Raw genomic sequence first — 144,179 nt, forward strand, 5'->3', positions numbered from 1 at the left:
CTATATTTCTTTGCGGCCTGGCGAATACCAATTTGAAAAACTAATAGTCGATATAAAAAACTGGATGATGAGTAATTTCTTACTGCTAAATTCTGAAAAAACAGAGGTGTTAATTATAGGACCTAAAAACTCTGCATGTATTAACCTAGAACACTGTCTAAGACTTGATGGTTGCTCTGTCAATTCTTCGTCATCAGTTAGGAACCTAGGTGTGCTATTTGATCGCAATCTTTCCTTAGAAAGCCACGTTTCTAGCATTTGTAAAACTGCATTTTTCCATCTCAAAAATATATCTAAATTACGGCCTATGCTTTCAATGTCAAACGCAGAAATGTTAATCCATGCATTTATGACCTCAAGGTTAGATTATTGTAATGCTTTATTCGGTGGTTGTTCTGCACGCTTAGTAAAAAAACTACAGCTAGTCCAAAATGCAGCAGCAGTTCTTACTAGAACCAGGAAGCATGTCCATATTAGCCCGGTCCTGTCAACACTGCACTGGCTCCCTATCAAGCATCGCATAGATTTTAAAATATTGCTTATTACTTATAAAGCCCTGAATGGTTTAGCACCTCAGTATTTGAATGAGCTCCTTTTACATTATAATCCTCTACGTCCTCTACGTTCTCAAAACTCAGGCAATAAACTCTGGAATAACCTACCTAACATTGTTCGGGAGGCAGACACACTCTTGCAGTTTAAATCTAGATTAAAGACCCATCTCTTTAACCTGGCTTACACATAACACACTAATATGCTTTTAATATCCAAATCCGTTAAAGGATTTTTTAGGCTGCATTAATTAGGTAAACCGGAACCGGGAACACTTCCCATAACACCCGATGTACTTGCTACATCATTAGAAGAATGGCATCTACACTAATATTAGTCTGTTTCTCTCTTGTTCCGAGGTCACCGTGGCCACCAGATCCAGTCTGTGTCCAGATCAGAGGGTCACTGCAGTCACCCGGATCCAGTACGTATCCAGACCAGATGGTGGATCAGCACCTAGAAAGGACCTCTACATCCCTGAAAGACAGCGGAGACCAGGACAACTAGAGCCCCAGATACAGATCCCCTGTAAAGACCTTGTCTCAGAGGAGCACCAGGACAAGACCACAGGAAACAGATGATTCTTCTGCACAATCTGACTTTGCTGCAGCCTGGAATTGAACTACTGGTTTCGTCTGGTCAGAGGAGAACTGGCCCCCCAACTGAGCCTGGTTTCTCCCAAGGTTTTTTCTCCATTCTGTCACCGATGGAGTTTCGGTTCCTTGCCGCTGTCGCCTCTGGCTTGCTTAGTTGGGTCACTTCATCTACAGCGATATCGTTGACTTGATTGCAAATAAATGCACAGACACTATTTAACTGAACAGAGATGACATCACTGAATTCAATGATGAACTGCCTTTAACTATCATTTTGCATTATTGACACTGTTTTCCTAATGAATGTTGTTCAGGTGCTTTGACGCAATGCATTTTGTTTAAAGCGCTATATAAATAAAGGTGACTTGACTTGAAATGCCATTTTAAATAGATTAATTTGCATGGCTGATCAACAATTTCAACAGTAGGCTAGATGGGGGTGGGTTAAATTCAGAGTAAATTTCCCTACATGGATCAGTAAAAGTAATCCACCAAAACACGATTCACTGTGAACATTAGCACGACAGCAATGACAGCAGCGGCAATCCACCCGTCACTCAAGTGACCACGCCCGTAATGATGCAGCATTTTAAGACTTAATATAGTTTAAACGTATGGGTTATATATATATATATATATATATAAAAAAAAAAACACCCCCCTCACAGTTGTCATCAAGGGAAAAATTAGCTATATAGATCAAAACCACTTTTTGTACCAGGCTGTAAACATTTGTTTCTCTTGTAAAGTTGGGCATATTACAATGGGGAGTCATTGGGATTGACTCCTTTTGGAGCCAGCCTCAAAAGGCCAGTCAATGAATTGCAGTTTTAGTCACTTCTGTGTTGGTTTCAGAGAGAATTTTTTTTTTTCACAAATCATTACAGACAAAAATCCTTTTAACACCATTCTGGTTTATTGTCTTTGAAATGGCAGAAAAAGGAGCATTTGTTACATTACACATGGCAACCAAGTCATGTTAAAAGCAAAACATACGTAACGTAAACAAAGTGCACATTCTACACTAAAAGCTCATCAGTTGGATCCAAATATAAATATAAAGGCTGAGTGGAGCGACACAAAACCAGCCAATTAAAGATTTGATGCAGCTGGACTTATCCCTCCAGAGATCCTGATTGGACAGCATCCTGGTAGGAGGGCCCGCCCTCTTTCTGGTCAGGGAAGAGCTTGATGAGATCATCGATTCGAAGGATGGTGATGGCTGCCTCAGTGGCAAACTTCAGACTCTTGGTTTTAACCATCGTGGGTTCATACACTCCTGCCTGCTTGTTGTCTCTTGGCTTTCCATTCAGCAGGTCCAACCCGATCCTAACAACACACACACAAAAACAGGTTTAAACAGAGGAATCCAAACTGCATTGGCTCTCAGTTTCATCCATAATATGCCACAATGACATTCCAAATCTACAAAATCTATTGTAAGGACATTTTAGGGAAATAAGCTTCAACCTTATTTCTAAACACCACAGTTTTTACTCCTGATCGTATGTTTGTCTGCTGTCTGACAGCGCAGTCAGATTTCTAGGAGCTGAAGAGCTTCCCTGTGTGATGAGAAGAGAGCAACACTAACCATTTGAGGTTCTTGCGTTCAGGGTTGACCTGAGCCTCATTGTGGAAGGCTCTGAGTTTGGCCACCAGGTCGGTGGAGTCTTGTGCGGCGTTGACTGCCAGAGATTTAGGAATGACGAGCAGAGAGCGAGCAAATTCAGCAATAGCCAGCTGCTCACGGGAACCCTACGTCAAACACACAACCGATTCAAAGGTTTATTCGTACACACAAATTGTTAAAAAGCACAATTACTGTATATTAAACAGTGCAACCTTGCCCACACCATTTTCCCTTTTATTCCCCATTAATTTTCTCTATAATCATAAAATATTCAGTAAGAGCTAACCAAACTAACCAGCTCTGAGGAATGCAAAACTTTGTAAAATGCAATATATAGTATGCTATAGTGCAGGCAAGAAATTATTCAAAGTTGTTCAAAATACTGGAAGACTCAAAAAACAGAATCTGCTCTAATTGCTGTTTCTATGGCAACACAGACCATCCTGATTGGTGGGACTTTTCAGGATTGTATAGTATAACCCATTGTTGAGAATTCAACAATAAAAATAGATTTTCTTTTAAATTAAAAAGCTGAAATCACACAGATGTACAGACTCATTGACCTCAGAAAGTTTAGATAAATCACTTCAGATCTATGATCGTGAACCCTGCCCTGCACAGACTAATGGATCACACTGCAGACGTTGTGAGTTAATGTGTCTCAGTGATAATGAGGCATGTTTGTTCTGAGCAGGATGGAAGCAGCTGTCAGCAGAGCTGTTGATCTGTCCCTTCCCCACTCAGGACTCTCACTGTCTCCCACGCGTATAACTGCACACGCCATCACACAGGCACGGCAGCAATTATAATGGGAGTGTGCATGCATCCAAATACACACAATACAGTAATATTAAAGAAACTAGTCTCAACTTTATTCTGACAATAAAAGCGTGCCTGTCTTTTGTTTCACTATTTTATACATTAGCTATAAATAACCAGTTAGTTTGTTACAACACAGCATCGGGACGACTATGCACTGAACATAAAAGCACAAATAAGACATCAAGAAAACAGCTGTGAAAGTTTGGGTCCTCACCATGCTTGTGGCGTAGTTCTCCAGATAAATGGACAGTGCAGCCTCGACAGCGCCACCTCCTGGTACCACAGATTTGGACTCCAGCACCCTCTTCACCACACACAGGGCATCATGCAGAGAGCGCTCCATTTCATCACACATGAAGTCATTCGCCCCACGCAAGACGATAGAGGCAGACGTGCGTGCCTTCGTGCTGAGAGACAAAGAGAGAAATGAAAAAGGCATAAAAAATCACTTCAAACTGATTAAGTGGTTTCCAATGCAAAACGCTGTCTGCTACAAAGGTCTCATGCAGTTAATAGCATAATGTATTAGTTTTCAGAATGCAAGTATTTCTTCTTCTTATTTTTTTAAATAATTGATCAGTTGTAGGCAAATTGGATATTACTGATCTGGGGTGCATTTCCCAAAAGCATCGTAAGCTTACTATGGTCGCAAGTTCCACTGAACTCTATCGGTAACGACACAACTTCTGACCACAGAAATGTTTTCTCTCTCCTCTCATTAACAATCTGTACTTGTTAGGCACAGTAAGGGTGTTCTCATATTATTATCCCCCGCAGGCCTGCACTCACACTTGCACCAAACTTTCCAGGTCAGAGCACGCATATGTCATGAATGAGATAACTGAGAAAACCACTTTCGTGGTTAATAATAATTAATTATAATAAATGCCGTGCATTGATTTTCACTCGTATGTATCAAAACATTATGGAGAAAGCTGAGGTTGATGAAATAATTTGCAGCTTTACCAGAACACCACAAACCTAAATAAACTTGACTGAATTAAATTTATTGAGAAGTGTAGTGTAGTAGTTGTAATGGAATATGTTTGCGGTCGTAATGGTGACAGTAGCGCACACAAAATACTGTGTCTGAATCTGTTCCGTGCTCCGGCGTGTTTAGCGCTCACACCGCATGCGAACCGTACCCTGGCCCTCCTCTTCCAACCGGGCCAGGGCCGGCTAAATCAACCGGAGCGCTCACACTAGTCAAACGAACCTCGCTTTGGGGGTCAACCACACTCGGGCGCACTTCAAAACTAAAGTTTAATTGTATAAAGTAATTTTAATTGTACAAATTAATTGAGTTTCACTTTAAATTTGTCGAGCATGGTGTTTTCAATAAATGATTATAACGAAAGATACTATGATTTATTTTTATTCTTGTTCTGTATAATTTTATTTGAGTTTTTAATTAGTTTGATGTAGTGATTTATAATGCATCTATATAATTTTAATATATTTTTGTTTACATTTTTTTTAGGTTGAATATGATTGTTTTTTTGTGGAACTAAATTAGAGAAACTATTTGCTTTAGGGGAACTGAAATACATTTCTAATGTTTGTAAACATTTCATTTTATTTATTGATGTTCTGCATTATTTCTGCACAAAGTACTTTAAACAAGTACTTTTTTTTCTTCATTGAAGTTTAGACCCTGAGCAACTTATTTTCCAGAAAACACAACAGATAATGTGCTGAACGGCATCTCTTGAAATTAAGACAAAGTCTATTCTGGTAAATGGATGATCTATCAGCTCTGGAAGAGCCACAGTTATCCAGGAACGAGGTGATTTACAGAATCAAATGATCAGCCATGAATTCTTTTCTACAGGTTCTGTGGAGAGAAGAGGAAGATGCTCTCACTTCTTGATGAGGATGAGCTCGTCGTCACACACTCGGTCCTGCACCACCTCCTCAGCCTGACCCAGCATGGCCACCTCAAACACCTCCTCTCCCTCCAGGTTAGACAGAGACGAGCACACCGTGGCTGTAGGGGAAAAACCAAAACATCTAAGACAGAGAGAATAAATGACCTCTGTATTTCAAGAACAGAAGGCCTAGCTCTAGGTGTAGACTAAAGCATGTGCAGTCATCTGACCCCCAGTAGCTTTGGCGATGCGTTTGAGGTCCCTCTTGAGCACCCTCCTCACAGCCATGGCTCCGACATCTACAAAGTATTTCAGACACATGTCATCAATGCCTCCGGTGGTCAGAATCACATTCGCTCCCGACGCCAGGATCTTCTGAATGCGCTCCTTCGTGATGTCTGACTCCCTGAGAAACAAATCCAGAAAGGATCATCAATACTGAATAATGATCAAAACTATACTACATACAATACTGCATACAAACAGCAAAGAAAAAAAGGCCTAATAAATGACCTAAGGTAAGTTTTATACATCTGAACTGGTTAGATGTCAGTAATGAACAATACTGCACAAATGATAACGATCACGAAGATGTCCTTATTCGGTCCCAAACACGTACAGTAAAGCGTATATACAGTACACAACACCCCATCAGTTATATTCAGCTCTGTACTGCCACCTGCTGGTGCAGTTGTGTAACTTATTCATCATCTTACTGACACCAAACTTTTGGTAGTGTACATAAATGTACATATTGATGTACAGCCCAAAGGTAAAACAGAGACACAAGTGTATCTGTGTGTAAGAGAGGCTTTGGGCAGACAATGCTTTATCCCACGCGTATAACTACACACACCACAGATGTGTGGCAGCAATGTAAATGGGACATGTCCTTCTTTATGCGTGCAGGACCTCACCTCTGTCTGATCTGGTCCAGTTTCTCCGGATCATTGATGACCACCTGAACACCCAGTTTCATCTTGGTTTTCTGCAGGCTGAAGTCCAGACAGGCTATCTTGGCATTGGACACACGCTTTACCATTCCTAAACAAACACAAACAACATTACCACCCATGCTAACTCACTACACAAGTGTCAGAAACAAGCCTGACGTGTGTGAACAGACCTTGAGATCCCACAGTGCAGTTCAGTGCGTATCCGTTGACGAGGAAACTCTCCTTCTGGCTGCGTCCGTGAGCCTTCAGCACATTCACAGAGTTGATGGGATAGCGAGCAACACCTTTACCATCAACAAACTTCACAGCCAGGGCAGCGTCCACCACCATATTAGCAAAAAAATCTGAATCACTGACAAAACGTCAAGGAGCAACATCATCTCAAATGATTAGTAAGGCCATGCCCACCTCACTTTAGTCTATTTCAAACTCTGAAAAGAAATGCAGACTCTCCACAAGGCCTTGTTATGCTATGATCACTTAAGTACCCCTATTACACCATTGACAATATTGCCTTTCATTCAGTGTACTGTAGCTGTATAACGAATATAAACTACAAAGTTGTAAAGCCAACAGTGCAAAATTAAGTAATTGTCTCCCAAATGAACGATCCTGTGTCCTAGGCCGTGAAAGTTAATGTTATTTTTACTTCCGAAAGATAAGGCTATTAAGAGTCAGTGGTTACAATGTATTTTCCACTGTACCACAGCAGTACAACCCCAATCTTTTCTGTGTTCTCGTCATTTTACTGTAATCTCACGATTCACAAAACACTTGCTCTTGAAAGATGAGCTCAGTGCCCAGGTTTATTTGGACCAGTTCATTTCCTTTCAAGCGTTCAAAATACAGAACTATTGCAATATGCGTACTGTATCCGACACGTGCTGGACGCGGTTGACCAATCACAACAGACTAGCCCAGCTGACCAATCAGAGCAGAGCAGGCTCACAGACAGGAGGGGTTTAGAGACTGAATCGCAGAACTGCTTCGAACTAATCGTTTCAGAATCGCTGGAAAATAAAGTGATATTAAATACATATTCTGAGAAAACGAAAGCATTTTTTGACTTTGCAAGCATGGAAACCTATTGTAGGAGACTCTTAGGAATGGCATAATGGGGCACTTAAAAAAAGAAAGAATCCGTATTACCATGTTATTTTGGGTTACCAACTAGTACCATTTGTTGGACGTTGTAACATAATATAATTCCAGATACTTCCATTACAGTCATATAATTAATGTATTTGAAATGCTTATTATAGCATTATGTCCACTCTAGTCTAGAGCAATGAGTGCGCCTGGAAACTGAATGGCGCAGATCACAGAGCAGTATATACACCACCTGAGGACCAGCTGTTCAGTGTCAATTTCTATTAATGCCTCGGCCTCCAAATTCACCCGACATGAACCCAACTGAATCAGAATGGTAGCAGTTACCACAGATTACCCATCAGCACCTCATCGAATCACTGTGTGGCCACTGTGGGCTAATGGGAGGTCCTTCGGTTATTAGATGGGCGTCCTAATGTAACGGCTCACACACACACATCAAACAGCAGCACACAGAGGATACACTCCAATGATCTTAGAAGACATGGATGTCTTGGCAGCATTGATGAGACACTCTCTGCCCAAATCATCAGTGCTGATGGTCAGGTTCTCATTGATGTATCTGACTGCCTCCCTGTGGACCAGAGGAAATCAGCTTAATTTAAATGTCTGGCTCAATCGTGTTGAAACACACCAGAAGTGACTCTTACTTGCAGGCCAGTCTGTATCCACTGATGATGGAGGTGGGGTGGATCTTCTGTTTGACGAGCTCATCTGCACTCTTCAGCAGCTCAGCGGCGATGATCACCTGCAGACACACAGAGATGAGTGCTTTCTGCAACACAATCTCACAAGCTGCACGTCCTGTACTTCACTGTATCCTGATAGCATAGCCACGCAGACTGATGCTGTAACAGTTGTGTAGTTGTTCTGGTGCAACTTCACACAATCAACAAGGAGCGTGGGAAAAACTATAACAGGAAATGCTAATCCAAAGCATCAAATGTCTCACCACTGATGTTGTGCCATCTCCAACCTCCTTGTCCTGCAGCTCTGCTAGCTCACAGAGGACCTTAGCCGCCGGGTGCTCCACCTCCAGCAGCTTCAGGATGGTGGCTCCATCATTGGTGATGGTCACGTCCTGAAATACATATCCAAAGCATGAGAAAACAAACCGGAGAGGAACATCTACACTGACTTTGGTCTGTACAAACAAGTCAAATGTTTCCCATCTAGCGTATAAGAGCGGAGCATCACGGGCCACTGTGACAGGAGGAAAACTGTTTGCACTTACTCCGATGTCATCCACCAACATCTTGTCCAGTCCGACGGGACCGAGAGAGCTCTTCACGATATTAGCGATGGATGCGGCGGCCATGACTGCAAAGCAACAAATACAATGAATCTGAACGTTTCTCTCTTCTCTGTTCAGCAAGATTTTGTATGCCAATGTTCTGCTTTCTTCTCTCTCACAGAAAGCATCTTTGCATTCCACTGCACTGCTTTTCAATTGTTTTTCTATGTAAACGTGCACTACATGGATGTGCTCTCAAGTCTTTCAATGTTTTTTTGTGCTTAACACACTGCATCCAAAGTTGCATACGGTATAGTAGGCATTACGTTTGGTTTGTAACTATTCAAAAAAAAAAAAAAAAAAGGGTAATGGGATGACCATGGGGTCAGTAAGATTTGTAATGTTTTTCTTTTTTTTTTTTTTTTTTTTTTTAAGAAGCCTCTTCTGCTCATAAAAGCTGCATTTATTTGGTCAGACACACAGTAAAGACAGTAATATTGTAAAATATTATTACAAATTGAATTAATGGATGTCTATTATAATATACTTGAGATTGTAATTTATTCCTGTGCATAAATCTGTATTTTCAGCATCATTACTCCAGTCTGCCGTGCCACATGATCCTTCAGTAATCATTATAAAATGCTGATTTATTATCAATGTTGGAAACAGTTGATACTAAGGTCTTTTTATTTACCAATGATTTTGTTTATTAAACAAAAATGAATGCATACAATATGCATTAAATTGTTAGCGAATAATTGTGTGGGAGGGATTTTCCTGCTGATCTGAACACACACAAATGTTGCCAGACAGAATCAATTACAGAGCGTTCACTCACTTCTGACAGTGCATTTATATAGCGCTGCTTTCCCAAGACAATACAGAAAAAAACATGTTTGAGTTATTTCACAATAAATCTATTGAAATTGTACCCTAGTTTGTGCAGTACATTTAAATTTGAATGTTAAAAGTTCATATTGCTTATGTTCTGTTCTGTACTGTTAATATAAAAAGCTGAAAAAAAAAAAATTGACGATACGAAAATTTTAGTTTTTTCAGCGTTGCCCGTGAAATTAGTCATAGCCCAGCTCAACAGGGACATGCGTTTATCACATGAATTAAATAAGACATGAAGTGTCTAAAATTAATGTGCACAGTTCAGCTGAATGATGAAGTTTACTTTGTATGCTTTGCACAATATTAACAAACCGTACACTTAAACAAAATAACCAGAACATTAATGACTGATAGAGCTCTGTCAATCAGATGGCTCTCGTCCACTGATCTATGCTCGAGACGTATTATTTATAATTATCATTGGCTGATAGAAATGTTTAAAAAAAACATTTTAGATGGTAATAAGTTCAAGACCCTCAGTGACGTCATGGTCTATTCGTTCATGCAGCGCTCAAAATTGTGGACAAGCCAGTTCCACCGTAAAATAACCTATGTATCGTTTATATATATATATAATTGAAAATAATCTTTTATCTCACAACTGTTGTAATTATGGCTTGTTGAACTGTAAAATACTCTGAAAGTGGAGTCGATTCCCAGCCCTACAGCACACGGACTCGACGGTCACCGAGCGGGGCGTGAACGCGCTGCAGCAGCACACGAAGGCAGAAGTTAATGACATATGTGTGCACACATGCAGGAATTAGACATATTCCTATCACATTACCGTACTATGAGGTGCAAGCCAGGATTTTTAAACCTTTTTTTATATTTTTAAATATGCGTTCATCCGTCCGCCTGTAACATTCGCATTCAGTATCAGTAACTGTCTCTGGTATCAGACACGGACAGCGACCGACGGCCCGTCAGTGTACCGTTACCGAACAGCCTGCAGACCGGATGAACTAGAGTATTAACGACTACGGGACACAGTGCTCAAGGCCGATGAAGTAACGTTAATAGTCAATGACTGCTGAGTCGCACGTGCTGCTCGAGACACCGGTCACCGCGATCTTCCGCTCAACCTTCAACGCGTCCCTCTGGTTTATTGAGGACAAGCACGAGCGCATCCCGACTCACCGTTTTGAGTCCTGACGGACTCGCCAGTCGTCCTCTGGCCGAGCACGTTTAACGGACCCTCCGTCATGGACATGTTGGATGGAGAGAAGAATGGACGCGCGCGCGAGGGCTTATGGGTAGCGTGTGAGCGGGAGGGGCGCGCGCGGAAGCTCCAGATCAGTCCAGAAGAGCAGCTTTTAGTTCACACTCAAACACACACACGAGCCACTGAACCGATCCACAGACTGCACTCCACACAATGATGTTCATAAAGAGCTCGAAAATCACGCAGATTAATCCACAGACTAAAAGCGCTATCAAAACTACAATTCCCTGTTTGGATCTAGCACTCATTCGATGGTTTTCCTCAAGACAGTTATTAAGGTTGAGCGACATCTGGTGGCCCTGCGTCCCAAAGCTCATCGATCCGTCATAAAGAGCATGTATAAAGTGCGTCCCAAAAACGTAGGCTGCATCCGAAAACTTAGGCAGGTGACTTGCTACTTTGCAGGCAGCGTTTTTGCCCGAAGGCACCACATGAAACGGATTACGGACAGGCTTCTGAGGCAGTGTAATGGTTTATTGATCGACAGCAAAATATAGAGAGCTTTGTTGATAACTAAGTGGATATTTCATTACTGCAATATTAATTGCTCGCTAGAAGCAGAGGTGGAAAGTAACGAATTACATTTACTCGCGTTACTGTAATTGAGTAGCTTTTTTGTGTACTAATACTTTTTAAAGTAATTTTTTTAATCTGTAATTTTACTTTTACTTAAGTATATTTTGTTTGAAGTATTGTACTTCGCTACATTTTAAAACACATTAATTACTGAGTAAAAAAAAAAAAAAAAAAAAAAAAAAAAATCGCTCCCTGGAAACTACGTCAGTAATTTATGGGGAGGGCAAACTGGCGCTAAAATCACAAGAAAGATGCAGACGGACAAAACAGGGGTTAGTGGTGCAGACACCGCTGAAAACGAAACCCCGTCATATTCTGAAGTTGAACCCGAAGGAAATGAAGTGAACCCCTGGCCATATGTATGCTCTATTATGCAGTGTAAGCTGTACTTGCCTAGGAAGACCAAACTAGCAGCTTATAAAATCTCGACAAGACATCAACCCTTCGCAAGAATGTAGAGGTAAGCTAAATAGTTGCATCGTTACATTGGTGGTTAAAATGAAGCTTTGACATTTTAGCAAGAGGTTTTGCACAAATTAGCTAAAAAGACAGTGGTGAGGAGTGTGCTATTTTTGTTTGAATGATGTGCGCGCGCATTTATAGTGCGTTCTTTCACTGTGTGATTCAGTCTCCTAAAATGCATTTAGAATGATCACAAAATTGAAGATATAGGGGCAGAAAATCCACATATTTATATAATTTCATATATTAAATCAAAATCACACAAAGAATGCCATCGTTTCCTCCAAAAATCATCATGAATATATACATACATATATATATATATATATATATATATATATATATATATATATATATATATATATAACAGTTCAGTAAACAAGTTAATTAAGAGACTTGTGTTTTAGAAACCATATTGCCTTTTTAGCTCTATTTCTACAACAGAAAATAATTCCAAACACAGCCACCAAAGCACAGTTTTGCGTCTCTGAGCAACGTGACAGTGTTTCGTTCCTGAATGAATCAACCGTTTAAATGATTCGGTTCAAGCGCAATGACTCACTTATTAACAGTGACTTGCTGACACATACTGGCCATTTTAATTTCACATTTAAAGTATCTTTTGATTTTTTTAAATAATTAATTTCTTATCATTTCAAATGAGTATTCAACATTTTATGTCTTGTATATCAAAACATTATTCATGCATTTGTACCTGCAGGTTAAATGCATTCTTGTCCTGCACTAAACAGTGTAATACATCTAAATGCCACTTCCAATGAATCTTCTTCATTTCCTCTGCATTAAAAGATGAGTTTGTTGATACTGATTTGCCTGGTAACAGCCCAAATGTTTTATTATTCTAAATAACTGATTCCTTTAATTAAAAACAACTAGTTTGAGATTAATAGACCTATCCCAGGGGTCAAACTCAGTTCCTGGAGGGCCGTAGCCCTGCAGAGTTTAGTTCTAACCCTGCTCCAGCACACATATCCTGTAGTTTTCAAATAAACCTAAATGATTAGATTAGCTGGATCAGGTGTGTTTAATTAGGGTTATATCTAAACTGTGCAGGACTGTGGCCCTCCAGGAACTGAGTTTGACACTCTTGGCCTGTCCCATTTTGACTCCCTCCCACTGTTAAAATGTAACTAAGTAATTTTTACTCTGAGTAAAGTTTAAATGAGCTACTTTTTACTTTTACTTGAGTAGATTTTTAGACTGGTACTTTTACTTGTACTTAAGTAAAATTTCATTAATGTAATGGGTCTTTTACTTGAGTAGAATATTTTTGTACTCTTTCCACCTCTGGCTAGAAGTTACATAAAAAGTGGAAAACTTTGTTCAGAAACATACATTTACACACAAACTGACCACCGACTGCAACTTTCAGACACCATCTTTATTTATTGGCTTAAAGGGATGGTTCACTTTGAAATTAAATTTTGATATGTTTTAGCTTACCTCAAGGGCATCCAAGATGTAGGTGTCTTTGTTTCCGCATACATATGACCAAGATGGCGGCGCATACACATAGCGAGGCTCAGCGTCTCTCCAGTTTTTGCAATTTTGCAGTGTTATTCCTGCTCATCTCGGGACTGTTTGTACTGAACAGTTTTGCTTTAACATCCTACACCCGACAGGAGCTTTTGGATATCGGTGAGGACTTTTCCAACAGTTTTATCACCAATCTTCGACTCATCCCTGAGATCGTCAGAACACCCAAGGTTAAGCACTCTACCCGGCCGGGCGGAAGTGCTCGCAGGCGGCGTCGAGATCGTAAACAAAGGCGGGTGAAGCGCGGAGGTCTAAGAGCTAAGCTAAAGCTAACACCGCTCCGGCTCTCTTTACCCAGCATTTTCCTTGCTAATGTGCAGTCACTGGTGAACAAAATGGATGAGTTACGACGCATCACCAACAGTAAGAAACTTTTGGACTGCAATGTCATGGTTTTCACAGAAACATAGCTACACAGTGACCTACCCAATAATGCTATTGAGCTAGCTGGGCGCTACTTGCTCCGGGCAGATAGAACGGCAGATGACTCCGGTAAGACAAGAGGTGGTGGATTGTGCATTTATGTCAACAAAGCTTGGTGTACGAACACTGTCATTGTTGGGAGACACTGCTCAGCTAACCTATAGTTTCTCATGGTTAAATGTAGACCTTTTTATCTGCCGCGGGAGTTCACTTCCACCATAATAACCGCAGTCTATATTACACCGGATGCTAATGCCAAGCTTGCTTTGAACAAACTTCATGCAGCCATTAGTAAACAACAGACTGCTCACCCGGAGGCTGCTTTTATTGTCGCGGGTGATTTTAATCACTGCAAATTAAAGACAGTGCTCCCCAAATTCCACCAGCATGTTTCCTGCCACACCAGAGGAGACAAAACTTTGGATCATGTTTACACAAATATTGATGGAGCTTACAAGGCGACCCCCCTCCCCCCCCTCGGACAGTCTGATCACCTTTCTTTGTTTCTCACCCCTAAATATTCACCCCTCATCAACCGTGTGAAGCCATCAGTGAGGACCATCAAAGTGTGGCCAACGGGAGCAGACTCTTTACTTCAGGACAGGTTTCAATACACGGACTGGAGTATGTTTGCTTCTCAGGCTGCCTGTGGCTGTCACACGGACATTGATATCTACACCTCCTCTGTACTGGATCACATTAACACCACCATTGACAGTGTTACAACAGAAAAACAGATAACAACATACCCTAATCAGAAGCCATGGATGAACAAGGAGGTGCGACTTCTGCTGAAAGCCCGCAACACTGCCTTCAGGTCAGATGACGCTCAGGCCTGCAGTAAATCCAGGGCTAACCTGAAAAGGGGCATCAAAAAGGCCAAGTACTGCTACAAGCTGAAGGTAGAGGAACATTTTTCTAACTCTGACCCCTGACGCATGTGGCAGGGCATCCAGGTCATCAGTGACTACAAGTCAAGCAACTCCACTCCAACGGTCACGGACGTCTCCTTCCTGAACGAGCTAAATGACTTTTATGCTCGCTTCAACAGCGACAGCAAGGAGACGGCCACCAAAATCTCACCCTCAGCAGACCACCAACCCCTTAAACTCACCTCCAGAGATGTCCACACTGCACTGAGCCGGATCAACGCACGCAAGGCTGCTGGCCCGGATGGCATTACTGGACGTGTGCTTAGGGCATGTGCTGAGCAGCTTGCAGGGGTCTTCAGACATTTTCAACCTGTCCCTCACCCAAGCAACTGTGCCAACATGTTTTAAGTCCACATCCATTGTGCCAGTATCAAAAAACTCCTCCCCAATGTGCCTGAATGACTATCGCCCCGTAGCACTCACACCCATCATGAAGTGCTTCGAGCGACTGGTCCTACCACACCTCAAAGACTGCCTCCCACCCACACTGGACCCACACCAATTTGCCTACCACAGAAATAGGAGCACAGAGGATGCAGTATGCACAGTGCTGCACTCTGCACTCACACACTTGGACAATAACAACACATATGTACGGATGTTGTTTGTTGACTTCAGTTCAGCATTTAACACCGTCATTCCCTCCAAGCTGACCACAAAACTTGGAGTCCTGGACATTAATACCTCCCTCTGCAACTAGATTATGGACTTTCTGACCAACAGACCTCAGCATGTTAGGTCAGGCCACAACCACTCCACCACCATCACACTCAACACCGGCGTACCACAGTGCTGTGTGCTGAGCCCATTCCTTTACTCCCTCTACACCCACGACTGCAAGCCTGTGCATGGATCCAACTCCATCATTAAGTTTGCAGACGACACCATGGTGATTGGCATCATTAGTTACAACGATGAGACTGCCTACAGGGAGGAGGTACAGCACCTGGCCACATGGTGCGCTGACAATAACCTGCTCCTTAACACCACTAAGACAAAGGAGCTCATTGTGGACTTCAGCAAGAAAAAAGGAGGCACGCACGACCCCATCCACATTAATGGTATGGTTGTTGAACGTGTCTCCAGCTTCAAGTTCCTGGGAACCACCATCTCGGAGGAACTGTCCTGGACCACAAACACCTCCAGCCTGGTCAAGAAGGCTCACCAGTGCCTCCTCTTCCTCAGGACACTGAAGAAGAACCAGCTGTCTTCAGCCATAGTGGTGAACTTCTACCGGTGTGCGATCGAGAGCATCCTGACCAGTTGCATCACAGTCTGGTATGGGAACTGCTCAGTGGCTGACCGCAAAGCAATGCAGAGGGTAGTGAAAACTGCCCAGCGCATCACAGGGACACCACTTCCTGCTATTGAGGACATCCAGAGGAAACGCTGTCTACGTCGAGCTCGCAGCATTCTTAAGGACTCCTCTCACCCTGACCATGGACTGTTTAACCTCCTGCCCTCCGGAAGGCGCTTCAGGAGCCTCCGGACAAGGACCACAAGATTCAGGAACAGCTTTTTCCCTACAGCTGTCTCCTTACTGAACTCTGCCCTCTGACACCACCCCACACCACACACACAGACTCCTCCCCCACTTCACCACTGCATCTGACTGATTTATTTATTTACAACAAGCAAAAAACAGTAAACTTGTTATTACTTGCACTACTGTTTGTTCATCCAGAAACACTGAGTAATCCATTTGCACACTGAAATATTTTCTATGCACTTTACTGTCCATTGCACTAGTGTAAATTGTTCATATGTTCATAGTTCTGCCTATAGTGTACATACACTTTTACATAATCCATCTGTATAGTATGTTCATAGTACACCTACCTGTATATCATGCTTATAGTATTTAAAATCTGTAAATTATGTCCATAATACTTATCTGTATAGTTATTGTACATATTATAGACCTTGTATATTCTGTACTTACTGCTTATTGCACTTCTGGTTAGATGCTAACTTTATTTCGTTGCCTTGTACCTTACATGTGCAGTGACAATAAAGTTGAATCTAATCTAATCTAATCTATTTGAACCAGAATACACAGATCAAGTACTCAGGAGCGATCCGCTGCAGCAGCACATCTTCAAGCCTCAGAGAGACAGAAATCTCTTCAAAATTGCTGGTGTTTTAGTAGCAAGTGTTGTGAGATGCCAACAGAAGTGGAGAGCATATGTTGTCACGAATGGAACAACTACAAGACGACGATGAGGACATTGACAGTATGGCATCACACACCTGCCTGACTGAAGATCCTGAGTTTTCTCTGCTGTTGAGCCGCAGCGTTTTGCATTTTTTGTTTAGTTTGCCACGTATAAACTGGAGGCGACGACCAATACCAGAGAGACCCAATGGCACGCTGTCAGAGAGAAATGTGTTGTATTTTTATTATAATCGCAACGATTAAAGGGTGCATTATAAACAAATTAATTAATTACAATTACTGCATTATATTTCAGACAGTGCAGATTGGTGGTGTATCGTGATGTAAACCGTAAACAACGAGTGACGTACACGCGCGAGAGGTCACTTCCGGCGCTTTCCGCGCTTGCCCAGACTAAGCCAGAGCGCGTGCACATGTCACATCAGGAAGCACTCGCGCACTCAGATCAGTTGGACGTGGTTGTGTACAAGAGGTAAAAACTATAAAATACTGTTCGTTTTCTTACACAAACAGCTCGTTTCGGGTCTTAGGTCATCAGTGTGTACTTATGATGGGGAATTGTTTAATTTGGACTCCTCTGTGCATGCTCTTTGAGGTGATGACCATAGACCTCCATAAAAATATCAAACTGGAAACTACTGCGGAAACAAAGACACCTACATCTTGGATGTCCTTGAGGTAAGCTAAAACATACCAAAATTTAATTTGAAAGTGAACTATCCCTTTAACTGTCACATAATGGAATGCACAGGATTGTGGGATATTAAAGGCAGTGAAGGATACATCTATGCTGGCTTCAAAAACAGTCCAGACGAAGGCATCTCAGAAGACAGGAAATGAAGCTGACATTGATTTCGGACGTGCCTTGATGCCTTCCTACCTTGGAATGTGACCTCCGAAGGTTACAGGAAATACAGGACGTCAACTTTATGAAATACAACAAGAAGTAGGAGTAGTGAGAAAAACTAAACGAAGCACCAATGAGGAAAATATTTTAACAAGATTAAGGGTTGGTCATACTATGCTGAATAAAACCTTTCAAATAATAAATAAACATCCTACAGGATTGTGTGAGCACTGTGAAATGGAAAAATCAGTAGAGCATGTTATTTGTGTTTGTCAAAAATATAATAATGAACGAGAAATGATGAAAAATGAACTTCGGAAGATGGGAGGGGATAACCTAAATTTTAAAACGATATTTACTTATGGATTAGAGAGTTTAATTTTGTATCTTAAGAGAACTGAGCTGATTAAGAGAATTTATAAAAACAGTAGGTTAATTGTTTAATTTTATTTTTAATTTTTTTTTCACGTTTTGAAAGGGTAAACTCTGGTTCACACTCCAATACAGTAGGTGGCGATAATGTACCTAACTTTGGTGCTACCCATAGCCATAAAACCGAAGAAGAAGAAGACCTCCGAAGGCAGCATTTTTCAGTTTTCGGATACAGTCAGTGTTCTGGCAATTGTTTCCAGGTCGCTAGATTTTGCACTTTCACACTGCCAGTGATTACCCGAGATATGTGCGTGATTTCACACACAACCCGTAAAGACCCCGTGACGACACATGACATCAGGGCGTGACGTGTAATGTACGAGTCGAAAATGTTAGCCACGTTATACTTTCACTGAAGCAAGCAAACGATCTCGGCATCAGCGCGGAAAGTGAGGAACAAACTGATCTCTGCTGCATTACACATATTTTTTCGTCGCGAACGTTGATCTTCATTCAAAACAGCCGGTAAAAGAATCGCGCAATAACGTGCGTCATCACTTCGACACGGCATTAGATCTGGCTTTTGTTCACACAGCGCTCGTCCCGGGTTGAACCCTGGGTTCAATGCCGGAATCAATCCCAAGACGTGGTTGCTTTCACACAGAAGGCGACCCGGCAATGTTCCGGCAATATGCCAGGTCCGACATGCAGTGTTGAAAAGAGAATGCCAAAAGGCCCCGGATGGTCTGCTATTTCAGGTCGCACTCATCTTCAAGGACCTTCAGAACAAAACTGACTCATTTAGTATCATTTTATGACTTTGTGAGGACTAAATGCATAAAGTATAATTCAAGTTATTCGACTTCGTCCAGTAATTGGACCACTATATTGGATTTTTCTTTCATGGTTTACATGTCATGTCAAAATATACAACAAAAATGCCTACTTTACTATAGGTAAATATAGTATACGGACCCACTTTCAACTACGTCAAGGAAAACTGAGAAACGGTTAATATTACCCACAACCTATTGCGTTTTGGCGAAGGATTACAAATACATATACCAATGTTAAAAAACTACAAATATGGTGGATGTGCGCAACCTAGTAGAAATAAATACTGTGATGTTAATGAAACAATAATTGCATATAATCAAAGCTTAAGGTGGTCCAACAAAACATTTTTTTTAGACAGGCAGTGTAAAGTCGAGTCCAGCATATGCCAAACACTTTCAGTGGGGTAAAGCTCAGGACTCTGGTGCATGGCCAATCTTTCACAATTTGAGCCTGGTGATATACATCCATAAAAAATGTGATTATTGTTTAGTGACATGAAATTCCCTCAACAGCAACAACAACAAAAATGCTCATATATGCTCAAAAATGCTCATATATTATTTATTTATTTATTTTGCATAATGATGCATTTAAAAGTTAATGGCCAAACAGATGTTTATAAATCTTCACATTGTTGTGCAGATAAAATATAACGTATATGGCATTAAATAATTTTTTTACCTGATTAAATGTAAATTATTAATAACTCAAAACCACTTTATTAAAATGTCTCTAGCTGTTTTTATACAGTCTGTGGTCTCTTCCATCATAGTTTTGCCTATTTCCCATTCATTTCCAATGGCACATTGTGTGTGTGTGTGTGTTCATGTAGCAAGTGTCACAAAAGTCCAAGATTCATACCATTGTGATGAATTTAATTCAAAACATTTTTTTTCCAGTCTAAAATTAATATAGTGTAAACATTTAAAATCTCCCTTAATTGCATACAAATTTGATAAAAACTTGTGTTTGTTCTCAATCTTATATCCTAACATTTCCCAATGACTCTTAAGCTTCATTTGCATGTTAAAAAAGCGACTAAATAAAACATAATATAAACTAATACTTTACTTTGTGATGGCAAAAATCAAAGCAAAAGCAGTTTGTTTTAATTTAATGTTTATTTGTTCCCTATCATATAGACCAGTTACAACTACAAAAAAAAACAAAAAAAAAAACACTTAAATTAAAATCATTAACATAGGTGAATGGCAACATTTATGAAATTGTACATCTTTACAAACAGAATGTTTAAAAAGAAAGAAAGTGCAAAAGTAACAATTCCAATGGATACCAGTCCCCATCAGTGAAACAGAAATGTACAACTAAATAAAAATGAAAGAAAAAAGTATATAAACATACTTCATTCAAAGCTTCCATCAATATTTAAATTCAGTCTAAATTAAATCTTTGGGATGAAAGACAGTGTGTAGTTTGAAGGCAAAGACAAGGTGGGGACAACCAATGATGAAAACATTAGACACTAAAGAATTAAATGATCAGATTACAAGGTATTTAACTCAAATTTACATCCAATTACAGTACATTTTTGACACCTCAAACTCTTCGGTCTCCATCATGGTCCCTGAACACAATCAGATTAACCTAAAATTAACCTATAAATTACATTGTCCTTTTTTGCCAATTACATTTACTAACCGTGGTCCTGACATGATGCTAAGCAAAAATGCAATCTAAAAACTGTATAGTAGTTTTATGCCATAATTACTGATAATATGCTAATGTCTGAGGCGTGGTTGACTGTAGCTAGAATTTTAGCATAACCTGATTAAATTTTTAAATATACTTATAACTTCCCATTCTGATAAATCTATATCTATATCTAATGTACAGCATAATAAAATATATATGGATTCCATGTATTCTTGGACTCGAAAAAATGTGGCATGCAAATATTACAGATTACACACTGAATGTTCACTGGCTGATGTAAGCATAGTTTCCTGTAGATGCAGCCACCTACACAACCAAATTGACTAACTTCTACACAACTAAATAGAAAATGTTTAATTATTGTCTTAAGGAACTGTCAAACTGTTTACATTGAAATGATGGCAGATGATTTAATTAACATCACCAGTCATGTGTGCCTTGTGTGGCTTACCTTAAAGCATGTATGGCAACATTTATGTACATGTACTGGAATATTATAACCAGTAGTTTGAGAATATTGTAACAGATTCAGAGAGAAATACGTATAAGTTGTGCCTGTAAATCAAGCCCATGTAGCCAATGTGTTCCTTTCATTTCTTAAACATTTCTTTTCTTAAAACTTAGAATCAAGATCTGACATGTACATTAAAAGTCCTGTGATATAATTATTGGCTCTTCATATTAAGCAAAAAGAGTTAAGAGTGTACAGTGTTCCACTTCGATCTATAACTATACCATGTTTAACTGAATTCAAGTGGTGTAGAGATGAGTAAAGTAGGCTAATGCTGAATCCATAATTTACAAATCGTATGTTGTTGAGTGCATTTAGCTCTGTAAAGTACAATGAATAAGAGTTCAAATGTATGTTTTGTGCTTTCTGTTGTGTCTTTAAGTTGTGTAACGTTCCATGTGGAAATTAAGTTTGTTGTGTCTCATTTCTTCCATTGTGGTAAGTATGTGACATATTGTCCATCTTTGCTGCTTCCTATGCTAAACTGCTTGAGCTGAGACACTGTAACTTTTCCCTCAGTGACTGGACAATTGTAGGCTCATTCACATCTTGCTGGCTGCATTCCGGATCATTCCACAGGTATCCCTGCAGAGCCATCTCAGGGTTAGGGGAAACCTGCTGTCCTTTTATGAGAGTTTGCATGCTGCCTTGAGGTGGGTTACAGTACTTTACTGTAGTTCCTGACAGACTGTGCGGCTGAGCCGTCTCCTGCTTCTGCTCCTCACCCTCATCCTCAGAACGAATCTCTGCATAGTCGTCGTCATCATCTCCAGTGTCTTTAAAGTTGGCCAGATAATTCTCAGTGGCACTTTGCGCGTTCAGTGGCACCTTTTTGTTGAGCACCAGTATTTGCTGTGAGTCCCGCAGTGTGATATCGCATGGCGCTGAGAGGTCTGAAGTCCCCTGGACGGGGCAATCTGGGAGGCTGCGCTGCCGTGGCATGTGTGTCCTTGATTCGTTTCCTTTGACCTCCCACACCTGATTGCTTGGACCCCTGCCATTCTCTTTTCTGCTCTGGTCTATCAGTGAAGATGAGGACTGGCAGCGATCATAGGGTGACACCTTGGCATTGCGTGGTCCAATTGAAGTGTAAATGTGATCAGAGTCATCTTTAATTGGTGTCACACAAGCACTCCAACGCTGATTGGGTGGAGTACTCGGCGTAGGAGGGAGGTTCTTCAAAGCAGGAGTAGAACTTGCAGGTGCCAGTCCTCTCTGTGGGGTTGAAGTGCATACTGTTGTTTCTGCTGGCCAAGACACAAAATCAGCAAGTTCTTCATTACTGTAAGTGCAGTTTATCCAGTCAGACTCTTGGGTAGAGCTCTCAGATAGAGAAGGGGAGGATTTGGTGCTGGAGAAAAGCGGATGGGGGCCAGCAATACTGATAGATGACTTCAGCACTGGCGTAGTGGTTGGAGAACCTTTGAAAACTACCTGTTCATAAAGATGAGAGTACTCTGCTATTCTTGCACCTATGCAAAAGAAAAGAAAACTTTCATAAACCAATATATCATATGGTTAATCTTTATGAATAACACATTGTAGAACAAAGAAAAAATAACATTAGTCATACAAGTATGTCTTACCTATTGCAGTGCCACCTTGTTTCTTCTCTTCCAGTATGGCTGCCAGGTCTTTCTGTTTGCCTAGCCTTAGCTTAGCACAACTGGGTTCATGGTCCATGCTTTTCATCTTCAGTAGGTTGGTCTTTTTGATCTTCTGACTGTACTGCCTAGCCATGAGGAACACTCTGTTCTTGGCCCGCTCCCCAAGATCAAGAAACTGGTCCCCAGCTTCCACACTCAGCAGCATACTCGAGTCCATGCTACTAAAAAGGGTCTGGAGCTCGGAGTCCTTTGGTGAAGGGATATCCTCATCGTCCATCTTGAAGCTTCCACTGCTTAATCTTGCAAGTTTATTGCGGATGCTCTTCACTGTACCAGGTTGGGGCACAGGGGTAAGAGGGAGTGGAAGGGAAGGTGCTGCAGGAGAAGACGCTTCGTCTTTTTCATCCAACCTAGTTTCTACAATGTCAGGAATGTTGAGGATAGGGATCTGGGGAGCTGGAGACAGGTTAGAGGCTGGTGGGATGGGTGACCCAGATGGAGCACAAACAGGGACCGTTTTTAAGGGTAATTTACATGGAGAATCATTTGTCTTTTGTGTAGAATTGGCTTTCTTACTTGGAGATTCCAGTGCTTTGCATTGGGAATCACTAGCTCTTCTTTGCAGCTGATTCCCTTTATTTGGGGAGTTATGTGTTTCTCTTGGAGAATCCTGTGCTTTGTGTGGGGTATCATGTACTTTTTTGGGAGAGTCCTGTGTTTTGCATGCAGCATCCATTCTGCTTACAGGAAATGCAGCTGGAAGTCTGTCTGGCTTCTTTTCATTGTTCCGGATGTAGTTTTCCAAATCCGTCCAGATCTCATCCACTTGCTCTAATGTATGATCAGATGTGGAAATCTGAGATAATTTGGTTTCTGAAACTGCAGCAGAAGCCTGTTCAACCACTGTCTTATCTGTAGGACAGAGTTTTTCCTCAGATCCAAATCCTCCTAAAATCTGGCTAGCCACGAGGTCTACTTCAGATGTCTGCAAACTGTCTGGTTTGCCCTGATCCATCTCAGCTGCAAGGACTGGGTGCTCTCGGAAGACAATGGTATCATAGACATTCTCCTCATCCTCAACAATTTGTAGTTCACATGTCTCAAGTGGCTCCCCGCATTGACCAGAAGACCTATTGCTCTCACATGAACTCTCGGTTTCAGTCGGAGTTATTATAACTTGTGGTGCTATCCTAGACTTGACCTCTGATACCTCAGAGTCTCCATGGTTAACTTGATCCTTGCGGATAAGCCCCATGGCCTGAAGCTCCTCATAACTAATGTTGTCATAAACATTCTCGATATCATCAATTGTTAACTGCTCGGCAGAAGATGACCCTGAGATTTCATTGCTTGAAGACTCGGTCTGGTTAGTTGTCTCTTCGTCTTGTAGGGTTTGCTTGGTAGGGCTTTGTTGATCACTTTGGTTTTCTCCAACACTGTTGGCCCTGCGAAGTATTCTGCTCCTGCTTGTGGGGAGGTCTAGCCGTGATGTGTTAGTTTGTTCAACATGCCAGCTACAGGGTCTTTCTGGATGGTCAGCAGTCTCGTGGTCACTCTCAGCATCATGACTCCTTGCATCATTCTCCGCTGGCAGAAACATCTGATATATGTCTTCATCATCATCAATTTGAAAACTCTTTTGACGAGTTGGAAACATAGTCCTCCGGACTCGATGGTCTGTCCATATGTTGCGGAAGGAAGGTTCCTCTCCAGTTCGCAGCATGTTAGAGCAGCGTTCATCTCTGTCTCCTTCTGGGGGTGCGGTAACCCGTAGGATAGGGGGCGTGATAACCTTATTTTGCAGGGACTCTTTAGCAGTCTGAATGAAAGAAATGAATAATTCCATTTACCATTCATAAGATATAAAATAATTATTTTGTGTGTGAAATGTCCTAGCCATATTATGTATCACATTATGTCCTTACCTGGAGGTCTGCATGAGTAAGGTTGTGGTTTCTCCACTGGTCAATGCTGTCCACGGACACTTGCTGGTTCAGTCTTTTCCGGCTGCCCTTCCCTGGTACTCTCAGCTTGCCCCCAGAACTCTGATCATGCAAAGGTTGACTTTAGAACACTTTAGTTGACTTAGAACACTAATCATAGTTAATGAAACTTGAATATACATAAATATAATTACATATAATATATTTTTTTCTTTTTTTCTTTTTTTTTTGGTCATCACTATGTTAGCATGTCAGATCCTTAACCCAAAACTAGCTAGCTTGTTTGTTGCAACTTTGACTGACACTGACCCCTGAGTAATTAATAATATGATTAAAATAAAACATCAAATCTTACCAAACCAGTATCATCCTCATCATCAGCGTCCTGTGGATGTGGCTCATCGTCAACATCACTGTGGTCACCAGGGTCCAGAGATTCCTGGGATTCGCTAACAAGGCTACGTGATCGGCCAATAGTACCCAAATGGGCAACAGGTGACAGCAGAGTGACTCCCAAACCAGAACGCTGTGAGCAAATACATTTTTTTACTTACTTTTTCATCAGATTTGTATATGGGATTAATGCTTTTGTGTTATGGGTTATGGTTTTCTTTACCTTTTGAATATCTGGACTGGATACTACAGCAACAATAAGGAAGAGAGATAGAAAAGAAAATTGCCACAGGGTTTAAAAGATTCATATTGTTTGCAGGCATATATTTTGTTTCATTTATAATTTTTCATACAATTGGTACTTACTTATATGTTTAGAGTTTTTCAACAACTTGGATAAGGGCTCTGATGAAACAGCAAGACAGGCAGAGAGAGAAAAAGAATGAGTAAAGAGATGATCAATGAAAATCAGTGTTTGTTGTATTTGCTGTGGGTCTCACCTGTCTTCCTGCGTACTCTCCGAGGTGAAGGACCTTCTTTAGTGTTCACTCTCTTGTCATCAGAGTTGAAGTTAAAACTTGGGTGGTCTGAAAAAGGTTAAGAATAGTGTTGGAAATCTAGTCTTCGTGAACACAATGTAAATATAGTGCTGTATAGCTTTGAGTTTGAAGTTAAAGTAATGCTTACTTGCAGTGTCCATCTCCAGAATGGCCTGCTTAGCCTGTAAAAACAGAAGGAAACTTCCTCAAACAGTTCCTTGAAGTTTTATTTGTTTACCATGCATGACAGTATTTGATGCACTACCATGAATGTGTATGCATATTGTATTGTTATGCAATATTGATTATGAATTGAACTATTAAAATAAAAGGGGGTTAGTTATTTTATTACACTAATGAGAATTTCAGTGGTTGATGAAAAATGTCACAATGCAAAATAATAAGCTTCATTTTCTTAATGATTTTTTCTTCCTTTTTTTAAATTGAAGCAAAAATATATTCAGACAAATGTAATGTGAATTAAAAGGTAAATAAATGCTCATAGAAGAAAAAACTTCAAGACCTTGAAAATATTTAAACAATTATAATGAGCTTATAAATGAGTATACACAAAATCGCATCCCTTTTTTGTTAAAAAATAATTGAGATAAAGTGGCCTTTGGGTGGTGCTATGTCTTCACTTCTGTAAGCACAGAAATTTCTGCTCCACCTTCAAGTTCTTTCACATTAACTACTTTACACACAGTTGAGTGTGAATAGCCAGATTTGGCTACAGAAGTACAGTTAGGACAATGTGTGTATGTGCACGTTCTAACCTTGGCCGGTATTTTGGCAGGATGGTTTTCAAGGATCAGCCGTTTTAGATGCAGGACCCACATTCTCTTGTCCTGTTGAGACTTTGCCTAAAAGTGGATTGGAGGCATATCAGCACAATCTGCAAGTTTAAGACCATTTACCGACACACCTTTGAAACTATACCATGACCAAGTCATCCCACTATCAAAGAACATCAATACCAAACATCAAAATAATAATAATAAAAAAACACTTTTATCAATTGGGTGAACGTCAGCACAATCAGTAAGTAACACACACACAGAAGTGGTGGACTGGAACTGCTACTCAGCAGTGACGCATTTATACATGGTTAATTTCAGATACAGTAAACCCAACATCCTGCTGTGAGAGTTCATTATTCAGGCTAAATCTCTACACTCTCAACACTGTAATGCAGTAGGGAAAATTTGTCCATAAATGGATAGATGGATGTTTTTACCCTGTGATGTTATGAAATCAAGGAGAACATATGACCGGGAATGTATTAGCTGCTGAGATAACTGAGCCATTCAATAAATAGGAGATGAGGTGATTTACAGGTGTTCAGTCCTCTGAGGCACATCATGTTTATGACTACTCAGCTGAGGTTCAACACAAAGGTCAGGTGTACCAACACCGGTTTTAGGCAAGACTCATACCATCAATTGCATACACACTTGTGTGCATATATTCATACACGCTGAAGCCCGTAGGTGAAGGGGTGTGGTTTTACTAGGGTAAAGTTCAAGGAAATTGGCTGTCCGTCAGAAGCCTGGCCTCAGGCTTGACATTCCACTTTGTGTTTAACACAACCTGCTGATCTTTGGTTACATGCAGTGTGTATGTGTGTATGTGTGTGTGTTTGAGAGAGAGAGATAGTTTGAAATAGTACCTGCACTGTGTGTTGAAGTTTGGGGTTCTTGTAGTGAAACACGCTGAAACTCAGAGGCTCTTTAGGAATGACTTCGACCAACATAAGATTACAGCACTGCAAAAATAAAGAGATGGGAGGAGAAATGGATTATAGATTAGAATAAGGAGCTCAGTCATTTACACTTTCAATATTTTAATGAACCATGACAATTTACACACTGTCAGAAAAAAAAGTACAAAAATAGTACGTTTAGGGCTATAAACGATTGTCACTAAGGCAGTGTCCTCAAAGGCACACTTTTGTAACCTGCTTTACCCCCAGAGATTGCATATTAGTAACTTTGAGTAGAAATATGTACCCTTGATGTAGTACTATATATTCTTATGGTACTATTATGAAACCTCATTAGAGATGAATAAGGTACAATGGTGTCTCTTTGAGGGCGCTGTCCCATTACAAGCTCCTGTACACCAAGGTACAGTCTTTGACCCTTTTTTTATTATTGATTCCACCCCTTTACCCCTGTAGATCTGTTTCCACAATGTACAATTTGGGTTCAAACCACAGAACATTTGCATCATCATTAAGAATATTATCTGGAGCTGTTTACTACAGTAGCTGCATAATGACCCATCTGTGCCTTCAAATTTTCCACCAAACAGAATGTCGCTTGTATTTGCCACAGATACATTGCAAGAGAAGCAAAGAATGCAAACTGCTCTCCGAAGGTCATATTTCAGAAACGAGCATCAATGCATTATGACCATCTGGTGAGCAGGGGAAACTAGTAGGTATACGGACTCTCACCAGGATATGGGCTTTGTAGGTGTAAGTCTCCTCGCGTTTCTTGGTGATCAGCAGAACTTTGTCGAACAGGAAGAGTGTTCTTTCATTTTTGGCTCTCTGGATACGGAATGTTCCCTCAAGAACTAGCTCGCCGTAGCCAATCAGATCAGGCCCATTCCAGTTAGTCAGCAAACTCTGAATCTCCTGAAAGAGAGAAGGTGTGAGCAGAAGAGGAGGAGCAGCACTCTTCACAGGTCACTAGTTGGGAATGACGTTTATGTCTGAAGAATCTCAAACATAATATTCTATTATCTGTAACCACACATCCATACAGAAGAATGCACTCTGTAGCCAAAAGCAAATCAAAGTAGTTGGTAGTGGATATTAACTGATCCATGCTGGTCGATTCTTTTCAAGGACCAATTCTAAATGTTTGATCGACTGAACTACAGGCTGGTGGGCTTGTGTGGTGCTGTCATAGTAGATCAGGAGTGTCCAATTATGCGCCATTTTTCATGCAGTATTTAGTTCGAATTTGTTCCAACACATCTGCCTGGAGGTTTAGTGATCCTGAAGACCCTGATTAGGTGTTTAATGAAGGTTAACTCTGCAGTAGGATCATCCTCCAGGAGGAGAATTGGACACTGTTGTAGACCATTTTCTACATGACCTCCATTTTACAGCGCTGATTTCCCAAATGCATCACAAGGGCAAATGCATCACGTGTGTGTGTGTGTATAAGGTTCACAAACCTGCAGTCTAACTGCATGCTCGTGTTTTCTCTTCATGTCATTGATGTGCCAGGCAACCCTCTGCATAGTGTCAATGGCCTCCTGGATCACGTCGTACATCTCTGAGTCCTTCTCCAGATGAGTGGCGATCTCCTGTGAAACACCAGCACATCTCTGACCTCAGATCATTGTGTGTGTGTCTAGTGCAGTCTCTGTGTACAGGTGTCCCATGTCTGGGGTCTGTGTGTGTGTGTGTGTGGATAGGAAGGCCACTCTGGGTGTGTTTGCACTTACATGCAGTAGTAGATGATACTTTAGGATCCTCTGGACAGGTTTAAGCAGGTAGGAGCCGAGAGGAAGGGAGTGTTTAAGACTTTCCTGGCGCTCTCGCAGAAACTTTGCCACTGTTTTGTTCCGCATACACTCTGTTAAGACAGCAACGGACCTGCAGATGCACACAAACACGTGTTATCAAGAAAGGATGTTTATTTTATATCCACTCAGACTGCGACAGATATGCACAATATAAACCTGTCACACATATACTATTGATTCTGTATCTCTCTATGATGAATTTGTTCAGACTACAACTAAAATTACATATACAATGGCCAAAAAAGCACTTAAGTGCACTTAAACATATCTCAATGTCACTACATTATATATCAAAATACCAAAGTAAATGTTGTCTGCATTTTCTCAAAACTAACTTTTAAGGAACTGGAGATTTTTAGTGGATGTAGGGGAAGTGAGTTCCTCTCACATTCACGCAGGTGTCCTAGCAGACTAATCATAGGTGTAGTTGATGGCATGTGATCCAGTGTTTCACAATGTGTCACAATGGCTTTTTCTTCATTTTGTGCAGTAAATATAGTTTGTTACTTGTGCAGTAACAAACAGCAGAATGGGTTAAGACATTTGTTTGTTAAATAATAGCACAGATACCAGTAAATTGACTACCACAAACCATGGTATATTCATTTAAATAATCTTCTCCCTCTTTAGTCAATCTGACAGCACTATTTTAACACCAAAAGAGGGTTTGTGCTGGCACAAGGTGTTAGTAAATCTGGCCCTTGGTTTAATACTTTATCTAATAAAGTGACATTCAGACAGTTTTTAAATAAAAATTTACTCTCTCTCTCTCTCTCTCTCTCTCTCTCTCTCTCTCTCTCTCTCTCTCTCTTTTTCTTTAACAGATTTGGAACAACATGAGGGTAAGTAATTGATGACAGAATGTTAATATTTGGGGGATCAAGTGTCCAGATATTTTTTGGGGCTAATGTACTGTATATTATTGCTTACATAAACAAATAAATGCACACACACACAACAAAAGTGCATGTATGCACGCTTGGGAGAGTAAGGTCGGGCCCTTCTGTTAAAACACAGATTTTACAGTTTATTGGATCTGGTGCCACGCCTCACAAAGCACTGGGACAGATAGACGTTTGTGTGTGTGTGTGTGTTTGTGTGTGTGTGTGCACATTCCAGCATCTTGCGCACAGACTTCACATTGTCCCGATGGGAAATATGAGCCGAGTATCACTGAGATACAGCTATTGCTTTCAGGAGTGTTACTGTATGTGTGTGCGAGCGTGCCATATGACCTTGGTTAGGGTCAACAGCTGTGTGAGGGTGTGGAGAGAGGGACCCTGTGGCCCAGACATGAATCCATTAATACACACACACACACACACACACACACACACCATGCAGCATCTGATGAAACTATACTGTCAGGTCACTTTTAATTTCTCCTAGCATCAAAAGTAGGACGGGTGACAGCACGTGCTGCCTCAAAGTATGAGTATATGTGTGTGTGTGTGTGTGTGTGTGTTTAAAAAGAAACTGTGGGTGTGGTTGGTATTTTGCTAGGGAAAGGTGTTGTATGTCAATGCTTTTGTTGAACTCTGTCATATTTCAGGCTCATGAATAGATTTAAATCTCTGCACATATAAGTACAGACCAAAAGTTTGGACACACCTTCTCATTCAAAGAGTTTTCTTTATTTTCATGACTATGAAAATTGTAGAGTCACACTGAAGGCATCAAAACTATGAATTAACACATGTGGAATTATATACATAACAAAAAAGTGTGAAATAACTGAAAATATGTCATATTGTAGGTTCTTCAAAGTAGCCACCTTTTGCTTTGATTACTGCTTTGCACACTCTTGGCATTCTCTTGATGAGCTTCAAGAGGTAGTCACCTGAAATGGTCTTCCAACAGTCTTGAAGGAGTTCCCCGAGAGATGCTTAGCACTTGTTGGCCCTTTTGCCTTCTGTCAGCGGTCCAGCTCACCCCTAAACCATCTGGATTGGGTTTAGGTTCGGTGACTGTGGAGGCCAGGTCATCTGGCGCAGCACCCCATCACTCTCCTTCTTGCTCAAATAGCCCTTGATGCCTTCAGTGTGACTCTACAATTTTCATAGTCATGAAAATAAAAAAAACTCTTTGAATGAGAAGGTGTGTCCAAACTTTTGGTCTGTACTGTACATGCACCCAAAGGCAAACACTGTTGACACATATTCACAATAATCTCCTGTAACCTTTATTCAAGACCTCAACACTGTTCAGTCACTAAAAGACTGATTAGTATTTATTTTCATCTCTAATTCTCACCTCTACACGTACTCAAAACAAATGTTTATGAAGCTGACACCAATAAAGCTATTTCAAAGGAATACAGGAACAGACTCCTAGACTCCAGTGGTGTTACACACGTGCACACACACAACATATAATATGAACACACACTCTCACAAGTCTCACACACACACATACTACAGGCATCTGAGACGGCCATCGCTCGTGAAGTCTGATAAAGCTCTATATTGAGAGACAGATGGTGACATACAAACCACAGGAAGTATTTCTTACCTTGGATAATTTGTGCAGTACTGCGTGTAGATGTGGAAGTCTTCACTCTGAAGGACAATCAGAAAATCTGAGTTAGTTACTCAAAGGAAGATGTGTTTGCGTCAACCAAAGGTCTCCACAGGGAAATAACTAGTGTTCACTGCTGTGTGAGTGCACTTTGGATGTGTTAAACGCAGAGCACAAATTCTGAGTATGAGTCACTATACTTGGCCAAATGTCATTTCATAGAACACATCAAATATTATAAACAGAAGCTCAATTAAATGTTCTTGTTGAGCAGGAACCAATATGGCTTATGTCAATGCAAGATCTAGTTAGTTTGGATCTCGTGTTTCAAGCAAGTATGGTTGAGATTTAATTTACTATATTTGATGTGCTCTATGTATGTACGTTGATCAATATTTAAGAATGACGCATCATTCACTTGAAGAATGCATGCTTCTGGAGGGTGCATAAATCTGAACTAGCGGGTTTAGGTATATTGGTGCAATTACATATTCCAACAATATAAACGGAAATGACGTATAAGTTAAGTATTTTATTTCAGTAATTACTCATTTTAAATGTATGCTAAAGTGGACTTCTTTTTCACAAGGGTATGTCCACATTTATATAGCTAGTTTAGAGTGTGTATGTCTGATGGGCACATAAAGAGACAGACTTGCTCTGAAAGGTCACATCAGGATGGTGTGCAACAGAAAAAGTCTCACATTGCCAACCCCCCCCCCCCCCCCCACACACACACACACACACACACACACACCCCACACACGCACACACACACCCCACACACACACACAGCGGTTGCAGTGACTGTAATAAGAGCCCTGATGTTGTGTTTACAGTAATGGTAGATGTGAGTGGGCTCTGATTAAATCTGTTTTTTGCTCTCTCATTCCACCTATATGAACATCAAAGCACTTGGGAAAGTACACAGGGTCTGAGTATCAAAGAGCCATTTATCCTCTTCCTCTAATATCTCGGCTGCCCCCCACATCTACCCTCTCTCTCTCTCCATAAACACACACACACACACAGGTAGCCTTATTAATGAAGGTGTCATTGCATAAATGCTGTGACCCAAACACACACACAAACACACTGAGTGGTAGGTTCTCCATGGGAAATTATTAATTAAAGAGCAGCATACTGTCACGCTGTCTAGTCTCTGTTTCCCTGGGTGTCCACTAGTGGGCTCACTTCCCCTTAGGCACTTCACCGTAGGCACTACAATTCCCACTAGCCTTGTCCCTTCATCACAGTAATTGCACTCCTGCTAATTGCACCAGGTGCCTTCACTTAATTGTCATTAGCCTCCCTATATTTACCAGTCCTTTCCTGTTGTTTGTATAGAGTCCTTTCCTTTCGTGATCCTGTCTTCTCGTCCTCCGAGATTCCGAGTTCCCGTTCCTGTTCTTTCCCTGTTTGTTTTCTGTTGGATTGTTTTCTGGTTTTGACCTGGCTTGTTTTGACTACGATTTGGATTACCAAATAAAGAACATACCTGCTATTGAATCTCTCTCTCCCTGTGTCTTACTGGATCGCGATCGTCACAGAAGGACTCCATCAAGACAAGATCCAGCGGTATGTTTGTTGGTGTTTCCTCCCCAGCCAGTATGGTGGAGCGGAGGGCAAAGTATTTAAAATTGATCATCCTCCGCCAAGAGGGCAATGAGGTGGGTGCCATGGCATGGGTGTTCTGGTCCCTGGCCGAGGGCATGGGATATAATGATGCGGCCCTTAAAGACACTTTCAATATCGGGCTGGATGACCCGGTTCCTCAAATTGAGATGAATCAGTTGGACGCCATTAATTTCTGGGAGTTTGTTTTTTACTTACGTCATCATCCTCTGTGGAATACCCCAGCCACACCTGTCTCTCCCGGTGGGATGGCCGATTCTAGACCGGGGTCTACAGACAGGAGGACCGCCAGCCCAGAGCCACAGCACAAGATGGCCACCAGCCCAGCGTCACAACGCAAGATGGCCGCCAGCCCAGCGCCACTGCCCAAGATGGCCGCCAGCCCAGCACCACTGCCCAAGATGGCCGCCAGCCCATCGCCACTGCCCAAGATGGCCACCGGCCCATTGCCACTGCCCAAGATGGCCGCCGGCCCAGAGTCATGGCACAAGATGGCTGCTTGTCCAGCGCCTCTGTACAGGATGACAGCCACAGTTGACCCTCCAGAGTTGAGTCAGGTTCCCGTTGACCCTCCAGAGTCGAGTCAGGTTCCTGTTGACCCTCCAGAGTCGAGTCAGGTTCCCGTTGACCCTCCAGAGTCGAGTCAGGTTCCCGTTGACCCTCCAGAGTCGAGTCAGGTTTCCGTTGACCTCCAGAGTCGAGTCAGGTTCCCGTTGACCCTCCAGAGTCGAGTCAGGTTTCCATTGACCTTCCAGTGTCAGGGCTAGTCACCGTTGACCTTCCAGAGTCAGGGCTAGTCACCGTTGACCCTCCAGAGTCAGGGCTAGTCACCGTTGACCTTCCAGAGTCAGGGCTAGTCACCGTTGACCTTCCAGAGTCAGGGCTAGTCACCGTTGACCTTCCAGAGTCAGGGCTAGTCACCGTTGACCTTCCAGAGTCAGGGCTAGTCACCGTTGACCCTCCAGAGTCAGGACTAGTCACCGTTGACCCTCCAGAGTCAGGACAAGTCACCGGTGAAATTCATGGACAAAGGCAAGTCACCAATGATCTTCATAGGGGAAAAAACAAGTCACCAGTATTCTTCATGAACACAGTCAAGTCACCATTGATCTTCGTGGGCAAAGTCAAGTCACCAGTGAAATTCATGGACAAGGGCAAGTCACCAATGATCTTCATGGGCAAAGTCCAGTCACCAGTACTCTTCATGAACAAGGTCAAGTAACCATTGGTCTACATGGGCAAGGTCAGGTCACCAGTGTTCTTCATGGGCAAGGTCAAGTCACCGACTACCTTCATGGGAAAAGGCATGTCACCTTTGATCTTCATGAACACATGCAAGTCACCAATGATCTTCATGAACAAAGGCAAGTCACCATTGATCTTCATGAACAAATGCAAGTCACCAATCATCTTCATGAACAAATGCAAGTCACCAATGATCTTAATGAGCAGAGTCAGGCCACCAATGATCTTCATGAGCAGAGTCAAGTCAGCATTGATCTTCTGGAATCCAGTCTAAACACCATGGGATTACCAGAGTCTCTCCACGTCTCTGCTGAACTACCAGAGCCTCTTCACGTCTCTGCTGAACTACTAGAGCCTCTTATCATCTCGGCTGAACTACCAGAGTCTCTCCTCGCCTCTGCGGAACTTCCAGAGCCTCGTCACGTCTCAGCCGAACTCTCTGAGCGCTCGACTGATCCTGTCGTGGCCACGGAGGCTACCCTTAACTTGTTCATGTTCTCTGTTTCAGACTTGCCTAACCAGACTTGCTCTCCTGTTAATTCGATCCCACTGTGGTGATCGTCTGCGCCGCCCTGGTGGGCTTCTGTCTCGACCACACGGATGTGGTGGTCTTCTGCTCCGCCCTGGGGGGCTTCTGTCTCGACCGCACAGATGCGGTGGTCTTCTGCGCTGCCCTGGTGGGCTTCTGTCTCGACCGCATGGATGCGGTGGTCTTCTGCGCTGCCTGGGTGGGCTTTTGTCCCGACCGCACAGATGCAGTGGTCTTCTGCGCCGCCCTGGTGGGCTTCTGTCTCGACCACACGGATGTGGTGTTCTTCTGCGCCGCATGGGTGGGCTTCTGTCCCGACCGCACGGATGCAGTGGTCTTCTGCGCCGCCCTGGTGGGCTTCTATCTCGACCACACGGATGTGGTGTTCTTCTGCGCCGCCCTGGTGGGCTTCTGTCTCGACCACATGGATATGGTGGTCTTCTGCGCCGCCCTGGTGGGCTTCTGTCTCGACCACATGGATATGGTGGTCTTCTGCTCCGCCCTGGTGGGCTTCAGTCTCGACCACACGGATGTGGTGGTCTTCTTCTATAACTATTATTTTGCATTATTGACACTGTTTTCCTAATGAATGTTGTTCAGTTGCTTTGACACAATGTATTTTGTTTAAAGCGCTATATAAATAAAGGTGACTTTGACTTTGACTTCTGCTCCGCCCTGGTGGGCTTCATGTTAGGTCCTTCCTGGACTTGTGTTTTGTGGTTGTTTTGTTTTTGTTCTTCTGTCTGTTTTCCACCTATGGACCTGGCCCTCCGTCCCTCCCCCTGATCCTCCGCCGGTCCACCTCCCTCCTGGGTTCCTTGTATTTGTCTTTCTCTTTGTTTGCCTCTAAGGACCCGGCCCTCCGTCCCTCCCCCTGATTCTCCGCCGGTCCACCTCCCTCCTGGACTCCTTGTTTTTGTCTCTGTTTCCCCATTTTACCTGGTTCTCTTGTCTCTGTTTCCCCATTTTACCTGGTCCTCTTGTCTCTGTTTCCCCATTTTAACTGGTCCTCTTGTCTCTGTTTCCCCATTTTACCTGGTCCTCTTGTTTCTGTTTCCCTATTTTACCTGGCCCTCCGTCCCTCCCCCTGGTCCTCCGCCGCTCCACCTCCCTCCTGGTCCCTTTGTGTCTTTTGTCTCTTATTGGGTTCGGGTGGAGCATCTGGCAGTGGAGGAGGGGGTAATGTCACGCTGTCTAGTCTCTGTTTCCCTGGGTGTCCACGAGTGGGCTCACTTCCCCTTAGGCACTTCACCGTAGGCACTACAATTCCCACTAGCCTTGTCCCTTCATCACAGTAATTGCACTCCTGCTAATTGCACCAGATGCCTTCACTTAATTGTCATTAGCCTCCCTATATTTACCAGTCCTTTCCTGTTGCCTGTATGGAGTCCTTTCCTTTCGTGATCCTGTCTTCTCGTCCTCCGAGATTCCGAGTTCCCGTTCCTGTTCCTTCCCTGTTTGTTTTTTGTTGGATTGTTTTCTGGTTTTGACCTGGCTTGTTCCGACTACGATTTGGATTACCCCAATAAAGAACATACCTGCTATTGGATCTCTCTCTCCCTGTGTCTTACTGGATCGAGATCGTCACACATACTCTCTTGTTGTTTAAAAGCCAGAACCTCAACCAGATGTGTGCTTACTGTTTGATAATGCTAAAGTTGTCTTCACGTGTACAAATGCATGTATAGATGTGAACAAAAACATTTAGCACTTATCACATGTCCTCCTATATTAAAATTAATGGACACTTTGTTTTGTGACAGATCTGTTAGCATATCATGCACTTTGGTGCAAATGAAACGCTGTATTGAATGATTAGCCTGCAGGACAAGTTGTGCCAATGCTGTGTAATATCCTTCTGTCTCAACTGAATAGCTGCAAACAGCAGGTGGATCATTTCTATTCTCAGAGAAACACATTGAGTCAGCATTTGTCCTTAACAGAGAGGAAGAGAAAGGCAGTGTTCTCGGGAAAGCTTTGATAGTAATCAGATGTAATAAAACCGCTCAGTCTTACTGGAATCCTGCAGCCCCTTTGTGTTTTTTATACTACAGAACTGGCTGAGTTACACACACACACACACACACACACACACACACCAGTAGCGTAGCCAGGAATCACAAAATAGGTGGGCCCAGAGAAAATCAGGTGGGCACAGCCTAAAATGCATCTGTTATCAAAATAGCCCAACACAACTACAGTACACCTGCTTCTTGAATACACCACAGTTTAATGAGAGCACAAGCATGTATCATGTCATCATAAGCAGTGTTAAGAACATAACTATAAGCATTTCCACTGCGCGCGCCCACACCACACACACACGCGCATCTGACAGATGCAAAAAACACCATCATTAAATCAGCAGGACAGTAGTGGACAGTGTGTAAAAACAATGCTTGGTCTGGCTCAGCGGCCACATAAACAACGTTATATAACAACATTAACTAGGCAACTAGTGTACATAGTGAACGTAGATTGGCTTACTTTTGATGCGCTTATAACAGGAGACGACGGGGCTTTGAGTTGAACACAGCAATGACTTCGTTATAGTCCAAGGATTCAGTCAATTCTCTCTCAAATGAGAGAAGGGACAAAGAGTTCAGTCTATGTGTCAACATTGTTGCTCTGATACTAGTTTTTATCCGATTTACAGTGGAAAAGAAACGTTCGACAGTACAGTTTGTTATTGGTACTGACTGATGGCTGAGGCTCCTGAACATCTGCATCATCTTCCTCCTGCGGCGGCCGTGGTCTTTTTGACACAAACTTTAATAAGTTACTCTGTTTCATTTTTCATACTTAGCTAAACTTCAGTGTCCCTCTGTGAAATGTGCACCACGTCGTTGTGAAGGGGGGATGGGCTGTTCGCAATCTGACGCGGGCATTTCATAATCACCATGACAACCAAACAAGAGTCAAGAAAAATTAAGATTTATTTTTATAGGTCAAGTATTGTGATAATTGCAACATAATTTACTCCTTCTGTTGCGATTATCACAATACTTGACCTATAAAAACAAATCTTAATGTTTCTTGATTCTTGTTTGGTTGTCATGGTGATGATGAAATGCCCGCATAGCGCATTTCGCAGTCAGATTGCGAACAGCCCATCCCCCCTTCACAACGACGAGCACATTTCACAGAGGGACACTGAAGTTTAGCTAAGTATGTTAAACTAAAATGAAACAGAGCAACTTACTAATGTTCGTGTCAAAAATACATTATTGTTGAATATTGTTAGGCTACATTGTGAGGCCAATGACTGGATGGGCCTGACTGACAGGTGGGTGGGCCCAGGCCCACCCAGGCCCACCCGTAGCAACGCGAGTGACACACACACACACAGTTCTGGGATTGTTTGCTAATAATGACTTACCTTCACTGACCAATATACACACACAACTAGCTTAATACACTGTAAACAGTGGGAACAGGCTATTTCTACCTGATTTGCATAGTAAAATATAGTAAAAAAATAATTAAAGATAAAAGGGACAGGAACTAAAGAGAGCGTTCAAGAGAAAATGGGAAGATAAATGCTACAATAATGTAAAATATGTGAAAAATAATGTGTTTTTGGAACAATCAAGTATGAAAACCTATTCTAGAACATAAAAAATAATAATAAAAGGGAATGAAATAAAAAGGACAAAAGCACATAACTAAATTACTAAAATTTAAATGATTTTTAGTCCAATGTAAACATAAAAATATTTAGATTTCCCTCATAAGCTCTTTTAACTATTGTTGCTGATAAATATCATGTTTTAATGTTCTAATTTCAAGTTTGTCAGCAAATAATGAGAAACACTGAACAGAAAGTGTGTGTCTGCATGTAAGCAAGTGTGTGAGAGTGTGTTTGAGAGCTGGGTAGAAGAGGAAGACAGGAAAGCCAGGGCTGTTTTCAGCGTCTCAGAGGAAACTATCAATGTGTTTTAAGCACCTCTCTCTGTTTTCTCAAATAAACCTCTGTTTCACGCTCAGGGCTGGCTTTATATGAGCTCTTGTAAGCCACAGTCATTTGCACTGTGTAAATTGTCAGCCCCCTGCTAACAGCACATTAGCACAACAATACCCTGAACAAAACAAAGCTATTATCACACAACACCGCAGGACAGAAAACCACACAAACCAGCTGCTGTTGATCCGCATGTATTAAAACATGAATCTACAGAGACACTTGAAGCTAATTCTAACACGTAATAGGCATAATAGTGTTGATTGTATGTGTGTGTGACCATAATTTCTTCATTTGTGTTTCACGGATGAAAGGCCTACGTGATGACCTGAAGGTGAGTAAATTATCATCAGATTTTCATTTTTGAGGGAGGTTTGTCAGTGCTGAAAAAAATAAACAATAAAATCAACAAATCACAAAGACAAGATGAGAGTTTTACCTTGGCTACGAAACACTTTGCAATGGCAACTGGGTTGGCGTTACACTTCTCCAGGTCATGAAGCAGATCACTGAAACACACACACACACACACACACACACACACACACACACACACACACACACACACACACAGAATGATTAAATATCATTACTCACATCCATTAAAGGCCTGAGCCATTATGAAACTATTCACATTGTCTTGCAATTCTGAGCTGCATTGTATGCCATGTTCTGTGAGGAAAGAGTCACTTCCATGAATTGAGCAGCACTTTGAATGCATGTGTGGTCACTTCAGCACTCTGTGTGTGTGGTGGATTCGTGTGTGTGTGTGTGTGTGTGGGCTGAATCCGAAGTGAGTCTGGCAAAATGTGCAGGTGTGTGTGTGGTCTGGAATGAGAGGAACTGAGGAAAGAGAGATTCTAAGATTCAGAGCGGACAGTCTAAAACAGAAGAGCTGTCCTCATCAAGACATTAAGGACAGCAAATGGGAGATGTTAAAAAAAATATTTAGTCGTCAACCTCAGAAGGTCAAACTAAATGTTATATAAGCTGTTTTCTTTTCATTATTTTTATTAATATGTAGCAAAACAATTTAAATAAATATTTAGCTTTGTGTAATATTCTGCCAATATTTTTTTAAAATACTTAAATTTTTTAAAATTGTTCTATTCTTCTACATTTATTTATGTTTCTTTCTTTCTTTCTTTCTTTCATGTTTAAAATGCATGTATCAAGTACAGTCAATCAACCCTGTTATGTTTTTTGTTTTTTGGGAAAATGTAAGTTCATAACCACAAGCCACAACTTCATCCCAACATAGCTGATAGATTAATGTATAGTATTACATCTGGTGTAGTTTTTTAATTTAATTTGAATTCATTCTGCTTAACAGATGTTTTTGGTCATTAAAATAAGTTTGAAAAAGCAAATCATCAAAAGAGTATTTTCAATCAAATTCTGTTATATGACTTAAGTGGTTGTAAAATATGAACAAAAGTCCACAAAGAAAGAAAATGGGCAACCCCCCGTTACATTTCTCTCAAGAGATGTTTTTGTTGCTAAAACGAACCTGTTGAAAAAGTAGATCTCACGGATGTTTCCAAATAAAGCATTCCTCTCTTCATCCCCCAGCAGCAGAAGAGACTGATTGCTGATGCACTCCAGGTAATCCTGCAGAGAAACAGATGAAGCATCAAACAGAGCGCCCCGTCCACTGACTGGCTTCATGTTGTTCAGCGTTTGACGTATTTGGACAGACAGCCCTGCTTCAACTCTCACATCTGACATTGACTTCTCCACATCAATGGATCAGCGGTTTTCTTGTGGAGTTACTTACAGTAAGCATTGAAAGATGACCATGGAAATTGTGTGTATATGTAGATTTTATTAACCCCTAAAACCTTTTGTTATAACTTCCATCAGGAGGTCAAGGCTTAAATAGGGGTCAATAGGGGTCAACTTGGTTGACGCACTACTACAAATAAAGGACCCAAAAAGTTTTAAAACGGAGCAGAACATAAGGTGGGGGGAAAGCAAGACATCGTCTAAATCAGCTAAATTAAAATGAGTTCAACATGGCCATGATTTACCTAAAACTGGCCTTGTTTAAACAAAGCTGAAGTATGCAGTTTTTGTGGTACCAGAGAATTATGCATGGTCTCAAGCCTCAAACCCTTCAAATACTCCCCCGTCTTCTGCTGGTCCATTCCTTCCACATACATGTTTGAGTCAATGACTGCAGTCTTATTTGGTGCTGCCAGTGATGCAGAAATGAAACACTTTAAGTTTCATAAAGATATTATCGTGTTCTAGTTCTGCAGAAACATACATATGATATATGACTCTGACATACACAGATATAAGCACAGCATGTCAGAATCTGTAGCTCCTGCTCCGCCCTGCATCTGAATGTCTCTGGCTTCGGTTGACAGATGAGATAAGTGATTCTCTCACTCTGACAAAAATCTTTACCTGAACACCCTCAGGCAGTGTAAGATAACCATTCTGTGTGGAAAACACAACCTGTGTCAACAGCCCGTGCACACATAAAGACAGACAGAGAGCCGGGGTTAAACCTGTAAAATAAAGATGGTTTCATCCCAGGAAAAAAAAATACAAATCAACATTATCAGCAACAAAGCGTTCTACACTGGAAGTACCTGCTTTGCTTTCTTTGAGTATGCTGCTTTTCTATTTACTTGTAGAAAAAAATGTCAAGTTACAAACATTCTAAAGCGGAACTTTGAGCTCCAGCTTTGTGACCCCAACAGACATTCTGTGTGTATTGTCTATTAGGCTACGGTTACACAACAACGGTGTAGTCAAAAATGGAAACGTCTTTCCCTTGGGTTTTTAAAAAGTTTCACGTAAACAAGACAACATGATTAACATTTACACATATCCGTGAAAACGGCTAAAAATGCAGTATTACGTATGCCAGGCCAGTAGCTGGCGCTGTCCCCTTGTTAGTAAACAAGGAAGTGATGGTTATATGTTGTATATGATGCGTCTCCGCCGTTGGTTGTAATATTGAAGTAAATCCACACTTAGCTGGAGAAGCGTCAGCAAACTCTTGAGCAGCAGCAACAGTACCATGTACTCTGCCATTGTTGTGTATGTTTGTTCGCACTTGCCTTTAAAATCAACACGTATTTCACATCTCTACATACCTAATACGTATTACACATGCGCTTGACATATAGTGGCACCATAAGCATAAAAAATTCCCATGTTTGGCTGAAAACGTTGTTGTGTAAACGGCCCCTTAGATGATGTGTTCAATCATAAGTGTCCTGATGTGGCGAACAGCTGCTGGAAACCCCGCTCTGCACATTTAGTTTGTTTCCCCTCACTTCAGATATTTGTTCTGTTTGACCGTTAAGTGTCCTGCGAAGTGGATATCACAGGATATTAAGAACTCTAGAAAACTCCATATTAAAGATCTGTGACAACTACTAACCTCCTAGCAACGCAAACATAACCGTCCAGAACACCCTAGCAACCACCTGGAACTCTTTTTTAACAACCGCCTAGGAGTGCCCTAGCAACCACCCAGGTTACCATAGCAACTGCCTAGCAACCACACAGGATAACTTAGCAACCACCTAGCAACACCATAGCAACCACCCAGAACACCTTAGCAACCGCCTAGCAATGCCTTAGCAACCATGTAGCAACACCATAGCAACCATTAGAACATCCTAGGCAACCACCTAATAACAACTCTTAACACCCTAGCAACACCTATCTGCACACTAGCAACTGCCTAGAAACATCCTAGCAACCGACTGCCGAGTTTTGCCACTGCAGTTATAGTTTTAGTAATTTTAGTAACAGTACTTTAGTAATTAAAAAAAAAAAATCTAATATTTATATTTTATTCAAAGTATTTTTTATGTTTAAAAGTATTAATAGTTAATAGTTTTGGCTTTAGTTTCAGTTAACAATAACAACACTGACAAGCAGTAACAACTCAATGTAAAATGAAAATATGTTGCCTTCACTTCACAAGCACACGTTTTCAATGGTCTCATGTGCTAACAGAATGGTTTCTTTCAGTTGTTTTGCTAACCCTCTTTCCTCTCCTTTATCTGTCCCCTCCATCCATCCTGCCTGCTTTCCTTTTCTTTCATTCTCTCCTCAATCCATCCATCATTCTCTTAGTGCCGGGGGCCTGTGAATGTGTTTGTATGGAGGAGTAGGTGGGGAAGGGGGCTGAGACCCTCTAAAACTCTCTATCCCCACATTAACAGAGAAAGAGTGAGAAAATCAGAGCAAGGGTGAGAGGAAGAGTTTAGTATTCATCTCCTCGCACCTAGGTCAAATGACAGCCATGTGCACTTTACATTTGACAGCTGTATAAATCATGCACAAAGAAACACACACACATGCCTCTTACTCAAGGAGCATCAGTAGTTGGAGCCTCATGTTTTATGGGGAGTGCTGTTTTAAGGTTCAAGGTTTGAGCTCAAGTATGGGAAACCATACACTGGACACTCACTACCATTTGTTTCCTTGAGCAAAGCACTTCACCCAAAAATAAACTTTATGTCAAAATTTACTCATTAACTTGTTATTCAGAATTCAGACTTTCTTTCATGGAAATGAAAATGTAATGTTCTGAAGAAAGTTGTGTGCTGGACAAGATCTATAATGATGTAATTACAGACATAAAAGTAGACCATATGACATCATGTGCTATAATCCATGGAACTGAATTTCTATTTTTGATATCAGTGACAATCATAACATATATAAATATACAATCACAACAATTTAAGTCTGAAAATGCAGAATTGTAATGAGATCTGAGTTTCTGTGATGACTTTCAGTGAAGAGTAACTCTCAGAAGTTCATGACTTCAGAAAACAAACAATATATTGTGCAAATTTAGTATCTTTTGCAGCTTGACATTATGAATAATCATCCACTTACTATGCATGGAAAAAGACAGCATGAAAATGATTCTGTGTTCTGTGGAAGTCAAACAAGAAGTCAAACAGCTTTGGACCAACATGGGAATCAATAAAGGATTACCAATATTTGTCTCATTAACAGGTCATGACAAAATTGTTTGTTAATGAAGTTTTTTTTTATTATTTAATCAGTGACAGTGAAGCAAAAAATGCAAATTATGGAAATAAGTTTAATTAAACATGCTGTTGACAAAAATATGACAAGAATGAATAATACCTATAGATATTAGTAATGCACTAGCGATTTCTTTTTCGAATGTTTTTGCTAAATGTCAATACTTTTAAATTAAGATAAGACAAGGCTTAACATAGACAAGGCTTAAGCATAGTCCCAGACTAAAATGCATGTCTGAGCTGTATTAACTGAATTAAACTTGCAATGGCATATCTCAAAATATGTCAGTGCGATTGTTTTGTCTCAAGATGAACAACAGAAATGTTTTTTCCTAAGACATTTAAAAAAAAAAAATCTACTTAAATGTCCTAACTGAACTATAGCCTAATCCTGGCTTAATATAATCTATAATGTTTGAATATTTGGTTTCATTTAGCACTTTTTCATCCAAAAACATTATTTTAATCTAACGTTAAAATAAAATAGCATGCCGTTATTTAGTCACATATTGACTAGATGTAACTGAAATCCAAAAACAGAATAAAACAACACAACAAAAAGTAAAAAAAAAAACTTTCATAATGATACATTTTTAGGGGACTATTCCTTTAAATGTAGCTTGTTACCTTGAGTAAGCAATCTGCTGAATGTCTCTCTCAGAAAGTGACTGCACATGCTTTGTGTCTTTCTTACCTGGACTATACTTTGAAGGTCCTGGACGTAGGTTTTTTCTGTTTCAAGGATTTCCTCCACCACTCGGTCCACATACTGGACTTTACGTCCTTCCGGTGACTGAATATCTGCATCGCTCTGATTGGTCGGTGTAGGTGTTTGTCTTCCTGTCTCCTCCTCCTCTAGCTGTTGGGCAGGCACCAGCTCCAGTCGGATGGCTCCAGAATCATGATCCCTCTCGGGGGCGGAGCCTAATACCGGCCGCCCCCCCAGCGAGCAGTGACTGTCACGGGAGGAGGCGGATGAAGAGGTGGAGCCGTAGCTCACCGGACGCTCGTTGCAGTGCGTGGAGTCCATGCTGCGTGAGGAGCAATATCTCAGAGCAGAGTTTCTGATGGGACCACCTGCCTGGCTTAGGACCGGCCCTCCAACAGGGACCTCCGGCAGTGGCGGTAAAACATCAGTGGAGAATGGATAATCTTCTGAAAGATAAAAAGGGGTTATACATTAGTTCAGTGTTCCACAACTCAGTAAATAATGGCATATTGCATCTGATGAAGTATCGTTTCAAATTATATTTAAAAATATTAAAAAACTGAAAATAAACCAACATATGTGTCACATTCTGTGTGGGAAAAGAAAGTATCATTACTTTTGAAGGCGAACAGCAGTTTTACTGTAGCGTTAAAATCTATTTTTAACAACAATGTTTTAAAAATAATAATAATAATTTTAACACCACCAACTCTTTGCTCAACTTGATAATATATATCTTAACATCAAGAACATCCAGGTAAACAAGAACACTAAGTAAGGTTTATTGCTCTACCTCCCTCACACCTTCCTCACATGCTTGCTTACTGACTAGTTCGCTATGATTGCTTAGCATCACAACAATTGTTAATTATCTCGCATACAAACACCCCAAGTAATAGTCCCATACACTGTCTATTCCTTGTCATCTGCGTTGACCTAAAACTTTGACTTTTCATTACTTTTTGAAGTATTAAAATCATTCTTTGTCCATTATGGCAGCCCAATGCAATATGCATATTCGGATTTATACATTTGAGGAATTTTGATAAATTAGCATGCAGCACTTTCATTCTTAAAGGGATTACAAAAGAAGGTATTATGAAGAATATTCTGAAACACATGCTGGTCCCCATACTATCATTGTATGGTCCCCATGATTTTTTTTTTTCTATACTCATGCTATGAAAGCTAATAGCTACTGGCAACTTTTGGGTTTTTGGGTGAACTGTCCCTTTAAATGGACTCCTGATTCATGTTGAACACAAAATTATAACCAAAAATCCCACACACTGCAACTTATATATTTGTTTCCCACAGACTTAGATCTCGAGGGGGAACTTGCACACAAAAACATTAGGAGAAACCCACAGAAATTTCTAGCATTCCTGTGTAATAATTGCAGTAGTACACACTCAAACAACACACACTTAGGATGCTTTCACATTTCTAGTTCGGTTCATTTGGTCCGAACCAAGGGCAAACAATTATACATTGTAGCATTTTTCAGCTTTTTTATGTTCCTTTTCACACCACACTGATTGCTTTGGTCCGAACCAGTTTAAACGAACCAAAATGCAGTCACATGACAACATCCACATCACTCATTGGCCATGACGTGTTTCCTAAACTGCTTTTCGATTGGTCAGAATTTACGTGCGGGAAAATTCCAACATAAGAGGAAAAGCCAGCAAACAACACGGAGACAACACAACTATGGAGAGACGACTGCGCGGGCTGGTTTTGTCCCTGGCCATAATCTATTACATTGTTGTATAAACCACAATATGCATGCAACAATACATTTCTATAATGAAGTGCGGATGCAGCTTGAAAACAACGTTCTAATGCACTGCAAACGGCGAACGGGCATCGCTCGTAACTTCAAGTAGATGCGTGCATTAATTCTTCTTAACTGCTCATGGTCATCTGACCAAATTTCTATGAGGCTCTGCACCTCCTCACTACTCCAAGTTTTTCCACGAGCTGCCATGCTAAAGTGCAAACTGTCAACAAACACTTCCTCATCCCATAATGCACAGCGCAGCTGACTACGGCAGCTGGTTTAGTCCAAAAATGATCAGTACTTTTTGCAGTTGTGTCTGTTCGAGGTTCTCACCACAAAAGAAATCGCTCCAGAGTTCATTTGAAAGCGTACCGAGACCACCTCTTCAAGCAGGTCTCGGTACGCTTGTTTGGTCCGCTTTTGGTGCGCACCCGAGTGTGATTGCTGCTTTTACACCTGCCCAATCGAACCGCACCAAACGGGGAAACTAACTCTGGTACGATTCAACCGAACTAAATGAGACAGGTGTGAAAGCACCCTTAAAATGACTCTGGGTTTGTCTTTCAGACAACTCTGCTGGGCTCTCTCTGTTCCTGTTTTGCGTTGTACACAATTTAAGAGAAAGCTAAAAGTGTACTTTTAAGTAGCTATAACTATTCTTATCTCACCAGTCTCACTGTCCCGTTATCCCATACTAACATAGTAACACACCAATAGTAAAACCAAGAACTTGTGGTTTTATGGGTGATTCTACACATTTGCTAATGTTTTTTTAGCATAATACTAGGTGATTAATGGGGGACTTGGGACAGTAAACACTGAACAAAACCCTAGAAACCACTCAAATGACCCTAGCAGCCACATAGCAAACTTCACACCATCTAAGCATTTTGGTGTGTGAGCAACAAGGCAAGCACCATTCAGATTTTCTTTAGAAAGCATAAAACCATTGTGTTTATTTAATTTTGCGAGCTTTTACTGCAATAGGTAGATTTCACGCGTCTTTGATTTTGGGTTTGATTCAGTTGTATCTTAAAACAGTAGCCCAACAGTTAAGGTTGCCACCCGTCCCTTAAAATACAGAATCGTCCTATATTTGCGTCCCATTATGAATCAATACGGGATGGAGTTGTCTTCAATGCAGCATCTCATGCAGATCATCCCACCGGCATTTTGTGAAGACTCGTCCTATTCTGCCCCTGATTGAGTAAGACTTGCTGCCATTATTTGATTGTTTGGTTTGTTTCAGGTTCACGGCCAATCAGAGTCAGAGGAGGGCGGGTCTCTTGGCACAGAGTCAATTTGATGTATTACAGTTAAAGTGTACAGTCAGAGACATAAGCATTATTTTAATAAGAGATAAGAGAGATATATTTAATAAAATATAAAAATATAGTGCCTATATGAAGCAAATAAACAACTTAACTAATTTAAATGATTGCATTATTCAATAGGCTACTGTAGAATTAACAATACACTTTATAAAATAGATTAATTTACCAATAATAATAAAAACTAAATTGTGTGTTTTTCATGAATTTAGAAATGTTTGTAGATCGGTTATTTATTATGTGGTGTTACTGTCTGCAAACAATGACAAATATTTTATCCAAAATCTGTGTTCATGCCACCTTATACAATTACTAAAGTTCAATAGCAATTCATATTTTTATGAAAACATGTTTTAAGTTTTGATTTACCACCACTGGCACGTCATCGGACCTGTGGTCATCGTGGCCCCAAGGGGTGTCCCCCCCAGGCGTCCCTTATTTTTCTGTATTCAAGGTAGCAACTCTACCACCAGTTGATGGTCACTCATCACATCACTCAGTGAATTACCATGGAATACACACACACAGAGAGAGAGAGAGAGACTTTCATAAAAGGTTAAGGCCAGCTAGCACTGAAAGAGAGAGGCTTTAATGAGCAGATTAATGTGTAATAGAGACATTTTACTCTATGGGTGAAATGAAAGCGAGCTTTGTGTGACCATGTGTGTGTGTGTGTGTGTGTGTGTGTGTGTGTGTGTGATTGTGTGTGGTTGTAGACTGTCTATTGTGAGACTAACTAACACAACATTGTAAGATCATCCAGACGCACCCACTCCACACACACTAGCACAGGTGTGCACACACAATCAACTCAGTGTAACATGGTCATTTTTACCCTCCGTTAACACAATAGGTAGATTACTGCAGTGAAAAGTGGTAAGCAATATACATATGGGACAAAGTGAAGCATTGAATTACAATATATCATCCAGTGTGCACCAAATCACATCATGGAAGCCAGTCAGATGCAACAAGTACTCTCTCTCTGACAACAAAACCATATAAAGGGTTTCCAGGGAATCAAAGACTTTCTTTTTGTCTTGCAGTCAACCACATGTCTCCTTCTCAGCTGCCAGTTATGAATAATCACCGTCATCACTCACTCAACATGGAGCCGTCTATATTATCCAGGGCCCCAGAGCAAAGCCACATGATTGGTTCTTGATTGTTTGGGCCAGGCTGTGATTGGTTAATTCCCCTGCATGGCAAACTCACACACTGACCCACTTTCACGAGACACACGCAAAGTGAGATGCAGTAATCGAGTAAACACGCATGCTTGTGTGCTGCATATTTATTTCAGTTGAACTCTTGAACAGATGAATGGATACGTCTGTTTATGTTAGAGACTTTATTCATGTTTCATGCATCAGGTTCACTGCACACTGATTGTGTGTTTTGGTGGGTGGGGTTGTGTTCAAGTAAAATGAACTTCTGTGGGTGTGTCTGTACACTGTTCATGCATGAGTTTGTCCGTTGCATGCTGTGTTTATCTTACAGGTGAGATTCAGTTGGAAACTTCTTCATGATGTTTTACCTATTAAAAATCTAAAAGTCAGCACGCTGTTGCTCCCAAATATGCACACCACAAACATGACGTGTCTTCATAATATCACCCAGTATAAATGGGTTTTTATAAATGAATTTATAAAATTCAGGAAGGATGTCCCTTGCAAGGGGATCATCTTTTTCCCCAACAACTGTTGCACAAGGGGATGTGGCCAATATTAGCTCAAGAAGTATGCATGGACTTTGAAAATCCACCAGACATAGTAAATCATCTGGGCACCTTCAGCATTCTAATACTAATCTTACACACTAAACCATCCCAGACTGACAAAAGGAGTGGAGTTCAGCAGCTCAGGTGTCAGCCTGGTAACACAGCACACAAAGTTCAGTCACTTTCAAGTTTTACGTCAGTTGCCACTGACCATTAGAAGAACAGCCTATGATTATGTATCATCACACGGGCTTGCCAGCTTGAATGAAAACATATGAGAGAGACAATAAGTTCTACAACCACAAATGCATCACGGCACAGATTTGAATAGTGCAGTCTAAAGAATAAATTGGACACTTATGAGATGCATTTCAGTTAGGATTCTGCTTTGGTGAGAGCTGCATATGTAGATGCCTGACAGCAAAGCAGCAAACTAGTTTTCTGGAAAAGCTAATGATAACCTGAACCAGCTATGTAGAAGAGTGTGCCAGTTTGATAAAGCATAGCCACTATGTGAAGACTGTGTCTCAAGAACTAGTCCGACCAACTAGCAGTCAGTCAAGCAGGATTCTTGGATTCAGAGGAGACAAATCTACTTTTTTTTTACGTAACTGGATCTTAAGTTATGACCAGTTCAAAAAAAAAAAAAAAAAAAAAAAAATGGATGACTAACTGGCCACTGGTCTTCACTTCCTTACAGCATGATGAGAACACCACACCCCTTTTTCACATTTCCCAAAACAACAAAAACAGCCCAAGACTTTTACAAGCTCATTATAGCCATATAATATACTTTAATATTTGTTGTATAAATAATTATTTATATATGTAGTTTTTATATGTAATCAGGTCAAAAAAAATTCTTGCATGAGGTCACAGAAAAAAAAAGAGATCAAATCCTGGGTTATTAGACAAACATTTTAAATGAACTAAGCAGAAATGCCAGTGATTTTATCTTGATTAACTTGACCTGTTCTCTTTACCTGTACTGTGCTGATACATTGTACTTGTGCAGTGCTATTAATATAACATCTATCCCTCATTTTCAGCTTCTAGCAGATGAGGAGACTGACAGCGGGACAGGTGGGATGGGATGGGGAGGGATAAAGATTTAAGCATTAAAAGCTACCTACCATAATGCATTATCAATGAAAGAGCTTGGTGGCCTCAATCTCGTGAAACTCAACTGAACTAGAAAACAGTGCTGTCTCATGTTGTTTATCAGAGCGTAAGCCATTACGGCGGACTTGTTTTCAGGTTAATAATTTTGAGAAAAATTTGGTATCAGTTTAGTAAATGGCACCTTGAGAAGAGTCAGTGCTCCTTTTCCTTTCCATATTATTTGTTGCCACTCATAACCATAAGTGGCAAAGCCACAAAAGGTTGCTTCTATATGAATAAAATTATCAATCCAAACTGAAACATGCCAGAATTTAAATATTAATCACAATGCAATGGTTATCATCTACAGGTTTAATCTCTTTATTGTAAAGATCCATTCACATAATATCTACACAAATGCACAATAATGTCCTGTTTATTATAAACATGTTCTGCAGTGTCATCTATTGCTTTAAATTCTTGAGCTCTGTGGATGGATTGTTCTTGGCTTTCAATGTTTTTATTGTACATCAGCTGGAAAAAAAAGTATCCTAAAAGTGATTGCAACAATGTTGTTCCTCTGTATCATTATTGCTATAGTTGTGGTGTGGACTTCAATAGTCTCATTGAATTAGAATGATTATTAAAACATCACAGTTATGGTTATTGTTATAGTTATCGTGAACAAGCTATAACTTGAGGTTAAAGTCCTTTGGATATTTGCTCTGTCTCTGAAATGTTTTCCATTTGACCTGATTATATGAAACAAAGATGAAGCCCTAATGGGCTATTTGTCATGAAAGAACTGACTGCTTTACTGCCTGCTCTCAAGCAAACTAATCAGTCAATTGTGAGAAACAAGGACAATAGCTTGTGCTTTATAGACTATGCTTCCTGTTCCAGAGAAGCACCAACTATCACATGACTGGAATTACCATCACACAATAACACAAACACACACATATTGTCAGTATCACTGATATACCCTGTAAAAAACAGTTGCCATGCCATAACAACCACACACACACATACACACAGAAACACACACATAGAGACATGCAATCCAATGGATCAGCAAGCACAAGTTTGATGTGCTGTTGGACTTCAAAGTAAAAAGCGCAGAATGTGTAAGAATGTGTGTGTGTGTGTTTGTTATATGTAAAGACATTTGTTTAAGATCAGGTTTACTTTGATCAGTATAACCAAATCCATTAAAGCACTAAGCCTTTTGGTTTATTTATCAGAGGATTCTGGGTTTCACCAGTTTATATTACAGTTAAATCCAGTGTTCTTTATTTATATTTACCCTTTGATCTGCGGAAGTACAGTGATATATGACAACATTTTTGTTGCTATATATCATAGCTGTTCTGGGCCATTTCTAGGGCATTTCTAGGTGGTTGCCAGGGTGTTTGGAGTGGTTGCTAGGGCTGGATGATTGCTGGAAAATTGCAAGGTGGTTGCTAGGATATTCTGAATGGTTGTTACAGCATTGCTGTATGCTAGAGTGATCTGTGTGACTGCTATGGGATTGCTAGATGATTTCACCTTAAGTCTATATGATATACTGGTCACAAGATATGGCCCAGATCCATATTTTAATATAAGACTTTTGTTTTCATTTTCACTAGTTTTATTAATGATTAGTGACGTGACATACAGCCAAGTATGGTGACCCATGCTCAGAATTTGTGCTCTGCGTTTAACCCATCCAAAGTGCACACACACACCGTGAACACACACACCGTGAACACACACCCGGAGCAGTGGGCAGCCCGGGGAGCAGTTGGGGTTCAGTGTCTTGCTCAAGAGCACCTCAGTCCTGTTGTTGAAGGTGGAGAGAGCGCTGTACGTTCACTCCCCCAACTACAATTCCTGCCGCCCCGAAACTTGAACTCGCAACCTTTGAGTTACGAGCCCAAATCTCTGACCATTAGACCACAACTTCCTTTATTATTCAGCATGCAAATATCATGAAGACAATTTAGTGTTGATTATTAAGTATTATTTATCACATGTTGGATGAGTTATGTGCTGAAGAAATCATTGTCTTAAATAGGGCTGAAACGATTAGTCAACATTATCAACAATGTGACAGTTGAAAATGTCAACAAATATTTTTGTTGTCGATCAGCCGTTTGACTTATATGACCGAATGTAAGGGGCTGCAATAACACTGGTTAACCAGTGTGGCGCTGTAGAGTAAGACTGTAGTTCAGCCCTCCTGAAAGCAATCCAATAGAAGACACTGCACGTATGAGAAGAGCAAACGAAGACAAACCAGTAGAGTGTGGGAAAGTTGCACAAAAATACAAACAAAAAAATACTGTCACATTTAAAGTCGCCAACATTCTCACGGACAAAGTTCTTTGGCATTCTTCGGATAGGGTTAAAAAGTAGTTCGGTACAAGCAAGCAGCGCCTTACTGTTAGAAAACTGTTAGCGCTTTCCTCTTAATAACATAATAAACAAAAAGTCTTATAGCGACTCAGTGGTGCGCTCTGTTAAGTCTCTGGTTCTGTGCCCCTGCGTTCATGGGTTCGAATCCAGGGGAGATAATCTTGCTTATAGGGCCTAGTGGTTAGAGAGTTTGACTCCTAACCCTAGGGTTGTGGGTTCGAATCTCGGGCTGGCAATACCACGACTGAGGTGCCCTTGAGCAAGACATCAAACCCCCAACTGCTCCCCGGGCGCCTCAGCATAAATGGCTACCCACTGCTCCAGGTGTGTGTTCACGGTGTGTGTGTGTGTTCACTGCTGTGTGTGTGCACTTCGGATGGGTTAAATGCAGAGCACAAATTCTGAGTATGGGTCACCATACTTGGCTGAATGTCACGTCACTTTAAAAAAAAACAGTCAGTGATTTTATTGACAACTGGTCGATTAATCATTCTAATCATTGTTAAGATTTGTCAAAATAAATATCGAAATAATCATTTGTTGCATCCCTATATAGTTTTAAATAGCACTGATTACTTTTGTATTGAAAGAGTAAAGAGCCATTTAGTGAATGTGCCTTATGAAGCTCCATGTAGGTCTCAAAAAGCTTTACCGCTCACGCATTGTTACTCAGAGGTAAAACCAGAAGGTGGGCAGCTGGTCTCCAATTTCCTACTCTCTCCTTCATATCACAATGCTGGCTTAGACACACATATCCATTCCTCACAGTGAACGATAGATGGAGAATGAAGAAAGGAGAGAGAGTAACTCTGGGGGTTTAAGGCGGATTAAGCCCTGTCAGCCCCCCTCTGAGGGGCTACTGCTGGGAGACTCAAACATGACATAATTCAGAGGAGACTAAAGGACAAAGACCTCTCTTACACACACACACTCTCTCTCTGTGCCTCACTCTCATTCGCTCATCAGACAGAAAACATCAAATAGTCCCCCCAACTGCCCTCTTCAGATGAATGGTGCACGTTTTACAGTTACACACGCATTCAGAGGGTTGAAGGAGTTCAGGCCTGGGAACGAGATGCTTTTACAGTTTACTGAGAGAGAAAGAGACTTTGAAAGACTCCCAAACTGAAGTCATGTGTGTGTATTTATATATAGCTGGATGTCAATAAAAGTTTTAAACACAGACTTTGAGCTGAAGTCCACCCAGCTGTGAGCTAAGTGGTCCAAGACTTATGATGTATCATTCATGTCTCTAGCACAAACTGTGCTGGGATGTACTGCTTTCCAAGGTAAAATTGAGAACAAATTCTAATCCTTAGTAAGAACAAAAGGAATAGTGATACTAGCCTTAGCAAAAAGTACACAAAACTGCATAAACGTGTACTCCGACCCAGTCATGCACACACAGGGAAGTCATATAACTGCAGTCTGTGTACATTTCTGCCCTGTCATTACGCACAGTAAGCAGTTCCTGACTGCACATTCTGTACAGTAAGCATATATAATCATTCCCAAACACACACTCTTAAACAAGTCAAATACTCAAACACAAGTGTGAATGACTCTACTTGTCCGCAGAATAGTCACTTTTCAGATCTGTGCAATCAAATATAACTGTAAAGTGTGCAACTAATGATATTCAAGTCAGTATAATTACAACACATGTCTATCAGTAGAGAATGAGAGCTCTTGAGATGGGTGTTTTTGTTCTGGCCAGAGAACTGTGCTCCACTGGAGGAATTGAAATTAGAAGCTTGTGAGAACATCAAAGTATTAAACATATTAAAGATGGTTGACTGCAGATGATCGTTAAATGGTTCCTTTAGCGCAAATGAATTTCTCATGAAATGTTGCTGCCATATGTTTTGTGGTATTGCAATTTTACCAGCACCATTCATAAAACATGGGTTTACTTAAAAAAATACAATTCTGTTATTAATTTACAGTCCCATATTATTTTTGTTCATCCGTGAAACACAAAAGGAGAAATTAAGCTGCTGTTTTCTACATTTATACTGTAAATGATATTTGGGAGCTTGAGGAGAGGGAAAGACTATCAGTGGACTTCGGTCTGTTCTTCATGCTAAGCTATAATATGGCTCCAGACGACTTCAACACATGAGTTATATGGACTACTTTTATGATGATTTTATGGTGCATTCATGATGCCTATGATTTCCAAGGTTAGAAAACCAAGACAGTAAGCAGAGTATGACAGATTTTTGAGAGAATATTTTCTGGAATTATAAGCAGTGTTTGCTTACATGCATGTTTTTGCTTTTTGATTTAATTAGCTTTTTCCGCCTGATTGATTGCCCATCTTTATATTAGACTTGTCTATCTGCTCAGACTGATAAGGTCAATCCTTTAATGGTGCATTCAGAATAATCTCTTTATCATAAGTGGCAGCTAATTAATTTCCACAATGACAGATTTTCATAAAAAAAATATTATGCTATATTACTTTTAAAATTATGCATTGGTCTGCTGTACCGTGATCAGTCCCAAACACTGAATTTCTGTGTGTATTCATTATAAATTAATCCTACAGCCTGAAACATATGCAAACCCAAACAAGTATTTTACACTGTCACATTCGCTTTAAGAAAACTCAGATCACCGAGCACAAAAAGAATCAGATACTTGCACAAAATTAGACACAAAGCTCTCGCGGTCTTGATATCTCCACGGCAATGTGTGTTTTGCAGCCAAGCCCTGCGTGTCCATAACCAATGGGATTAGATCTCTCAGGCCCGACTGCATGACAGCAGCACACACACTCATGCAAACAACACAACTTCTATTCTGGTCTCTGAAACATGCTGGAACTCCTACACGACTTCTGGAGCTGGATGCTTGTAAAGGATTCATAACATGCCGAAAGCATTCCCGAAACCACACCAAACATCTCATCTACTCCAGAGCTGAGGATCCTGAGAAATAGTCCTTGCTTATCTCTCAATCAAACATAATGACTTCTCATAATCACATCTTTATAAATAGCTCTTCTTCGCTGCACATTTCCTGCAATCAGACCGACCCATTATCTCCCAGAAATCATCAGATCAACCCGCTGAAGATCTGACTGTAGAATGTTGAGAGTTGAACATTCATTACTTCAGTTACAACCGATGAACATCCAGATGCACAACAAAGAGAAATAAATTAATTTCATGCTTTTTTTTATATGCATTTTACTTGCAGACAGACTTTCTATCTACAATAACTCATCAAAGAACTGGAAGAGACAAATCTGTCTGACGGCAGTCCAAGGAGAATCATAAATATCAATTTATCAACCACAAAAACTATTCCATGTGGGAGAAGGACAGAGCCCTTCACACTCTTGATGGATGGATGACCATATTTCAGACTTTGTCTGATGATCTCTGCAGTCATCTGCAAAGCGCTGCTGTCCAGAATGACATCTGAACTATGTTTGCCCTGTCTGGAGGATCAGGATCTTGTATTGATGTGCTTCTATTCCCAGACAGCAGTGAAATACCATTAGCATGAATGATTCATTTTTCATCTTCGTAATAATATAACATACACATAGTTTATTACACATGTATAGCATGATGTGCATTTAAAAAACAATTTATAACAACAAAATTACCAAATGCACTTAAAGAATAAGACATGACAAAGGGACTTAACCTGCATGAATGAGCATACTAATATATACACACCACACATACGGAGCCCCAGTGTTACCACATATTAGATTTCACTAAGGCAGAGAAACCTAAACCTGGGTACAACAGCTTATCACTGGGGCAGTACCCTAAAAAAACAAATTTGGACCTTATCCACCCTCAAATGGTGCATATTAGTACCTTAAAGCAGTAATATGTTCCCTTAAGGTATTACATTGAAACTTTTATGTGTAAATAAGGTAGAAAGGTGCACACTTAAATGAACAGTGTACTTTCAAAAAGCTATTTCTCACTGAAGTGAAAAATGAAGCTCCGGGTAAACCCGGGTAAAACCTCCTGCTTTTTGAACTTTTGAAACAAGTAATTGTTATCTGCAAATATGTTCTGACAGGTTTTTACCACGCCATCTTTCAAACACACGCTTCGAACTCTTTCTCGCTCTCTCCAGCTGGGTGTATTACTTTAGGGACAGATGTCCTGAGGGGGTGCTGGTATTGTTTAAAGCAGACTCTAAACTGTTATTATCCCCCCTCAACCCTCAACCCATGGGAGACTAATTTAGGTCAGGAATGGGGGAGAGCAACAGAGAGCCAAAGGTTTCCTCACAACAACAACAACATAACTGAAATATACCCTTTCAATACACACAGAAAAAATAATATGTGTAGGGGTGACTTTAGAAACTGCTGGTCCATTTCACGAGTGAATTAAACATGAACATCTGATGTAAAAAGAATGAAACGTACTACAATAATCTGTTTTATTTACAAATAATTATTAATTGTACAGTGTAATACCACTGATATTAATGCAAAATCTTATGCAAACACATGCTCACAACAACAAACACATCTACTTAGCTATTTCAATCTAGTTATAATGAGCCCAAAGAAGCCAAACCCTACCCTTTAAAAGAACAATGTATTATTTACCTTTGAAAAGTTTGGTCAGATCTATCTAATGTCTGGAGGAAATTTTGTGCCCTAAGTACAGCAGTCAGTTGAGGTTGTGTAGAGGATTTCTGTTTGGTACACGAACCCACCAGCACAAACCAAGCCAAATAAATACTCTCAGTTCACAACTTGCCAACACACACATACTTACATTTAGTAAAACAGAGAGTGCCCTGACAGCAGTACTCGGGCAGTTTAAACACACCAGCTCTGACATCAGTCAGAGAAGTGTTCAAATGTTGACACACACACATTGACAGGAAACTTTCGAGAGCTGATATGACTTCAGAAGCCATAAAGACACCTTTAATGGTGAGATTCTGCACATGTACGAAGAAAATGTAAACAAAAGTACAATGAAACATACTAACCTAATAATATTAACAACAAAGACTTGTTTATCAATATTTTATGATGTCTCATGCAAATGTGATTTCTTACCCGTAGGCATTGCAGCTCGATCCAGATTTGATCACATATCCACTTAGTATTCCAGACCAGTGCCACACACACACACACACACACACACACACACACACACACACACACACACACACACACACACACACACACAACACACACACACACACACAACACACTCCTCTAATCCTTCAATTCACTTTACATCTCCACAGACACACAAGATAGCTACATCAGTGTGAATGATACTGCACACACACACACACACGTTCAGTAAATCCTCGGTTAACACAAACAAAAGCTCTGGGCTGCACCACAGCGGTCCTGATGGTCTGCCTGTCACTCACACACTGAGCACTTCTAGAGTCTTTTCCCAAATCTCCCTCCCTGTGGCTCCTCCTACTACAACACATTAGCAGCTCAGACTTTCACATAATGCTTCTCTCTCACTTTCTCTTTTAACTTCCTATGAGCTCCAGGAAATGTTTCCATTTTTCCCCTACAGTGTTTATTCATTTATTGTGTTCTTTTACATCATGTGACTTATTTTAAGTATTTGTATTTTGGCACAACACCGTGGCCCTGTTCCAAACACTGGTGAGGCTGTATAAGGCTGCTTGATTCTGACGGTCTGAGACAGATTTTGGGAAATGTGAAAGATTCCTTTCATCAGGCTAAGTCTTTGTTTTCTGTGACATGCTCACTGCTCACGGACAGATGATTAATTGCAAAGGATTTTTGCCGGTGATGAACTTCTGACAGTCTCTGCTTTAGGAACTTCATAAGTGAGTGATGTTGAACACTCTACTTAGGCAGCGACTCTTTGTATTATACAAATGGTACTCTTCTTGTGACACACACAAGACACATTATACACAGTTAATATCTACAATATTTGGTATTAACATTATTTGAATAATGCTAAAAACACAGCACACACAACAATTGGTAAACACTCAAACTTAAGTTCAGTTGCTGCCTTAAATTATAAAAGAATATAGATAGACTTCTCTGAACTTGTCCATTTGTGCCGTTATTTGTAATGAACGTGCACTTGTAGTGTAGTGTAATCCATTTCTGTTCCATGGACTGGTGCCTTGTCATGGCGGAACAGCTTGTGAGTCCCAGTGATCCTGAGAGCTAAGCTAGCGGGGGCCTTGTACACCTGGTAGCTTCAAGCAAGCCAGACAGGTCAAAGGCGAGAGACCAGACAAAACCCAGTCCACCCTGCTAGCCCCGGCAGCAGGGGCTGGTATGCTGAGTATCAGAGCGCGTTTGCTATCACAGCACCTGAGTCGGTCTGTCTCAGCCACCCGGTGAGCAGAAGAGCACCTCGCCAATGGTCACGGGCAATAGACCTAGTCAGTTGGTCACTGTGGGGCAACTCATAACTACACCAACCGTCACACACCTGTGTTCCGTTGGAATCTGTAGCATTGAGTCCAGAGGTGGAAGTTTGACCTGGGCATGCATGCTTTCACTTCTTTTTGCCTGGGCGCTCTCTACTATGAGCATCTTATCCCTCCATTATGATGTCTAATATTCAGCCTCCATGACTGGCAACTCGGGAGCACTTTGTCCTTAAGAGTGCTGTCGTTGCTCGGCAAGGTTTGCGAGTACGGCAGGCGCGACCTGGTCGTAATCCCTCAACTGTCGTGTACACTTCCATCGCATGCTGGAATGTGCATTCTCTTGGCGTTAACTCTGATATGGACTGCATCTCACCTTGTAAATCAGAACTGATTGACGCAGAACTACTCCGACTTAACATCTGCATCGCAGCCCTGAGTGAAACCTGGCTGACCGGTGTTGGATCTGTCCGGGAAAAAAAACTATACTTTATTCTGGAACGGATACCCAGATGGTGACAGACCAATGCACGGTGTTGGCTTTGCAATCCAAAACAAGCTACTGTCCTCAGTGGAAAAACCTGTGCCCATCTCCTCACTTCTCTCCTTACTGCACCTGCACACAAACTGTGGCCCAGTTACAATCATAGCCACTTATGCCCCTACACTAACTTCTGTTCTAGATGTAAAGGAATCATTCTACAATCAACTTAGCGGCATTGTTCAGAAGACCCCTTCAAATGAAACGTTTGATGATCCTTGGTGACTTAATGCCCGAGTGGGTGCTAGCTCTAGTGCATGGCCTGACATTCTGGGAAACCATGGAAATGGCAACATGAATGAAAATGGTCAGCTCTTACTGGAACTTTGTAGCACCCACCATCTTTGTGTCCTCTCCTCATTCTTTCAGGGCTCAAGCTCCTCCAAGGTCACCTGGTGTCATCCACGTTCTAAGCGCTGGCACCAACCTGACCATGTTTTGGTGAAGCGTGAGCATTTGAAGGAAGTATCACACTGCCGATCACTGCATTCAGCAGATTGTGACACTGATCACGCCCTTCTATGTTGCAAACTAAGGATGGTCCCAAGCAAGTTTCATTATGCCAGGCCCAAGCCTACTCCTCGTCTGGATGTTTCTGCAACCCATGCTCCTGCGTCGCAAGCATGCGTTCCATGAACTACTTGTTTCCAGCTTTGACTCCTCACCTCCTCATGCAGACATCACGGCTGCCTGGCAGCACTTCCACTCTGTTACCACAAAGGCTGCATTCTCCATCTTTGGAAAGTGATCCAGATCCAAACCTGACTGGTTCAAAACCCATGCCAGACTGCTCCTACCTGCAATTGATTCGAATCATTCAGCCAGACTGTCCTAACTGCAGCATAACACTCGCTCAAATAAGGCAGCATTGAAGCAGGCATGCCGCAATGTCCAATGGGTCACTCGCATAGCCATGCAGACTTACTGGAGCACACTGTATGACCGTATTGAGTCAAGTGCATTCATTGGAAACATCCGAGGATTGTTTGAAGGTCTGAAAGAAGCCTTGGGCCCAGGCCCTAAAAAATCATCTCCACTCTGTTCCCTTTCAGGTGAACTTCTGACTGATTTGGAATCTCAATTGGCGAGATGGGCAGAGTACTACAGAGTACTACAGCCTTCTCTATGCTCAGCCTGTCACAGCCAAAACATTGCCAACATAACTGCTGCTGTTCCTGAACTCCCCCTATGTCTGACCTGGATGCAGATATTACCATTGAGGAAGTCAAATTTGCAATTAAAGCACTGAAAAATAACAAGTCTCCCGGAGTTGACGGCCTCCCCCCTGAAGCTTATAAGGCAGGTGGTGATGTTCTTGCCTCTGTCCTACATCATCTGGTTGTGATGTGCTGGAATAGTGGATATCTCCCAGATGTCCTTAGAGGTGCCAACATGTAACAACTTCAGAGGAGTATCTCTGCTCAGTCTTGCTGGCAAGATATTTGCCAAGCCAGTGTGGGTTTCGTGCTGGCCGCTCCATAGCAGACATGGCGTTCTGTGTTTGACAACTACAGGAAAAGTGTATTGAACAGCATAAAACTCTGTTCTTGGTGTTTGTAGTTTTGACCAAGGCCTTTGACTACGTTAGTCGATCTGGACATTCCTAATCCTACAAAGACTTGGCTGCCCTCCAAAGCTACTGAAGGTGGTCACTGAGTTTCATGAGGGCATGAAGGCAAACGTACAGTCTGAAGGCACTCGCTCTGAAGAGTTCCAGATAAGGTTAGGGGTAAAGCAGGGATGTGTCCTTGCTCCTACCCTCTTCGGAATTTTCTTCTCTGCCCTACTACGCCATGCCTTCTCTGATGACTCAGGTATTCTTCTACACTCCCGCAGCTCAGGAAAACTGTTTAATCTGGCCAGACTGCGGGCGAAGACTAAAGTACGTACGTGAGCTGCTTTATGCTGATGATGCTGCCTTAGTTGCCCACTCAGAGGCAGATCTACAACTACTCTGCTTATCTTTTGCCGCTGCATGTCTAGAGTTTGGTTTGCAGATTAGTCTTAAAAAGACAGTTATCCTTGCCCAACCTGCAACCCTGAACCCTACAGTATACATTAATAACACATGTCTATCTGTGGTGGACCAATTCACCTACCTGGGTTCCAAAGTATCAAACAACCATAACCTTTACACAGAGCTTGAAATGCGCATTGGGAGGGCATCATCAATGTTTGGAAAATTGAGCAAGCGTGTCTGGCACAAGCACCTCTCATTGCTCCTCAAAGTCCGTGTATACCATGCATGTGTACTTAGCACCTTACTATTTGCAAGTGAGACATGGACAACATACAGGAGGCACGAACATCACCTCAACACCTTCCATTTTCACTGCCTTCTCTCCATACTGGGTGTATGCTGGAAGGACCATGTGCCAAACTCTGTCATACTTGAGAGAACTGGTTCCAGTGACCTGTACACCATTCTTTCTGAATGCCACCTTCGCTGGACTGGACATATTTGTAGAATGAAAGACACCTGCCTCCCAAAAATTACTATATGGCGAGCTGGCAAATGCCCCCCACAAACATGGTCGCCCCCATCTACGTTTTAAAGACGTCATTAAAAGGGATCTTCAGGCCATTTCCATCAACTTGGACAACTGGGAGGCACTTGCAAATGACAGACCCAACTGGCGCACAGTGATTGACAATGGCTAATTACATTTACATAAGTAAATTACATTTAAAAATACTCGTAATCAGACTACAGTTACTTTATTATTGATTACACATATTATGCACAATATCAATTCTCCCAAATTCCTTGAATTCGATCTTTTAAATGTTCCTTTGTAAGATAGTCTACCCACTTATATATATATTCAGAAAGTCTTCCAGTTTTGTGGACATTCACACAAAGACCAGTCACTGTAGTTACACAGACAATTAAGAGACCACACAGCATTTGACTACTGATTTACAACGATGTACAAAAATCATTTTAATTTAAATTTTTAAATTTTAATTTTAAGAAGCGTTTTCTCAACATTTCAACATGGCATCAACTAACACATTAATTTGTATTTGAATTAGGCTCTCACTCAGTATATATTTCACCATGTATTACTGTGTCTATGGAAGGCTTTTGTCTTTCAAACACATTAACAAACACAAATTCACGCTATTTCTTATTTAAATGTACAGTAATGCAGGGATTCCCAAACTTTATATATAACCACTAACCAACATCAGAGAACCATGAACATGCAAATGTGATTTAATTATTAATCTATTACATTAAAATCTCAAAAAAAGATTTTAATGTTTAAATTAAATCAAATTAAAATTAAATTAAAATCTCAAAACTTTTTTTTTGAGATTTTAATGTAATAGGTTAAAAATTAAATCACATTTGCATGTTCATGGTTCTCTGATGTTGGTTAATGGTTACATGATATGCAGCTAAACATATTAAATTATAAAAAAAAAAAAAAAAAAAAAAAAAAAAAATCAGTAACGAATTTACATTTTCAAGTAATTTACAGCTCTGTTCACATAAACATGAGATAATGTGCTTGTTACTGTTTACTAAACATATTAAACATTACCTGACGATCAACAGATAATTAATTTACAATGCTTACAAATGTCATGAAACTTTTAATTCATACGATCACACATTTCTTGAAATTCAATGATTAAAAGCTTTTGTTAATGTACAACACATTTGCTGCTACTGAGGTGTGATGCGGGTACGTTTAGGGTTTGGTGGTATTGAGTAAGTTTAAGGGTTGGGTAAGAGGTCAAAAGTTTAGAGTTATATTACAATCTTTGCATAAATTAACAAATATTTTCTTGATTTTTTTTTCTGAAATATGGTTCATTGAATACCCTGTTTAGGCAATAAAAGCATGTTTTGCACCCAAATTACACTCTGTTGGGTCTTTATGAAGCATTAACATACACATAACTTACCACTCTTTACACAACCCTTGTTACAGTAGCTAAAAGTCCAATGCCCATAAAGATACTAAATGATTAGTAAACATTTATAAACATTTGCAAATGATGAACAGTTTACACTTTAGATTGGTCACTGCAAAAACATGAACAAATGATTAATAAATGATTTGTTATGATGTGAAAACAGTAGAAGTCTACACATCAAACGAAGACCAAATATATGACCTTTACAGACTGTGATTATGAGTTAATGAATAATATGGTAACATGAATAGTTCAGTGAATAGTACATTTATAACTACTAAAACTGATTAAGTTCAGTGAATAGTACAGTTATAACTACTAAAACTGATTGAACTCTTTTTTTCACAACATTTGTAAATGTAAAAATGAGCATTAGGTAATATTTGAACTTTAATGACATTTGTTAGCATTCAAAAGTACATAAGCTTGTCAGGATTGTACAATTTCTGTTAAAAATTATTTGTAGATTTTTATTTTTTTTTAACTGCACGATCGGATGAATGGAAAGTTTAATGACATTTATAAGCATTAACTAAAGATCAGTTAAGCATTATATAATGTTTGTTAGTGATTTATTAATGAAGCATTAAATCATTGTAAAACATTTGTCAAAATCATTTGAAGACTTTTAAAAGTGCCTGATATTATGAATTGTGAGTTAAATGAGATTTGTAAGCATTATAATTGACATAAAATAATGATCTGTACTTTAGTAAACATTAACAAGCACATTATCTCTTATTTCTAGCTAAGCACTATGTGATGTTTGGTAATTATTTATTAATGAAAGTTATCAAAATACTTTTTAAATCATTATTCTAATATTTTGTTGTGCTTTAAAGTACACTTATTTTCATATATTACTAAAATACTAAAACACATGTAAAGTACATAAATATATTTTCAACTCTAGTGTTTTCAATGTAAGTGTCAGGGATCGGGCAGACCCGGTTCCAGCCAATCACCAGCGCTCACTCTCTCCCAAATTCTAATCACCAGCACCTGATCTCCATTACCCCTGCAATATAAAACACCTCCGGAAACCCCAATGCATTGTCAAGCCTCCAACAGGGATCGACCTAGTGAATTTGTCTCCGACTCACCTCGTCTTCACGAAGACTCCAGCTGTAAAGTATACTCACATTTGAGAAAGTAACCTGTGTGTCTTTGTTCTCCTGTCTCCAGAAAACTCTAGGCATATTCCGTGATCTGAACTGCCATGGACACGAACTCCAGAGACCCCGCACCAAGTCTGCACTTCCTCCCCTTTCACTATTCCCTTTGTAAATAAAGACTGTATTGAATACACTTACCTCTGCCTCCGAGTACTATCCTGACAGTAAGTTATAAATTATATATATATATATATATATATATATATATATATATATATATATATATATATATATATATTAATTACCATATTTTAAACATACTAAACTGAAACTTCAGTATTACAAATGTGTAATTACAAACATATTTAAACACATGACATGCATAATTCTTTTTACTATAAATGCTTGTCAGTAAACTTGACAATATCGTACGCTTTAACCATATTTCAAAGACGCTACAATTAATTACGAAAGGACATATAAAAATGTGGCAATATACATGTGGCAAAATAAAATTATTTTATTTTTATTGTGTTCTCATGTCAGATGTGTATGTATGTATGTATTTATGTACCAGGAGCACCTTAAAAAAAAAGTCCTTGTGTGTTTGCGCACACCTGGCGAATAAAGCTAATTCTGATTCTGAAATGCTTTTAGTGGCTGTTTACACTACACCCTTTTCAGCCAAAAACGGGAACCTTTATATGTGTTCTGCCTGTTCATTTACACGACAACAGCGTTTTGGGGACTGAAAACTAGTTTCATGATTTTGAAAATGGCACTGTTGTCATTTCTGTGTAAACACCCAAAACGGGAATCTTTGAAAATGGTGACATCATGCGTGTGTGTAGTATGTGTTAGTCTTTTTTTAGTTTTTTTGTGCTACGTGTTAAATATGTAGACATGCGCAGTAAGTGTCAATTTTAAAAGCAAGTACGAACAAACGAATATCTCAGGTATACAGGTACACCATAGGCTACAGGTCGTTTATGCAAGCACCTTATTATGACCTTTATTTCCATTTTAAAGTTAAGTGGCCTCTAGCGGGCGTAAAAATAATGACAGTATCATGTTGTGTCTGTAGTCATGAAATGACGTATAACTGTCATTACCAATCAGAATGCGCGTTTATTTAAATGCAATTTGTGGACTTTTTACACCTATCTCACAGTAATTCGTACATATTTTTCTAGGTGGTTTATTCGTTCGAATGACCACACCTGAACCCCACCCCTAAACCTAACCCTCACAGAAATCATGCTAAATTATGATTTCTACAACATATAATCATGACTTTCCTACAGGTACTGTTTACTAACAAGGTGACAGTGCCAACTACTGACCGGACATACGTAATACAGCGTTTTTGGCCATTTTTCGTGGATATGTGTAAACGTGAAAATGTTGTCGTGTATACAAGAAACTTTTTAAAAACACAAGGGAAAAACTTTTTCAAAATACATGTTGTCGTGTAAACGTAACCTTAGACTGACACTTAAGATGGCTTAAAATATTATCTACCTAGGCAGCTGAATAGGTTTTGGAACAGAGCCCAAGTATGAGACAGAAAGAGAGAAAATTATAGCATGTTCCAAATATCTCAAGTTAGCCAGCAGGTTCACAGCATGCTGACCCTCCCAACACACACACACACACACACACACACACACACACACACACACACACACACACACTCTCTCTCTCTCTCTCTCTCTCTCTCTCCCTCTGTGTGTGTGTGTGGAACAGTAGCAGGGGTTTCAGGACTTATCAATAGCTTAGAACAACCCCACATAAAGACTGCCCCCCCTCTGTTCTCATTTGAGAGGAGCCGTCTGAAACAACGATACACCACAGCACCTTGATCACACACTTTCATTGAGGGAGATTTATTCCTTTCCTCTAGCATGCCTGATTCAATCATACACCTTTCACTTGCTAGTTATTTTAGTTCATTCATTATATCTAATTATCTAGATATCAAATTAGATATCATGATGAAAATGAATAAATGAAGGAATAAACACACACATAAAATTGTTTTATGAATTAACTATTAATATGAATGAACAAAGAAACTAAGGTACCAATGAACCAAACTAGCTAGCTAGCTAACTAACTACTTATTGCTTATAATTTAACTAACGCATGAATAAGTGAATTAATGAGCACACACACAAATGAGCAGTAAACCAATAAATCAACTAAACTCATACAGCAAAAAATATATACCGTATTTTCCGGACTATTAGTCGCACTTTTTTCATAGTTTGGCTGGTCCTGCGACTTATAGTCAGGTGCGACTTATTTATCAGTTAATTTGACATGAACCGAGAGAAATGAACCAATAGAAAACATTACCGTCTCCAGCCGCCAGAGGGCGCTCTATGCTGCTCAGTTCTCCCTCTCGTGGCTGTAGACGGTAATTTTTTCTCTTGGTTCTTTTTTCTAAATAAATGCGACTTATAGTCCAGTGCGACTTATATATGTTTTTGCCGTATTTTTGGACTGAAGCGACTTATACTCAGGTGCGATTTTTAGTCCGAAATTTTTTTCAGATTTGTTTTTAATTATTATTATTATTATCAACAAAAATATTTTCAATATTTCTATCATGACAACTGTCAGAATAGTTTATCATGATAATGGACAGGTGGATATGACAGTGTTGATGTATTCGGTTTCGGCAGAATAGAACTGTTAGAAATACTGCTGTTAATTATTGCTGCTGCTGCTGCCTCTGCCAATGCATCCACAGACAAACTGCTGTGAGCATATAAGACATACTGCTGCCGCACAAATAGGATATATGACATGCTACTTAGCTGGGGGAGGTGGAGGGTTTCTTTACTGTCAGAAAGCCTCCACCTCCCTCAGCTCCACCCATATAGGTCTGCTATGGGTAATGAACTTTGAACCAAACAATTAAAATGTTGAGCAGCAAGCTATTTCCTCATATATACATATATACATTTTACCGAAATATATATATATATATATATATATATATATATATATATATATATACACACACACAGTTGGTGCATGGGTGTACATAGGATTAGAAACGAACTAATAAGCAAGCAAACAAACAAATAATACATTGAACAAACTGTCAAATAAACACAAGTGATGAGTGAGCAATGGAAGTAAGGTATGAATGAGCCTTTGAACAACAATGTTTTGAACAAACAAGCAAAAAACAGCAGCACATCATTGTCTGTACTCATCTCAAGTATTATACAGACGTCTGTGTCTGTTCAGCCTTTCACTGGGTAATTAGTAAGTGTGAAGTACTCAGATTTGTGGCTGTGAATTGATTTAGAATTGCCTTGAGTTGAAAAGAGACTTATTCTCTTTGGACACATTTTCACAAGGAGACAACAGAGGTACAGTACATTCTAGTACAAGTGACTCTAACACATCTTAAACACACTCACACTGAACGCCTAACAAACACACAGCTATTTACACAATATGATAATCAGCTGTGAAAGTGACAATACCTTTTAATGAGTTCTAGTGTAACCCCCCCCCCCCCCACACACATAAACACATACACACATATTTATACTTAAATGTTTGATCATGTCACAAATTTAGATTACAGTCAGTATAGTTATGTTTTGCAGGAGTGTGCTTGTGTGTGTGTGTGTACACTGCATTGTAGCATAAGCTAAAAGAGCTTGTTGTCAGTTAGAATTGATGGATTAAAGTCTCTCTCTCACACACAAATCCAGCCCCATTCACTGTTTCAGAGATTGAAACTGCAGTTTAATCCCCGATCACTCAAACAAACTGAACAAAACCCCCAGTTTTTCACACAAACACACATGCACCCATTCACCTTTATCTCCTTACATGTGTAGTTCACACTTGTGTAGCGTTAACTGAGGACATCCCTACCATTGTGTACTTGTTATTATTTGCATCACCAGATACTGTAATAATAAAATAATAAACATAGCAATATAAGGACTGCACTTTTTAAAAGTGTAGGATATCAGCATAATGATTTTGTACCCCGAACCATATCAGAGTGAAACACACACAATGTAGAGGGTGTGGGGGTGGCCAGGAAGACAGCAGTTGTTATGACAACAGGTTCGGTGGCAGGACCTGCATTGGAGATGTGAGGGGCGGGACGGCCCACACAAAAGAACACTGTTAATAAATGAGTGGGTCCCTCACTCTCGCACTCCATCTCAAAGAAGGACAGAAAGAAAGAGAGAGTGTAAACGCTCTGCTCTCACAATGTACTATATGGGCAAATACAAGTTACACTGCTTGTAAATTTGCATTCATGAATTGTGTTCCTGTGCCTCATGTGGTAGAGCATTGCATTAGCAGCGCAAGGTTGTGGGTTCGATTCCCAGGGAACACATGTTAGGTAAAAAATGTTAGGCTGAACCCTGACTGACAAGAGGAGGAGTTTGGGATGGAGTGGGGAATGCAATGTGCAAACTGCTGATAATACTGAGGGACCTTATATATGGATTTTTAGATAGGTGCTGTATTCCTATAGATGGGGATCAGCTGAGAGTCAGGTGATGCAAGCTCGACTAACGTGACCTGCCAGAACTAACGCTTGCGCATGATTATCGTCAGGTGCTTTTAAAAGTGCTAAAGTAGACTACAATTCAGCAGTTGACTGTGTATGTGTCTGTCTTTCTGTTTCTGTTTGCATGATTATGCTCAGGTGTGTGTGTGTGTTAGTATTTGTTATTCCAGCTGCAAAGTTCACCCAAGTAAGTAGGTATTCCCCGTCTGTAAGGTAGCATCGGTGTGTGTTTGTGTCTGTGTGAATGTTAGAGGTAGTTTTGTTGATACATGAAAGCTATCGTCCCTGACCAAAATCCCTAAAACATGTCAAAAGCCCCCACCACACACACCCTACACAAATACACAGATGGATCTTCAAAAATCTGGCCCTTAGAGTATAGCAAAACAACTACAGACACACACACTGCGTTTATACTGCATTCAGTAAACTGTACAATTAAATAAGCTGGTCTAGTTTCCTGTCTCTCTTGTCCCAACATTTGAAAACATCTATTCAATTTAATGTTTAATGGCAATTTAACATGATTTTTTCTTTTGGTAGCCATGCATAAAGTAGGTTTGTGTTTTAGGGGTCATTGTGTGTGTGTGTGTGTGTGTGTGTGTGTGATGGAGGAAGTGTTGTTTGCCCTCATGATCACACTGGGTGAGAAGCCAACAGGAGGTGGAAATGGTCTTCCTCTGACTAACATGGATGTGTGTGTGTGTGTGTCCTGAAGAAAAATCAAAATCAAAATATACAACAATTTGAAACTGACTGTGTGTCCATCTAGCGGATCACTTTATACAAGGCAGCACATTTCCAGTATTTTATCATGTAAATATTGCGGACCAAATAAATGCACATCCAAATCTAGAACACACAACCATAAAAACTCAGTAGACAAGAGTTATTACTAGACAAACATTTTGTCTTAAACAACTACCATTATTTAGTTTACCCTTAAAAATATTTAAACATGATTAAAGTGAGATAAATTAGATATTAAGATTTGTTTTCTGAAAATATATTATGAATATAATGATATGCTTTATTTTGTTGTGCTCTAGACTTCATTTATTTCCATTGATTTGAAACATTATCCTCAGTAAATGTGCAAAATCACGAATATGCATTGTGTGCATGGAATTGGATGTTCATAAGTAATTTTATGTAATAAAAAGCTTTCTAAATGACTCATTAAAGCTCAGTATTGCCACAGTGCCTCAGTCTATACAAATAAAACCACAAAAATACTCCTACAAATACAGAACATGGTCAGAGCAAGAACCTGGTAAACATGAAAATCATACATCCTGTCGTACATCCATCTGCACATGCGTCAAAAACAATATTTGCTGCGGTCACTAAACATTGAGTCTACATACAATTCATTCCTATTATAAATGAATGAATAGCAGCCATAAACTCACCTTTCAAACAGCTTTGCCACTGTTTCCTGTCCTTCGGTGAGATTCACACAGTTTTCTTGAGAATAAAATCCTTCGGATGTTTAATTCCATGTCCGTAGGCTCAAGCAGTCTTGCTTGCTGTCTGACACACACAAACACACACTCAGCCTGAGACAGGATGAGCAGGATGAGCGTCCACCGGATCCACACCTCTGTGAGATCAGAAAGAGAGAGAGAGAGAGAGAGAGAGAGAGAGAGAGAGACAGAGAGAGAGAGAGAGAGCACATATATCTGATGATCTTTCTCCTGATGCACCATCACAAGACACACACACGCAGTCACTCACATTCCATGGATGCAGTAACTGGATCACAGTTAACGCTGCAGGCAATGCGAAATTTACAAAATTGCTGGAACAAAAGAAAGAGTTTGAGAGAAAGTTTGAGAGAAACAGAGGGGTTAAGAAATCGAGAAGCGAGCCAAGGGCAACCCGTCCTCCACTCTAAACACGTACACACAACTGGGTCACTTTAAAGAGGCTACACACACAGAAATAGATCTGAAAGTGGACTGAGATAGACATAGAGATGGGATCAGTGCTCAGACTGGGGCTAATGCTTTGAAAACACACACACTAAGGGTGTAACTGTAGGAACCTTGTAGGACTCTTGGTTGACCTTCAGTCTACAGAAGAGAAGAAGAAGAAGAAGAAGAAGAAGAAGAAGAAGAAGAAGAAGAAGAAGAAGAAGAAGAAACTTTACCTCGCACACACACACGTAAACACACTAACGTCACCAGAGGAAATCGGTGAAACTGTATGAGACCCAAAACAATGTTATGGGCATTGTTTCAATAATTGTTGCACACTCTTGAGGAAAGTCCCTCAGTAGAGTCCAACGGTCATTCCTGCTTCCTGAGACTGAAGTGTTTCCATCACACTTTGGTTTTTAATAAAACACATACTGTACACCTCATGTATTTATGACCTTATTCATTGCAAAAGATACAATGGAGCAGAAACAATAATAAATGGCCTTGTAAAAAAGCCATGGCACACAGGGGCAACACTGTTTGAGTCTGTGTGAGATTGTGATATCTGGCACACTCTACATAAAAACATACAGCTAATAAACAAACAAACAAACAAACAAACAAAAAAACTTAATCATACAGCTTCCTGTGATTAATCACACATACAAATCAGATTATTTTTAATAATGTCTTTTTAATGGCATATTTTTATGGTAACACTTTAGATAAGGGAACACTTATTCACTATTAACCTATAAAGAGTATAGTAAATTATTACTATAAAGAGTTTTCCCTCACTAAATTCCTAATATGCTGCTTATTGATAGTAAGTAAGGTAGGTGTTGTAGTAGTTATGTTTTGGTATTGCACCATACTTTTTAAGTACTATAAGTGCTTTATAAGTACTAATGAACAGCCAATATGCTACTAATATGCATACTAATAAGCAACTAGTGATTTCTCTATATTTCACAGTACATATACTTACAGTGTACTTATAGGGTAGTATAGGGTAACTACATGGGTTAAGGGTAGGTTTAGGGGCAGGTTCAGGTTTAGTACCTAGTTATTACCCAGTTACTGTGATTGCAATAATAAGTACATAGAATGTACATGCGGAACAGGATTGTAAAATAAAGTGCTACTCAACTTACAATACCTTTGTTTGTTTGTTTCTTTTCTTTTCTTTTTAATAAATTTAAGGACATAAGTGATTATAGACATTAGCAATATATCTGAATCAAGTGTATCATTTAATAAGCAATAACAATAACCGAACATGATCAGTCTTATGACAGAGGTGAGCTTTAACTCCAGACTAAGCTTATACTGTATTCTTCTGTCTCCCCAGGCACCAGTGAAAGTCTGATCAGCTAACCTGATCTCATGACATGCGTATAAATAGTATGCCAAATAAAAATGAAAAATCGTGGTATACGCAAAAATTGACTTTGGCGTCCATAGGATACGCGATGGTTAGGTTTAGGGTTGTGGGGTAGATGCGTATCATATGTATGCAAAACCAGTGTATCCAACCTGTCCTCCAACCAATACGCCGTATAGGTCGTTTGTCCAAATCCCTGAAATATGACCCATCAGAGCGTATACTACAATTGCGCCCCTATCGGCTTCAGAACGAATCGAATCACAGCTGTTTCAGGCATGGTGTTTTAGTCAACATATCTTAGAAGCTGGCACAATGTTGCTCTTTACCAAATGGAAATTTTAGGTTATTTAGATTAACTCAACTGTCCACTGGTAACATTTGTCGGTAACTGGCTTGTTAAAACAAACAAGCCACTCATTTCTGATAAAACAATTTGCAGGAAATACATCACCTAAAATTTACTATTGAATACTTGGCCATTGTGATGAGATCAAAGTTATGTTATTCTCCTGATTGGCTATGATCCACTGAGTGACTCAGTGATTACACATCAGAAAGACTCTCGTGAGCCAATCAACAGTGAGCATGAGCGCTCAGTTTACAGAGCAGGTGACTAGCACAACAGCACATTCAAATTGCATTGTGAAGCTCCCCGCTTCCTGCTCCAGATTTCTGGAGATTGGGAAGCAAACAGGATGTGACCTAATTGTGAAAAGACCTCAACTGATGGATACTACTATTTATAAACAATTTAACCCTTCACAATCATGCTGTTATACATTATGATTCTGAATAAAACCATGCACAGGAGCTACACACAGAGGACACATAAAAAGCAAATTTTTAGGCACATCAAAGGCAGAAATAGATGGTGGGTTTTTAACACACACTTTTAAAAATGGCGTGGGTAAGCTAGTATTGGGATCCCATGTGTTTGGTATTAGAGCTAAAACCACACTCTCTAAAATACAAGCCAAATATAACTGAAGTCAATAGTGGAGTTTTCTGGTTGGATGTTCTTTCAAAGATAGCTTGAGCATGGAGATTATAACTTTTTTTGTTTGTTTATATATATTTTCTAAATAAAATGTGAGTGATGTCCATACAAAAATGGACAAAGTAGCTAATTGGCTCTTAGCGAGTTGCTTGGTTGTTGTGGGTGATTGCTTACTAAGTCAAATGAGTCCACCCCAGAATCTCTATGATATTTCTATGGGTGGGTTCCTAGATTATGATCATTCAAGAAGTGTTGATTAAAAAGTTAATATGTTATCACATGTTTGACATGTTGAATGTTTAGAATGTTCAGAAAATTCATGCAGCTCATTTTCAATAAAGGAAGACTTTTGAGTTGTGAAACAGAAAAACAGAAGTTTTTATCACACACTATGATAAAGAAATAATTGCATTTTTTCTTTCTACATTGTGAACAATTATGGTATGCCGTGCTCTGATCTTTTGGATAAAATATTTTTGAAATGAAAATGGAGAATACAAGTCTCTCCCTGTCTTAACAAATCAGAAATGTGGAAATATGAAGAGAGACAAACTCTGTAATTGATTTGGGCTTGGTTTTCTGTTTTCATTGTTGGCTGGACGACCAAAACCATTAAACAGGAGAACACATGTCTGGCTAATGAAGGGTTATCTCTGTCGAAACTGCTTTTAGACATGTATACACACTCACAAAGCAGTAACAGGGCCCAGATGTTTGCTAAACTAAAAGTATGAATATTTCAGAATGTAAAGAATGTCTTGTCACGGCAAACTGAGTGACAAACAGACATCAGATGAACTAAAGAAATCATTCTCTGTATTTACAGACTTCTACTGTCAACAGAACTTCTCCAAAAAACAGGACTAACATTTAACAGCACTGACAGATAAGGTTACATTTTTTCAAGTAAATTTGAGTGATGTCACCAGATTGATGCCAGGATGTTGTACGCACGTGGTTGCCAGGTTGCTAGATGGCTCCTATAGTGTTATGGGTGGTTTTTCAAGGGGGTTATATACTGACTCAAGTCAGAAGAGCCCACCCTCACGTATGATCATGGAAATCATGAAAAATTCATCAGCCAAGACATCTAAAGAATGTGTTTATTTAGTAAGCATTGCCAAAAACACTGGGCTTCTTCTTCTGAAGGGGCTCAATTATATCATCATCCAGTTTTACTGGTGGATCTTCTTACTGTTTTCAGTATAAATATTTGCTTACACGTGCTTTAGAGATACAGCTCATCTGTGACCACAGATTGAGCATAATTGATATCCTGGACTGTGTCCTGTAATACGCAGATCAAAATGGTGAACTGCTGCAGGAAAATCTGCTTCAACAGTGCATCCTGTGCAGACATGCAGGGTGTGTGTGTGTGTGTGTGTGTGACGCAGATGGTGAACCTGTGAGTCATCTCTCTCTGTTCTGCACATAAAACAGCCTTATGCTCATTCTGATCTCAGATCTATTGTGTATTTTGTTTCATTTAGGAGCTATTGTTTTACAGAGCATGAAATCATCATCTCTTTATTTTCACCTGTTTCTTCCAGGCGAGATCTCAACAGTAGCATAACTAGCGGTACTGCAGGAGGGATACAGGGGACCCATTATTGTCAAGACCCCTAATGTATCACAATATTTCATATGCACGTATAGATTAAATATTAAGACTCCTAACAGTGCGTGTCCATTGTAGTGGGGGAAACCACCATTCAGTGCCAATGAAAACACTAAATGGTTCTGCTTTAAGGTGTGCAAATGTTTATAATCTGTCATTGTTGCAGACCAGACAAGACTGGGCTTGAGACAGAGACCAGAATGGTCTGAAAAAGACAGTGTAAATATTTTTGGGGGTGAATGAAGCCTGGATTTGCATCAGGGTCACTTCGCAGTGAATCCATAGTGTGCTCCTGTTTAGAGACACAATTGCACAAACTGATCATAAGTTGGCAGAGATCAAAAATCAGAGTCTAAGGAGGCTTTCACACCTGGCCCATTGTTTTGGAACCTGGTGCCCCCCCCAGCTCAATTAGTTTGGGCATATGTGAACATGGCAATCACACTTGGATCCACGCCAAAACAACCGGTCTTGGCTCCATTGAAAACGAACTCTGGAGTGGTTCAGTTGAGAAAGCAGTGAGAAAGCAATCCGATCTATCAGTCAAACGAACCAGGCTATATCATAGAATATAATGGGTAATTACTTAAGTTCTGTGAAAGGTAAACAATGTCTGTGGGTGAGCACGTCTTCGCCTAAAATGCCTACTTGTTGCTCTTTGTAGTAGGTGCATTTTAACAATGTTTTCCTGATGAATCCTGGACTCCGGTTCAAAATGATAAATGAATAAATTAGAGCGACATCTATATATATATATGTATATATATATATATATATATATATATATATATATATATATATATATATATATATGTATATATATATATATATATATGTATATATATATATATATATATATGTATATATATATATATATATATATATGTATATATATATATATATATATATATACACACACACACACACACACACACACATCAATAAGCCCTCAAAGCTGTTGTAGTTCCATCAAAGTTGGTTCCATCATGACGGATGACAGCTATGAGTGGAATTCAGGAAAATAAACCGTGGAACTTTGACCAAGACTTTTGCCATGAGAAAGGGAACTGCACCAAGAATAAAAAGCAACATTTTAACAATTTCAATCCCTGTTTCGGAATAAAGCAATCAATCTACAGGTGTGAAAGCACCTTAAATGCTCCCAATACCATAACAAGACTGTGAAAAGATGATTTTGAATTTGATAATAAATTAAGACAGATTCTGGTCTCGAGTACCACAAAACTTTCGTTTAATTTAGTGGTTCTAAGCCATTGTGCTGGACTGGAGATCCCCCAAACGTAGACAGTAGACCATAAACAGAGTCTTTATTAATGAGCTGATGAGTAGATTCAGGTGAGTTTGACTAGGAAAACATACAAAATGTACAGAATTGGGTGTAATCCATGACCAGGGTTGGGAACTACTGCTGCAATACATTTTTGTTAAACCAGCAAGTCTAGTGAAAATGAAAGTATTCAAATTGTATTTGAGATTGGAATTAAATAAAGTAATATCTATTCATTACAGACGTCACTGCCTGCCATTTTTCTCTTGATATCTGCATAGGGTTTCACATTTCTCAACTTTTGGATGCTTCAATGCTCCACAATTCCTGGTGCAAGTGCATAAGTGACACATACAACAGGGATTCTTGGGAATTTTATTTATTTATTTTTTTAATTTAGAAAGTGTTATGACATCATGTTTTTTTGTGCCGGGGTCTTTAAGGTCCTAGTTGCACTGCTGGATCTCAGCAATGTCTCAGGTTTAGCAGATTGCCCAATTAAATGAATTAAGATATCTCTTAAAAAAAAAAAAACAAGTGACATTCAGCCAAGTATGGTGACCCATACTCAGAATTCATGCTGTGCATTTAACCCATCCAAAGTGCACACACACAGCAGTGAACACACACACCCACAGCAGTGGGCATCATTTATGCCGCGGCGCCCAGGGAGCAGTTTGGGGTTCAGTGCCTTGCTCAAGGGCACCTCAGTCATGGTATTGCCGGCCCGAGACTTGAACCCACAACCCTAGGGTTAGGAGTCAAACTCTCTAACCACTAGGCCACGACTCCCCACAAAGTGATAAATGATTAATTGCATTAGAAATAAAATTACAAACATGGTTGTGTTGGGCCTTTCCTCTGATGTTAGCTAACTACACCAAAACCAAGCTACTGTAAACATACCACAGAAGATAGTGGCCGACAACCAAATAATAATAACCAAATTCATGACCCGGTTGTTCCCAGCATTACCCTGACACCAGTTGAGAAGACATTAATTTATTAATCTGTTACATAGATCAGCACTATATTACTATTTCTGTTAAAAATGATAACTATACATGGAAGCCCACAGTGGCCAAACATATAATCTTTGGTCTTTTGTCTTGAAAAGTGGCATTTCAAGTGAGAGTTATTAAATATATATAATTAATACTGCACATCATGAACATGCTGTAGAATGGAAGGCATGCATCTTCAGGCAGTATTTTCAGACCTGTCGATTGTTTGCATTGTTCTGAAACGGTTTGCTCTCAAAAGGAAACACCAAAATGTGTTTATTTAAGTCATATGAGTAACTGTTTTCTCACTGGTCAGCTGCATCTGTTAATATTTATGATTAGATTTAGATTCCAGCTCTCACTAATTGATTACTCATATATTTATCAGCAGAAATCAAGGCTTCATGGGGACGGATGTCCAGCACCTGTTTCAGAGAAAAACCACAGCATTGTAAAATAACTGGGTGACCAGGTGATTTCACACAAATTGTATTTGTGTGGATATACGATTCCTAAGTGAAAATGCACCAAGTTAGGAAAAACAAATACTTCAAGTGATCAAGTAGTTCATTTACAATCCACCAGGCAATCTCAGACCAACTGTTTTTGTGTGGATCCGATCCAAGTTTCCAAACAAATGCTCCGATCAAGCCAGGTGTGAAAACATCTTTTAAACTTGTAAAGTTAGCAAAAGCTGGTTACATCTTTGGATCCTGCAAGCTGTTTGGATTATGTCTTTCCGTTCCAAAAGGTCATGATGACACGTGGCACCCTAAGGCTAAACTAAACCTGGCCACACCTAGGAGACACACATATATCTAATAGGGTCTCAGTGACACACATGCCTTTGAAACCAAATCTCCACAGAAAACAACTGTAACGTTCACCATTACACAAAACACACACACACACACACACACACACACACACACACACACACACACACACACACACACACACACACACACACACAACTCCTCTTTAGACTGGTCTGTCAAATACGCTTTCCGGCTCATCTTTCGCCTCAAGTGTGTCACTTATATAGGACAGCTGAACCTTTAGTGACTAAATACAACCTATACAGCCTCTACTCTCTAAGCTCTCTTCTCATCACTGCTCCTTCTCCTCATAACTCCCCAAGGTGCTGTCACAGAATACAGGAAACTAGGACGAAAGACAGAGAAAGAGAGCATCAGTTCTAGAACCAGAGTTTTAGTGCTCTCTTTTCAGAGAAAATTAACCCTAGGTCTTCAATCCTGCTCCTGGGGACCTACTATTCCACAGAGTTTAGCTACAACCTTAATCAAACATGCCTGAACCAGCTAATCAAGGTCTTCAGGATCACTTGAAAAATCACAGGTGTGCTGAATAGGTTGGAAATCAAATTTTGCAGGACAGTGGGTCCAAAGGAGCATGGCTGCCAAAGACCTAGGCTCTTAACCATACAGTTAACACACATCTTCACGTTTATATGAGTTCAATGTCTGTTATTAATTAAGGGTGCATTTCCCAAAAGCATTGCTAGGTGCTATGGTCAAAAGCTCCATCGTTACTAACATAGTTCAACAATTGAGCATTTCCCAAAACCACAATTCCAGCAGACATTTGCAAACAGCATTGACAAATTGAGTAGTTGGAACTACAGCTCTCGACCAGTGCTTAGAAGCATAGTTTATTGTTAGCATGACATGTGGACTTATAGATCATGTTCTCAGACTAACATGCTGTACATTCTATATCATTATACGGTGTTATGGTTCAAAAGATGAAGATACAACTCTAACCCTACCTCCTCTTCAATACACCCGTCTGCTATTATCAAGAAAGCTTTAACACCTCGATCAGCTGCTTCAGGTGTGTTTGATTGAGGTTGGAGCAGAACTCTGCAGGATAGTAACTCTCCAGGAGCAGGGTTGGAGATCCCTGATGTCCGGTTTTGGGAAATGGTTGTGACTAGCTGGTTGATTTCTCCAGGAATACACTGTAGTATGTTAGTTAACCAGCGAGTTGTACAAGAAACGCACCACATGTCAGTTATTATGATGAAGGTCACTGATAATTTAGCCATAAGTCTGAAATATACTTCAGATTTTACACATATTACAACAGCATAGTATAACATGTATCCATTTGTACTTTGTACGCTCACATGCTCCTTGAATATTATTTTTTACTTTTTGTTTTATTATTTTTTTTACTAAATGGTTGGTCCACAAGGCCTGGGATTTTGTTTCACAGTCAAAAGAGAAACCAAAGAGACAGAACATCAACAACAAACTTCCAGGCACAACAATAGGATGAGTGCTTGTCTTGGGGGTTAAGAGAAACATGCAACTCTAGTTTAAACTCTAGTCACATTAGCAATATGTTTTAGACAAAAAAGTCCATACTATACATTTTTTGTAGTGTAGCAATATCTTAAGTACAGCTCATACACGTCACTTTCAAATCAATCAGCATTCTGTTGGTCAATGCAGCGAATGCGAATGAACTTGTTGCAAAATCTGCATGGGGAAATCTTTTGTCCTCACATGAAGTTCCAAATCATGTGGAGTCCTACTGAAATGACTAGATTTCACCTGTGTACATTTGCTGAAAACCGATAATAGTGACTACACCGTAAGAGTATGTAGGTGTTTATTGGTTCACTAGGTCATTTAAATCACTTAATCAGGCTGAAATAGTACTGCTGGACCCCTGTCTGTTGAGGGCCCTTAAAATTGACCCAACCTTCCTCCACATTATACTACCCCTGATCATGAAGCTCATGCTTCTTCTATCCTGAAAGATCTTTCCATTATCAATAAGAATTAGTTTCTCCATGGGCAAAATGAGTGGGATGTATACTTCCAGGGCCCCACTGTTTTTGATTGTTGCAGTCTCTCTCTCGTCTCTGATAATCATTTCATGCATGTTGTAAGAGGTCCTCATTACAGAAGAACTGCAGCATTGTGTTTTATCAGTGCATACAGCACTGGCGCTATCAGCGGCTGATAGCGTAATTCAGTATATATGTGGTTTAAGGTGAGGTGGGACCATTGTAACATAAAGAGACTTATTTCTGGGCCTCTTATATAAGCTGTATTTATATCTTTAAACCAATCTGCCAGCATATAGTTCTTTACATGCACATACACACAAACAAGCGCACGTCCAGTTTTTTTGCATCTAATCTTTTTCATATCACATGCCAAACACCTGTTGAAAGGAGAGAAAGTCATAAAGCAACGAAAAGGCCCATATGGTTGGTTTTGAATGTCTTTATAGGTCCAAATGCCTTCACATGCTTGAGCTTTGCAGTTGCAAACACACACACACACATACACACACACTGGGCTATTTATACACAGTTTCCTTTTATTTATCCATGCATTGTTTAGTGCACATCTGCTGCAATCATGGAGCACAATGGACGGGCCACACAACACACACACACACACACACACACACACCGAAAGAGTTTACAAAAGCAATTTACTTGAAACAGACTGTCTAAAGTTGTGCTGCTGTATTGTGAGACTATACCAGATGTTAGCTCTCCAACAAAACCTAGTAAGCTTCCACAATATATAAGCCAAATTCTAATCCCAGAAATCTCTGTAATGGACTGAAGGAATCCATATAAAATTAAATAGTATTTTACCAAATATTTCTGTGTTTTTGTGCTTATTAAAGTAGCATTTCACATTGTTATCTTACATGCTAAAATCAAACTCTATTAAAATTGAGTCTCCAGTGCAGAGCCTATGCACACTCTCTATCTCTTCTGGGATATTCTCAGGAAAGTGCTATGGTATTTGGACATGGGATAAACTGGAAATACTGTGGAAGAAACCTAAAACACAATCACAGCACACATGTTTATCTAACTATCTAAAAAAGGACATACCATAGATTTGCATTGTCTTTATAAAAGGGTAACCCCAATATCTAACCCCAACCAACTTTAACTACCCATGACAGACAAGTCTGAAATAATCTTTACTTAATGAATTAAATGTACCTTTGAGGATGAACCCAAATGGAGGTTTTGCCACTGATTTGCTAAACAGGTCCCACCTAAAACTCATGCCATTGGATAAGGCAGGTTAAGGCAACATAAACATCCTGACCAATCTGACATTGTAATTAATTCTGGTTTAATGTTCACCTGTGAAAATCGTTACGATGTGTTACCAGTGTTGGGGAAAGTTACTTTTAAAGGAATGCATTACAAAATCGTGTTACTCCCCCCCAAAAAAAACTAATTACGTTATGTAGTTACTTTTTATGGAAAGTAATGCGTTACGTTACTTTTGCGTTACTTTTTAAATATGAGCAGGGCTTGATTGTTTTTAAAATAAGAAGTTCTATTCATGACAAATGTGAAAGCGCTTTAATACCAAAAAGTGTAATGAATAAACCTCAGGCTGAATGAAAAATAAATTCACGTCTGTACAGTAGCACAGCAAAAAAACAAAAACAAAAAATATATATATATATTTTATCTATTTGTTATATATATATTTTATCTATTTGTTATTTAACATATTTAATTATTGCAGGTTTGTGTCATATGCTGAGTTTGCATTTCACTGTTTTAATTCACTTTGATGAATACTAAATCTTAATTTTTTTGTTTTTTTGTTTTGTTTTTGTGAGTAGGATAAATTAATGCACATTCACATTGAGTCTAGAACTACATCATGTTCACACAGTGCACACAACGCCTCTGTACTTCAGATTTCTCCCAATATGGAGACAGGAGACTTGTTAGTCAATAAATGGAAAAACAAAGTAACTGGCATTACTTTTTTGAAGAAGTAACTCAGATATTTTCTTGTAAATTAAAAAGTAATACGTTACTTTACTGGTTACTTGAAAAAAGTAATCTGATTACGTAACTCGCGCTACTTGTAATGCGTTACCCCCAACACTGCATGTTACGCATTCAAGTCAGATGTAACACAGAAGAAGCATGAACAAAACAAAATAATTGTGAACAATAAACCCAAAATAACTACATCTGAATTCTAAATGATTAAAATGAGTATTAAAAATGTATACATGGTACCAAAACAACATTTTTGTCTTACATAAATTAAACCAAGAAAGTCTCGTTAATATGCTTGAAATTCCCAATACTGAAGGAAATGTTAAACCAAGGGCTCAATGGTTACCACAGGATATCATGTTAGTCCATGCTTGTAGATGTCTATAACTATATTATACGGCCTTATTAAATTTTAATTTAAATTAAATGTATGCGTTTAGCAGACACTTTTATCCAAAGCGACTTACAGTGCATTCAGGCTATCAATTTTTACATATCATATCATATCATGTGTTCCCGGGGAATCGAATCCCCAACCCTGCGCTTGATAACGCAGTGCTCTACCAATTGAGCTACAGGAAAACTTATAGAACCTTTCTCATGTCTTTCTCAGGCAGATTAAACAAATATATTTTAAAATTGAAAAACACAAAAGTGTAGAGTGCACTTGGCCTAAGTAACCCCCTCAACACACATTTAACAGATCAGATACACTCCAGGGCTGCAGGGCCATCTGTCTGTGATCACCAAGACTTAATGGTGTTAAGACACTCTGTCTTGAACTTCAACACAAGGATTAAAATAGCCTGGAGTTCCTCAGGCTTCTGTCAGCCTGAAGATGAACTGAAGATGAGAGAACTGACAGGTTAAGCTCTTAAAAGCTTCCTCAGCAGGTGTCCAACACATTAAGAAACAAACAGAGACACACACCAGTAGACCTTATCCAGGGTAGATGATATATTTAATATTTCACAAAAGAAAACAAGGCTGTGAGGAACAGATGTGCATTCCATTCAATTGGTCTTACTCTCTAATTGTCCAATGTTACTGTATGTTGAGAAGACTGTACTTAAAGACTGTGTGTGTACCTTAAATAAGGTACACACACACCTGCCCTGAAACTTTGTCAACCCCTGTATGCCCCCATTTCCTGAATCTGAAAGGTTTCAAAATGGGTGACTGAACTGTAAACAAGATCAGTATCGCTAAACACACCCACACCCAAAGAATGCTACATCCCAAAATGAGACAAAACACTGCTAACGTGCAGTGTGTGTTTGTGTCAGAGTGGGTAGAAGACCTACAGTAAGACTCTGTAGTCAGTGTTGGGGGAAACGCATTGCAAGTAACATGATGTTACCGCAGATCTAGACTAAATGTCAACATGCATTTGTTCATCTCATTCGCACAAAATAAGATTCAATATTCTTCTTAATGAATAAAAACAGTCAAATGCAAGCTCAGAATATGATACAAACCTGCAAAAATGTTAAATTCACAAATATGTATTTAATCCTATTTTATTAACCAATAGTGCTGAACTCAATGATCCAGTTCAACCATGGTGATAACAAAAAATGACTTTAGATGTTCATAACATTTGGCTTTCATTGATTTATTGCTGAAAAGAGAAAAATTAGCCCATCCCAGATGAGGAACAGTAACATCACACATTTTCTATAAAAAACTAATTTAGTAACACAATTAGTTACATTTTAAGGGGAGTAACACACTATTGTGATGCATCACATTTAAATGAGTACCGACACACACACACACACACACACACACACACACACACACACACACACACACACACACACACACACACACACACACAAAGCAGTCAAAAGCAGTTGCCCAAGGGCATTCCTATAACACACAGCTGAAAAACATACAAACTTTTAGACTGTGAAGGCTGGCATTGTTGCTGGGTGCTGTTGAGGAAGGTTGTATCATTTCGGTTCGAGTACATTCTTTCCTGCCCAGACAGGAAATGGCCATATGTCATTGCCTCAAGTAACAGTGTTTACTTCCTGTTGCTTTCAGAGTTTTTGAAGGACAATTAGTGAGAAATCAGCTCAGAAAATGTAAGCACAGAGAATGGAAATCGCGTGTGAAATCGCTTTTTAAGAATCAACACATTTGCTTGTCTGCAGTATGAAGGGAGAAAAAGCACATTTATCATGCCAAGCTGGACAAGAACATGGTGGCTTAAAAACTCAACAGGTATTCATAAAGACTGACATTTTTTTTATCCAGCTGTATTTACTCAGTGCAACTTATAACATCTACTGTAAGTGAAAGATATAACACCAACATGTAAAAAAACAAAAACAAAAAACGGAACCACAGAGTTAGAAAAATGATCACCTCCATACTTTAAAACGACTTGTAAACTCAATCAGGTGTATCTAATCACCTTCTCAATGACACAGAGCTATCGTCAGCTGTGCTCATTTTGATTTGATTAGCTGATTCTTTTGTATGCCCTCTGTATTCTCTTGATTACAAAAATGTCCTGAGAAAGAAACCGTAGAAATAATTATTGCTGCGAAAAATGCCTGTTGATGCCAAGGGAATGTGGAAGTCAGGAACTTGAATATTTGTTCTTTTTCTCATCTTTCTTACCCATCAAATTTAATAATAATGATAATGTTAATAATCATAATGATAATCATAATTGTTATTATGAGTAATGTTAATATATAATATTAATAATATTATTATCATATATAATATACTTAATAATATTAAATATTGACCAATGCAACTGATTTCCTAGCCTTTTAGTGCCTTTTCATGCCCAATTAAATTTATTTAAATAATGCTATCAGCTATCATCAGGCTAAAAAAAAGCTGAACGTGTAGAACGTGAACGTGTAGCTGAACGTGTTTCTGAATTACGTACTCAGTGTGTGTATATGTAGCATTCAAATCAATGACCAGGAGTTGGATTTGCAACTTAAACAGTCGAAAGGACTGTTTAGCATGCACGAGTAACTTTATTTTTTAACTCAAAACCAGACACCCCCAATGACCCACTGGTATGATCAATCAATCCTCAGAGTTAAATGCATACTGAGAAAATGAGAAGGCTAATAACTGAACCCTGAGTTAATAAACTGAAGCATCTCGAAAATAAAGAGAGTTTTGCATTAGGTGTTGTGTTATTTTATTTTATTTTATTTATATATATATATATATATATATATATATATATTATATATATTTACATGTACATTTACACTTAAACATTTTCTGACACATTTCATTATATTTATTGCTTTTTAAATTTGTTGTGTGAAGAAATTGAAAGGCTTTTTCTAAAATGAAAATATTAATAAACTAACTTGCAAAAGCAGAGATCCCTCTCTCTAATGTTCAGCAGCTGAGAAGGACGTTGTCAGTGAGCCTAACAAATGAAACTGGGACATACTATATTTTTTGTTAAATGTTAGTGATACAGTTGGTGAAACTGAAGCTGACAGCCCACACATGCATGGCTGACAATCATTATCCCTGAACTTTCACCTTTGACATCACATCCCAGTCACTTCTCTGGACAGACAACAGACTCTGGCTCACCTATGAGGGTCATCTCATCTCTGTAACCTCTGACCTCTACACACATATCAATGAACCCAGTATGTGCCCAACTCAAGCCCTCGACCCTGACCTTATGTTCCTGTTGCAGCTACAGGACAGGTACGTTACTGAAGAACTTTCACACTGGAAGAGGAACACACACAGACTCAGGACAGACAGAAATATACATAAGCTAAAAACATCCCCAAACATCCTCCAACCACAACCAGCCAAAAGTTCTAATCCATATTTAACTTTGGTTACTCCACTGGTATTATGTAAAAACTCAGTGAACATCATCTAAACACTCTCGCTGGGAAAACACACAACTCAACAGGATGAAAACGTGGAAGTGTGGAAGAATGGTTAGCTTACACATTAGAACACAACACACACACAGGAATCCATGCATTCACAACCAAAATACAGCACAGGCCCTGTCCCGCTGCCCCCGGATACAGTCTGTGACCCACACCTGCATGTATGTCAGGAAGCACACGCACTCGCACTCGCACGCACACTTACACTCCAGGCAATTTATCAAACTCTAGCACTCTAGCTAAGATCCTTTTTTTAAGGCATCACCTGACAAGTTTGTTCCAGGCATAAAAATATCTTGTCAAATTTTCATGCAGTATTATACAATATGTATTCTTCAACAAGAAGGCCATCCCAGAAGTGCATTCATTTGTAAAATACTAGTAGTGTACTTGAAATCTTGAACTTAACACAGCTAAAGGTATAGTTCACCCAAATATGAAAACAATCAATCACTCTCCCTCAAGTTGTTCCATACCTGTACGAGTTTCTTTCAAGAATGTTGGTAACCAAACAGTTGATGGTAGCCATTGACTTCCATTGCATGGAGGAAAAAGAACAACAGCAACTGTTCGCTTCATGTGAGGAGAACTAGCTGTTTACTGGTCACCTCTCAAGTCTCTATAATATCCTGTTCCTATATGAGCAATAACAGTCTAGTAATAGCAATTATTTATCATTCAATTTTTTTAACCATTTTAAGCTAAGCAGACTCTGTAAAATAAGAGAAAACTGGACACTTCTCACTTCTCATGAAGACAGAAGTTGGTGGGACTAAAGTGAGTCTGAGGCTGACACTTCCTCTGTGCTTGTGTTCGCGAACAAGGAAGAGTCATTCAGCTGGACAGGATGTGCATCTTCCTCTGCCTCACTGTATGCTACAAACTCAGCTGCAGTATCTGATCGCAGAAACCTGTGCCTCATTCTGTGGTTTAAAGAACCCCAATTCACAGATGTTTATTATGATAATGTATCTGTGGCACTAATTGGAAAAAAAGAGAGAGAGAAAGGAAAAAGGAAAAGAGAGAGGAAGCAAGACAGAAAGAGAGTATAAATAGCATGACAAATAATTTTCCTTGTAATTTTCCTTTTTTAGCAGGCATCACTATTAGACAAGTATAGCAAAAAGTTGTTTTTATTTTGCACACATCAGCATTACCTTTTTTCATGTCATAATTAGGAGTAGTAAGTTATTTTGAATTGTTTAGATATGTGTAAATGTTTGTGTATACATGATAACGTTACTAATGCTTTGGCAGTGTAAAGCTTTTCTAGCATGTTAGTACAACCACTTGAATCTGAATCTGAGAAGGAGAAGAGAGACCGACAGATAGAGAGAGAGAGAGAGAGAGAGAGAGAGAGAGAGAGAGAGGAAGTAGGTTTGTGTTTCTGAAAAGAAACAACAGATGAAGGCTCATTTCTCTTTCTCTGTGTCTCTTTCTCTCTGAAGCATGACCTCTCTGTGGGTAGCTTGAGAGGGACAGGTGAAAGGTCGTGACCTCAACGTAAAGCTCTGCTGGGTGCTCTGAGGGTGTGGAAGAGGGTCACAGGTGAACCCCGCAGGGCGAAACACAATTCTCATGCGCTTCTGACATGCACCGCTCAGGAACATGTGAAGCCAATCATCAGAGCCCAATGCTCAAATGACAACCAATCACAAATAACTTAAAGCGTCCACAGCCCACATCCTCATTAGAGCATGTGGAGCACTTCAGAAAAGGCTTTTTTGTCTGTTCTTCAGATTCCAATAGTCCAATACTGGATTCATAATAGGAATTGGATGTGATGAACCAAGCAGCCTAATTACTGTCGCTCTGCAAACATCATATTATGGAATTTAAAGTACTTTCCCAGTTTAATGTGCAGATTAAGGTACAAGTAGACATTTGCAGGGTGATGTTGAACTATAAACACTGCTGCTCTGTGGGCTTTTCAAAACACTGCTCTGTTTGTCCTGAGCAGCTCTATGTGTTGACATGAAGCCCATTCAGTGGTGTGAGTTTGGGGTGGAACGACCTGTCAGCTCTGTCACAGAGGGAGTGCGAGACCCCAGGCGGATTACAGTCATGAGGCCGTGTAAAAAAGACCATTACGACTGGCACATGGTAATCATCAGATAACACCTCTCATTTTAGTTTTACCGTTAGAATGGAGCTCGTGTTATGATGTCAGGGATGAAAATTGCAATGAACAAGGACTTTAGTAACACACATTAAAATACTGGTATACAGTGTTTTTTAAAGAACACGATCTTTCAGAAATTATTCTAATATGCTTTATTTAAAAATAAATATTTTTTAACAAATAAACTTTTTTTTCAATATAATGCATTTTTGCTAAATGAAAGTGTAAAATACATACATACATATATATAATCATTTTGACCTCAAAGTGTATTTACAAAAAATATATAAAATGACATACTGTAAACAAGTGTACACTTTCAGAGAATTATTAACCATTTTAACCATTAACCGGGTTTCTTCAACTGAGAGAAGTTACCACATTTTTCACCATTCTACAAAGAGCTTTGTACAAATGACAGGGAAATTTTAGTAATAATAGTATATATTGGCTAACAGATACTGCATTTAAGCAGTTTTTTAATTTTCTCTAATGTTTGGTGGTTTGGAGTATTTAGAGCTACACTGCAGGGATTCATCAGTCTATGAGCTTCTCAGTTCAATCGCACAGTCTGGTTCTGCTGTAAGTCAGTGTTTTTATGGAGTTTTTGAAAAGTAGCTGCACACATTGTATACGCTGCATATGTTTCGTAAGCACAGTAGCTACAGTATGTGAGAGGTGTCTAGACAAGACCTTTTGATTACAGGCCATTCCACATCATCTGCCATCCTGCAGAGCTTTCCCTGGGACATAATAATACACTCAGCATGTTGTTTCTTTGTAACTTATAATAGAGCTTATGTAATACACATGTGCACCCACACACACAGAGAAAAGTATTTCTACATAGAGTGTACTAACACTGAGAAAGAGAAAGCTATATCCACCTCCTCTCTGATGTTCTGATGCCAGTGCAAAACGCTGAAGAAAGCAAGAGCACCCTCAGTTGAAGCTGTATCCAGTGCGTATTTGTGTTTGCACTCCGGCGTGCATAAAAAATGTCTATTAAAAGTGTTTTTTTTTTTTTTACGGTGTTGAACAATGTAGCCAATCTGTTAATTAATTTATTGCCTGAGTTTTTGTCGTGTGCTCAGTTTTACAAGCTCAAAAACCAGCTTATTGTAATGATGTAAATAAAAGATTAATTGTGCAGTACAGAGAGATTCATTATAATGTAACTTTGTGAGATCACCATCAACTGAGTGTGGACCACTCTCTGTGCACTAGTATGTAATCGCATGTTTTTTTTAAATATCTGCAAACATACTGTATTATTGCATTTTTATACTTTTTTAAGTTTTTGCAATTATTTTTTTTTTCCACCCACTTGCATAGAATAAAACATTATATTCAGATGTCTCTGTGAAGCACTCTTCACAATGAATATAATTCCAAACCAACATGTTGAAACTATATATAGTTGTATATATATGAATATATATAAGGTCGACAGACCTGGGCTGGAACAACCTGGAAGTCATGCAGTAGACTACTTGAACAATTAATCTGTTAACCAGTTATACAGTGCACTGTATGAATATTACTAAATTACTATATAAAGTACTTATAAACCAACAACAATAACAATTTATTTTTGGTGGTGGGGTGGGGGCGACTGGGTAACAGTAAACCACCTTTTTTCTTTAGGACTACACTACTGGGAAGGAAGTCCCAGTGACATACTCTAAGGAAGTCTGAAGGCCCAAATGCATCAGTGTGCAGGGTTTTAGGTATTTTTAATGTATATATTGAGATGGCCAGAATGTGAATAAATGCTTTTTAACTTTTTTGGACCAGAAGAAGTGCCTTGGTTTCCCTTTTTTCAGCACTCATAAGAACTGTGCATGTTCAGAGTGATATTTTGATACTCAAAGGGAGTAGTTTTGTACATTTCATTCCAGCGTGTTAATCTGCTCAATTCATTTGGTGTGTTTTTGACACAGAAACTAATTTCAGTAAGTCTGTCACCTGAGAAATTGCCTTTTTAAAATCAGTTTGATTGCATGAATACCTGTAACGACTGGTGAAAGGAGTGGCAGGAAGCAAGTGCGAGTTAATGAATATTTAATGGTATGAATGACACAGTACATGAAGATGGAAACACAGATGATACTTGGCCGGGGATACACAGTCCAGAAAGATGCAGGTGAGTAGAGGATCCGAAGTGCGTTGATGAGTTGGCAGCAGGAGAGGGTGACACAGGAACTGTGGGGACACAGGCTTAATTTTGGACACATGGAAGGCGAGATGAATCCTCCTGTACGCCGGAGGTAGTTTGAGGTGGACTGTCACCGGACTAATGATCTTGGTGACAGGAAACGGGTCAATAAATTTGAGAGCTAATTTATTAGAAACGGAGCGGAGCGGAATGTTGTTAGTAGAAAGCCACACTTTTTGACCCACGACGTATACGGGAGGCTTCGACGATCGGCCTTGGCCTTAGTGCGTTCTCTCATCTGGAGCAGAGTCTCGCTGGCTCTGGTCCAGGTGCGGTGGCACCTCTGGACAAATGCGTGAGCGGAAGGGACCGCGACTTCAGACTCTACACTAGGAAAAACTGGTGGCTGGTAACCTATGCTACACTGAAACGGAGGGAGGCCCGTGGCTGACACTGGTAACGAGTTGTGAGCGTACTCCACCATAGAGAGTTATTGGCTCCAGGAAGAAGGATTCTTGGAGACTAAACATCGCAACGTTCTCTCTAAATCCTGGTTGTCTCGCTCAGATTGCCCGTTACTCTGAGGGTGATAACCCGAAGACAGACTAACCGTCGCTCCTAACAATTTGCAAAATTCTTTCCAAAATTTGGATATAAATTGGGATCCCCTGTCAGAAACCATGTCTACCGGGAGGCCATGTAACCGAAAGACATGATCAATGACAGTGACCGCTGTCTCCTTGGCTGTAGGTAATTTGGGCAAGGGGATGAAATGTGCCGCCTTCGAGAACCGGTCCACTATGGTCAAAACGACCGTCATGCCATTAGAGGGCGGGAGGGTGGTAACAAAATCTAGAGCGATATGTGACCAGGGTCTCGAAGGGACAGACAGCGGTTGAAGAAGCCCATCTGGAGGTTGGTTAGATGACTTACCATTGGCGCAAACTGAGCAAGCCAAAACAAAATTGTGAACGTCGTGAGCCATAAGTGGCTAACAGAATCATTGCTTAACTAAACCCTTGGTTCGGCTTATCCCTGGATGACAAGCAACATTAGAGCAGTGACCCCACTGAATAACCTCGGACCGTAACTCTTCCGGCAAAAATAAACTATTTGGTGGGCATCCGGGCGGAGGCGTTACCCCTTCTAAGGCCGTCTTGACCTTTGACTCGACCTCCCATACGAGTGCTGAGACGACTATATTCTCAGGTAAAATACACTCGGGAGTCACCGGACGTTGGCAAAGATCAAAAAGACGTGACAAAGAATCGGGTTTAACGTTTTTGGAACCCGGGCGGTACGACAGAGAAAAATCAAAGCGGCCGGAAAAAAGTGCCCAACGAGCCTGCCTGGAATTGAGTCTTTTGGCAATTCTGATGTATTCTAAGTTCTTATGATCGGTCCAAACAATGAAAGGTACCCTGATCCTTCCAACCAGTGACGCCACTCCTCTAAAGCTACTTTGACAGCCAACAATCCTCTGTTACCAATTTCATAATTGTGTTCAGCAGGAGATAAACGATGGGAGAAAAATGCGCAGGGATGCATCTTATCGTCCGAAGCAGCACGTTGGGAAAGAACTGCACCCACTCCCACCTCTGATGCGTCGACCTCCACCACGAACTGCCGTGTGGGATCAGGGGCTACTAAGATGGGAGCCGAAATGAAGCGGCTCTTGAGGTTGGTAAATGCGGTTTCGGCTGCATTAGACCACCTGAACGGAGTACTGGGGGAGGTCAAGGCGCTTAGAGGTGAGATTAGTTCGTTGAAATTACGAATAAAACGTCGATAAAAATTGGCGAACCCCAGAAACTGCTGTAGGGCCTTACAGGAATCTGGACTTGGCCAATCTATCACAGCCTTAACCTTGTCAGGATCCATACGTTTTCCCTCGGATGAGATGATATACCCATGAAGGGAACTGTGCATGGAATATGCATTTCTCCGCCTTGACAAAAAGACCATTCTCAAGTAATCTCTGGAGCACTTGTCTGACGTGTTGCACATGTTCCTGGAGAGAATAAGAAAAAATCAGTATGTCATCCAGGTAAACATATATAAACTGGTCTACCATGTCTATCAACACGTCATTAACGAGTGCTAGGAAAATCCCTGGCAAGTTGGAGAGCCCGAACGGCATCGACAAATATTCAAAGTGCCCTCTAGAGGTGTTAAAGGCGGTTTTCCACTCATCCCCCTTCCTAATGCGGACCAAATGATAAGCATTACGTAAATCCAGTTTTGTGAATATGGATGCTCCCTGTAACCTCTCGAAAGCTGAAGACATCAACGGCCAAGGATAGGTATTCTTTATCGCAGCTCTCGGTAGTCAATACAAGGTCGCAGAGAACCATCCTTCTTACCCACAAAAAAGAATCCCGCCCCCGCTGGAGAAGAAGAAGGGCGGATGAACCTCGATGCCAAGGAATCAGAAATGTATTTCTCCATGGCCTCCCTCTCCGGAATAGAAAGAGAGTAAAGCTTGCCCTTAGGCGGAGACTTACCTGGAACTAAGTCTATGGCACAGTCATAGGGACAATTTCATCTACAGCGATATCGTTGACTTGATTGCAAATAAATGCACATAAACTATTTAACTGAACAGAGATGACATAACTGAATCCAATGATGAACTGCCTTTAACTATCATTTTTGCATTATTGACACTGTTTTCCTAATGAATGTTGTTCAGTTGCTTTGACGCAATGTATTTTGTTTAAAGCGCTATATAAAATAAATAAATAAAGGTGACAATGCAGAGGAAGAGAAGCAGCGCGGGACTTACTGAACACTTCCTTCAGGTCCAAGTACTCTGCAGGCATGTTTGATAAAACCATGGTCTCCTCCTGAAAAACAGAAAAAGGCACAACAGGACAAGCAGAAACCAGACAAGACTCATGACAACTTTCACTCCACAAAGTGACGGTGTTGGAACCCCAATCCACTCGTGGATTGTGTTTGACCAACCAGGGGGACCTAAAACAATGGGAGCGACAAGGGAGTCCATGAGGTAAAAGGATATGGTTTCGGTGTGGTTTCCTGAGGTGAGCAGAGTTATGGGTTCGGTGGTGTGAGTGACGTGTGGCAGTTCCTGGCCATTGAGTGCGGTGACATGGATAGGGCGAGACACGGGAAGGACAGGAAGGTTCAGGTGACGTGCAGGGACAGTGTCAATGAAATTACCTTCGGCTCCAGAGTCCAGAAGGGCGTGACAGTTGTGAGTATGGTTCTCCCACCGCAGTCTCACCGGAAGGAGAGTCGAGGATGTGGTTGAGGACTTCCCGGCGGAGATCCCACCCGATAGTAGCCTCAAACTTACTACTGGGCTGGCTCTTTTACCGGGCATGAATGAAGGGAATGACACGAGCCACCGCAATATAAACACAGTCCCTGGGACCTCCGCCTCTCTCTCTCCTTCCGGGATAGTCGAGCTCTACCCACCTGCATGGGTTCATGATCGTAGACGGGACCGACCATGTTCTCTCGACTCGACTGACCCCGTTCCGGAGAGATGTGAAGGCGTGACGGACTGGTTTGTTTACCAAGATGATTAATCCGGGCGTCCACCCGGAGGGGCAAATCGATGAGACCGTTGAGTGTTGGGGGCAACTCGAGGAGGTAGATCTCCTTATGAACACGGTCGGCCAGCCCATGCAGGAATCGATCCCACTGCGCCTCCTCGTTCCACTGGCACGCGGCCGCCAAGGTGCGGAACTGGATGGAGTAGTCCGCGACCGACAATTTCCCTTGTCGGAGGTCTGATAGCTGGTGAGCGGCCTCCCTGCCGGCCGCGGCCCGATCGAATACCCTCTTCATCTCCTCGGAGAGGGCGTGGAACGAGGCGCAACACAGATGATGGTGGAGTGGGTGGCGCAGCGGGAGAGGTGAGCTGGTGGATCTGCTGGGTGAGCTCGTACACCTGTGTCACCAGCGCTTGGATCGCGCGTCCGGTGTTCACAATACTCTCCTGCTGCTGATCCATGCGGTTGACGCTGTGGTGGATGAAGTCGGAGAGTGAAGTGGTGCTCGCTGCTTCCATGGTGGGTCAGAGCGGTGATGAGTTGGCAGCAGGAGAGGGTGTCACAGGAACTGCGGGGAAGCGAGCCGAGAGGTAAGTGATGATCCGATGGTGAGATGCGATGAGTGGACGTTGTTCCGGGGAGACACGGACATCCAAACGCAGAAACACACAAGAGAGCAAAACATCAGACGAGTAACAGGAAACAACGCTCTGTTTCTGAGAAACACAAGACGCTATAAAGGGCAATATATAGGGAGGAGTAATGAGTGACAGCTGTTGCTGATGACAATTAGCGGAGACGCCCACAAGAAACAATCAGTGCTGACGCGTAACACACAGACTTCACCCACATAGTGAAAAACCCTGAGATCAAGGTTTACCAAACGTGACAATACCTCATATTTTTAAATTCATTTATTTGAACTATTTTGCTAATTTAATTCTATTTTAATTATTTTTTTTATATTTTGTTACTTATCAAAGAGATTTAAACTTTCAGAAGAGTTTGGTTTTGACAATTTAATCTTGTGTGAATATAGATTTTAATACTTAATAGCGTTCTAAGGGAGAATTATTTAGTGACATTAGAGGGGCATCACTCAACTATTCTGTAGGTATTTGTATTGAACCTGGTGTGCTGACCTCCTGTATATGACTGACTATGATAATGAATAAAAAAATATGCGCATCCTATTAAGGGTCTTTAGAGGTGTCATTTCTGCATATTAAACTAAGCTGAAAACATCCAAACAGTTAAAACATTACAGCTGTTTCATGCTGTTTGAGCTATGGTAACTTTCAGTAGCTGATGTGAGCTCTTTGGTCATGTTCTCATGTTGAACTGTGTCAATATCTCATCAGCCGCAGTGGTGTGGGGTTTGTCCTCATCTGCGCTCCAGTCTTTATTGGGCTTGCTGCAGTGGGAAGCCGCTGATGAACAAGCCGTCTTTAAAAGCCCTTGAAAAGCTGCTATTGAACAGTGCTGGGAAGCTGCCAAGCTCTGTGGGCAGACTGCAGGACTACAGACTAATAGACGAGGAGGGAATTCCATGGAGATCTGAGAGCTTTCACTGGAAAGAGGGCTTGGTTTCAAAATAACTCACAGAAAACCAGTATTTTTATTTTTTATTTTTGTGGAAACTCTGGGAAGTTTCAATGTTCTATAGTACTATTAACCTCTTATCTTCAATAATAACTTGATTTTTACATTTTCTGAAGAAATTGTAGTGGTGCTTGTTCTGTAAACTGTGTGGTGGCTGTCATCTTATGAAAAATTACTACATACAGTAACAGTAAAAGACTGTAAAATTGCTACAGTAAAAACCTGTTAATTGGCTATCAGTAAGTTTCCATACTATACGGTGAATAACTGCAGTAATTACAGTAAAATACTGTTAGAATTACAGTTTTGGAAATGAAAAAGTAATTTTATATGTATAATCGTATAATTTACAGTGAAAAACTTACATCGACACTCCCAGAATTCCCTACGTGACACTTCATATTTTATGTTTTTTCATTGAAATAATAATGTTTCTTCTTATTTATTAATTTATTTATTTTTTTTTCATTTTTTTTTTTTGATCAGTTGTGTACATTAGGGGTTTACATTTTGTTAAATTAATGTTTATTGCATTATTTCAGTTTCATGTGTGTCACAATGATGGGGTTTGATGTCTGTGTGAATGTCACTGTGCATCATATATATATATATGTGTGTGTGTGTGTGTGTGTGTGTGTGTGTGTGTGTGTGTGTGTTAGTATATCCCTTCTCAGCTTGTGGAAGAGCTGTTTGTGATGAGCTTTGGTACATCATGTCACTTTCTCATCACCACCTGTTTTTGGTGATTATCAGTATTACAATGATAAAATGTTGCTACCATATTTTTTACAGTGAAGTTCTGGCAACCACAGCTGCCGGTATTTTACTGTAAATGTCACAGATAATTATTATTATTTTTATTTTTTCACAGTTTTATTTTTCACAGTAACATGCTGGCTGTTGTGGGTGGTTGACAGGGAATTACTTTACAGTTGCTAAGTTTTTTTTTAGGTGAGTGCTAACTTAACAGGACAAATGGGGATACAGACAAACTGATGAACAGTTGTAAGGTTGTAGAATCACACTAGTGTTGTCGTGGTCTTAACTGTGTGCTGTGCTGATCTAACCCACATTCTCATCACCATGTCTGTATGTAGGTCACAGCAAGCCAAGCAAATGTCATAAAGTGGGTTCAGATCTGATTATGTCTCTTCGGAACACAAAGCTGATACTGAGATGCTGAGAGGGTGAGAAATGAAAGAGTCTGAGGCGGAGAGAGAGAAATAAAGAGAGTGGGAGACTGAGTGAGAGTTTGAAATGTGAAATATCAGAGACACATCTATGTTTGTGCAACTGAATACAGTTTCTACTATATTTATTTTTATTTATTCTTTGCTGAGAAACATAGACATATTTTTTGTTAACATTTGAACTATTAATAGCATTTATTTTATTTCTATTCTATCTATATTTTATTTTTATCATAAAAAACTTGCTACATGTATTGGATTAGACTAACTGGAATATCGAACACCACTTACATATTGTTGGTCTTTGGTTGGTTTAATTGCTTCTATTGACATCATTTATAAGTCACTTTGGATAAAAGTATCTCCTAAATTATTAAATGTAAATGTATAATTACAACTGAAACACATTTTATAACTCAGGCAAGGTTTTTTTTTTTTTTTTTAATAATGATTTAATAGAATGGTTCACCCAAAATTTTTATTTCAGTCCATTTATTCATTATCAAGTTGTTCCAAAACTGTATGTTTTTATGTTCTTATTGGATGGCAAAATTGACTTTTTAAGAATATCCTGGCCACTCTTTATTTACAGCAGTGAAGTGAATGAAAATTGGAGCTGTCAAATTAAAAAAATAAAATAATAATAATAATAATAAAAATAATAAAAGTACTCTAGTCACTATAACTCATGCACTTTATTCTGTCTTCTAAATTCATGTGAGAGCTTTGTGTTAGAAACAGGGAAAAATCATTCACTGATGATCTTCCTTGTGATTCACTGAGTTGAATTTGAATCAGTCCGACTCATGAATTAATTATTCAGACTGGTTTTGTGAACTAGATGAACTGATTCACTGAAAATAATTAATTCACAAATCAGACGCTGGTACTTCCCTCTTTGAAGTATAGTGCACAAGGACAACTTTTGTGACAGTTATGGCATTTTTTTTTGAAGTCCTCCTTGACTTTCATTTTATCGAAAAGGTCCGCCAGGATATCCTCTGTAAAATCGAATGATCTGTAGCCACTGAAAAATCTGTAAAACTCAATACAAAGTGATCCATTATTGTTATTACATAATTACAATTAATGTTCATTCTGTATACAACATAAATGCCACTGGTACATAAAAACAACACAGCAAATCCCAGAGCTACTGGCAGTGGCCCTAAACTATTACTTGATCTTAAACAACAACAAACAAACCCAAGTGTCTCGAAAACATCAAATGTAACAAAAATCTTAATATAATATTCACAACAGAAGTAGTTTGATAAGAAGGAAGCTGTTATTGGACAGACAATGAGTGTGAACGTGAACTTGAGCTTTGCTTGGTAATTGAAGGATATAAAACAGTACACAAACCTGGAGCCTTCCTCTGGAGTCCTGTGGATACTGATCTACCACCCACTGAATAATACTGAAGATTATGATAATGGATAATGAATGATCAATGGCCCGGGGGCTGGTCTTTATTCCCAGATTTTCCCCGGACACTCCACTTACCGGCATTAAGACTGATGTCATCCGCAGCAACAGGGTGTGTCTGTTAGCAACACAAGAAAACTAAAGAGAAAAGATAAAGCAGCACACTTTCATTATCAGTCATGTTTAAAGGGTTAATTCACCCAGATAGCAAAATTATGTAATTAATAACTTACCCTCATGTTGTTTCAAACCCGTAAGACCTCCGTCTATCTTTGGAACACAGTTTAAGATATTTTAGATTTAGTCCGAGAGCTCTCAGTCCCTCCATTGAAACTGTGTGTATGGTCTACTGTCCATGTCCAGAAAGGTAAGAAAAACATAATTACTTTACTTTTACTTGTCAACAATTGACTTTTTATTTTGCATAAGGAATTTTAGGAGAAACAACTGACGAATATGATACTTAAAGGGTTAGTTCACCCAGATAGCAAAATTATGTAATTAATAACTTACCCTCATGTTGTTCCAAACCCGTGAGACCTCTGTTTATCTTTGGAACACATTTTAAGATATTTTAGATTTAGTCCGAGAGCTCTCAGTCCCTCCATTGAAGCTGTGTGCACGGTATACTGTCCATGTCCAGAAAGGTAAGAAAAACATCACCAATGTAGTCCATGTGACATCAGAGGGTCAGTTTGTAACGTATGACAGACACAGGATGTAAACGCAAGACGTATTTATTGACAAACAGCAAGAAGGTCAGGTAAATGAGCAAGATCACAGGAGACACAGGCGGGCGGACACAAGGCTGATGGACAGATGACGCAGGGACTTCGGTGGACAACAGGTGGTGGTGCGCGGTCCAGTGACGATCCCTTGAATCCCGGTGAATGAGTAATCCTAGTGAAGAAGCTGTAATCCAGTGTTGAGTGACGATCCAGGAACGAACGACGAAGACAGGAAGACTAGGCAGGAACAAGGACACAGGAACAGCACGGGAGCACACCGGGGAGAAAACAACGATCTGACAACATGAAACACCAGTTACTGAACTTATATAGGAACAAACAATTGAAACCAGCTGGCACTGCTGATCATCGCTGATCAGTGACCACGCCCACACACACACACACAACAGCACGCTAGACGAAAGAGAGAGAGTGAATTCATGAACCGTGACAGTACCCCCTCCCCTAAGAACGCCTCCTGGCGTTCCCTGGGGGACTTACCTGACGATTGTAATCATCGATCAGAGAGTGATCCAGAATGTCTCTAGTGGGAACCCAACTTCTCTCCTCCAGACCGTAACCCTCCCAGTCCACCAGGTACTGAAATCCGCGCCCCCTCCTTCTCGAGTCCAGAATACGACTAACCAAATAAGTAGGTTCCCCATCTACGAGACGCGGCGGGGGAGGAACCGGGACAGGCGGATTAATAGGTGCCCAAAACACGGGCTTGATTTTGGATACATGGAAGGCGGGGTGAATTCTCCTGTACGTAGGAGGAAGTTTGAGGCGGACTGTCACCGGACTAATGATCTTGGTGACAGGAAACGGGCCAATAAATTTTGGGGCAAGCTTATTAGAGACGGAGCAGAGAGGAATATTCTTAGTAGAAAGCCACACTTTTTGACCGACGACGTATACGGGAGGCTTTGACCGGTGGTGATCGGCCTTGGCCTTGGTGTGCGCCCCCACTTGGAGGAGAGTCTCACAGGCTCTAGTCCAAGTGTGGTGACACCTCTGGAAGAAGGCGTGAGCGGAGGAAACCGCGACTTCGGATTCCGTACTGGCAAAAACTGGTGGCTGATTACCTAAACTACACTCAAACGGAGTAAGGCCCGTAGCTGACACTGGTAACGAGTTATGGGCGTACTCCACCATAGAAAGTTGTTGGCTCCAAGAGGAAGGATTCTTGGAAACCAAACATCGCAACACTCTCTCCAGATCTTGGTTGGCTCTCTCTGATTGACCATTGCTTTGGGGGTGAAACCCCGAAGAGAGACTAACCGTTGCCCCCAATAATCTACAAAACTCTTGCTAAAATTTGGACACAAATTGGGGACCCCTGTCGGAGACCACGTACATCGGGAGGCCATGTAACCGAAAGACGTGATCTATGACAGTAACCGCTGTCTCCTTGGCTGAAGGTAATTTGGGCAAGGCGATAAAATGAGCCGCCTTCGAGGACCGGTCCACGACCGTCAAAACGACAGCCTTGCCCTGGGAGGGCGGTGACAAAATCTAGCGCGATGTGGGACCAGGGTCTCGAAGGGACTGACAGCGGTTGTAGTAACCCATCAGGGGGTAGGTTGGACGTCTTACCAGTGGCACAAACAGAGCAAGCAAAAACAAAACTACGGATATCACGAGCCATTAACGGCCACCAGAATCGTTGCTTAACCAAAAAACTGGTACGATTGACTCCTGGATGACAAGCTATACTGGAGCAATGACCCCACTGAATGACTTCAGACCGATACTCCTCAGGCACAAATAACCGGTTCGGTGGGCAATCGGGGGAGGCGTTACCCCTTCTAAGGCCTTCATGACCCTTGATTTGACCTCCCATCTGAGAGTGGAGACCACTAATGTCTCGGGTAAAATACACTCGGGAGTAGACGGGCATTCGGAATGGTCAAAAATACGAGATAAGGAATCGGGTTTGATGTTTTTGGAACCCGGGCGGTACGAAAGAGAAAAGTCAAAACGACCGAAAAAAGTGCCCACCGAGCCTGCCTAGAGTTGAGTCTTTTAGCAGTTCTAATGTATTCTAGGTTCTTGTGATCGGTCCAAACGATAAAAGGTACCCCAGAACCTTCTAACCAGTGCCACCATTCCTCCAGTGCTAACTTGACTGCCAACAACTCCCGGTTACCAATGTCATAATTACGTTCGGCAGGTGATAAACGATGAGAAAAAAACGCGCAAGGGTGAACCTTATCGTCTGTGGCAGAACGTTGAGAAAGAACTGCTCCTACCCCCACCTCTGACGCGTCGACCTCCACCACGAACTGCCGTGATGGATCAGGGGCAACGAGGATGGGAGCCGAAACGAAGCAGCTCTTGAGTTTGGCAAATACAGCTTCCGCTGTATCGGACCACCTGAACGTCGTTCTGGGGGAGGTCAAGGCGGTCAGAGGAGCGACTAGTTGGCTGAAGTTACGAATAAAACGTTGATAAAAATTGGCGAATCTCAGAAACCTCTGTAGGGCCTTACGGGAATCTGGACTTGGCCAATCTATCACAGCCTTAATCTTATCAGGATCCATACGCACTCCCTCAGACGAGACGATGTACCCTAAAAAGGGGACGGACTGTGCATGAAATACGCATTTCTCCGCCTTGACAAAAAGCCTATTCTCTAGCAACCTCTGAAGCACTCGTCTGACGTGCTGAACGTGTTCCTGGAGAGAAGAGGAAAATATCAATATGTCATCCAGGTAAACATATATGAATTGATCGACCATATCTCTCAACACGTCATTGACGAGTGCTTGGAAGACCGCGGGCGAGTTGGAGAGCCCGAAGGGCATAACCAAGTATTCAAAGTGCCCTCTGGGGGTATTAAATGCGGTCTTCCATTCATCTCCCTTCCTTATGCGAACCAAATGATAAGCGTTATGTAAATCCAATTTTGTAAAGATAGATGCTCCCTGCAATCGTTCGAAAGCTGAAGACATCAACGGCAAAGGATAAGTATTCTTTACCGTGATGTTGTTCAACCCTCGATAATCAATGCACGGTCACAGAGACCCATCCTTCTTCCCCACAAAAAAGAACCCCGCCCCCGCTGGAGATGAGGAAGGTCTATTGAATTTGGATGCTAGAGAATAATAAATATATTTCTCCATAGCCTCCCTCTCTGGAACAGAAAGTGAATGGGCACGTTAGATAAACGTATAGATAACCACTCAGTGTGGTTGCCAGACGTGATGAGAGTGATGGGTTCAGAGGCATGTGTAATGTTGGAGAGCTGTTGTCCATTGAGAGCATTGACAGTGATCTTGTATGTGAGAGGGGTGGTGGAAATGTGGAGATGGTTAGCCAGTTCAATATCCATAAAATTACCTTCTGCCCCCGAAATCCAATAAGGCCTGGGTGTCGTGAGTGTTGGTTGCCCACCTTAGTCTTACCGGAAGGAGAGTAGATGATGATGGTGAAGATGAGGTCTTCCCGGTGGAGATCCTGCCCGATAGTAGCCACATAGTCACTACCGGGCTTGGTATTTTAACGGGCATGAGTGGATGAAGTGGCCCGCCCTCCCGCAGTAAAGGCACAGTCCATGGGATCTCCGCTGTTCCTTCTCCTCCCGGGAAAGCCGAGCTCTACCCACCTGCATGGGTTCCGAATCGTAAGAGGGGCTGACCGTATCCTGGAATTCAGAACGTCGGTTCTCCATGCCGCGAACTGGATGATCTTGTTGGAAACGGCCCATTGTGTTCAGCCGAGCATCTACTCGAAGTGCTAATTCGATAAGTCCATTGAGACTAGTAGGAAGGTCCAGCATGTAAATCTCCCTCTGAATACGGTCAGCCAACCCATGCAGGAATCTGTCCCATTGCGCCTCCTCGTTCCATCGGCACTCTGCAACCAGGGTGCGGAACTGGATGGAATACTCCGACACCGAACCGTGACCTTGGCGAAGATCGGCGAGTAGTCTGGCCGCCTCCCTACCCGCCACCGCCCGATCGAAAACCCTCCTCATCTCATCGGAGAGTGCCTGGAACGAGGCGCAGCATGGGTCTTGATTCTCCCACACCGCCGTTCCCCAGAGAGCCGCCCAGCCGGAGAGTAGCATCAGCACAAACGCCACCTTGGATCGCTCTTGGTTGAACGTCTTGAGGCTGTAATGCAAAGTGCATAGAACATCGGGTCAGAAAAGCTCTGCAAAACTCTGGTTCACCTGAATAACCTTCGGGTGTCGGTAGTCTCGGTTCGCGCCGCGGCTGCGGCTCTGGAAGAGGGGGTGGAGTCGGCGGTGTGGGTGGCGCAGTGGAGACTCGGAGTTGTTGTATCTGCTGGGTGAGCTCGGACACCTGCGTAACAAGCGCTTGGACCGCCCTCCCAGTGAGGGAGATGTTCTACTCCTGGGAGTCCATTCTAGCGATACTTCGAGCCGCAAACTTGTCCCACGTATAAGCGCCTGCTACATCCATAATGGTCAGATCGTTCTGTAGTGTATGACAGACACAGGATGTAAACGCAAGTCGTAATTTATTGAGAAACAGCAAGAAGGTCAGGTAAATGAGCAAGATCACAGGAGACACAGGCAGGCGGACACAAGGCTGATGGACAGATGACGCAGGGACTTCGGTGGACAACAGGTGGTTGTGCGCGGTCCAGTGACGATCCCTTGAATCCCGGTGAGTGAGTAATCCTAGTGAAGAAGCTGTAATCCAGTGTTGAGTGACGATCCAGGAACGAACGACGAAGACAGGAAGACTAGGCAGGAACAAGGACACAGGAACAGCACGGGAGCACACCGGGGAGAAAACAACGATCTGACAACATGAAACACCAGTTACTGAACTTATATAGGAACAAACAATTGAAACCAGCTGGCGCTGCTGATCATCGCTGATCAGTGACCACGCCCACACACACACACAACAGCATGCTAGACGAAAGAGAGAGAGTGAATTCATGAACCGTGACACAGTTATAATTTTTTGAAGCATCGGAAATACAACGAAAAAACGATGACTTTATTCAGCATTGTCTTCTCTTCCGTGTCTGTTGTGAGAGAGAGTTCAAAACAAAGCAGTCTGTATATCCGGTTCGTGTACGAATTATTCAGTTCACCAAAATCGAACTGAATCGTTTTAAACGGTTCGTATCTCTAATATGCATTAATCCACAAATGACTTAAGCTGTTAACTTTTTTAATGTGGCTGACACTCCCTCTGAGTTCAAACAAACCAATATCCCGGAGTAATGCATGCACTCAAACAGTACACTGACTGAACTGCTGTGAAGAGAAGACAATGCTGAATAAAGTCGTCGTTTTTGGTATTTTTGGACCAAAATTTATTTTCGATGCTTCAAAAAATTCTAACTGACCCTCTGATGTCACATGGACTACTTTGATGATGTTTTTCTTACCTTTCTGGACATGGACAGTATACCGTACACACAGCTTCAATGGAGGGACTGAGAGCTCTCGGACTAAATCTAAAATCTAAATCTAAAACTGTGTTCCAAAGATAAACGGAGGTCTTACGCGTTTGGAACAACATGAGGGTGAGTTATTAATTACATAATTTTGCTATCTGGGTGAACTAATCCTTTAAGTATCATATTCGTCAGTTGTTTCGGCTAAAATTCCTTATGCGAAATAAAAAGTCAATTTTTGACAAGTAAAAGTACAAAAGGGCTATAAAATTAATGTGAATAGGTGAGATAATTTGGTATTGAAAGAATTTGCTTGGTTAAAAAAGTGAAAAAAGTGACGTGACATACAGCCAAGTTTGGTGACCCATACTCAGAATTCGTGCTCTGCGTTTAACCCATCCAAAGTGCACATAAACAAGCAGTGAACACGCACACACCACACACACACACACACACACACACACACAAGAGCAGTGGGCATCATTTATGCTGCGGCACCCGGGGTGCAGTCGGGGGTTCAGTGCCTTGCTCAAGGGCACCTCAGTCGTGACATTGCCGGCCTAAGATTCTAACCCAGAACCCTAGGGTAAGGAGTCAAACTCTCTAACCACTAGGCCACAACTTCCCCAACTATTAAGCAACTATTGGTGCTTTTCCACTGCATGGTACGGCATGGTAAGGTTAAGTATGGTTCGCTTTTGGGGGGCTTTCCACTGGGTACAGTACCTGGTACCTGGTACATTTTTAGTACCATTTCGGTTGAGGTTCCAAGTGAACCATACCGTTACCAAAACATGACGTGTAAACCCTGCTGATCCCTGAATGGCCGGAGAGTATCGTCACTAACTGTGTCATTGAACTTGCGACACAAACAAAACAGAACCACTAGATTTAAATCAGCACAGTCAGCGAAGAATGGAACAAAACTGTTTTGAACAAGTGCACCTTTTTTAATAACCAAAAATTGCTTGTTTCGTTGTCCGTTGAGGAAGTACAGACGTTCCTCTCATTGATAGCAGAGGAGCGGATCCAGGGAGAGCTTGATGGGACAACACAGAATGAAAAAGTCACGGCAGTAGAGACGGCGCAAAAATAATGACATGTGAATAATCCTGGCCACTCTAAAGAGGCACTAAACTGCAGTGAAAATGCAGTCGTACCAGTGGAAAAGTGCCATAAAAGAAACTTTTAAATTGCATGTCAGCTAACTCTCATTAGTGTATTATTAGTTTCAGTTAATAGAATAATTTAATTGTTATTTTATAGTTACGTATAGTTAGCAGTATAGTCAGGTCCATATATTTTCTGCTACTGCTAAGCATGCTAAGTCAGTACTACTTTTGGGCATACTAACCCAGGATGCAAATCCTACACAGGTAGAATGAGTGAATGATACCCATCAAGGTTCAGCAGTCAGGAAGGCGGTGCAGCAATGCATTGTGTAGTGCGTAGGGCAGCCTGGAGTGAGCCTTGTTTACTGCACTCCACTGCAAGCACAGAAATGACCAATTGTGATGCTTGTCATGCCATTGGACTCTAACTTTAGCGGCCAAGGGGGTAGGGTTGCCCTATCACAACAGCTTTCCCACCAAAATCTCTTTCCTGGACAGGTCTTGTGTATATCTCACACACAATCCTGCTTGTTTATCTTTCTTCAAGTCCTGCAGTGATCGGGGACTGGCAAAGCGGCAGGTGGCACCATGGAAGCTCAGCAGCATTCCAGGCAACTAAGCAGCCATTTTTAGGGATAGCACTACTCATCTGGATCAGGAGAAGACTATAAAGGATGTCCAAATATTGCCTGGGGGGGTGGGGGGTTGGGAGGGGGATGTGGTGGACTGCGCCCCCTCTAACTGAGGGTTGTCCCCCATAAAAATATGATTAAAAACCACATTGTGTATTGTAAATAACAATGCTTTATATATAAGTAGTAAAACAAAGCAAACGGGGAAAAATGCATTCTAAAAGGATTAGTTCACCCAAAATTTTAACTTAGACTGTTTTATTCACCCTTGAAGCATCCTAGGAGCATCCTCCTTTCATATTAAGTTGAAAGAACCACAAGTTTGACACTGGCTAATTGGCATAGTCTCCCTGCTGAACTAGTAAGGCTTTCCTTTGTGTAGAATATCCTTACAAGTACAATTTTAGATGCATTATTTGTGTCCCCTTCAAAAATTGCTCTTGAGATATTTTATATTTATTGTACCCCCCCTCCCAACTGTTAGATAAAATTTACGCCCCTGGCCCTACCAGAAAACTGAACAGCAGACCACAGCTGGCAGTAAAGTACGGTCAAATAAACAAATATATAGTCAGCAGAATGAATGTTGATGAACCATCAAAATAAAGGGTTAGCAGATATTAAGCTGACAGTCTACTAATACTCTTGTGACTGCTAGTTGACATCAGCGGCAAAGCCACTTATATAATCAGCAGAATGTCTAATGATGACTATCAAAATAAAGTGTTACAATTTGCTTAAATGTTCATATTGAGATCTTTGACTTCCTGTTGAGGACTTTGGGTGGAAATAATCTGAGAAACAAGACTTCTTTAAAACAAAATTCATCAGAATGCAGTGATAATTTTAAATAGCTGTTAATGAAAAAGATGTTCTTTGCAGAGGGTTGTAAGAAAACCAATGTATGACAATTTTAGGAGATGAACTCCCTCCAGCTAGAAAGATTGCTATCACACTTCTATTTATTGCTTAAGTGTTTTTGTGGCTCACTGATGATGACTTCCTGTTGGTGGGATAAAAACTTCCTGATTGGGAATGCTTGTTTATGTATGTAGGAATTTGTTAATGGCTCTGTTTCAAAACCTAGGGTGGATTCCATTTGATGGTAAGTGGCTTGTGAAGTGGACTTCACTGGCTATTCCACTTTCTTCAGTAAGATTCCAGTCTGTCTATGTTCAGTTTAGAGGGCACTGCAAAACAGCATAGGGAATACAATTAACCACACTTTTTTCTTTCCTTCTCTATTTTTTCTTTTTGCTTTCTTTTTTTTTCGGGGGGGGGGGGGGGGGGGGGCTTATCCATCTCTTTGAATGCATTATAATGTAGTGCATGTAGGCAGCACTGGTTTTGTAAGATATTCAGTGTGCGTGTGTGTAAAAAAGCGAGAGAGAGTTGGAATGAGTGTTTATATTAGTCTTCTAATATGGTGCCTCAGTTTTATTTTTGGTTACAGTAATATTTTGAGCCAGTGGCTGTAATTGTGGCATGTAGTCATTGCTGTATGTCATCAGGGGAACATTTAATGATGTGAAAATCCTTTTCTAAATATTTATAGAAGTAATGATATTTTAACTAAGACCAGATGTGTCGCAGATGGCTGCATTCAAATTAAGAATATTATTTATTTATTTATTTATTATAAATGAAAGATTTGAGTGTAATAAGGTCTTGCTCTCACAGAGCAGCCGTAAAATCCTGCAAATGATGCCTCAAATTAAGCACATTTGAAGCCATGACATACTGAAATACTTTAGTTTACATTTAACAGACACACAATTATGAGAGACAGACACAGCTGTAGTTAATGACATCATCTAGACGTTAAGTTTTGTCTACCACTGCGTCTTAGAAAGACATCGTCTACCAGCTGATAACAACTACATAAACTTTTTTCCAGACTTGCCAGTGTTGTCTGAACTAAAAATGACCACTTATGGATATTTTTACTGTCCACAATTTGCATTATTTTCAAGTGATGTTTCATCTGATCTATATTACAAATACTTCATCTTATACCCAAGCTTAAAGTTGCACTCAGTATTATTTTGATATGTTTTAGTCCTAATGAAATGAACCACACTTAATATGTTAAGCTTTTGGGCTTTAAATTACTATATGTTTGTGAAATGATTATGAAAAGTCTGTTTATTGATAAGGGTGGGTGTGGAGGGGGTCTATAAATGGAAAATGGAAAAAACACAAAACATTTCACTGTGAGAGTCACGTCAGTGATTGTGTGTCAGGATCATGGACTGTCTGTGTCATGTTTTGCCCCTGTTTCTGTTCCCTTGTTTGTTCATGTTCCTGTCCTTGTTTTGTTAATTATTTTGTTTATGTTCCATTGATGTCACCTGTGCTCACCTGTGTTTAAGAGTCCTACTCTGTGCAGTCTGTCTCTGTCAGGTCTACCAGTGATGTGCATGTGTCTACCTCCGGTCTCCTGTGTTGGATTATCCTCTGTGTTGGAACCTATTATGTCTCTTTCGAATATCCATGGCTCAGTGTTCCTTCTGGCAGTGTAGACCCGACTGAATACAGTTACCTCCGTGTTTTCCCCTCTGTTTTGTTTTTCTCGTTTTTCTCTCAGTCTTTTTGTTTCTGTAGTGTTTCCCATTGTGTCTATGGATCCCTTCCTTTGCTCCAAATTTCTCCTCCTCCTGCTGGAGCAGGGGGATTGCTTTCTCGAGGACCACAAGACTGATACAGCTGTGAGTTAACAACAACAGCTACCCGGATGACGGGCTCTGCTCATTCTATGATGGGAGCTTGAACAGTGGACTCGAGAAACGGATCGCCATCCTGCTCCGTGGATATTCTCGTCAGATCCACTCCAGACCCATTGGCTCCAACTCGGCTCCTAGCTCCCTCGCCTCCACCATCACCTGTCGATCCACTAGCTTCACCAGGCTCTTTCATTCCTCTGGCTCCTCATTGGTCTGTTATCGACCATTCTGCACTTGGGACACCACTCCTCCAGCTGCACCTCATCCCTTAGTCCCTTAGGCTCCGTCAGGCTCCTTCATCCCTTCAGCTCTTCCTCAGTCCTCAGTCACTCCGGCCTCACCGCGGATCTCCAGATTTCCGCCTCCGCCATGGTCGCTGAAGCACTCAGCTCAACCCTGGCCCCCGAAACCTCAGCAGTGGCTCGTTGGTTCTCCGCCTCCGCCCCCTGGAGTCAGCGGCCATTCTTCCTCCATGTCCCCTCCCTCCGTCAGCTCCACCGTGGGTCAACAAAATTGGTGTGTCCTGGGTCCAGCTGGGCTCCTCCTTCTCCAAGCCCCTCCTGTCTCCTCCATGGTTCCTCCCTCCATCGTCTCCTTTCTGGACTTTGGTCTAAAATGTAATCACAAAATTTTGGAAACATTTGGGTTGGGGTGGGGGGTCATGTTTTTACAGTGTACATTCTGTAGTACACTTTAAGCATTACAATGACAATAGAAGTAATTATGAAGTTCCATAAATATGTACCTACAAGTTTTAATTGAGTGGGTAAAAAAAAAAAACCTTTATTACATTACATTACAAACAATACATTAAGTTCACAAATAAATATATTATTTTAAAGTATTTTATTTACACAATCTTTACTCTTTTTAAAAGTATTTGAAAGTACACATTTTAGATCAATATATTTCTTGAAATAAGACCACATAAGGGTTTTGTTATGTTGAAGAATTGGTAAATCAAGTTCTAAGATCTAATAATATTTTTAGTGCCTACATTTTAAGCTAGTTTCAAGAACTGTTCAAGTTATCTTTGCTGGCAACATAAACTTCCATTCTAAGTACATTGCTGTAAAGTTGATTAATTTGTCCAATCTAGGGTACAAATTGAATTATTTTTGAGGTAATCAACAGGATGTCATAGATTTCACAGAACACGGATTCTGAGTTGAACAGGCTTGGATGGTTTTGGAAGCAGTGAATTATAATTTCAGCCTTATTTCATACACCTGTTAGAAAAGCTTTTTTCGGCAAGCAATTAGTTGCATAACTCCTCACTATCATAATGCCCAATCCACACATAAACACTCATTCACTGGCCTCTAATGCCAGTTTAACATCTGTGTTCCTCACGTCACAGTTCAGTGCATCACGCTAGTTATCGCCTGTTGTTGGAGGGTGTGAAGAGTTTCTCCACACACAAGCTCTGTTTGATCACACAGGTGTTTGTATGAGCCTCCATGAAGACTAAAGAGGGTCTCAGCTGAACCTACACATTGAGTTAATCCCAGATTTGGGGCTGTTTGAGTAAATGTGTAATTACTGTTATTATCTCGTCATGTTTTTAATGGAGCGTAAAGCCAGACGAAGGGTTTTGAGACATCCTTTCACCTTCAGAATGTGCATTATGAAACAGATGATGACCATTGTGGATTTATGAGGATACGTTTGAGTTAAACAATAGGTATTTGGTGTTACATAAAAGTATTTTTGAAGTTTACGGATGGAGGGAAGCACACCTGAGGACAGGTACTGTGACAGCACTAATGTGTGTAGTCACAAAATGTGTGCAGCCATTAAAATAAGGTGGCTTGACATCTGTTTGTGCTTAAGGATATAAACTCTCACTAACACATCAAGTAACACCTGGAACTGTCTACTGCAATCCAGCCCAGTCTCATAGGGATCGTATGGCCAAAAATGAAATGATTATGTCACCATTTTCTCACCAGTTCCAAACCTGGAATTTATTTATTTATCTATCTATTTATTTATTTATTTATTTTTCAAGGGGTAGGTCTTCTTCCAAATGTCTGTGCTATTAAACTTTATTATTATTATTAATATTTTTAAGCTAGTTATGAATGGTTTAATCTACTATATTTTCAGTGCACTACAAAAAAAGAAGATATTGTTGGAATTATCCTGAATTAAATTTGTTAATCAACACAAATTAATCATTTGTTTTCACAATTTATTTATTCATTAACTCGTTTTAGGAAAATCGTGATGGGTAAATCAGTACCATGTTGTAGCTACTAATTTGTTAATGGACATGATTTAACTAAATTAAAACATACTGTTGTACTACAATTGAAACTACCTAAAACAAGGGAACAAATCAATCAAACATTGACACGATTTAATTAATAAAACATGGCCACAGATAAGTTGCTGGAACAAATTCGTAGTGTACGTTTACACATCAACGATGAAACTGAAAAGTTTGCTCTGCGTTTTCAAAAGAGTTTTACATACAGACAACAATGTTGTCAAAACAATCCTCAAAACGACTAAAAACGCTGTATTATTCATGCCAGGCCAGTAGCTGGCGATGTCACTTAAAGTAAAGAAATAATATGTCCTATTGACTGAACACATAATATGCATGCGAATGGGGCCACTGTTTTCACAAATATGTGTTTTTGTAGTTTACACAAAAACAATAATAGTATAATACTTTTAAACCAGTTCTCAAATGTTTGCGTTTTCAGGCCCCACCTGAAAGAGGAAACTGGTAGTACACAGATTATTGTAGTATGTTTTACAAGAAATACTACTAAATTTTGTACTTATCATTCAGTGTGTTACTTGCAGTCTCTTTGTAATTATTTCAGAAATCTACTAGTAAAAGTGAAAATTGTTTCAACGTAAATCACTGATATAGTTTTTTCCAGTGTATAAGAAAATGTTTTACACTAATGCCCGCTATGCCCTGGTGGCAACACTGAGATTGCAACATATTTGTATTGTGTTATGAATTGCTTTGACACATTTCATAACACAATGAAACTGACCTTGCATTACATGATACATTTGTGCATAGAGTACTGTATGTTGACCTTCAGACTAGCACTAACAACAGTAAGTGTTAAAAGTAATAAATAAATGGTTTTGCATTCACAAGAAAATAACATACAGACATTTTATTTCATATTTAGGATTGTTCTCTGGATTTGCTTTTTCCTCAAATCAGAGGAAAAGACAGGCTTGACCCTGAATGATGACATCACCCCATTCAACAGTGGAGAGGAATGAAACTGTGAATAATCGACCTCTTCCTCAGCTAATTTTATCTCTCTATTCCTTCATATATTAATGTTTCTTCATCATTTCTTTATCCCCTCCTGCTTCCCTCACTCACTTAATCAGTCATTTTCTCTCATCTGTTTTCCCCATCAGCTGAAGGGGGTTTCTCCTGTTCTCTTCTTCTGTCTGGTGTCTGTTATTCCCATCAGCACGACTTCTGTCTGGCACAAAACATTTTGCTTTAGCTTTTAGCACTTACACGTTTTCACAACACATTCTGTCAGCAAACACTATACAAATAGGCCATATTTCAAACACCTTCACTCTCCCTTGTTCATATCAGATAAATTTAACCAGTATTGGGGAAAGTTACTTTTAAGAGTAATGCATTACAATACTGCATTACTCCCTAAAAAAATAACTAATTGCATTACTTAATTACTTGTAATAAAGTAATGCATTATGTTTTGGGTCTGGGCTTGCTTGTTTGTTTTTAAGAATAATTGGTAATACATTTGTGCATTGATCTACAATATCTCAGGAAAGACAGTTGAAGTTGGTGAATTAAATAGGTCCCAAGTTCATCTGAGCACTTAAGTTGCCCGAAAAGAATAACTGTTCCCTCAAATCACTGGAATGAGAACCTACTTTTACATCAAAGATCATGTCAAATAATTAGTGCATAACCTAATTAATATTCACAACCCACCAATCCCAATTTTTGACATCACATCCAGGGGTTTCTCAAAAGCATCTCTAACCAACTATGTCTCACATGTTCTGTTGTTACCAATGTAGTTCAAAGTTTCCTGAAAGTACCATTTCAATGAACATTCGCAAACAGCATCACAAATTTATGTGCTTGGAACCACAGCTCTTGAACGTATAGTTTCTTGTTAATATATGGACTTACATAGATCATGCTCTTGTTCTAAATAAGCAAGCTAACACGGAGTACAACTGCCAACCTATCTGTCACAACACCTATTTAAAACAAATTATCACCCATTGGTTTATAATAATAAAATGGCCAAAAAAAGAAAAAAAAAAGAAAAGAGAAATACAATGGTACAGTAATTACGCAAAACAACCACAGTAATGTAATGCAAATTATCTGCATGTAATATCATAGTATATAGTCAAACAGCTATGAAAATACTATAAAACACAGCCCCAAAAGTATTTGTTACTTTTCTTATAGTACTCAGAGAAGTGATCATAATATTTTGCAGTTTGCTCTCATAACAGACCCTTTACACACTTTCCGTGTCTTCCTCCTACTGGTAAAAGTGTGCTGAGTGATTGGGTTTCAAATATCTTTCCCTCCCTCCATGCTTCTCTCTCTCTTTCACTGATCTGTGCATCCTCACCAGGTTTTGTGCTGGTAATCTCTTAATAGGTCTGGTATCAGTTACTTGTGACCTCGGGCAAGCAGTGAGGAATGTGATCACGTTCAACTTTGGCTTGTGAAATGCCACTCACTCTTCAGTTAATGCTGGCTCAGTGTGAACCTGTGAAATTATATTTTATAAGGTCTGACTTACCTCAAAACCGAAAAACAAATAATAAAACAAAACAAAAAAGGTATGTTTCCACTTTATTTATGAACCACAATTACCTTTAAAGAGGTCCACAGATTTAACTTAGTACAGTATAAATGTATATTCCTCCTTACACACACTTACACATCTCCAACAACTTCCATCATTCTCCTTACACACACATCTCCACAAACTTACATCATTTATCATCTTTCTCCTCTCCATATCATCCTGCAGCAGTGTGTGTGTTTCAGCATCCCCTTGATGATAGAACTAGATCTTTTTAAACTAGGTGAGTGCGTCACACACACTCAGGGACATGTTGTCCCACGGCCTGCCCCAGATTAGATCTCCTCGTAGCGCTAAAGTTAGCGATGTAATTAGCACATAGGCTAATTAGCCTAGAGACATGCAGAGCACACACATTCCAAATATCAGTGCACACACACACTTGATGATGGGGACAGCAGGAGTCAGTGATTCACCACCTCCTTGTGTTCTTGACACTAAAGCTAATATTTAAGCTAATATTCTAATACAAGCACAAATATATATATATATATATATATATATATATATATATATATATATATATATATATATATATATATATATATATATATATATATATATATATATAGCATTAAAATAATCTCTACCACTAATTATTTATAATTACTATGGCTACATCATGGTTAGTAGGTCAGTGACATGGCATGCATTTAGTTTTGGGACATAACCACAGAAATCTCAGGGCGACACAACTGTCCCAATACCATAAATAAAGAAAAAAAATATCATAATATAATAATAATTATGTAAATATGTAAATTAAAATTTACATTTAAAATATCCTTTTAAAATATCAGATAATTTGACCACTAATCAAATGTCACGTGGAGCAACTCCCAAAAAGCCTTTATGAATATTATATGATATTAAATATGTATTATATTTAAATAAATAAATAACATTCAGAATGTAGGAATAAATATTGCATTATTTATTTACTTACTTAATGGTTATACCACATGAAAAGTCAAGTCAAGTTATTTATATTGTATGTTATACAATGCAGATTGTGTTACAGGATTAAACAGAAAAAAACGTCCCCTAGGTTAGGAATGTAACCCTAGTTCCTCGAAGGAACGAGACGCTGCGTCGAGCGCTTTTGGGGAATGCCTTTGGCAAGAACAACTCTGAATATTGTGTGCAATCAGTCCAACGGAAGAGCGTGACGTCACAGGCGGGGTGACGTAGCGACCAGGAAGCTATAAAAGCACGTGCCACGCAGCTGGCTTCAGCTTCGAGTAGGGAAGCAAGCGCCGGCAGGGGTGCCGGGAGTATGGCTCTGCGACGCAGAGCGTTTTGGGGAACGATGTGCCAACGCTGCCAGACTACCAAACCCCTGCCTAGTGTGTATCCGAAGAGCACAGCTAAGGCAAGAGGACAGAAGAGCTAGGAGCGGCTCGCATATCAAGATTGTAAAATATGGCAAATGTAAAGGGCTTGTACCATCCCGCAGCATTGCAGATGTCCAAGAGGGACACACCTGCTAGAAAGGCTTTAGAGGCAGCCTTACCCCGCGTTGAGTGAGCCTTGGCTCCCAAAGGAAGGGGAAGACCAGAGGACTCATAGGAGACGTTGATAGCCTCGACTATCCAACGGCTAAGGGTCTGCTTAGAGGCAGGGGAATCCTTTTTAGGAGGACCGTAGCAAACAAGCAATTGGTCAGATTTTCTCCACAGGGCATTGGAACTATGAAATACCGGCTGTAAAACCCGGATTCCCTGTCTAGAGGAGGGACCACCTCGGTGGCCTTCTTCCTTAATAGGGTATTCACTTCTTGTTCCATCACCAGAGCCTGCTGGGGGCCGACGACTGTCGGTGTAACCCCATTGAACCTCGGCGGTGGACGGCCGAACTGAATACAATAGCCTCTTTCTACTGTGTGCAGGACCCACTGAGATACATTTGGCAGTAGTTTCCACGCTGCTAAATAATGTACTAAGGGAATCAGTCTCTCGAGACTGATCTCTGGTGTAAGAGGCCCCCGAAGGGGTGGCGATTTTTCCAGCTCCGCTACGCTCGCGGGCGGACATAACTGGGAGTGACACTCGCGGGAGACCGCTGCACCCTGAAACACTGGCAGGGTTGGTAGACCGGCCTCCAGAGGGCACTGGGGTGAGACAGGCACCGCTCTACCCCAGTAGGGGCTACCCTCATGGTCACTGCGCCTGTGGCGTCAGGACGTCTTTGTCGAGGACTTCCTAGCTTCGATAATTGCACGAGGATCTGATTTTGCTATGGAAGTCCCCGACTCTGAGCGACGATTAGACCCACGGTCCCGGCGTGGGGGAGCACGAGTGGCGACGCTCTGCTTTTGAGCCTCGCGGTATGAGGAGCTCGCTTGTGGCATGGGTATCTCCCACCCAGATAACCCACGAGAGCGACGAGGGAGGAAACTCTGGAACGCCGCCGCCTGTTTGTGTGCCTCCTGGAACCTGTCGACGACGGTATTGACTGTGTCACCGAACAAGCCCGAGGCTTGAAGCGGGGCATCCAGGAGGCAGATCCCTGTCACGCTCTCTTATCTGAGACAGGGTCAGCCATAAATGCCTCTCCGCGGCCACCAAGGCTGCCATAGACCGCCCAATCGCGCGAGCGGTCTCTTTGGTGGCGCAGAGGGAGAGATCAGCAGTCCGTCTAAGCTATGCAATATCGTCGGACTTGATCCCCTCTCCCTCGTCTACATCTCTCAGCAGGTCAGCCTGATATGCTTGAAGGACGGCCATAGTGTGAAATCGCCCCTGTCTGACCTGCTGCCACATAACCCTTGCCCATTAACGTAGATGTTGTCTTTAACGGTTTTGTGGGCAAGGCCGGAGCCTTCAGAGACGACACCGAACCGGGTGACAGATAGCTCGCAAGCATCTGCTCAACCCGGGGCATCCCTCTGTACCCCCGCTCATCGAGCCCCGCGACATTGCCGTAATACTGAGAGTCGGGGCCGAAGAGACGGGTCGAATAGGGGTGTTTCCACGACCTCGCTATTTCTTCATGGAGGTCGGGAAAAAAGGGAAGGCTCCGGGCTGGAGGTGGCTGTCTCGGCCGCAGAAACCGCTCATCTAATTTACTTTTCTGCGGTTCATATTTTTTCTCTGCAGGCCACTCGATTTTTAATTTATCAACTGCACGAGTAACCACCTCCAACAGCTCCTCATACTGGGGCGATAGGGGTGGCGAATCCCTACTAACAGTCTCCACATCCACCTCATCAGATGAAGAGGGGTGGAGTGTCGACCCCTCGCCCTGGGGGGAAGAAACCGACGAGCGTGCTTCCGAACCCAGGGTAGATGAGGAAGGAGATAATGACTGGCCCGTCTCCATACCCTCCGCCAGATCCACCTGCGAACCCCACAAGTGCAGCAGCCGCTCTGCCTTGGCAGAAGCGGGGCCAGCACCGCGGGGCACGCTGGCGAAGGCTCCCTCCTCGAAGAGAGCCCTCCGGGATCGAAGCGTCCGCATCGGCAATCGTTCACAATGCGGACAGTCGGCTTCCTCGAGAGCCGACTCAACGTGCTTCGACCCCAGGCAAACCACGCATAAATCATGTGTATCCCCAGCCCTGATGTAGCGTTGGCAGGGAGGAACACACAATTTATAGCGTGATTTGGTTTCGCCCTTCATATGTCTGGTCTTAGCTTTGTTCTTAGGCATTGTGTTGCTTTATTGAGACAGACAACACTAAATAAGACTTACAAGACAGACTTTTGAACATGCACACACAGAGCGCTTGCTGAAAGACGCGAAGCTGAAGCCAGATGCGTGGCACGTGCTTTTATAGCTTCCTGGTCACTACGTCACCCCGCCTGTGACGTCACGCTCTTCTTGCTTGTTGTTCTTGCCAAAGGCGTTCCCCAAAAGCGCTCGACGCAGCTCGAGTTCCTGAAGAGGAACAGTCTCAATAATGTGTCAGGGCAGTTCATCACTGAATTCAGTGATGTCATCATCCAGCTCAGTTCAGTGTGCAATCAAGTCGACAACATTGCCAGAAATTAAGTGTCCTCAACTAAACAAGCCAGAGGTGACAGCGAAAGGAACCAAAACTTCATTTGTGATGGAAATGGAGAAAGAAACCAGGTCCAGTCGGGGCCCAGTTCTCATGGTGTGGTTTAATTCCAGACTGCAACTCAAGTCAGAGTAACAGAGGACTTGTCTGGTTCTCATTATGATCACACGTGTAATAATCGCTTTAATAAGATTCTGCCTAACATTAATTAATGTTGGCTAACTGTAGATGATGATTCTGTATGATTCTATTATCTTGAACTTTTCATTTGTGAAATGAAAATTCTTTGGACACGTTCACTTCTGCTTTGTAATGTAGACACATGCATTTTCTGTAAAGCTGCTTTGAAACCATTTGGATTGTGAAAAGCGCTGTACAAATAAATTTGAGATGAACTGAATTGGCCGTCGAGGTGATGAGGTTTTTGGAGGGGGTCTGTCTTTAGGGCTCATCTAGTTGACATGGTCTCCGCTGACATTCAGGGCTGTAGAGGTCATCTCTAGGTGCTGATCTGATCTGGATACAGACTGGATCCGTATGGCTATGGTGACCTCAAAGTAAGAATGAAAGAGACTAATATTAGCATACGTGCCATCCTTCTTACGATGTAGCGATTACACCGGGTGTTATGGGAAGTGTTCCCGGTTCCTGTTGACCAAATTAATGCAGCCTGAAAATCCTTTTAACGGATTTGAATTATATAATTGTGATGGTATATTATGTGTATGACAGGATAAAGAGATAGGTCTTTAATCTAGATTTAAACTGACAGAGTGTGTCTGCCTCCTGTTCCAGAGGCTGGGCGCTGAACAGAAAAAGGATCTACAGCCCACAGTTTGTGATTTTGATATTATAGTTATTATCAAATGGCCAGAGTGGACTCTCTCATGTAGCCAAACCATTCATAATCTAAACCATTTAAAAGTAATTAATAAGATTTTAAAATGTATACAATGTTAACACAGAACCAGTGCAGTGTTGACAGGACCGGGCTAATATGGTCATACTTCCTGGTTCTAGTAAGAACTCTTGCTGCTGCATTTTGGACTAGCTGTAGTTTGTTTACTAAGCATGCAGAACAACCACCCAATAAAGCATTACAATGATCTAACCTTGAGGTCATAAATGCATGAATTAACAACACTGCTTTTGTCATACTGTATTGAGCATAGGTTGTAATTAAGGTATAAGATGGAAAAATGTTTTACAAATGCTAGACACAAGTTTTTCAAAAGAAAGATTGATATCAAATATAAATATAAATGCTGATAACAATGCATTTTTTTTTTTTCATTTTTTACATGAAAATTTAAATTAAAGATTTTATCTGCAGCCAGCACTAACTTAGACAGAAGATGAGCAAATTATTTGATAAAGTCTTTATGGTGCACCGGTGGCCTGAATACAGTAGCAAAATATTTATACTTGAAATCAGACCTCTGAGAAATACTTAAAATATTACTCTAAATTGTAGCAACACCTCCCCCTTTACCTTTTGGATGTGGCTCATGTTTAAAACAGTAATCTTGGGCAGTAGACTCATTTAAAATAATGTTATAATCTGGTTTTAGCCAAGTTTCTGTGATCATATCATTTACAAAAAGCACTTTTGTAGATCATGATATCTAGGTGTAGGAGTCTCTACAGTATGTGCTGAGAATTAACTGACTTCGGTGATGCAAGATGGCTAGTAGATGGTCAGTTTAACCAGTCTGTCTGTTTCCTGACCTGGGCCCCTGTTAGTCAAGTACAAACTCTAAAGCATAATTCACACTACATGACTTTAAACGTTGGTAAATTGTTGTGCTTTTCAGACTACATGACTTGATTGTCTGTCTGTTTTTGTGGTGTTCACACCACCCGACACTACATACTTTAAATGATCCGCGATAGGTGGTGACACACTACACAAGCTGAAAACAACTTTGTTGCTCAATGACTCTATCTGGTCCCCAAACCATGTTTTGTCATGAGAACATATGCAAGAAGGTGAACGGGAATGATGTGAAACAAGAAGCGAAACAGGAGTTGTTTATTTGTAAATGTACGTTGGGAAGAAATTAGTGCTGTAAGCTGTTTGCATGATGGTCTGTTCTGAAAAATTCTGGTTCATTTCTTGTGTTCAAACTTTGAACACAAACTGTTCAAACTGTTTTTCTTCCACTGTTCTAAACCCATGCCTTGCTCTCTCATTGGCTGTAGCTCTTCACTATATCTGACACCACGTGATGTCAAGTTGGCTGACCAGTCCAGATATTTGGCATGCTAGATATTTATTTGGTGTCAGCGATACATCGGCGAACCCCTTTAATGCATCGAGTAGTTCACACATAAAGACCTGTAACTTGCAAATCGAGCTTAAATAGAGCTTACAATCCTGTAGTGTGAACTAGGCTTTAGACTATGTGGCATACAGTATTTCAAGACAGAAGAGCTGCAACACCCCTGGAAGGATGAAGATCATCTCTTTTCAACAGGTCAGGTCTATCTTATTTTGTGGGCACCACTAAGACATCCAGACATTGAGTGATGACAGTTTGCTATGTAACTCGTCAACACAGTAAGCAAGGAGGGCACCAAAGCATATAACAATGTCTGAGATCTTACTTGCAAGTTCACACAACTCTTTAATGTTATTTTTAGTGATATCCGACATGCAAATTTGAACATCATTAGTGCAATGTGAATAACAATCTTACTGAATTTACATTTAGCATTAGCCAGCACTTTTAAATTTTCCAAGATATCAGGTGCTCTGGCTCCCGGTAAACATTTGACTTTGTCTTGTTTCGTACAATAGAATCGACAATAACTAGGGCCCTTTTTAAACAGGTTACTCAGTGAGTGCATCACTGAGTGGGGAGTGTTTAAAGTTTTGATTGGAAGGGTAGAGCAGTGTTTTGTCCTGTGACTATGCTGCCTCACACTGCAACAGAAACCGAATAATTTACGGGTCTTCCTGAGCTAGTCGTATCCAAAGCCATATCTATGGCCCTTACGTTCTTACTATCCTCAATTAAAGTTTGGATGTGTGTCTCTAGTTCTGAAATCTTCTCTGTCAGCCTGACTATTTCCCTGCATTTATCACATGTGAATCTGTCACTGCTGACATAGAAGGCTACACTATACATGTGGCAAGCAGTGCAAGTGAAAATAACAGAAGATTTTCACCGTGATTGTTAAATGATTCCAACTTACCACAGTTGTTTGATGAACTCGTGAAAAGAGAGTGAAAGAGAGAAAAGAAACGGTAGTCACAAATGACAAACTAACAGCATTACAATTAAACGACATTTAAATTTAAAACCACTTAATCTCTAAAACCACATGAAAACAACATAAAAAAGTACACTTTTGGGCATGCTTCGAAACTAAACTTTTAAAAGATTCATCATTTTATTGGTCAATATTATTAGTATCATTGTTTCTTTCTCTCTCTCTGTCTACTAATTAAATTACAATTAGTAATCTAATTAGTAGACAGTAATCTAATTAATAGATTACGGGAAGTTGTGGCCTAGTGGTTAGAGAGTTTGATTCTTAACCCTAGGGTTGTGGGTTCGAATCTCAGGCCGGCAATATCATGACTTAGTTGCCCTTGAGCAAGACACTGAACCCTCAACTGCTCCCCGGGCGCCGCAGCATAAATGATGCCCACTGCTCCGGGTGTGTGTTCACAGTGTGTGTGTGTGTTCACTGCTGTGTGTGTGCACTTCGGATGGGTTAAATGCAGAGCACGGATTCTGAGTATGGGTCACCATACTTGGCTGAATCTCATGTCACGTCACTTTTTTTTTTACATGGTTGGACTTAATTTTATTATAAAAATGTATTAACAGAACTCAGTACTCATGGACAAAGATCCAATACCACATATATGGGAAATCTGCTGTCCTGTAGATATTGAAAAACCAGTGTCAGTCCAGCACCTTGTCCTCTACTGAACTCTCTCTCTTCCTGTCTCTCATATTTGATATACTCTCATTTTCAAACATACTGCATATGAGTTCAAGTATCTCTCTCCATCTCTCTCTCTCTCTCTCTCTCTCTCTCTTTCTTTCTACAGTAATTAAAATGTCTGTTCCCACATTAATGGTGTCACTCAGCCGAAACATTTCCAACAGATGAAGGGAAGAGGAGAACGAATGAATCTCAAAACACTAGCCCCAGGAAATGTGTGCGATGGTAATCAAGACCACAGTCAAAGAATGCAGAGTGAAAAAAAAAAATCTAACAATTACGATTCTGTTGGTCAGTAGGAAACTGACTCACAGGGTATCATGCAGTATCTCTCAGCATCTGAGTATCAAGTGAATGAATGCACCTCACATATTCTCTCTGTATCATTGTATGTTACAAATAAAATAACACAATGGGAACACATTGAGGCATTGGGTAACACAGTGCTCGCTAATATGGAAAAACACACACTCGACTGACCCACCACAAACATGCACACTTGATTTAAAACTCTGTCCAAGCACCCTAATCCCCATGGGACATGGTGGATGCTCTTCTCATTGTCCTATTTCATTTCATTTTGACCTGGTTCCAAGAGCACTTAAGCCCAGAATACACTACACAAATTTTGCCCTGATTTTTAATTTTTTTTAAAAATAAGTTATCACTAGTTGCCGAAAGTCAGAGTCAGTCTGCAGATTTGAATTGACAGATTCCATAAATATCGCGTTGTGTATGATGGTCACCAACTCAGATTTTTTAGCTTCAGACTATGATTCCATCCAGTCGGTAAGTGTATGATGACTAGCGTTAAAAAATCGTGCAGATTTTAAAAGATGTGTAGTTTATTCCAGCCTTAAAGCTGATGCCATTCCCCGACTTCATACTCCTCATCCTCCCATGAATGACTCCATACCAATTCTCCATTTTCCATTAATATCAACCCCATCCAGTGGGTCAACGACTAGAGGATAGTGTGACTGCTTCTTGTTCTGCTTCTTCTGGATCTGGTGACAAGAACGACCTTCTCCTGGAGGATGGTTCAGTATACACTGTTCAGGGCACCTCCAGTATCTCATGGACTGGGAGTGGTATGCTCCTGGGTCTTACTGGATGACATTCTGGATCCGGCCCTCCTCATAGAGTTCCACCAATCACATCCAGACAGTCCTGCTCCTTGGCCATGTGGTTGTCCATGATGAAAATAAGGTCTCTGGAGCTGCCCATGTCAGGCCCTCTCCTTTGCTCAAAGACTATTCCCTGGAATGATGCATTTTATGTGTATATAAGCCCTTCAGTTTGTTTAGTCAGTGTGAATTTGTGATTGTGTGTACATCCTTCTGTCTATTTATGTGATCTGTTGATTCCCCACCTTATCTTCTCTGTGATTTCACCAAAGTTTAGTTCCACTTATCCTATGAGTTTTTAGTTTTAGTTAATTATCTAATTGATCCTACAGTAACAGATGGAGATCCATAAATCACAGGAACAAAGATGAGTGTGTGGCCCATAAAGAGCGCAGCAATATGGGGAGGTCCAGATAGATGAGTCCCTGGTCTGGTTTTCAGATAACCCAGGAGGGCACATGCCTCTAGAAGAACTGTAGATCATACACTGAACAAAATAATAAACGCAACACATTTGTTTTTGTCCCAACTTTTCATGAGCTGAACTCAAAGATCTAAGACTTTTTCTATGTACTAAAAAAGCCTATTTCTCTCAAATATTGTTCACAAATCTGTCTAAATCTGTGTTAGTGAGCACTTCTCCTCTGCCGAGATAATCCATCCACCTCACAGGTGGGGAATATCAAGATGCTGATTAGACAGCATGATTATTGCACCGGTGTGTCTTAGACTGGCCACAATAAAAGCCAACTCTAAAATGGGCAGTTTAACTGAATTGGGGTGTGACCACCATTTGACTCATGCAGTGCAACACATCTCCTTCACACAGAGTTGATCAGGTCATTGATTGTGGACTGTGGATTGTTTGTCCACTCCTCTTCAATGGCTGTGTGAAGTTGCTGGATATTATTAGGAAATGGAACACGCTGTCACTGATCCAGAGCATCCCAAACATGCTCAATGGGTGACATGTCCAGTGAATATGCTGGCCTTGCAAGAACTGGGATGTTTTAAGCTTCAGGGCTGTGCTTTATCATGCTGCAACATGAGGTGATGGTCGTGGAAGAATGGCACAACAATGGGCCTCAGGTTCTCGTCACGGTGTCTCTGTAAATTCAAAATGCCATCAATAAAATGCACCTGTGTTCGTTGTCCATAACATATGCCTGCCTATACCATAACCCCACCGCAACCATGGGCCACTCGATCCACAACGAAGACATCAGCAAACCACTCACCCACACAATGCCATCACGCTGTCTGCCATCTGCCCTGTACAGTGAAAACCGAGATTCATGGGTGAAGAGGACACCTCTACAAAGTGCCAGACACCATTGAATGTGAGCATTTGCGGTTGCGAGGCCGGTTGGTTGTACTGCCAAATTCTCTGAAACGGTTTTGGAGACATCATAAGGTAGACAGATGAACATTTAATTCCCAGGCAAAAGCTCTGGTGGACATTCTTGCAGTCAGCATGTCAATTGCACGCTCCATCAAAACTTGTGACATCTGTGGCATTGTGCTGTGTGATAAAACTGCACATTTTAGAGTGGGCATTTATTGTGGCCAGCCTAAGACACACCGGTGCAATAATCATGCTGTCTAATCAGCATCTTGATATGCCACACCTGTGAGATGGATGGATCATCTCTGCAAAGGAGAATTGCTCACTAACACAGATTTAGACAGATTTGAACAATATTTGAGAGAAATAGGCCTTTTGTGTAAATAGAAAAAGTCTTAGCTCTTTGATTTCAGCTCATGAAAAATGGCGGCAAAAACAAAAGTGTTGCGTCTATAATTTTGTTCATTGTACAAACTGCAGAGGACTTTGTCTGTGTCCTCATGGTTGAGGCTATATGGAGTGAGAATGACTGCTTCAGACATCATTTGCATGTGTGGTACAGTGTCTATTAAGTGTATATTATAAATAAAAATATTTAAATTACTATGGTGTAAAAACAATCCAAATACAATATAAACAATATTGGCAAATGTGTGATGAAATTCTGAGACACAAAGCTCTATTTTCAACAGCCATTACTCATAGTTTTAATAAATCTTGGATGAACAAAAGGTTCAAACTAACATCATGTCATCATTTGTTTGAAATAGATATGCTTTGGAATAATATAGACATATTTACTGTTACTTTTATTCTGTAAATAAAGCATGCACTGAATTGATCAATATAATTAATTTACTAAAAATAAAATAATAATGATTATACCAATTTTAGTTATTTTTCTCATTATTTCCAAAAGGAAATTTGTAATGGACTATGTTGCGGTCAGTGTGTTGTTCAGTTATCACTGCAGGATTTAATGCTGCTCTCCATTAGACAGGGGGACTTTCCAACCTCAGCACAGCCAAACCACTATTCTGTTTCCTTTGTCTCTCTCCTCACGGTTTGCTGTGGTGTAGAGTCCGGTCATCTGACCCGACCAAAGCATTCAGCAGAGAAGCATTCTCTCTTCAGGGTGAGTTTGTTCCTCCTCAAGCCCAGATTTAGAGTCAAAGTTTCAGGCTGGACTCACACAATGCTGGCTTTCACCATCTGACTTCACACATGACCGCAACATCTCAATGACACCTTCGGCAGGATAATCTACAACCTCACACACACACACAGCCGTCTGATGGAATGACATTCACACATTCATGCAAACACAGCAGCGGCATTCAAATGAATTAATATAAAGAACTGCAGTGCATGGTGTCTGTAACTGTAGCTCACTGCTGCCCCCAACTGGCTCTCAATGGAACTGTTAATCAAACAACCATATGATATAAAGTTGCCTGTTTTGTGCTTTAAACTCAACCTAGATATGCAGAACTTCACATTAACTAAGTTCTCACCCATTCTGCAAAATTTCACCAACTTTTCTGCAAAATCAGTGTGGAAAAAATGAAAGATTCTGCAGGTTCTTTGTGTATGTGGCTACATTATGGCCGATATGTATGTGGCATATCCATGCCATAACAACAATACTTCACCCAGGGGCTGTATTGACCGTGGTTTCATACTCATTTCGCTCATATAAATGTCTAGACACTATATACTTTATTTGTACATTCCCGAGGGAAATAGCATGCAGTTACCATCAACAATACCCTTATTTGTGTCCAAACAGACATGAAAGAGAGCAGGGCTGCTGATCTTATATCAGAATAATGACAGCAACAGAGTTATTTCATTTCCCTGAAGCTGTGTTTGATCAGATGCCAGGGAACAATGTGTCCGAGGATCAGCGGAAATGTCATGCAATGCTTTATGGTTTAAAACTTTGAGTCTAACTTTGAGCTTGTTTTTTTTTTTTGTTATTGGAGATTTGAAGCAACATGAGTGACAGGTATATTGACAAGGTTGTGATGCTCAAATGAACAGAGCAAACATTTAGAGAAAGTACACAACCAGTCAAAAGTTTGGAGTCAGTAATCATTTTTTATTTTATGTTTCGGAAAGTCTTTTATGCTCATCAAGGCTGTATTTATTGGAGCAAAAATATAGTAATAAGAGTAAATGTAATAAAATATAGTAAAAAGAGTACACAGACGTGATATATGTATTGTGTTATGTGCTATATCAAATGTGGTCAAAGCCTGTGCTGTTTCTGATTGTGTGTAGCACCTAAGCTCTGCAGATCCTTAAAAAAAAAACTAGTCATTTTTGTCTGATTACAATAATTTGAGTCATATACGGCATAAATGGTTTTATGAATCCATCAGAGTATTTTGCAGAAGAAAATGTCAAATGAACCCTTAAAGAACTTCAACAAGGCAAAAGAAGTGGCTAACACCCAGTATATCTAGAAGTGCTCTGGTGAAGAGTGAAGCCTCTCTGTTTAACTGTGCTCAGGAAGTTCACACAGTTTGATGACCCTACGTGAGCAGAGTGAGGGGACAGCTGTCTGAAACCAACACCTGCAAGACCACACAAGTCCGAAACAAGACTCAAACCAAACACAGGTCCTAACTGCTGACAGATCTGATAGATCCGCTTCAGTCTGTCTGAGTCAGACAAATACATCAGTCACACGGAGCGATAACATCTCCACAGAATTACTATTTCACATGCAAAGCAGAGAATAGAAGCATCCGTGCTGGTTTATTCTACAGCATTAATATCTCGTAATGAGTGATTTCATCTACAAAGCAATAACGTACTAAACAGTCAAGCAAATACTGAATTGAAATTTTACTTTAGTCAAAAGAAAACAAAACATTGCCTTTCCAAAAAAAATCAATCAATCAATCAATAAAAATTGATTGCACATTGCACTCAATCTCTCACTACAATACAACTGGACATTTTATTTTTGAGAATTTGCAACAATAATGCTCCCGAACTTAAGTTTTATTCAGCAAAGATGCAGTAAATTGATCAGGAGTGTCAGAAAATACATCAATAATGTCACAGAAAATTCATATTTTAAATCAATGCTGTTGTTTTGAATTCTCTATTTATCAAAGGATCCTGAGAAAAAGTATCAGTTTCCACAAAATTATAAAGCAACTGTTTTCAACATTGATAAAAACCTGAAAATAATCAGAAATTCTTGAGCAGCAAATCAGCATATAAGAATGATTTATGAAGGATTATGTGACACTGTGTGTGTGTGTGTGTGTGTGTGTGTGTGTGTGTGTGTATATATATATATATATATATATATATATATATATATATATATATATATATATGTATGTTTACACACTGCATATAATTTTGCTAATGAAAATTATACTTTTTCATATTATGAAATAATGAACACTATTTTTTTTTTTTTTCATTTTCATTTTTCATTTTTGTGAGATTCAACATTAAAGATTGGTAAGAAAATTTTGTAAAAAAGTTAGCAGTCTTGTGAAATCAAGATATTTCAAAAATATTTCAAACATCTCGATTCGGTACAACAATGAAAAATATACAGAATAAAATGTATAACACCTTTAAATGCGCACATTTATGAATAATATTATAGACTAAGTTTCTTTAAAAAATAAAATAAATGAGAGAACTACTAGTAGAGGTAGTGTTAAAACACACTAACAGGCATTACAATAAAATACCATAAAATATGATATTTTAATTTCATACGAAGCATATCACAGTGTCTTTTGATTATTGCGGATGGTGTTGTGCTGAGATCTAGCGTGCACTGACCAGGGAGGCGATGTAGACCCAAACAGAGAGCACCTTACCGGGGTACGGGTGCACCTAGACCTCCAGGGCAAACTCCACGTTTGGGGCTTCGGCCTGATGAACCTTATGAATGTGCTGTGAACGGCTTCAATGATTTATTATCTTCATCTTAATGTAGAAATGTCAACTGTCCTTTTGCTTTAAAACTCTTTTGCACATAATGTATAGCATACACAGATATATACCACTATATATGTTTTCATGGCATTTGTTTGCACATTTGTTTGCAAGAAGGCATTAAGCAGGATGTGGATTTGTGTTTTTGTCAATAAAATTAATCAAATTGGGCTTTTATCCAATTAATCGAAAAAATAATCGACCAACTAATCCATTACTAAATACTCGTTAGTTGCAGCCCCATTGAAAATTGGAAAAAATTTTCTTTAACATCTCGCTGAGCATGTTTGACCTAAGAACAGCTATATTAGCTGAGATTTGTGATGCATGTCAAGCTATTAAACCTGTTTTCTAACAGAAGACTCACCCTGTGTTCTCCCAGAAGGCTTTGCAGCTCGAGGCGATGTTCCTCAGCCACCTCTCGTCCTCCCCTCAGCTCTAATTGCGTCTGTACACCAGCACCTCCGGCTGAAAAACATGACTCAATATCAGTTCTAACAACACAATTTGGCCTAAAACTGCAAGAAAAGGCTGCAGAGTTGACTTTAGTATCCGAAAGTCCTTTTAAGATCCAGCAAAATCACTGGGATTCTTCATCTGGGTTCAGTTAAAGGGTGACCTGTTAAATCGAGGCCTGTGATTGGTCCTCAACTGGACACTAGAGAGGCCTGGATCAGGGAACACTCGTGAGAAAAACACTTTCCAGAGATTTGGCTTAGACATGTCAAAACTCATTCTTACAGGTGCGGCGTATGGCTGGATATTAAACCAAACCGGAGAAACATGGGCACAGGCATAACAACAAATACCATTTTTTTTTTTTTTTTTTTTTTTTTCATATCAAATAAACAAATGCCAAAATTTGCCAAAAAAATTATTTTTGTGCATAAAAAAAGCACATGACTACTGTGGAAAAAAATGTTTTTTTTTTATTTTATTTCTGAAAACTTCTTTTCTGCTCATCAAGGCTACATTTATTAGATCAAAAATACAGTAAAATAGGGCTGAGCGATATGTTTAATCTACGATAATATTGTAATTGTTGTTTAAACGATATGTGTTTTGACATTATCGAGTAGCCAAAAGCCCAACAAAAACACACCCAGAGAGTGCACACATACACTGAGATGTGTTACACTACTGAAAAATCAGCTTGGATCACAAGAATAAATCGCATTGAACTATATATCCAAATAGTAAACAGTTATTTTGAAAAGCAATAATGTTTCACAATATTAACGTTTTAACTGTAGTTTTGATCAAATAAATTTAGCTTTGGTGAGCAGAATGTTTCATCTTACATATTCAAAACATTTGACTGGTTGTGTATTTTAAATAGTCAAATGTATTTTTGCGCACATATGTAGTCAAATATAGTAATTGTGATACTTTTGAATTATGTTTTTTTTGGCATGTGCATTTCAGGCAGTCGATGGCCTGTAGGGGGCAAGATGTGTCATAATGTCCGTAGTGCTGCCCGGTGCTGGGATTCCAGATCAGATAGCGGTTCTGCTCATATGTCTAAACGTACGTTGTAGGACCCTAAAATAATGACACATAAAAAATAGAGTGTTTTCATGTCCATCTCCACTGATTTCCACTGAGGTTTGATCACCTTCAGTCTTACTGGTGCTTCATGCAGCGTGATTGGCTAAGAGGCCTGTCACTCACCTCTGGAATGGCGATGCCTATGATAAGCCACGCCCTTTTCCCCATCGATAGGAATCATCCCTCATCTCCAGCTAGCAATGCAAGGAATAAAGGAGAGAGACATCCATGGTTACTCACATGTCACAAACCCCAGCGAAAGACACGCTGTCTGGAAGAGAAGGAATGAGGGACACATATCATGCAACTAACTCCTGAGGAGAGACAGAACGAGAGGATCAGCGGAGTGACAACACACAATGAGATGGTGTACAACAGTGTGTGGACGGACCGTGGTCTCCTGAGCGTCCAGCAGCTTCTGCAGAGGGGTCAGAGGTCGTATGAAGCGTGTGACGAAGACAGTTTTGCTGTTGATGTCAATGATGGTAGTGAGACAGGGTCGGTCGGGGAAACGCCAACCTGCCTCCTTCTCAAAGACTTCACTTGTGATCAACAAATGCTCACCTTCCTGAGTGTCAAACTGAGAGGACACAGAGGTCAGAGGTCATGAGACAGTGTTTTTACACTGATCTGGGAGCTATTTTAAAGTGTCCCTTACTGTATATTAGGAAACTGTTTGGACTTTTTACTGCTTTTTACATTTACATTTATTCATTTAGCTGACGCTTTTATCCAAAACGACTTACAATTGCCACATATGTCAGAGGTCGCACACCTCTGGAGCAACTAGGGTTAAGTGTCTTGCTCAGGGACACATTGGTGTCTCACAGTGGAGTCGAACCCGGGTCTCTCACACCAAAGGCATGTGTCTTATCCACTGCGCCATCACCACCCCTTTTGAGAGAAGTCTCTTCTGCTTACCAAAGTTGCATTTTTGATCAAGATACATATTTGATCCAAATACAGTAAAACTAGCAGTATTGTGAAATTATTATTACAATCTGAAATAAGTGTTTTCTAACTAAATATACTGTAGAATGTAATTTAATGCTGTGATCAAAGCATCATTACTTCAGTGTCACATGATCTTCAGAAATCATTTTAATATGCTGATTTGCTGCTCAAGAAACATTTCTGATTATTATCAACAAATAAAATAGATGTGATGCTTAATTTTTTTATGAAAACCAAGATGTGTATTTATTTATTTATTTTTTCTGGTCTATTTGATCAAGTTTATAAGAACAGCATGCATTTCATTTATAAACAGTCAATTGGACACGCAGAGATACTAAACCTCCACTAAACAGACAACACTTACAGGAATGTATTGGGTTAAGCTATTAATTAAGTAATCCAAGTTAAACTCTAGGATGCTCACAGATGCTGTCGATTACCATATCGACTCAACAAAAATCATGTTTACAGTAATACACTCATATATTACTGGACATTCTGGCCAGACAACAGAAATGTTTTTATATTATAAAAAAAATATTTTTATATTGTGAGGTAGGACTACAGTTCTAGGTTACTGTCAGCAGATTTTAAAGATCTAAACAAACAAAACACAGATCACAACCAGCCAATCAAATGTAAAAGACATATATTCAGTCAGCCTATCAGACACTATGGAAGGGTAGAAACTGTCATGTGCTTAATCATGATTGAGACACGGTGTCTGTGTTTAGTGTCTTGCCCGAGACTGCAGGTAGATGGTGCTGAAAGGGGATCTTGATGGAGCAGAGCCAGTGTCGCTCTATACGGGTGTGAATAGTGTTCCCTCTCTCCCGCTCATCCTGACGGAGTTAAAGCAGACGGGTCATGTCATTATCACACCAGGAAGTTTTAAATGGCTCTGGCAATGGTTCATAAGCACATCAAAGGCACATCTGAATGCTTCTCACCTCCACCACATCACAGAGGACTTCATCGAAGATGTTAATGAAGACCTCATCTCTGACCGACTGCAGACTGGTGGAGCTGTAGTCTCCATTTGGAGCACTGAGATAAAGGGGAAACTGTTGATTCACACCATGCAAATACTGAAAGTCTGTGAAAACAACAACATTTCTGATTCAGTTTGATATGATGAGTGTAGTTGACTGTGGTGACATGTAGAGTTTACGATGTTACACTGGCTTTTTCACGTGCATACTTTAGGTTTTAGTCTGACCTGAAATGCAGAACAATCTCCTCGTTCCAGCAGGGGTTTGGACCCTCAGCGGTAGACGTCTGCAGCACTGAGCGCTGGAAAGATACCTCCACAAACGGCCTGATCAGAGGCTACAGTACACATACCTGTATACATACAGTTAAAGTCAAGTATTGTTGCAGGTAAAAGTACAGGTATGGTGCAGTGATGCAATCGAGCTGTTACCTGTCCAAAGCGCCACTCATTACCCTGTTGAGGTGTTTGAGACGACACAGGAGCTGTAAACGTCTCTGTGAATGATCGCCCAGACACAGGGGGGTTGCTGAAAATACAACAAACCATACATGAGAGAAAGGGATCGTTTAGTGTCTTCTTATTGGTGTCCTGTTCTGGAAGTGTACCTGATGTAAGGTCTGCGGATGGGGTGGTTGTATGCTGACAATGTTGACCAGCAGGAGTTTGATGTCTCCATCAGAGAGGTTCTGAGCCGTCCCTTTCTTCCTCTCCTTCCTGCGAGGCTTCAGGGGCCGTTTGGGCTCGGCCAGATTGAACAGGTTCCAGCCTAACACCCTGAAAGAGTGTAAGCTGAGAGTCAGTGAAGATATCCCATAACACACTGCGGTATTAGTGAGGGATTTGAGTTAATGTTCAACGTGAACAAGAGACAGTGAAACAAGACTTCATCAGCCTCACATACAGTGTATTTGTTTAAAGTCTCTGTTTCTATCCTGAACACAACCAAACACGCATCTACTAACAGATGTCGATGATGAACACGTTCCTGATGGACAGTCAGTCAGTACATTAGTGACGGAGATGCATTAGTGACTCTTTCTGTAGGTGACGTTATACCAGTAGATGGCGACTCTTATGAGTGAGTCAACTGAATCATTCACTAAACCAATTCATAAAAATAAAAAAACGGATTAATTCTGGAATTAAATAAGTGACTGGGTCTCATTCACTAATTCTGCATATGCACATATGTATGTGTGCCATTTTCATGATGTATCAACTATTGTATTGAAAGTGAAAAACGGCTATAAAGGAAAGGTTGTGGAAAGCCCTCATATGGAGAGGATATGGGTGTTTTACACAGTGCTGTGTGTTTTATACAAATTACTAGCCTGGGGCAAACTGTTTTCATGATAAATGTTCCTGTGTGTGTAAATATGAAGAATCTATATAATTATTGATGAATGAGAGCCACTGTCTTTATGAGTGAGCCATTGAATCATGCACACAACTTAGGCCCCATCCACACGGTTTAGCTGTATACGCATAAACTTTGTATCGTATAGGCGTTTTGTCCAGACAGATTCATTATTTTAGGAGGGTGAAACCGATATTTTTTGAAAGCGGGTCCCAGAGTAGATAAATCTGAAAATGCCACCCTTGCATTTTTGTGTGGACAACGAATCCATATATTTTCTGAAACGATGATGTCATCAGCCCACGTGACAGCAACCAAAACATGAACAAACACTGAACGGTGGAGCCAACAATATTAACTTTTTGTTTACTGAACTGCTGTATGCTAGCAATACACTCACGATCATGCATAGGCTGTGAAAGCTAAAGCAGAAGATATTATCTTTCAGTCTTTCAGTTCCTCACAAAACTTTAATGATTTTATGATGTTTTAGAGTATTTTTGTTCCTTTTGGGGTTTGACAGTCCCTGGTCAATGTATGATTTCACTGTATGGAAAAGAGCAGCATGAACATTCAGCTAAACTTTTCCTTTAGATGATTCTTCTGCATAACCTGACTTTGCTGCAGCCTGGAATTGAACTACTGGTTTCGTCTGGTCAGAGGAGAACTGGCCCCCCAACTGAGCCTGGTTTCTCCCAAGGTTTTTTTCTCCATTCTGTCACCAATGGAGTTTCGGTTCCTGGCAGCTGTCGCCTCTGGCTTGCTTAGTTGGGGTCACTTCATCTACAGCGATATCGTTGACTTGATTGCAAATAAATGCACAGACACTATTTAAACTGAACAGAGATGACATAACTGAATCCAATGATGAACTGCCTTTAACTGTCATTTTGCATTATTGACACTGTTTTCCTAATGAATGTTGTTCAGTTGCTTTGACGCAATGTATTTTGTTTAAAGCGCTATATAAATAAACTTGACTTGACTTGACTTTAGTGTTCCACAATGGAAAGAAAGTTGTATGGGTTTGGAATAACATGAGGGTGGGTGAACAATTAAATACATGTGCAATGTTGCTCTGAACATACAAGTATCAGCACTCGCCAGTAGATCAAACTCACAAACACTCTCTGAGTGTGTGATCTCCACATTAACACACACACACACACACACACACACACAAACACACTCACTGCAGTGTGGGACTACACTCCTCTAATACACTTTACGGTGAATAACTGTACAGCGTATTTAATTAACTCATGAACTAATTAAAGGTACCCCGCCGCCATGCAAAACCCGTCCTCCACGCCACTCGCGGACATCATCGCGTCCCTCGCGGTCCTGCATCGCGAACAACATCAGGCCCTGCTGGACTTGAGGACCGACCAGGAAAGGCGGTTCCAGGCCATAGTACAAGCCCAGCAGGAGGGCCGCGAGAGGTTTCGGAGCTGGATCGACCGGGAGGTTCACTCCGAGGCCATCGGGCCCCGGTGCATCTGCCCTTACACAAGATGGGGCCCCAGGACAACCCGGAGGCATTCCGGGAGCACTTCCAAAATTCAGCGGAGGCTTGCGGGTGGCCCCACGAACAGTGGCCGGTGCGCCTCATCCCCCTGCCCTGGGGGCGGGGCGGGATGGACCGGGGTCCTACACGTGTTCAAGAGCCCCGGCCAGGGGGTTGGAACTGATGGCCGCGGGAGGGGACAGCGCTTCGGTTTCTCCGCTCTCTCCACGCCAATCGTTCCACCCACTCCCTGTCACTGGGGCGGGGGGAAGGTCTGGGCTGGCCTGTTGGCGTTGTGGGGATCCGGACCATTTCGTGGACCGATGTCCAATGATGGAGTTTGGGACAATGATCCGGGTCCCGGACACCACCCCCAGTCAGGCCGGCGAATACCAAATACCTGTGAGTATCAAGGGGGGTATATATCCGGCCTTGGTGGATTCAGGATGTAACCAAACCTCGATCCATCAAAGCTTGATTCAATCGGGGGCACTGGATACCAGCCGCGGGGTGAAGGTGCGGTGTGTACACGGGAGTTTTGGCCGTTAGTCCGCACCTCCGGCATCCGATAATTTTGGGTACGAATTGGCCTGCTTTCGCGGCTCTATTGGGGTCTATGTGCGCGGATGCCTCTTGGGGAAATAAGGCCCGGAACGGGGGAGCGAGGGTGCATGTTGGAGAAACTGAGCCGGGACCGGCGGGCTCTGCTCCAGGGGAACCGCGTGAAGTCGAGAGAGGGGGTCGATAGATGGGGTCTCTCGGAGCGCGATGACTTTCCCCTGGAGCAGTCTCGGGATGAAACATTGAAACATGCGTTCCAACAGGTCTGTACCATCGACGGCCAGATTCTCCAGCCTACCCAACCGCTCTCCTATCCATATTCTGCAATTTTAAAAGATCGGTTGTATCGGGTGACCCAAGACACTCGCACAAAAGAAGATACAACCCAATTGTTAGTTCCAAGGACCGCAGGGAAATGCTTTTCCAAGCGGCTCATTCTAATCCAATGGCAGGCCACCTGGGACAGGCTGCCACACTAAATCGCCTCATGACCTGTTTTTTTTGGCCTGGCATTCACGAGAATGTGCGCAGGTGGTACGCGTCTTGTCCTGAATGCCAGTTGGTAAACCCACCGGCCACCCCAAAAGCGCCATTGCGCCCCCTCCCATTAATGCAGGTCCCCTTCGAGAGAATTTGCATGGACCTCATCGGGCCATTAGAGCGATGCGCAAGGGGAAATCGTTTTGCATTAGTCATAGTCGACTATGCAACACGATATCCTGAAGCAGTGGCCCTCCGCAACATTTCGGCTAAGAGTGTGGCGGACGCACTGTTTTGTTTAATCTCCCGGGTGGGGGTTCCAAAAGAAATCCTCACCGATCAAGGCACGGCGTTTATGTCACGTACGTTACGCGAACTTTACGAATTATTGGGAATTAAATTCGGACCAGCGTCTATCACCCACAGACCAATGGCCTGGTCGAACGCTTTAATCGCACGCTTAAGTCAATGATTCGTAAATTCGTGCAGGAAGACGCCAAAAATTGGGATTAGTGGTTAGAACCCTTGTTGTTCGCCGTGCGAGAGGTCCCGCAAGCCTCCACGGGGTTTTCCCCCTTCGAGCTTCTCTACGGACGGCAGCCCCGAGGGGTGCTGGGTGTCCTGAGAGAAACTTGGGAGGAGGGACCGTCTCAAAGCAAAAATGAAATTCAGTATGTCCTGGACTTGAGAACAAAACTCCACACTTTGGGGCGGCTATGAAGGGAGAATTTGTTACAAGCTCAGGACAGACAGAGCCGGCTGTACAACAGGGGCGCTAAATTCCGCAAATTTGCACCGGGAGAGAAAGTACTTGTATTGCTCCCAACATCAAGCTCCAAATTAATGGCAAAGTGGCAGGGACCGTTTGAGGTCGGAGAGCTCGATTATGAGGTTATACGGTCGGATAGGAACGGGGTGTTGATGTTGGTGACGGTGGTTAGTGGAGAGGATGTTTCTGTGTGGATTACCGCAAGGTGAATGCTGTGTCGAAATTTGACGCGTATCGAATGCCGCGGGTTGACGAGTTGCTTGATCGGCTAGGCACGGCTCGTTTTTATTCGACGTTGGACCTAACAAAGGGATATTGGCAGATCCCCTTGTCTCCTTTATCCAAAGAAAAGACAGCTTTCACAACGCCGTTTGGTTTACACCAATTTGTTACCCTTCCGTTCGGGTTGTTCGGGGCTCCGGCCACCTTTCAGCGGCTCATGGACAAGATCCTGCGACCCCATGCTGCATATGCGGCTGCCTTCTTGGACGATATCATTATATTTAGTAATGATTGGCAGCGCCATATGCAGCATGGTGGTCTTGAGGTCGCTGAGAGGGGCTGGACTCACGGCCAACCCGAAGAAGTGTGCGGTTGGGCATGTGGAAGTAAGGTATCTGGGCTTTCACTTGAGGCATGGGCAGGTGCGTCCCCAAATTGACAAGACAGCCGCGGTTGCGACCTGTCCGCGTCCCAAGACCAAAAAGGAGGTGAAACAGTTCTTGGGGCTGGCGGGATATTATTGATGGTTTGTGCCTCATTATTCGGACCTCACCAGCCCCTTGACTGACCTTACTAAAAAGGAGGCACCAGATACAGTCCAGTGGACGGAGCCGTGTCAGCAGGCCTTTATCCAAGTGAAGGCTGCTCTATGTGGCGGGCCGTTGTTACACGCTCCTAATTTCTCTCTCCCTTTTCTGTTGCAGACAGACGCGTCAGACAGGGGGCTGGGGGCAGTCCTGTCTCAGGAGATCAGGAGAACGGCCGGTGCTGTACATTAGTCGTAAGCTCTCTAGGAGAGAGACTAAGTACAGCACCATTGAGAAAGAATGCCTTGCCATCAGGTGGGCCGTCCTGACCCTCCGCTACTATCTCCTGGGACGGTAGTTCACCCTCTGTTCGGACCACGCCCCCCTGCAATGGCTCCACCGCATGAAAGAGACCAACGCGCGGATCACTCGGTGGTATAAAAGTGAACGGCTGCTGTTTCCAGTTAATATGTGCACAAGGCACCTGCGCGATCCAACAGCTGAAACAGAAAATACTCCATTTTTGGTCACACAGTAAAGGCATGATTAAAAAATTCAAAGTGTTAGCAGTTTGAAAAATCAAGAATAATAACTGAGTTAATAATAATTATTGCTAAATGCTGGACCGTTCTCTTTTCGCTCTGCATATGGAACCTGAAGACTTTTTTTAAACCAAGAATGAACCGAAATGAGAAAATTTTATCCGTATATATATATATGCACCCTCCGCAGCCGCTCCAGATGTTCCTCCCAGGTCTCCGAGTGGATCACGATGTCGTCGAGGTAGGCCGCCGTGTAGGCCTGGTGCGGCCGGAGGAGGACGTCCCTCAGCCATTGGAAAGTGGCCGGGGCCCCGTGTAGGCCAAAGGAATGGACGTGGTACTGCCAGTGGCCACTTGGGGAAGAGAAGGCCGTTTTCGGTTTTGCCTGATCCGTCAAGGGGACCTGCCAGTAGCCCTTGGTGAGGTCGAGAGTGGATATGAGCCGGGCCCTTCCCAAACGGTCCAGTAGCTCGTCGACGCGGGACATGGGGTAACAGTCGAACTCTGAGACCTCGTTCAGGTGGCGGAAGTCGTTACAGAAGCGGAGGGTGCTGTCGGGCTTTGGAACCATGACGATGGGGCTGGACCATGGGCTGCGCGATGGGTCAATTACCCCTAACCTCAGCATCTCCTGTACTCCCTCCTCGATGGCGTGTTGCCGAGCCTCCGGTAGGGCCGCTGCCGGACGATGGTCCCAGATGGTGTGCGGAAGTCGTGTTCTAAGACGTGGGTCCGCCCAGGCTGGGGGGAGAACACATCTGGAAACTGACTGACCAGGTGCTGCAGCTCCGACTTTTGGACAGCGGAGAGTCGGGGGTCCATATCCACAACCACGGGAGTCGAGCTGGCATAGGCGGAGAGGAGGAGGACGGGGTGACTCACCATCCCTGGGGCTGTCAGAGGCCAGCAGCATGGGACGTCGTTGGGCTTTCCTGCCGGGCTTCCTGGTTGGGCGGTTCCCGGCTGGGCTGGCGGGCCGGGTGACGGCGGTGAGCAGGCGGTCGAACCCTGGCCAGTCCCTTCCAAGGAGGACCGGTACGGGTAGGTCTCGGACGAACACTTCCGCCCACGGTGCGTTTTCGGTGTGCACGGCGCAGCCCGCCAGCCAGGGTTGTCCTGGGGAGCGGGGAGCTTCCGTGGGAATGGGCTCATCCTGCTTACCAGACGCTGGGTGCCCTCCGGCGACCACCCTTCGGGGAAACGGCGACCGCTCTCTCCGTTGGGTGGCCTCTGCCATCTCTATGGCCTCGACGAGTTCATCCACGTTGGCCGGGTTCCACATGCCGGCGGCCTGACGTAGCGGACGGGGAAGAGCACGTAGGAGGCGGTCGACCACAACGCGCTCCGCTTCCTGGTGTACGGTGGGACCCCCGGCCAGCAAGGTCCACTCATTGATCAGCTGGGCAGCGCTGATCGGAGACAACCCCATCCGTCCCAGGATCTCCTTCCGTAAGTCCTTGTAGGAGGTGCTTTGTTCCAGGGGAAGCGCGAAGTATGCTCGCTGAGCCTCTCCCGTGAGCAGTGGTGCAACGATGCGCGCCCATTCCTCCTTGGGCCATGCCTCCCGTGTGGCTACGGTCTCAAACATCTGGAGGTACATCGTCACATCATCGTGTGCAGTCATCCTGGGCAGTAGCTGGGTTTCCTGGACACGGGGGTCAGGTAGCGGAGTTCGCGGGGCTGTGGTTTCCCCCTGCTGGGAGGCCATGTGCTCCATGATTTGCTGCTGGCGGATGCTCACCTCGGTGAGGTGTTTCAACAGCTCTTCCATCATTGGGGGAGGAGCGCCACCTGGGGACCAGAGAAAACAAATGAGGTAAGGAACTGGGAAAAAAAAAAGAAAAAAAAAACAATCCAATCGTAGCACGCGGTGTGGGGAGGGGTCGTCGGTGTCCTCTTCACTGTCCTGCCCGCATTCTCCACCAGTGTGGCGGGGTGAAGTAGGACACGACTCGAGGATGAAGGTAAGTTCCCCGAAGGGTGGATTTTATTGACACAAAGGGGTGGAGGAAAGCGTTGCTGTGAGGCGCTTTGGTGCTCGGTGCTCGGCGTCTTGGCTTAATGGTGCGCTGGTGCAGTGTGGGTCCGTGATCTCCCGTGGGTGTTGGGGCTGGCGGTCACATGCTGCTCTCTGGGGGCAAAGGGAAAGACAAGGTTAGACGAGTCTTGCGGAGACATCTCTCACCCTGTGCCTGTTTGCTGGGTTTATAAGAGCAGCGGCTGATGGGGCGCAGGTGTGGCCGCTCAGCCCGTGATGAGCAGGTGCAGGTGAGCCTGCTCCGTTCCCAGGGCGATGCTGATGAGAGCTTGGGACACGTGTCACACTATATATATATATATAAGGTTTTCAAAAGGCATCACGCGAGTGTGAACATCACTACAACTAGGAAAAAAATGATTGTAATTCAAACGCAGCTCCCGTCGGCATTTAAACAGACCTTTGCTCTTAATTCCGATCGGTCCAATGCAATAACGAAATCTGAGCAGGTCTAAAAACTGAAACTGTTGATGATGCACTTTACACTTTGGAAAAGTTATATATATTTTTTAAATATGAGCAGGTCTACAAGCTGGGATTGGTATTTTATTATATTTTATTTATGGATTATAATTTATTATATGATATTGGTTTGAGACTGAGAGTATTTTATTTAGTGGAGAACTTTGCAGCAGTATTTTATTTCTTATTCTTTTTTTATTTTATATATATTTTATTAAAAAGTATTTAAAAAAAACAAATTGTAAACAAATTGTTAAAAAAGTTTATAGTAATAAACAACATGCTATATATATATATAGGCCTTATATTAAATGACTGTTTAATAAAAATAGCATGCAGAATATCCTTTGTGTAAAGGACTTAATTTTTGATGAGTAGACTGTAGCCTTAGACTATCCTACGTTTTGAAATTAACTCACTGTAAAAAGTTTTATGTTTTTTAAGGATATTACAATGTTATATCATTATGTTATTGTTGTTTTACTTCCTCCTTTTATCTCATTTTACAATTACATTCAGTTCACAATCCGTCCCTTTGAGCCACCTAGCGTTAGTTTTGCGAATGATTTTAACACACGACTGACTTGCAGTTAACGCCGCGTAATATTTTTTATGTTTTTCAAAGAAGCCTCTTCTGCTTATCAAGGCTGTATTTATGTATTCAAAAATTACAATTTGAAATAATGGTTTTCTATTTTAACATACTTTAAAATATAATTTATTCCTGTGATCAAAGCTCCAGTCTTCACTGATTTATTATCAGTGTTTGAAACAGTTGTGCTGCCTAATTTTTTGGAACCTGTGATTTTTTTTTTCAGGTTTATTTGATAAATAAAAAGTTAAAAAGAACAGCTTTTATTCAAAACAGAAATCTTTTCTAAAAAGCATTAACTATCACTTCATCAATGTAACACATCCTTGTTGAAATAAAGAATTAAAGTAATCAGTCCAATGGAAGGGCTAGACGTCATAGTCGGGTGACGTTAGAGACCAGGAAGCATAAAAGCATGAGCGACGAAGTCTGTAATCAGCCTTCTGTTTTCAGCAAGCGCTCTCTGTGTGTGTCAGTCGCTATCTTTTTGTGAGTCTTATTTAGTGTCGTTTGTCCACTGATAAACTCCATTGTCAAAGCTTCAATAAAGAGAAGTTTTGGGCGAGAGCAGGCAGCGTTCAGGCTGTGTGTTTTCCCTGCCAAAAATAAAATAAAATAAGGCAGGGACACACGCAGCTCGTGTGTTGTCTGCTTGAGAGTGAAGCGCGCAGTGTCAGCTCTCGAGGGAGTTGACGGCTCCGATGCAAGCCTTTGCTTCAATCTCAGAAGGCTCTCTTTGAGGAGGGAGCTTTCACTGGTGGTTGTGCTTGCGGGATTCGCTTTCAGATCTGCTGGAAGGAATGTAAGACGGGCAAGTCCCTATCGTCTTTCTTAGCCACCAGATCCGGCGCCCACTCTCGGGGGTTCGGAAGCCCACGTTTGCGGTACTTTCTCCTCGATGAGAGGGTGCAACTTGCTGCCTGTCTTTTTCTGAGGAGATTGATGTGGAAAGGCGTCGATGGCTCGCCAGTTGCACAAGCATCAGTTGCACAGGCACCAGTTACACAAGCATATTATGCCTAATATTATAATAAGCAGCATTAATGAAGAGTGGAGCTCGCGCAGTCGGCTCTCGGGGGGCTGATTGTGCTTTTCTAGGGGCTCTAGGGATGTATTTCTTGTGTGAGAACACGTGAGTACCTCTCTTCCTCTGAGGAGGTCAGGGGCTGCTGGGCGGGGCAGTCCCAACCATATTCCAGCCCCTCGTGCTGGGGGTGTCACTTTTGTACTTCGCAGACTCTAGAGTCAGAGTGGCGCTCCCAGGCCGGAGTTCTGCGGACCATTGTTTTCGCTGGATAGCCTTCATCATAACGTCCTGACGCCTAAGGCTTAGGACGTTTTGAGGGCCATCTCCCTCTGGGGAAGAGTGGTGTACACTGCTTTACACGGTGCCCGTCTCTCCTCAGTGCCCTCAGGAGATCGATCTGCCAACCCTGCCGGTGTTCCAGGGTGCAGCAATCTCCGGCGAGCGCTTCTCTCAGTTACCGCCTGGAAATGTAGCGGTGCTGAGAGGCTCACTACCTCTATGGAGGTCTCTAGAGCAGCTAGTTCGGCCGTCTCCTACCGGTGCGCCGCTTCAGGGCCACCAGAGATCAGTCTTGAAAGGCTGATTCCCTTAGTAGACTATTTGGCAGCGTGAAAACTACTGCCAAATGGGTCTCAGTGGGTCCTGCACACTGTAGTGAGAGGCCACAGAATCCAGTTCTGGTGGGCCCCAAGCAGGCTCTGGTAATGGAACAGAAGTAGACTCTCTCTGAGGATGGTCCCTCCTTGGGTTGCAGAGTACGGGTCCTACAGCCGGTACTTCACTGTTCCGAGGAAGGATGAGGTGTTGTGTCCTTTTTTAGATCTGTGCTTTTTGAACCACTCAGTCAGGGGACTGAAGTTCAGCACCCCTGCACAGGCCAAGTCCAAGGACTGGAGTGTCACGATCTATCAAAAAGATGCACTTATCTCCATCCTTCTTCATTGGAAATTCCTGAGGTTTGCTTTGGGGGCAAAAGCCTACCAATACGAATCTTTCACTGGCCTGGCACTCTCACCCCACACTTTCACGACTCAACCACAGTGACGATTGGTTGATATCAGCTCAATCTGAGCAGATGACAGTTCGGCACCAAGGTGTCATTCTCGCTCACATGAAAGAGCTGGGGTTAAGACTTAACGCCAAGAAAAGTGTGCTTTCTCCAGTACAGAGAACCACGTATCTGGGCATGGTGTGGGATTCGGCCACGATGCAGGCACGTATGTCACCTGCTTGGATCGAGTCGATCCTCACTGCAATCGTGAGAGTGGGAGAAAGCCGGTCACTCACTGTCAAGCAGTCACGGAGATTGCTGGGTCTGATGGCAGCTGCGTCCAATGTGAATACGATTGGCCTGCTGTACATGAGACCCCTACAGTGGTGGCTCAAGACCAAGGGGTTCTCCCTTGTGAACGTGCCTTGGATATGTGGAGGAAGCCTTGGTTCTTGTCTCAGGGCCCGGTGCTGGGAGCTCCTTGTCGCCACGTGATGCTAGTGACAGACGCGTCCCTCACCGGCTGGGGTGCGGTCATGAGTGGCCACCCTGCCCGCGGTCTGTGGAGTCGTCGCCATCTGACATGGCACATCAACTGCCTGGAGATGCTGGCCATGCTTCGTGCACTTTGTTATTTTCTCCCAGACCTAAGAGGTCACCATGTGTTGGTGCGCACCGACAACACAGCGGTGATCTCTTACATCAACCACCAAGGAGGTCTGCACTAACGCAGTTTATACAACTAGCGTACCAGATCCTTGTGTGGGCCCAGGACGAATTTCTCTCGCTCAGAGCAGTTCACATTCCTGGGCATCTTAATATGGGAGCAGACATCCTGTTGAGGCAGGGGCCGAGGCCCGGGGAATGGTGGCTTCACACCGGGGTGATGAAGCAGAGTTGGAGAGGTTGGCCAGAGTCGCACTGTCCCCTCTGGCTTCCTCTGACTCATCCAGCTCCACTGGGGCTGGACGCCATGGTACAGACGTGGCCGAGGCTTCATCTGTACATTTTTCCCCCGATTGCTCTG

The 144,179-nt window shown here is 41.2% G+C and overlaps 2 protein-coding genes across 3 annotated transcripts; both read right to left on the reverse strand.

Moving 5' to 3' along the window:
- Nucleotides 1-2,045: 2,045 nt before the first annotated feature.
- On the reverse strand, nt 2,046-11,027 carry LOC132129054 (T-complex protein 1 subunit alpha). The gene is made up of 12 exons (XM_059540474.1): nt 10,809-11,027; nt 8,769-8,854; nt 8,487-8,615; nt 8,185-8,282; nt 7,998-8,108; nt 6,595-6,776; nt 6,386-6,512; nt 5,699-5,874; nt 5,464-5,587; nt 3,815-4,007; nt 2,740-2,903; nt 2,046-2,477 (listed from the first exon to the last, which is right to left on the reverse strand). Exons 1-12 carry the CDS (start codon nt 10,879-10,881, stop codon nt 2,264-2,266), a joined length of 1,677 nt encoding a protein of 558 aa, XP_059396457.1. The 5' UTR covers nt 10,882-11,027; the 3' UTR covers nt 2,046-2,263.
- A 9,257-nt stretch (nt 11,028-20,284) lies between these two features.
- LOC132129766 (pleckstrin homology domain-containing family G member 1-like) lies at nt 20,285-71,629 on the reverse strand. Of its 2 annotated transcripts, XM_059541509.1 has the most exons (19): nt 71,509-71,629; nt 71,184-71,374; nt 44,897-45,357; nt 40,683-40,783; nt 39,612-39,681; nt 31,797-31,843; nt 29,205-29,355; nt 28,932-29,063; nt 28,201-28,383; nt 27,412-27,507; nt 26,519-26,605; nt 25,891-25,924; nt 25,704-25,790; nt 25,570-25,608; nt 25,427-25,449; nt 25,166-25,336; nt 24,793-24,912; nt 22,847-24,686; nt 20,285-22,732 (listed from the first exon to the last, which is right to left on the reverse strand). In XM_059541509.1, exons 3-19 carry the CDS (start codon nt 45,230-45,232, stop codon nt 21,735-21,737), a joined length of 4,515 nt encoding a protein of 1,504 aa, XP_059397492.1. In that variant the 5' UTR covers nt 45,233-45,357; nt 71,184-71,374; nt 71,509-71,629; the 3' UTR covers nt 20,285-21,734. The 2 variants fall into 2 exon arrangements, with proteins under 2 accessions (XP_059397492.1, XP_059397491.1); XM_059541508.1 differs by lacking the exons at nt 71,184-71,374; nt 71,509-71,629 and adding an exon at nt 58,300-58,402.
- Nucleotides 71,630-144,179: the final 72,550 nt, after the last annotated feature.

Source organism: Carassius carassius, chromosome 46 (genome assembly GCF_963082965.1).
Source record: "Carassius carassius chromosome 46, fCarCar2.1, whole genome shotgun sequence".
In the NCBI taxonomy this organism is placed as follows: Eukaryota; Metazoa; Chordata; class Actinopteri; order Cypriniformes; family Cyprinidae; genus Carassius; species Carassius carassius.

Coding starts and splice junctions, on each gene's coding strand:
- LOC132129054 (XM_059540474.1), bottom strand. CDS start 10,881: ATGTCCATGACGGAGGGTCCGTTAAACGTGCTCGGCCAGAGGACGACT. Junction 5,875..6,385: donor CTGGACCAGATCAGACAGAG/GTGAGGTCCTGC, acceptor TTTGTTTCTCAG/GGAGTCAGACATCACGAAGG. Junction 2,478..2,739: donor GAACGCAAGAACCTCAAATG/GTTAGTGTTGCT, acceptor GTGTGTTGTTAG/GATCGGGTTGGACCTGCTGA.
- LOC132129766 (XM_059541508.1), bottom strand. Junction 39,682..40,682: donor GAGATCTACTTTTTCAACAG/GTTCGTTTTAGC, acceptor TGTGTGTTTCAG/TGATCTGCTTCATGACCTGG. Junction 29,356..31,796: donor TACTGCACAAATTATCCAAG/GTAAGAAATACT, acceptor GTGCATCTGCAG/GTCCGTTGCTGTCTTAACAG.